Below are 139,655 nucleotides of genomic sequence, written 5' to 3'. Positions count from 1 at the left end.
TATTACAAGGAGTAAAGTATTAGCATTTGAGAGGATTTCTGAGTGTGCACTAAACCACTATGCACAGTGTGAGACAGACTTGACACTTTGTTTGTACAGTGTGTGCCTGAGTCAGACAGCATTGCAGAGGGGGTAGGACTTACTTAGTAAATGTTTTTTATTTCTTTGTGCAATTTCGGATTGTAACTTCAGTGTGGTAGTAGTTGTATGGTGGGGCCAGGGGTCCATAAAAACACATTTTTTAGCAGCAGTGTATTTTTGATTATTTGACAATGCTGTAGAAATTCTATATTTAAAGCCATACAGAAATGTTTCCTCCTCAATACACACATGGTAGGTGCCCTTTTGGCAGATATGCATTTTTTTTATTAATATATATATTAATTACATTCCAGTTTACTGCCCCTTTATGCAAGGACTTTCCAGATGCAAGGAGGCATTTTATCTAAGATTTTTACATCTGCATAAAATGTTATACTCTCAGACTAAGATTGCTCAGTGTTTGAAATGAGACATGTTAACTTAAAACTGTTCAGTTTACACTACAGCTGACTTAATTTTGAAATACATACAAACAAGCCTAAATCCTGCATTTAACCAGATCTAATGGTATGAGTACCACAGCTTATGGTTCCACCAAGACCATATAGAGTACAGCATTTTCAAAATCCATAAGTACAGCTGACAGATGGGAACATTTGTACACTATATTTGAAGTGGTGCTCTTGGTTGGGGGAAATGGGGGGGGGGGGGAACCATATGTCAACCTTTTAAAAGTACTTTTCTTCATCTAGCCATCTACCCAGATCATTAATGTACAATTTTGAATTCACAGAATTATTTTTGTTTGCACATTTACAAATATGATTCTTTAAAAAGTGATCTCTTAATTTCTGCATTTTTTTTATCATGCATGTCACACACTGTAAATTTAGGGGGTGCAATGTGCAGAAATGTTACTTCCTGTAAATGTTTCTGTGGGTGTCTGTGTTTATGTCTTTGTGCTTTTGCTTGTGTCTCTATGAGTGTGTATGTATTTTTTTTCTGTGGGTCTCTGTGAGGGTTGGTGTGTATGTCTTTGTGCATTTTCTGTGGATGTCTGTGAGGGTGTGTGCGTATGTCTTTGTGCTTTTTCTATGGGTGTCTCTTTGAGGGTGTGTGTATGTATGTCTGTGTATTTTCTCTGTATGCCTCTGTGAGGGTGGGTGTGTATGTCTCTGTGTTTTCTGTGGATGTCTCTGTGAGGGTGTGTGTATGTCTGTGCATTTTCTGTGGGTGTCTCTGTGAGAGTGTGTGTATGTCTTTGTGTGTTTTCTGTGGATGTCTCAATGACGGTGTGTATGTATGTCTTTCTGTGTTTTATGTGGTTGTCTCTCTGTGTGTATGTTTTTGGGTGTTTTCTGTGGGTGTGTGTGTGTATGTCTTTGGGTGTTTTCTGAGGCTGTCTCTGTCGGTGTTTCCTTGGGTGTATGTGCAAGTTTGTGTTTGAGTTTGTGTGTGTGTGTCCATTGTCTGTTCCTTTTTAGGACATTTTGACCTTACTACTGATTATTCACATCTTTCTACATACTTTAAAACTAATGAGTCCTTTCTGGAAGTCACCAATCCACCATTAAACCTTTAAATTATTGTTTAGGCAGTTCAGGGCCCTTCCTTTCAGCCACTGCATGCTGTTGTCATCATTTAGTTGGCATCTTGCTTGACAAAAAGTTAATCAGAACTCCATATTTTGTTTTGTAAATCTTCTTTTTTGACAAAACTGTAGTCTACCTCATTACTTGTCAGGTGAATGTAAAGAAGTGCTGAGTGTCTGTTTGAGTGTCTGAGTGTGTTTGTGTTTTTATTTGCGTGTCTGCTAGAGTGTCTATATGTGAATCCTTATGTGTGAGTGTGTGTGTTTCAGTGTATGAGTGTGTCTGTGTGTTTCTACCTGCTTTATAACATTTCCAAGTTTGACTACACTTAAAAATAAAGTGCATATACGTTTTAGTCACTTGGTCAAAAATTGCACATGTCAAGGGGGGGGGGGGGGCTGATCAGTGGTTAAAGGGACAGTAAACCTTAAAAATAATGTTATATAATTCTGCACATAGTGCAGAATTATATAACATTATTTAGGTGCTATAGCTATAAATGCCTTTTTTACCTTTTAATTTTTTTAAAATATGGCGCTTTTACAGACCTGCTCTCTGCTCTCTGCTGAGCGGGTCTATTATATTTAGTCAGCGCATCGGGCCAGCTGTATAGTCACAGCCCGGCCCGACTGCGCCATAGCACTAAGTGCAGCTCGCTCCTGTGACAGGAGCGAGCTGCACTTAGTCTTATGGCGCGGTTGGGCCGGGCTGTGACTATACAGCTGGCCCGATGCGCTGACTAAATATAATAGACCCGCTCAGCAGAGAGCAGAGAGCAGAGAGCGGGTCTGTAAAAGCGCCATATTTAAAAAAAATTAAAAGGTAAAAAAGGCATTTATAGCTATAGCACCTAAATAATGTTATATAATTCTGCACTATGTGCAGAATTATATAACATTATTTTTAAGGTTTACTGTCCCTTTAAGTCAGGGGCCCCAAAATTTCTAGTGGCAGCCCTGCGATATAGTTAATGTTATGATGCATTGACAGACATCCCAAGTCTTCCTGAATTTCAGGGAGTCTCCCTGATTGCAATAGCGGCTCCCTGATGCCAGCAAATGGAGTGCAATCTCCCTGAAACTCCAAGTACTATGATCCAATGTGTGGCCAAATCCAGAAAAGTGTTTCTTTAAGGAATGCCTTTAGTTGCTGGGACGTTATAGAACCCTCAAAGCATGCATCAGTAACCAACTGATTTTAATAAAATAAAACACAAATACTACCTTATTTACTGCACGTAATTAAACTTCGTATTCTAAAATATTTGAGCATTCAACAAGCGTACCTACTTTAATGATAAGTTTATCTTATAGGGTTTCAAGGTGTCCAATATATAACTGGGAGGGGGGGGGGGCGGCGCAGTAGAGGGAGAAGCCACCCCCCTGAAATTAGTTTTTGCAGGTTGGGATGTTTGCATTGAAAGTGGAAAATTGTCCTCTTCAGTGGTGACTGTAAATTAATGTGCAGTGAAGATGCTGGTATAAAGAGATCCATAATTTGCTTTGCTTTGCAAAGAAGATATTGTGTTCCGGTTCACAGATCCTGTTGGAAGATTTCTTAATACTTTGTTTAAACAAACGTGTACTCAGATATTATGAGGATTTACTAGCAACCATATTAGCTTAGCAAGGGAATATGTCACATTTTTTTTTCCTGTTTTACTTTGAAAGGTCCACAGAAACATTTTAAAGGGACATTATTTTAGCATTTTAAAGGGACACTGAACCCAAAAAAATTTATTTCGGGATTCGGATAGAGCAAGCAATTTTAAGCAACTTTCTAATTTACTCCTATTATCAATTTTTATTCATTCTCTTTTTATCTTTATTTGAAAAAGAAGGCATCTAATCTATTTTTTTAGTTCAGAACCCTGGACAGCTTTTGTTTATTGGTAGGTGAATTTATCCACCAATCAGCAAGAACAACCCAGTTTGTTCACAAAAAAATGGGCCGGCATCTAAACTTACATTCTTGCATTTCAAATAAAGATTCCAAGAGAATGAAGAAATTTTTATAATAGGAGTAAATTAGAAGGTTGCTTAAAATTGCATGCTCTATGTGAATCACAAAAGAAATTTTTTGGGTTCTGTGTCCCTTTAAGTTAAATATTTTGCTGTATTATGGTTTGAATTAGGGTTGCACAAATACTGATACTAGTATCGGTGCTGATACCAAGTATTTACATGAGTACTTGTACTCATGCAAATGCACTGATACTTAAACCGATACCTCCACTTCCTACCCATACGCCATCTTGTGGCATTTTTAAAACTGCATGTTCCCATTTAATTTTAAGATGGAGTGAAGACTTAACTAAAAATTGTTCACTTCTGTCCTGCCAATACAAATTGCTGTTATTTGTATTATTGTATGTTTGAGAACAGTGCGCCAAAAGCTGCTACTATACAGCTGGAACCCTACCTGAGAGAGATCACTCACTGTACCTCATTCAGACAAACCCCTGAAGTACTGGGCAGTTAATAAACTGAGATTTCCAGCTCTGGCTAAAATGGCCCAAAAATAACTTTCTTCCCCATGCAGTAGTGTGAAAAGTGAAAGACTGTTCAGCTTAGCGTCAATTAAACGTCCTTACTGATAAAATAATGCTTCTGTTCCTTAATAAGAACTTGCCACTAACTTTTGAAAAATTATTCTAATTGCTAGATTGCCGGTTATACTGCTAGTTCTCATCTTGAACAATTGTGCTCAAAACCAACTGTGCTCTGAGGAACATCCTTAGCCAGGGCTGGACTGAGAATTAAAAGCAGCCCTGGGAAAATATAAAGACCAGACCTATTTTCTGTTGAGTCAGTAGAATGCAATGCCCAATTTTTATCAAAGGGGATTACTGGAACACTCCTTCCCCAATGTTTTTTTTCAGAACTAAATTATATTACTTTGTATTAAATACAAATGTCAGATTGATGTTATATAGGCACCCTACAACCCTACTGCATTCCGTAATCACCCCTTTAAATTGTAGCTTTCCAGCACCAACTGCTGCAGCTGTTATTTATTGTTGTTATTATTAATATATTTTATTGTAATATTTTTATTTATTAACATGTTCTGTGAAATTTGTGACAACAATCAAATAAAACTGTTTAATTATTTCAAAATGTCTTTTGAGTTACAGTTCATAATTATAAAGAAGCTTAATTCATTAGTCTGTATTGTGCTTGGTAAACTGTCATATGACATAAAAAAAGTATCAGTACTTGTACTCGGTCTTAAAAAAAAAATTGTATCGGTGCTACCCTAGTTTGAATCTTTGCAAATGCAAACTAAGTGCTTTTATGTTGTCTTTTTATTATGCATTTACTGATTATGTTATAATACTGTGTTTAGTGGTCCTTGAAAATCCCGCTCCTGCAACTATTCCAGATGAGTATGGTTTGCAGAATGTATACATATGCCTGTACTGCACAGAAACACACTTGGTTTAGGACTTTGACCTTTTTTTACATTACATGACCATTTAAACGACACTGTACTATAAAATGTATTTACAGTAACTTTACAGTAACTTGTTATATCAGCTGGAGAGATATATGGTAAATTACTCCTTTTAGGTTTATTCTTGAATTTTAACCTTCACTTATTGTCCTCAAGAACATTACTGTTTAAATGTCCTGAGTCTACTGGAAGATCAGACCTGGTTATCTTATTTCTATGGATACAAAGGTCAATACTTAGGTACTAAAACTTTCATTATGGATAGTGGCTTTTAAAGGGACATTAAACACTAAATACATTTATTAGGATAGTATTGAGGTTATTCACTACATTGCTGTTTGTACATGTGATGTGCAGCAACTCTCTATCAGACACCTGCAATGTAATCTATCTTCGATAATGACAGCATCCATGATTATAGGGAGTTGCATGAAATATATTTACTGTTTAATGTCCCTTTATGTTTAAATATTTTTTATTGAGTTTTTTACAGCATAAATATAACAAATTATAAACTGTTGCATGAGGTAAATACATCAGAGCCCCTTTGAGTGGGGGGCAGTTGTCGTCATAACATCGTATTAATACCTTTCATTATGGCATACAAACAAGAAAAAAGGGAGGAGGGGGGAAAGGAAAAAGAGGGGAAGGGGAAACCAGGAGGGGGAGGGATGGGACAGGGAAGGAAATTGCCCTGAGTTTTCAAAAAAAATTAGAACTGAGTAACATATGGGCAGGGCTAGCCATATATCCATACATCAAAGAGATTAAGAGAGAAAAGAAAAAGAAAAAAAAAAAAAAGAGAAAGAAATAACTAAATCTCAAAACTAGGGGAAAAAAAACAAAACAAATTTTGTACTCACATCAAAGTTGCATATATCAATATCAAATATTTTACGTTACGAAAGAAAGAGGTATTTAAAAATTGCTTTATAGAGGCTACTTATTCTTTCCCGAGCCAACACACCTCTGCTATTGTGTATATATTTTCTTCTGATCCAACCCCCAGATCAAACGTCTGCATTATGTAGTGTTTAAACGGTAGTGGCGTTATTCAGGGCCCAATAGAACCAAACCCTCTCAAATGACTCTCTAGTATTCATGATCCATGAAGCTGACTCAAACATTCTAAACATATTGTTAATTTTATTCCTCACCTCTATCCATGTTGGTGCCCCCGTTTTCCAGTGGTATGCTATTGCTATTCTTGTGGTCGTGCATAGGATTCTGATAAAGGCATTAATATCTTTATTATATTGTTTGAAACCTGTGTGTAATAAGGCCTGTGAAATATCAAGCTCTATCTCTTCCTCTAGGATAGAGCTAAGTAAAGTGGAGAGAGAATGCCATATCTGTTTTACCCCATCACAGTCCCACCACATGTGTTTAAAGGTGCCTATGTTCCCACATCCCCTGTAGCATAAGTTGGATGCCGCCTGTGACATATGAGAGGTAATATTTGGTGTGAGGTACCAGCGAAATGCTATTTTGAGAGTATTTTCACGTAGATCTGCACTGATCAACCCTCTTCCCATGGAGCTAAATATATTCTCCCATGTGTGTTTATCATATCTGACATTAATGTCTTCTTCCCACCTCTGCATCAAAGTTGTTTTAGGGGCATTGGGGTCTTTCTGTAGCGCTATGTACATAATAGAGATTGTACGTTTAGGCCTGGATGTTAGTGAGTATATGTTTTCCAGTGTTGTGGGGGAAGAGGCTCTCTCATTGCCCATATATTTACGGATGGAGGAGGACAACTGTAAATATTGAAACCACCTTATCTTCATCGGAGTCAGTTTATCTTGAATCTGAGTGTAGGTCATAAGTGTATTATTGAGTAAGGCGTCCGCAACTCTATACAGCCCTTTATTTGCCCATTTATCTATAGTGGTATAAAGTTCTTGAGGCATAATTTTCCTAAGTGGGATCATCACTGATCTCGGAGGTAGTATGTTGTGGTGATCTGTTATCCATTTTTTAACTTGTTTGGTGGATGCATGGATTGGTGATCTATATATAAGTGTATTACTTGTTTGGTCCTTCCATAACATGTCGTCTGCATTTGGTAGTCCCTCCATCCCCGCCTCTAACTTGGGCCAGATAATGTCCCCTTGTCTCCTCCCCAGTAGTATTGTTTGCGATATTCTAGCTGCCTTGTAATAGTCAATTAGGTTTGGGACACCTACCCCTCCCAGAGTTTTGTGTTGTGTCAGAACCACTGAAGGGATTCTTGCTTTTTTGCTACCCCTAACATAGGCTATTAGTTCCTTTTGTAGTGTGGATAATTCTAAAACCGGGATAGGTAAAGGTAGTGTGCGGAATAGGTAAAGTAACCGTGGGAAAACATTCATTTTGACTGCGGCAAGTCGGCCATACCAAGAAAAAGTATGTCTTCTCCAACTCTGGAGGTCCTTTCTTATAGTTTTAAATAACGGAGTATAATTGTACTTATACAGTTGGTTGTATTGAGATGTTAGCTGGATCCCCAGGTACCTAAGAGAGTGTTTCACCCATTTAAACTCAAAGTTAAGCTCTATGGGTTTTTTTGTATGGGGGGGTAAAGCTATTGGTAATGCCTCGCATTTCTCAAGATTGATTTTATATCCCGATATCTGTGAGAATCTATCGAGGAGGTTGTATAAATTCGGGAGAGACAACAGGGGTTTCATAAGGTGACCAAAATGTCATCTGCAAAGAGGGTGAGTTTGTATTCTTGATTTGCTATAGTGGCGCTGGCGATATCCGGGGATAGTCTTATTCTAGCTGCTAGGGGCTCTATGCATAGAGCAAATATCAGGGGGGACAGAGGGCATCCCTGTCTTGTCCCATTCCTTATGGGAAAAGGTTTAGATCTATATCCTGCCGATACAACCTGTGCAGTGGGGCTAGAGTAAATTGCCTGAATTGCTTTAATAAAGGGACCATCAAACCCCATGTGCCGCAGTACCATCATCATGTATCCCCAGTCTATCCTATCAAACGCCTTCTCCGCGTCCAAAGATAGGAGCAGAGAAGGCGTTTCCTTCTTTCCCAGGTGTTCTATAATATTTATCATTCTTCTTATGTTATCCGGGGCCTCCCTATTTGCTATAAATCCCACCTGGTCCGGATGGACAAGTGAGGACAATATAGTTTTTAAGCGATTGGCCAATATCTTGGTGAATATCTTCAGATCCTGATTTATGAGCGATATAGGGCGATAACTGGCGCAGAGTTTGGGATTTTTCCCTGTTTTAGGAATGACCACAATTTTAGCCCCCAGTAATTCCTTTGGTATTTCCCGGCCCTCTAAGAAATGATTACAGAATTTCGTGAGATGAGTTAATAATGTTGTACGAAATAGCTTATAATAATCCCCCGGGAAGCCGTCCGGTCCCGCTGCCTTTCCCACTTTCAATTCTTTTATAACCTGTATAACCTCTATTGGAGATACGGGGGCATTTAAGATAATTTTGTCCTCATCTGAGATAACCGGAAGATGTGCATCAGTCAAAAAGTTATGTGTGTCTTTTGTAATAGATGGTGAGTGTTTAGTTTTGTGACCATCATAGAGTTGGCCATAGTACCTTGCGAATTCATCTACTATCTCCTGAGGAGATGATGTTGTATCTCCATTGGCTAGCTGTAGGAAGGGAATAGCCATGGCTCTATTTCTTTCCTGTAGTTTATGTGCCAAATATCTGTCTGGTTTATTGGCAAATATGAAATATTGTACTTTCAGTTTATGTAGTGTTTTAGTGGCATTTGTAGTCAGTAAGTTAGCTAATGTGGTTCTTTTTGCCTGTAATGTTCTTAAGGTATTGTCACTATGTGTAAGTCTGTGTGACTTCTCTAAAGTGGCTATCTCTTGGTGGAGTGTAGATATCTGTTTTCGACATTGTCTGGTATGTGCCGCCTTCCCTTGCATTAGTATTCCCCTAAGATATGCTTTGTGGGCCGCCCATGTGTATAAAGGGTTGGAGGTGGTATCTATATTTATGTCCCAGTACTCTTTGAGATATTTCAGGACCTGGTCCTGTGCTAGGGGCTGCTGGAAATATTGTGGGTCATAAGACCACGACTTTTCCCGCTGATGATCTTGTATCCCATCTAAAGATAGCGTCAGTATGGAGTGGTCAGACCAAACGCAGGGGTATATTTCAGAAGATAGTAAGATCGGGTGAAAGATTTGGCTGGTATAGATATAACTGAAACAAGATAAAACACAGAGGCGCCAAACATGGCCTAGTACAGCCAGATAACAGAAAATAAAATCCACAAGGTAGCGATTGGATACTCACAACGGAGGCGCACCCGTTGGTGCTTATGAAGCAGTCTGGAGCCTCTCAGTGGTCCAGCTCACTGGTATACTTCATGGGTCAAATTGTGGTCCTAGGTGGTGGTGATTAACAGGTTCCTTTTTAAATGGTTTGCAGAGCAGGGTAAGTTGTGTAGTTAGAGGTGCAGCTTTTCAAATGGTTTGCAGAGCAGGGTAAGTAGTGTAGCTAGAGGTGCAGCTTTTCAAATGGTTTGCAGAGCAGGGTAAGTTATGAAGTTAGAGGTGCAGCTTAATCAGTGTTCCAGCGATGTTAATCTTCCTCCACTTTCAATCCTCATCTAATTAAGGACTACAGAGTGCAGCTGTATATTAGTAAACCGTCTATCTGTATATTAGGCTCTGTGGTCTTTAGGCAAATTGAATCATTGTGGCAGATACTTGCAGCTTTCTGTTTTATATACTAGCAATTCAAATTTGTTGTTCAAACGAGTCCTAAAGCATTGTGAAGAGGTGGGCAAGGAATTAATTCAGTCAGCAGACGGTTTACTAATATACAGCTGCACTCTGTAGTCCTTAATTAGATGAGGATTGAAAGTGGAGGAAGATTAACATCGCTGGAACACTGATTAAGCTGCACCTCTAACTTCATAACTTACCCTGCTCTGCAAACCATTTGAAAAGCTGCACCTCTAGCTACACTACTTACCCTGCTCTGCAAACCATTTGAAAAGCTGCACCTCTAACTACACAACTTACCCTGCTCTGCAAACCATTTAAAAAGGAACCTGTTAATCACCACCACCTAGGACCACAATTTGACCCATGAAGTATACCAGTGAGCTGGACCACTGAGAGGCTCCAGACTGCTTCATAAGCACCAACGGGTGCGCCTCCGTTGTGAGTATCCAATCGCTACCTTGTGGATTTTATTTTCTGTTATCTGGCTGTACTAGGCCATGTTTGGCACCTCTGTGTTTTATCTTGTTTCAGTTACCCATCTACCAGGAAGACCATCCTAAGACTGAGAGCTGCCTACCGTGTCTTGGATCCATTTTTTGATTGGGACTATATCAATATCACCCACTTGGACTTTATGTTGGTACATCTTATAATTTATGTACAAGCATATTTGTATATTCTACTAGTAACTATTTAGGTTTTTGTTATTGCTTTAGCATTTGTTTGTTTGATACGCCTTAGGAGGCGCCCCCTAAGGGTAGTAATACACACTGGTGTGTATTACACCCTCTTTTTCCCATGGTATAGATATAGTCAATTCTTGTATAAGATTTATGTGCAGCGGAATAATAGGTGGTGTCGTTTGTGGTTCCATATAAGGCCTGCCAGGAATCTATAAGAGTGTGGGACGCCAGGTGTTCCTGAATGTGCTTTATATCCCGGTTGTGTTGCTGTTTTTTATGTGATAAAGTCTCTCGACTGGGTGTCTGGATCGGAGATAAGTTAATGTTAAAATCTCCAGCTACTATAATCCTAATTTGGGAACACTGAGTTAGAAGATGCGATATATGGGCAAAGAATTCTGTCTGTTTCGTATTAGGTGCATATATATTGCAGAGTACTATGTCTGTGTTATCAATTTGACCTTTAACTATTAAATATCTCCCCTCCTCATCTGTGGTTATGGATTCAAGTTCAAAGTTAAGGACCGAGTGAATCAAAATGGAAACTCCTCTTTTTTTGGTAGAGGCTGTGGCATGGTAATGTTGTTGAAAGTGTCTGGACCAATATTTAGGAACCTGATTGTTAAGAAAGTGAGTCTCCTGTAGGAAGAGAATATTAGCTTTGATATTTATATATTGGTTCATTGCCACTCGTCTCTTTACATCCGTATTCAGGCCTCTCACATTATGAGAAATTAATTTAATTTTAGGGGCCATCTAAGTGGATATAGGATGTATCATAAATATATTGGGATATAGTTTGAGAAGATGTGTGCATCTGGAATTTCTCTGACCGGGGTAAGCCTCTGACCATTCTACAACTGTGTCATCTGGGTGTGTGTGATGTGCTACAACATTATGTGGCTCAAAAAGGGGATTGTAGTGAGTAGTGTGAGTACAATAACAAATTAGTGAATTAACCATAGAAAAAAAACATAATAATTCCCTCACTTGAGGGCAAGGTAATAAGATAAATAACCTTAACATTTTAAGTTTAAGTAACTGTGCAAGTGTTATAACTATGCAATAGAGAACAAAAACAATGGGCGTGAGCCCTGTCTCTTCTACAGGCACATGGTAACTGCAGTTCATCTTTCTCCCAACTCCCTGCTTTACCCCATTGCCTGCAGAGTTCTTCATATATAACCTGATGGTCTATACAGGGAGTCCCGTAGTATACCTATTAAGCTTACAAAACTTCCATAGCTGGTAGCATGGCTACCACCTACTCATTAGAGAGTCCCATAAAAAGGTACTTCATGTGAGATAGCTATGTTCCTCCTGCATTTGTCAACTTGTGGCTTTCATTTCTTTTCTCTTCCAGAGATAGAGAAAAAAAAAAGGATTTCCCAGAAGGAAGCTGTGTTTCACTTATTCTTAGAACGTTTTTTACTGACTGTTTTCCATCTAGGAATGGTGTTTGATCTCAGAAATGCCTGGGGTTCCAGTTGTAGGGCTGAGACCGGCGGATCAGGCATTTTTGGTGTTTCTAGCCCCAGTCGTTGGCATAAGTCAGGGATGTCTGCCGCTTCCTTGATAGTCACAGTTAAGTTGTCCTTCAAGATATACAGAGCGAAAGGAACCCCCATTTGTATTGAATCTGTTGTTTCCTCAATAGCTGAGTTAAGGGGCGAAAAGAGTTCCGCCTTTGGAGAGTCCTAAAAGATAGGTCTTGATAGAATTGAACAACTGACCCCTGGAATTTGAACGTAGGAGCATTTCTAGCTGCTGAGAGTATTAGCTCTTTGTCTTGGAAGAGCAGCATCTTCACTATTACATCTCGCGGTGGAGCCTCCCCCTTAGGTTTAGCCCTCAGAGCTCTGTGAGCTCTTTCCATAGTAAAATCACTATTTCCCTTATTTCCAGTTATGCTTCTGAAGAGTTGTTGTAGATAGGTAGGTAGCTCCTTACCATCCACTGTCTCCGGGATACCTTTTAGCCTTAGATTGCTTCTTCTACTCCTGTTCTCCAGATCTTCAATCTTGTCTTGCATCTCTATGAACAGTTGGTGATGTGAGGCAATGGTTTGTGAAAGTCCATTCATATCCTCCGTAATTGCTTCTGTATGTTCTTCAATTGTATCCATTCTACCTCCTAGTTCTGCTATATCAGACCTGATCTCTGTTAGACTAGCTGTAACTGCTGTGTGCATGGAATCAATTTTAGTCCATAATTTATCAAAGCTAGCTGATATATCTTGTTTTGAAACCAAAGATTGCAGGTCTGCTTTAGTTACTGGGGTCTGATCTGTGTTTGATACTGCAGATTCTGAATCTGAGTCCATTTCTTCTGGGATCTCAGCGTCTGGTTGGTCTATCTGTTTTATTGTTTTGGAAGGCTTGAAGTATGTGTTCAAAGATGTAGGCTTGTTTCTTTTGTCTAAGGAGGATTTCCTGGCAGACATTTCGGGAGACCTGTGAAAAAACCCCAGGTTCTCACTATGAAATAACGTAGTGGATCAAGGAGCAGGTGTCAATAGGGTTATAATCTGTTTGGTGAAAAAAAAGGAAACTCGTGAGGTTCTTAAAAGTTGGAGGGGGAGGCTCTCACCGCGCTATCTCTGACTAGAAATGCATAAGGATTGTCACAGTGGTTTTGATATAATACTGGTGTTCTCTGTCCCGCTTTGGATGCTATTTTCCGGGATACATGTCCCCAGATACCTTCGTATGACTCATGTTAACAGACTAGCAGGGTATCAGTCCACACTTGCACAGCATAAGGTCAGCGGCTAAAAGTTCGGCATATTTTTAGACTGCAGTCACACCAAATTTAGCTTCGATAGCTACAGGTTATTTGGACAAGGAGAAAAAAACAGCCGTATGGGCTCTCAATTGTCTGTAGCTTGTTTGTAAATCACCTAAGTGAATAAAGGCTGCGTGGTTTAGAAAAGATTACTGTCCTGTATCAAAAGCTGCAAGACAAGATGGCCTCCTTTCCCGCCACTGGCAGTCCTGCTAAAGTATAGTGTTAATCCTCCAATTGGCCTTATAAACCCAAGAGGGTGACAATTCAGCAGCAAAGTGTCCCAAAGGATATAGTCAGCTAACTGGATGTGTGCAGCTAATTTCCTTCTGTTACATTTTAGGAGATAGGCCCGGAGTGTTTAAAACTTATTTCTGTCAATAGATATGTTCAATCTCACCATTAGTAGTCTCCTGTGGTCTCCCTTTATAGCACTCCTGTAATCGGATGGGTCACTCGTTTCTTTTTCCCTCTTTTTAGGGCTGGAGGTTCCGGAGTAGGCCGCAGCCGCGGCCTTTCCTAGAAATCTGCTGGTTCTCGTTTGTGGATATATCGGAAATCGGCAGGTATCCACTCCAAAGTTGTACCGGATAGTCCCTGTTAGTATATCTATCACCTAGTGGGCTTTTGACGGTGATATTCCTCAAATAAAAGTGTAAAACTGGTGTTATTTGTCACTTTCTGTGCAGAGCTAAACAGAAGTGCTGCTTCTCTCTTTGCTGGCAAACTCCGCCCCTTAATGTCCCTTTAAAGGGACAGTCTAGTCAAAATTAAACTTTCATTATTCAGATAGGGCATGTAATTTTAATCAACTTTCCAATTTACTTTTAGCATCAAATTTGCTTTGTTCTCTTGGTATTCTTAGTTTAAACTAAACATAGGTAGGCTCATATACTAATTTTTAAGTCCTTGAGGGCTGCCTCTTATCACAGGCTTTTTAATTTGCTTTTCACAACAAGAGACTGATAAGTTAATGTGGGCCATATAGATAACGCCCGGGGAGTTATTTAAGATTTAGCACAAGAAATTACTAAATGCAACTCGATAGATATTGTCACAGTCATGTGATCAGGGGCAGGGCCGGATTTACATCTCAGGTGCCTGTAGGCACAAAAACCTGAAGCGCCCCCCCACCCCTCACAAAAAAAAGTTAAAAACTGAGGACTTTATATATATATAATTTTTTACATTTTTTTTAATTTCTTTTATTATTATTTTTTGTAGCAGTGTCCTCCCACCTCCGTGTGTGTGTGATTATATATATATATATATATATATATATATATATATATATATATATATATATATATACAGCAATGTAAAATATGGGGAGGTGAAAAGAGAGTTTAAAATCCTCCACTAAATCCAAAATGTAAAAAAGTGAGTCATTGTGAACCTCATTTGCATATCTCACCCAGAATCCTTTGCTGCATTGTAAACAGTGTAATCAGAGAGTTTCTTCTGACTTGTCTAGATTTGTAAATGGTTTACACAATGAGTTATTTTCTCTACATTTTATATATATATATATATATACACATACACACACATTACTGATCTATCCCAAGTATTAGCAGAAGTGCTCCTTATCCTGTGTGTGATGAAAGCAAAAAGACAATATAATGTACATTATGTGTGAATATATGTATATATATATATATTCACACATACTTACACACATATATTCACACATACACACATACATACACACATATAGTCACACATGCTTACACACATATATTCACACATACTTACACATACTTACACACATATATTCACACACTTACACATATATATTCACACACACTTACACACATATATTCACACATGCTTACACACATATATTCACACATTCTTACACATATATTCACACATACTTACACACATATATTCACACACACTTGCACACATATATTCACACATACTTACACACATATATTCACACATACTTACACACATATATTCACACACATATATTCACACATACTTACACACATATATTCACACATATTCACACATACTTACACACATATATTCACACACTTACACACATATATTCAAACACATATATTCACACACTTACACATATATATTCACACACACATATATATTCACACACTTACACATATATATTCACACACACTTACACACACACTTACACACATATATTCACACACTTACACACATATATTCACACACACACACATACTTACACACATATATTCACACACTTACACACATATATTCACACACATATATTCACACACTTACACATATATATTCACACACACATATACATATATATTCACACACACTTACACACATACTTACACACATATATTCACACACACACACACACACATACGTACACACATATATTCACACACACTTAAACACATATATTCACACATACTTACACACATACTGGGTAATTAAATAAAAAAATAAGTGTTTGCTGCGTCTCACAGTGAGACTGTCAGATAACTTTTTTTGTTAGTTACTACTGACTATCTGAACTTCAACTACTAAGAACTCACTAAGCTACAACAGAGTCAGAGTTAGACAGCGCAGTTGGTTAGTCACTACTCACTCAGGCTGGCTGGAGACAGGTGAGGCGACTCAGGGGCAGGCCGCGCAGCAATGAGCACTCCAGACCATCAGGTCACTTCACTCGTGACTCGTTTCATTTCCCGCTACTCTAAGGCAGAGGGTGGCAGCCGGCATCACGTGATGTGGGCATGACGCTGCCCAGCCGCTCCGCCCCCCCGCCCCAAACAACCCACAATCTCAATGGTGATGGGGTGCGCAGCGCCGACTATGGGCGGCACTGTCTGACACTAACTGACTGGAGTCTTAGACGGGAGTCAAGACTGAGTGACTGGAATGGAGGCGGAGCCGAGTAAGGGTGGGAGGGACAGCCTAGGACGAGTGACGACGACGACTCTTCTATCTTACTACTTGCTGACTGGTCTGTTAGTTCAACTTCTGCTTGCTATTTGCTAAAGTTGCTAAGCAGCACTGAGCAGCCGCCCAGTCAGTGAGTCATCAGTCAAAGCGAGCGAGCCTGCTGCAGTGCTGCCTACCTAGCTGTATACTAACTACTGGTTTGTACTACACAGTCTAGACTGCAGTGCTACTCCTCCTGGTCTGAGACAGTGGACAGACTGTCTGTACGAATCCAATTAAACACATCAAAAATTATTTTTAAAAAAAATTTTTTTTTTTTTTTTTTTTTAAATAATAAAAAAAAATACACCGACTCTAGTGGCGCCCCCTGCTGCAATGCGCCTGTAGGCACATGCCTACTGTGCCTAATGGAAAATCCGGCCCTGATCAGGGGGCTGTCAGAAGGTTCTTAGATATAAGGTAATCACAGAGGTAAAAAGTATATTATTGTAACTGTGTTGGTTATGCAAAACTGGGGAATGGGTAATAAAGGGATTATCTATCTTTTAAAACAATAAATATTCTATTGTAGATTGCCCCTTTAATGAGCAAAAGCAACTTTAACTCCAGAAACATTTAAAGTGCCATAAAACAGGTTGAGATCTGTGCATATCCTAAAAGGGCTAATTACTTTTAAATAGTTTGCATAAAAAAATGATTAAAAATTGCTGGTATTTTAAATTAATTTTCAAAAATAAGCAAAATTAATTACATAGCTAAACTGCCTGGAGCAGCTAACTCCACCCCTCTTATCAGTGTCCTCTTATCAGTGTTTAGACACAATCATTGTGTTTCAACTGATTTCACAGCTTCTAGGCATGCTCCAGCAGAACAAAAAAACATAGATACAGCCATAAAAGGAATTGTGTGGGGGGAGTTAGAGCTTTACAATTCAGAAACTAAAAAGAAAAGGTTAGTGGTGAGGCACTGCAGTATACATTTGCAGGTAAAGTAATTAAAGTACATATTATATTATTTTGTCTCTATCCCAACTTGTTTTATGTCCCTTTAATGAAGAAGCAGTGTAGCAAAAATTTCAGAGATATCAATTGCTCATTCAGGCAGCATGAATTGCAGGGCTGGTTCACAAGGCATTAGAAAAAAGGAAACAATTTGAATACAAATTAAACATGTGTTTAGCCTCCACCGCCCACCATAGGTCTGGCTGCTTCCATTTTACCCCCTCTTTTCAGAGATATTTGGTATGTACCTCTCCCTGGGTATTTGCTCTGGTCCCAGAGAGGTGGAACACCCACCAGCAAAAACATCTATGTAGTATGTTTCTGCCTCAAACCTTTTGTCCTTTTTCACAATGTTCCCTACATTGGATATTAGTAACAGGGATTGTTGTTAGCCTCATAGGGTACACATAACTCCTCTAACTTGTGAATAAATACACAAAACATACTTATGCCTTCAAAAACAGAACAAGGATGTTTATAATTGTAAATAAATGCCTATAAAGTAAGTAACTGTTTATTTATGTAGCTGTCTAGGTCAGCTAACAGAAGGAAAGAGTAATTTCACAGTGTGATTGACTCTTGCACAAACACGTTTTCACAGCCTTCACAGTTTCATCAGCAATGTATTCTTCTAAAGTGGATTATCAACGTTTTTGCTGATGACGAGCAAATTCATTGTTTGCAATAGCAGTGAGAATACTAGGCGGTCTAGGTGTGGATATGCTACATAAAAGTCTTATAATTACAAAGTGTTTCATCTGCCTAAGGGAAGAGAAGAGGAAAAGGCTTCCCCATTTTTGCTTTAGACTCCTACACACGTGTGAACAACAATGTATGCTCAGACCTCATACATAAGTACAGGGTTGAGAATGTCTAGCAAGTGTTCTTGAGGAGAGGCAAATCAGCTTAAAGGGACAGTATGCTTGAACATTTTTATTGATAGATAATCTCTTTATTACCCATTCCCCAGTTTTGCATAACTAACACTTTTCTTTTAATACACTTTTTACCTCTGTGATTACCTTGTATCTAATCAGTTTGAGCCTTCCTAGGTTTAGCTTTCAACAAAGAATACCAAGAGAACAAAACAAATTTGATGATAAAAGTAAATTGGTTATTTAACCCCTTAATGACCACAGCACTTTTCCATTTTCTGTCCGTTTGGGACCAAGGCTATTTTTACATTTCTGCGGTGTTTGTGTTTAGCTGTAATTTTCCTCTTACTCATTTACTGTACCCACACATATTATATACCGTTTTTCTCGCCATTAAATGGACTTTCTAAAGATACCATTATTTTCATCATATCTTATAATTTACTATAAAAAAAATTATAAAATATGAGGAAAACATTGAAAAAAACACACTTTTTCTAACTTTGACCCCCAAAATCTGTTACACATCTACAACCACCAAAAAACACCCATGCTAAATAGTTTCTAAATTTTGTCCTGAGTTTAGAAATATTCAATGTTTACATGTTCTTTGCTTTTTTTGTAAGTTATAGGGCCATAAATACAAGTAGCACTTTGCTATTTCCAAACCATTATTTTTCAAAATTAGCGCTAGTTACATTAGAACATCGATATCTTTCAGGAATCTCTGAATATCCATTGACATGTATATATTTTTTTTAGTAGACATCCCAAAGTATTCATCTAGGCCCATTTTGGTATATTTCATGCCACCATTTCACCGCCAAATGCGATTAAATACAAAAAATCGTTCACTTTTTTACTAATTTTTTCACAAACTTTTGGTTTCTCACTGAAATTATTTACAAACAGCTTGTGCAATTATGGCTTAATTGGTTGTAAATTCTTCTCTGGGATCCCCTTTGTTCAGAAATAGCAGACATATATGGCTTTGGCGTTGCTTTTTAGTAATTAGAAGGCTGCTAAAATGCCACTGCGCACTACACGTGTATTATGCCCAGCAGTGAAGGGGTTAATTATGGAGCATGTAGGGAGCTTTTAGGTATAATTTTAGCTTTAGTGTAGTGTAGTAGACAACCCCAAGTATTGATCTAGGCCAATTTTGGTATATTTCATGCCACCATTTCACGGCCAAATGCGATCAAATGAAAAAAAAGTTACATTTTTCACAATTTTAGGTTTCTCACTGAAATCATTTACAAACAGCTTGTACAATTATGGCACAAATGGTTGTAAATGCTTCTCTGGGATCCCCTTTGTTCAGAAATAGCAGACATATATGGCTTTGGCGTTGCTTTTTGGTAATTAGAAGGCCGCCAAATGCTGCTGCATTTCACACGTGTATTATGGCTAGCAGTGAAGGGGTTAATTATGTAGCTTGTAGGGAGCTTGCAAGGTTAATTTTAGCTTTAGTGTAGAGCTCAGCCTCCCACCTGAAACATGAGACCCCCTGATCCCTCCCAAACAGCTCACTTCCTTCCCCCACCCCACAATTGTCCCCGCCATCTTAAGTACTGGCAGAAACTCTGCCAGTACTAAAATAAAAGCTATATTTGGGCTTTTTTTGTGTGTTTTTTAGCATATTTACATATGCTGCTGTGTAGGATCCCCCCTTAGCCCCCAACCTCACTGATCCCCCACTAAACAGCTCTCTAACCCTCCCCCTCTGCCTTAATGGGCGCCATCTTGGGTACTGGCAGCTGTCTGCCAGTACCCAGTTTAGTAAAAAATTTGCCTTTTTTTAAAAAAAAATTCCCTTTTCTGTAGTGTAGCTTCCCCCCCCCCCCAAGACCAACCCCCCACCCCTTCCAGATCCCTTAGCTGTTACTTTAAAACTTTCAAAACTTTTTTTTTTGTTGCTTTTTACAGCTTTATTTTTCTGCAGTGTAGCGGTTCCCTCCCGCTCCCGCCCCGTGCACGCGCCCACCCGCCGCCCCCCCCGTGCACGCGCGCTCCCGTGCGCGCTCCCGACTGACCCGCCCCCGATCCCGCCCCCCTTCCCTCTACTCGGCACATCGATGGCCGCCCACCCGCCTCCCAGGCTTGCTCCCACCCACCAACGATACCGGCCACCGATGTCTGGTGCAGAGAGGGCCACAGAGTGGCTCTCTCTGCATCGGATGGCCATGGGGGGTTATTGCAGGATGCCTCCATATCGAGGCATCACTGCAATAACCCGGAAAGCAGCTGGAAGCGAGCAGGATCGCTTCCAGCTGCTTTCCAGACCAAGGACGTACGCCACACGTCCTCGGTCATTAACTGTCTTTTTTTTGAGGACGTGTGGCGTACGTCCTTGGTCATTAAGGGGTTAAAATTGCATGCCCTATTTGAATCATGAAAGTTTAATTTTGACTTGTATGTCCCTTTACAAAACATAAAAAATACAGACCTGCATTACTATTTGCAAACTCTGCATTACTCATTGCAAATGGTTTCTCTGATAAGAAACTACCATTTCATGTAGCTTTCAATTTGTGCCCGACTGCCACCCCCCACAAACACATTTTCTCTTTAAAGGGACATGAAACATTTTTCATTCATGATTCAGAGAGAGCATACCATTTTAAACAAATTTTATGTTAAAAGAGTTTTTATTTCAATCCATAAGGCAAATACATTTTACATTCATGAACAATCACATTGTTATCTTTGATCTTACTCAGATTGTATTCCAGAAGCATAATAAAACAATACAATAATTATATACGTTGAAACAGTTTTCTGTTTATCCTTTTAGGGTCATGTCTGTCTTAGTTGGTGATTAACACAAATAAATACCTTTAATACCCTATCGTTTCTGATGTAACTTACAATCTAGTTGGGATTGTGCCCACTCCATACACTCGGGGTCATACCTTAGGATTATTATTTAAACAAATTTTAAATGTACCTAAATGATCTAATTTGTATTTTTTTTTTTTTTTTTAGTATTCTTTGTGGAAAAGTATACATAGGTAGGCTTAGAGACAGGAGCTAGCTGCTGATTTGTGGCTGCACGTGTTTTCAGATATTTCCCAGTAGTGTATTTCTGCTCCTTCAACAAAGATTACCAATAGAATTAAGCAAATTAGAAAATTCTTTAAAATTGCAAACCCTACCTGAATCATTTTGGGTTTTGTGTTCCTTTAAATTTCAGTACATTTTATCTCAGATTCTCTAAATTATGTTTCATTTTAGATTTTACTGCACAGAAATATGATTGCTGGTGTTAGTTGCCGTAGGCTGCCATGACATACAAAGCTGAGCATGGACTATTCAGCTTGATCCAAAAGAAAAGATAGATGCATTCTGAGACTGAGAATTTACATGAGCTTGAAAAAAAATCCTTGTTTGTTCATAAGGCCAGTGTCACTCCGTGTCACTCAGGGTGCAGCCTCTTTTAGGTCACTATGCATTTTACAGAGGAGAAATGTCATGTAGCATATCATTTTGATCCTGCCAAAAGACAGTCTAGCCCCAAAATACCAGGCGATTCTCATCTGAGAGAGCAACAAACCATAGACGTATGTTTTGGCCTCTCAAAGGAATACGAGAAAGGAGAGAAGAGATACTTGTATGTGTACTTGTATGGGGCCCTGGGCAAGATACATTTGTGGGGCCCCTTAGCCCAGTGCCCTTATCCCCCTCCCTTGTATGCCCTGCCCATTGTATGGCCACCCCTGTGCTATCAGTGTGGCCACCCCTGTGCTATATAAAGAATAAGACAACATATTAGACCCCATGACACCATAAACACCTCCTAAACTAAATACAACATAAACATTGCATCATCTCATAACTGAAATTGCGGGCTCCCCAAAGAGCGAGGCCTGATGTGTACTATGGACATTTTTATCTTCAATTTGAAAATAAAAGTGATGTTTTACTTTTGTTAAACTGCTCCACCACGCCTTTGTTAGATATTGATTTGCCTGAGATAGCAGCAGTTAAATTCTCACTACTAGGAGGCTTATTACGAAAAACTTCCATGTGAACAGGAATTCCTGGTGACGTCAACATACCACGTGATTGAGAAGGTGAGCGTTTGATCGGCAGTGGAGTGCACAGTGCAAGCAGCATACAGAACAAGCGACTTGGTGGCATGGAATCGTTGCCTAGATGTCTAGACTGCTTCCTCATAAAGAGGTTCCGTTCAAGCTAGAACACTGCAGTGGTTTGCATTAAGTGAGTAAAGGCAAAGTCCTAATTGCTGAATATACGTGTTTGTACATATTCCTGAGTTTCTCAAAATGAGTCCAGGCCTATCATTTGACGTGCATTATTTGTTGAATATACAGATATACCTTGGCGATATTGCAGGTTCCGTTCCAGACCACTGCAATAAAAAAAATGTAGCAATAAAGTGAGTCACACTAATTTTTTTGTTTTCCAGTGCATATAAAAGTCGAATTTACACTATACTGAAGTCAAGTGTGCAATTGCATTATGTCTAAAAAAACAATGTACATACCTTAATAAAAAAAAAAACTTTATTGCTAAAAAATTGTTTACCATCATCTCAGCTTTTAGTGGGTATAAATGTTTTTGCTGGTGGTGTGTATACATAGGTATTTGTAAAAAAGAGCATTATCATAAAATGAAGCACTTAATGAGGTACAGTGGGGAAAAAAAGTATTTAGTCAGCCACCAATTGTGCAAGTTCTCCCACTTAAGAAGATGAGAGAGGCCTGTAATTTTCATCATAGGTATACCTCAACTATGAGAGTCAAAATGTGGAAACAAATCCAGACAATCACATTGTCTGATTTGGAAAGAATTTATTTGCAAATTATGGTGGAAAATAAGTATTTGGTCAATATCAAAAGTTCATCTCAATACTTTGTTAAGTATCTTTTGTTGACAATGACAAAGGTCAAACGTTTTCTGTAAGTCTTCACAAGGTTGTCACACACTGTTGCTCGTATGTTGGCCCATTCCTGCATGCAGATCTCCTCTAGAGCAGTGATGTTTTGGGGCTGTCGCTGGGCAACACAGACTTTCAACTCCCTCCAAAGGTTTTCTATGGGGTTGAGATCTGGAGACTGGCTAGGCCACTCCAGGACCTTGAAATGCTTCTTACGAAGCCACTCCTTCATTGCCCGGGCGGTGTGTTTGGGATCATTGTCATGCTGAAAGACCCAGCCACATTTCATCTTCAATGCCCTTGCTGATGGAAGGAGGTTTGCACTCAAAATCTCATGATACGGGGGGCGGAGCCAGCTACCGCAGAGCAAGGACGTGTATCTACAGAGCTCCTAGAGTTTTGCTAATAAGTACCCTTTTTTAGTGTTTTAGGAACCCTTAAATTTCCTCTCATTTGACTTTTAAGATGGGGGAACCTGCTGTATGCCTTATTGCTATGCTGAAGGACCTGTCTGATAAAGCTGACTATTATTTTAGCAACCTGAGTTCGACCCTGCTGGACTCACACAGCCAAGATGGCGCTGCCTGCCTATCTAACTATGACGCGCACATGGCTGTTCGAACAGAGGACTCCCTACTGGCTCAACGCTCATCTAAGCCACTCCAGGAAAAGCTTCCCAGGCAGGACGCTACTAATATTTTGCCTGACAGCCCAAGCAATGACTGGATGCAGCCATATTCAGCGGAACCAGCCCATGCAGGAGATGTTGCAGTGAGTTCAGTGAAACTATTACAGCTCATGGGTACGCAGCGCACGCTGCTCTCTCTGCCTTCACATCCAGGATTGCTAATACCATCTAACATGTTCCGGACGCCAGACGATGCTGGAAATCAAGGTTTGCGACCAGAGGGGACCTCTCACTCACCCTTCGAGTGGGCTGGATTTCATGGTTTAGCTCTACTGAGGAGTGGAACTGTTGGTGGATATACCCACTTGTCTCCCCAGCGAGAGGTCATCACACCGCTCCTGGAAATCAGCCGCGATCTCACAGAGAGGCCCATCTGCAGAGCTCTGGCACCCCGGTTCTACACAGAGGGGAGTTTGCGGTCCGCAGACGCAGAATCATGTCGGACAGAACCTAATGTCCTCATACACCGGTCCCTCCTTGGACACTTGTCTGGACGTGAGCAGCTCTTAAGGAGAGGAGTAGGTTAACTGCAGAGACCTCGGCATATCTGCCATTCATCTTACTAAGATGAATCTTACTGAGGATCACTTTTAACACTTGCACGCCATTTTCCTACTTACTCCACAAGTAAACAATTCTGGGCATTGGTTTGGAAACTGTGTGTTTGGTAGTTATATGATTTTACTGTTCATTGTTTTGCTCAATGTTTCGTATCAATGTATATGTTTTCATTCACCTGTCTCTCATGGAAAATGACAGGATGTCCATTAGCTTTTACATCTGAATATCTTACTGTAAGTTATATTGTATTTTAGGTGCTCCTTCCAATAGAAGACTTAATTTAATTTTTCACGTATCCTTCCTACATATCCCTAGCAATCCACTTTCAGGACATTATGTAACTTTGATATATTATGCGCTTTATGAGATGTGGACGTGCTTCATTTCCTAATACTGTTTGTTCTTTTAACATCTGATTTGATTCATACGAGTAAGCAGTTTAGTTAGATGCTAGTCTTGCATACTGTATTATTTAGGGAAGTACGGTGTTATATTCCTTGTCTCACGAGGTTTAGCTTAATACCTGATTTTTTCCCCATACTTTGCATGTCTCTAGTAATTTAACTAAGTTTGCACATGTGTTATCATGTGCTTAATATATATTGTTACTCTATTTTTTTAACTTGGCTCATCCTTTTCTCCAATGTTTCTTGTTGTACTCTACGATCCCTTGGTTTCCTAGACTGAGTTAGTTTCTTTAGAAGACCGAGTGGCGTATTGGTATTTTGCTGGGAGTCATGTTACTTAGCAAACTTTACTCTCATTAATGACGATATGATTAACATGTCTGATGTGGTGTTTTATTATATCCACATGGTCTTAATTTAACTTTGTTCTCATATCACCCCTTGTTTGAAGTGTTTGTAATGCTTATAATATTAGCTAGTCACTGTTAACTTATAAGCTCTACTCAAGTATTTTCATATTTGGAGAATTGAGCATTACTGATCCCTGCTCTGTTATCCTATGTCTGGCTAGCTGAAGGTATTATTTACTCTGCTGCAACTGTTAAGGTATAGAAGGCTCAGAAGTGTCATGCAGCTGCTATACTATAGTATAGTTTTATTTAATGGTTGTGTGTGTTAGTTTTGCATTTTTATAGAAACTAAAGATATATGTTTATAACAAAGCTCCGTCCCCCTGTCTCAGCATAAAGGACACCTATATAATATGTTCCTATAAGACTAATTAAGCCTTTAGTTGTGATTATAGGTAATATTTAACTTAGTCAATTTTTGGACATAGCTCAATGTTTACTGATTCAGAATTGGTCTACTTATTCTTAAAAATATCCTATATTTCAACCTTAAAATATGCCAGTAACTTTAAACCTAAAATTTCATGCTGTTAGACACCAGGGTTATGTCATGTGTCTTTTCCTCTACCTGCACCAGCATGATTTATAATCTCACTCTTGGATATTGTAGACACTGCTGGGCCGTGTTCACTGGGAAGGCACGGCTCAGCATAATATTTGAATTAATGAGCTTGGTCTGAGACATATATATAATACTTAATAGTATACATGGTGATAGAGAGCTCAGCTTGTTCGTTTCCAGACGAAAAATACACTACTTAGATGTTTCTAAATAACATCGTTATAAATCTGTTTAATAGAGTACTTACAAGCTCTACACCCTTAGTACATTTACCAAATTCACATGCTATCTGGCTCCGCCCTCCTTCCCCCCCTCCTATTTTATATCGAGCGGCTCTTGTCCGCTGCATCCCCCTCCCCCATAAAACTTTAGAGCTATCCCTCCCCCTAGCCCTATTCTTATATGAGTAGATACCTTAATTTTTCTTTTATTTAGCTGGGAGAGGTTCATTTTTGCTTCTGTTACTGTTAACATACTCTATGATAAAACTGAAGTCTCCTTATACAACAGCCTGCATTTGATAGCTACGCTTGAAATATGTGAATATATTACTCTGCTCATGGTACTATGTATACATCTATTTGTAAATCTTTTGGGCATACCTTGTATATGTTGTATTTGACTACGACTTCAATAAAAAAATATTTAAAAAAAAAATAAAATAAAAAATCTCATGATACATGGCCCCATTTGTTCTTTCATGTACACGGATCAGTCGTCCTGTTCCCTTTGCAGAGAAACAGCCCCAAAGCATGATGTTGCCACCCCCATGCTTCACAGTAGGTATGGTGTTCTCTCTCCTCCAAACACGACAAGTTGTGTTTCTACCAAACAGTTCTACTTTGGTTTCATCTGACCATATGACATTCTCCCAATCCGCTTCTGGATCATCCAAATGCTCTCTAGCATACTTCAGACGGGCCCGGACATGTACTGGCTTAAGCAGGGGGACACGTCTGGCACTGCAGGATCTGAGTCCCTGGCAGTGTAGTGTGTTACTGATGGTAGCCTCTGTTACGTTGGTCCAGCTCTCTGCAGGCCATTCACTAGGTCCCCCCATGTGGTTCTGGGATATTTGCTCACCGTTCTTGTGATCATTTTGACACCATGGGGTGAGATCTTGCGTGGAGCCCCAGATCGAGGGAGATTATCAGTGGTCTTGCATGTCTTCCATTTTCTAATTATTGCTCCCACAGTTGATTTCTTCACACCAAGATGCTTGCCTATTGCAGATTCAGTCTTCCCAGCCTGGTGCAGGGCTACAATTTTGTTTCTGGTGTCCTTCAACAGCTCTTTGGTCTTCACCATAGTGGAGTTTGGAGTGTGACTGTTTGAGGTTGTGGACAGGTGTCTTTTATACTGATAACAAGTTCAAACAGGTGCCATTAATACAGGTAATGAGTGGAGGACAGAGGAGCCTCTTAAAGAAGAAGATACAGGTATGTGAGAGCCAGAAATCTTGCTTGTTTGTAGGTGACCAAATACTTATTTTCCACCATAATTTGCAAATAAATTCTTTCCAAATCAGACAATGTGATTGTCTGGATTTGTTTCCACATTTTGTCTCTAATAGTTGAGGTATACCTATGATGAAAATTACAGGCCTCTCTCATCTTCTTAAGTGGGAGAACTTGCACAATTGGTGGCTGACTAAATACTTTTTTTCCCCACTGTATATGGCTGTATATGAGAAAGGAGTACACATCTGGTTCCCCTTCTTACGCTTAGAGAGACCGGATAGCAATTTGCACACGCCAAAATGAAAAGAGAGAGATGCGCACAACTGAACATGAACTTGAGCTGGAAAAACTTACTTGCTTGTTCATTAATATTCGGTGGCATATTAACCCCTTAGTGACCGGACCATTTTTTCAATTTTCTTACCCTTAAGGACCAGGGTCCTGTGTTTAGCTGTAATTTTCCCTCTTACTCATTTACTGTATCCACACATATTATATACCGTTTTTCTCGCCATTAAATGGACTTTCTAAAGATACCATTTTTTTCATCATATCTTATAATTTACTATAAAAAAATTATAAAATATGAGGAAAAAATGGAAAAAAACACACTTTTTCTAAATTTGACCCCCAAAATCTGTTACACATCTACAACCACCAAAAAACATCCATATTAAATAGTTTCTAAATTTTGTCCTGAGTTTAGAAATACCCAATGTTTACATGTTTTTTGCTTTTTTTGCAAGTTATAGGGAAATAAATACAAGAAGCACTTTGCTATTACCAAACCACTTTTTTCAAAATTAGCGCTAGTTACATTGGAACCCTGATATCTGTCAGGAATACCTAAATATCCCTTGACATGTATATATATATTTTTTTAGAAGACAACCCAAAGTATTGATCTAGGCCCATTTTGGTATATTTCATGACACCATTTCACCGCCAAATGCGATCAAATTAAAAAAAAAAGTTCACTTTTTCACAAATTTTGTCACAAACTTTAGGTTTCTCACTGAAATTATTTAGAAACAGCTTCTGCAATTATGGCACAAATGGTTGTAAATGCTTCTCTGGGATCCCCTTTGTTCAGAAATAGCAGACTTATATGGCTTTGGGGTTGCTTTTTGGTAATTCGAAGGCCGCTAAATGCTGCTGTGCACCACACGTGTTTTATGCCCAGCAGTGGAGTTAATTAGGTAGCTTGTAAGGAGCTTGCAGGGTTAATTTTAGCTTTAGTGTAGAGATCAGCCTCCCACCTGACACATCCCACCCCCTGATCCCTCCCAAACAGCTCTCTTCCCTCCCCCACCCCACAATTGTCCCCGCCATCTTAAGTACTGGCAGAAAGTCTGCCAGTACTAAATAAAAGAAGTTTTTTTTTAATTTTATTTTTAAAAATATTTATTCAGCTGTGATGGACCCCTGCCTTAGCCCCCCAACCTCCCTGATCCCCCCCAACCAGCTCTCTAACCCTCCCCGCTACCTAATTGCCGCCATCTTAGTACCCAGTTTGCCCCCAAAAAACAGTATTTTTTTTTATTTTGACCTGTAGTGTAGCAGCCCCCGTCAATACCCCCGCCACTCCCCCTCCCAGATCCTTTTATATTTAAATGCATTTAACTTTTTTTCCCCTCTCCCTCTGATGATCTCATTGGCCCCGCAGGCCCCCCTGCACGCTCCCGGCACCCGGAACCGGATGCTGGGTAGCAATGGACCGCCCACCCGCCTCCCTGCTACGCTCCCACCCACCAACGAACGGCACCATCGCTACCGGTGCAGAGAGGGACAAAGAGTGGCTCTCTCTGCATCAGATGCTTGTAAAAAGGTATTGCAGGATGCCTCCATATCGAAGCAACACTGCAATACCCTGAGAGCTGCTGGAAGCGATTGCGATTGCTTCCAGCACCCTGTTAGACAACTGACGTACCAGGTACGTCTATTGTCATTAACTGTTAGTTTTTGCATGACATACCTGGTACGTTATTTGTCATTAAGGGGTTTAATAGACTTTCTAAAGATACCATTATTTTCATCATATCTTATAATTTACTATAATTTTTATTTATAAAATATGATGAAAAATGGGGGGAAAAAACACGCTTTTTCTAACTTTGACCCCCAAAATCTGTTACACATCTACAACCACCAAAAAACACCCACGCTAAATAGTTTATAAATTTTGTCCTGAGTTTAGAAATACCCAAAGTTTACATGTTCTTTGCTTTTTTTTTTTGCAAGTTGTAGGGCAATAAATACAACTAGCACTTTGCTATTTGCAAACCATTTTTTTTCAAAATTAGCGATAGTTACATTGTAACACTGATATCTGTCAGGAATCCCTGAATATCCCTTGACATGTATATATATATTTTTTTAGTAGATAACCCAAAGTATTGATCTAGGCTTATTTTGGTATATTTCATGCCACCATTTCACCGCCAAATGCGATCAAATAAAAAAAATTAATTGTTCACTTTTTCACAAACTTTAGGTTTCTCACTGAAATTATTTACAAACAGCTTGTGCAATTATGGCACAAATGGTTGTAAATTATTCTTTGATATCCCCTTTGTTCAGAAATAGCATACATATATGGCTTTGGCATTGCTTTTTGGTAATTAGAAGGCTGCTAAATGCCGCTGCGCACCACACTTGTATTATGCCCAGCAGGTAAGGGGTTAATTAGGTAGCTTGTAGGGAGCTTGTAGGGTTAATTTTAGCTTTAGTGTGGTGTAGTAGACAATCCAAAGTATTGATCTAGGCCCATTTTGGTATATTTCATGACACTATTTCACTGCCAAATGCGATCAAATAAAAAAAATCGTTTAACTTTTTCACAATTTTAGGTTTCTCACTGAAATTATTTACAAACAGTTAGTGCAATCATGGCACACATGGTTCTAAATGCTTCTCTGGTATCCCCATTGTTCAGAAATAGCAGACATATATGGCTTTGGCATTACTTTTTGGTAATTAGAAAGCCACTAAATGCAGCTGTGCACCACACTTTTATTATGCCCAGCAGTGAAGGGGTTAATTAGGTAGCTTGTAGGGTCAATTTTAGCTTTAGTGTAGTGTAGCAGACAACCCAAAGTATTGATCTAGGCCCATTTTGGTATATATCATGCCACCATTTCTCCGCCAAATGCGATCAAATAAAAAAAAATGTTAACTTTTTTACTAACTTTAGGTTTCTCACTGAAATTATTTACAAACAGCTTGTGCAATTATAGCATAAATGGTTGTAAATGCTTCTCTGGGATCCCCTTTGTTCAGAAATAGCAGACATATATGGATTTGGTGTTGCTTTATGGTAATTAGAAGGCTGCTAAATGCCGCTGTGCACCACACTTGTATTATGCCCAGCAGTGAAGGGGTTAATTAAGTAGTTTGTAGGGAGCTTGTAGGGTTAATTTTAGCTTTAATGTAAAGATAAGCCTCCCACCTGACAGATCCCACCCCTGATCTCTCCCTGACCCTCTCAAACAGCTCTCTACCCTCCCCTATCCCACAATAGTCACCGCCATCTTAAGTACTGGCAGAAAGTCTGCCAGTACTAAAATTAAAGCCTTTTTTCTTTTTATATATATATAAATAGTTTCTGCAGTGTAGGTTCCCCCTAACCCCCCAACCTCCACGATCTCCCCCAAACAGCTCTCTTAACCTCCCCCCTCTTCCTATTTGTGGCCGTCTTAGGTACTTGCAGCTGTCTGCCAGTACCCAGTTTCTCTAATAGGTGTTCTATTGGATTGAGATCTGGTCACTGTGGAGTACAGTGAACTCATTGTCATGTTCAAGAAACCAGTTGGAGATGAATTTAGCTTTGTGACATGGTGCATTATCCTACCTGATGTAGCCATCAGAAGATGGGTACACTGTAGTCATAAAGGGCTGGATATGGTCAGCAACAATACTCAGGTGGACAGTGGCATTTAAACAATGCTCAATTAGTAATAAGAGGCCCAAAGTGTGCCAAGAAAATATCCCCCACACTATTACACTACCACCAACCTGAACCGTTGATACAAGGCAGGATGGATCCATGCTTTCATGTTGTTCATGCCAAATTCTGACCCTACCATCTGAATGTTGCAGCTGAAATCAAGACTCATCAGACCAGGCAACGTTTTTCCAATCTTCTCACTGAAATTATTTACAAACAGCTTGTGCAATTATAGCATAAATGGTTGTAAATGCTTCTCTAGGATCCTCTTTGTTCAGAAATAGCAGACATATATGGATTTGGTGTTGCTTTATGGTAATTAGAAGGCTGCTAAATGCCGCTGTGCACCACACTTGTATTATGCCCAGCAGTGAAGGGGTTAATTAAGTAGTTTGTAGGGAGCTTGTAGGGTTAATTTTAGCTTTAATGTAAAGATAAGCCTCCCACCTGACAGATCCCACCCCTGATCTCTCCCTGACCCTCTCAAACAGCTCTCTTCCCTCCCCTATCCCACAATAGTCACAGCCATCTTAAGTACTGGCAGAAAGTCTGCCAGTACTAAAATAAAAGCCTTTTTTCTTTTTATATATATAAAAATAGTTTCTGCAGTGTAGGTTCCCCCTAACCCCCCAACCTCCACGATCTCCCCCAAACAGCTCTCTTAACCTCCCCCCTCTTCCTATTTGTGGCCGTCTTAGGTACTTGCAGCTGTCTGCCAGTACCCAGTTTCTCTAATAGGTGCTCTATTGGATTGAGATCTGGTCACTGTGGAGTACAGTGAACTCATTGTCATGTTCAAGAAACCATTTGGAGATGAATTGAGCTTTGTGACATGGTGCATTATCCTACCTGATGTAGCCATCAGAAGATGGGTACACTGTAGTCATAAAGGGCTGGATATGGTCAGCAACAATACTCAGGTGGACAGTGGCATTTAAACAATGCTCAATTAGTAATAAGGGGCCCAAAGTGGTGTGTAAGACTGAATATATTAAGGAGATGCAGGTGGATAGCAACCAGGAGGGTCAAGAAGTGTCCTTTGTGGGGTATGTTGTTGAACGGCCGGGTTCAGAAGATAATTGGAGGGTTACCCTTACTGTAATGGGAGCCAAAGTTGCCTTTAAGATTGATACAGGAGCAGACATCACTGTAATGTCTCTTGCAGCGTTCATAAAACTGCTTCGACAGCCCCAGCTGGCGAAAGTTACAACAAAACTCCGCATTGATTGTGCAGGGAAATTTCTTGCCAGCTGCGAGTACAAGCAAAGGAAATTCAGCATGTGGGTGCATGTGATTAGAGGTCAGTGTGTTAACAACTTATTGAGCAGAAAAGCAGCCTGTGGTTTGGGCCTAGTGGCCAAAGTGAATGAGATCTCAGAAGATATGTTTGGTGAATTTGGCCTACTGAATTGTCCCATACAGTATTACCACTCCCCGCAGAATTCCGTTCCTGCTCATGCTTCAAGTGGAGAAGGAGCTTCTGCGTATGAAGAATATGGGGGTTATTGAAGAGGTTGTTGAAGCAACTGACTGGTGTGCCCCTATTGTGCCCGTTGCGAAAAAAAATGGCAAGGTACTTATCTGTGTAAACTTGAAAAGGCTGAATGAGGCGGTGAAAAGAGAGAGATATGTGCTGCCGACACTTGAAGAAATAGCTCTGAAATTGGCAGGGGCAAAGTTCTTCTCTACATTGGATGCTTCTAGCGGCTTCTGGCAGATACCTCTAGATCCAAAGTGCCGCAAACTGACTACCTTCATTACACCAGTAGGTCGGTTTTATTTTTGCAGACTCCCCTTCGGGATATCCTCTGATCCTGAAATCGTCCAAAGAGAAATGAGTTCTCTCCTAAGAGACCATGTGGGCACGGCAGTCGTTATGGACGACATCTTAGTGTTTTGGTCTACATTGGAGGAACATGATCAGCGATTGAGCTGTGTGCTGCAGACTATCAGAGAGTCTGGGCTGAAGCTAAACAAAGAGAAATGCCATTTTGGGAAAGCTGAGTTATGTTACTTTGGGCATATCATCAATGGGGATGGCATCAAGCCAGACCCCGAGAAAATTTGTGCTATTGAACAGATGAAAAATCCTTCTGATGTACATGAGCTGAGACAAATATTGGGCCTTGTAAATTATGTGGGCAGGTTCCTTCCAGATTTATCCACAACACTACACCCTATCACAGAGTTGCTAAAGAAAGATGTTGCCTGGGTCTGGGGACCTTCACATGAAGAATCTTTTATGCAGGTCAAGTCCCTGCTGGGGTCTGCCCCAGTGTTGGGGTTCTACGACCCTTCCAAAAAGACTGTGGTTAGTGCTGATGCGAGCAGTTATGGGTTAGGGTCTGCCCTCCTGTAGCTGAATGAAAACAAACTACAGCCCATCGCCTACTGTTCCCGTACACTGACGGCTGCTGAGTCAAAATACGCCCAAATTGAGAAAGAGTGCCTGGCTGCAGTTTGGGTTGTGAGCGCTTTCAGCGTTACCTAGTGGGTTTAAAGAAATTTAGTCTGGAGACTGATCATAAACCGCTAGTCCCTCTAATCAATTCCTATGATATTGATAAAACACCCCTAAGATGCCAGAGACTTCTAATGAGGCTGCTCAGATTCAACGTTCAGGCAGTGCATGTGCCGGGGAAACAACTGGTTGTGGCAGATACACTATCCAGGCTTCCGCTGGCTGCTGCTGAAGAGTCTTCAACGGACTCAGATGTGAAAGTGTATGTAGATTCAGTTCTGGCCTCCAAATCCATTTCTTCAGGAAAGCTAGAACAAATAAAGAAAGAGACATATTTAGATACAGACCTTCAAGAAGTTATACATTACATAAAAGAAGGTTGGCCCGAGAGTCGGGCAGCCTGGATGTCTTTAAGTTCTTACCAGTCAGAAAGGTCGCAGCTCACGGAGCTGGATGGGTTGGTGCTGTTCCAGGACCGCATTGTTATTCCTGTTAGCATGCGGCAGGAGATGTTAAACAGGATTCACGATGGCCACTTAGGCATTACAAAGTGCAGAGAAAGGGCAGCTACGGCTGTATGGTGTCCTGGAATCAGTTCCGACATTGCAAGCCATGTGTCTAAATGTGCCTTTTGCCGGGAACGCCGGCCTACTCAGAGAAGGGAGCCCTTGATTTCTACTCTGCTGCCTGCAGGCCCGTGGCAGAAAATAGCTGCTGATTTGTGCGAACTGCACGTCTCAAGAGCTTGTTCGCCCAGTGGGGCATACCAATGGAGCTGGTGAGAGATAACGGAATGCAGTTCGCTTCCACAGAGTTCAGTTCTCTCAGCAGGGAATATGATTTTATACATTCCACGTCAAGTCCACATTACCCGCAGGCCAACAGAATGGCTGAAACGGCAGTTCAAACAACAAAATTCATTTTAAAGCAATCTGAGCCGTACCTGGCCCTCTTGTCCTATAGGGCGACTCCCATTCAAGCCACGGGGTTTAGCCCGGCACAGCTGATGCTAGGACGCCAGATTCGCACCACCCTACCCTCTGTGGGTGTCTTCCAGCCAACTAGCTCTATTCCTCGGGATGAAGTCCTTAGGAGGGATGAAGAGGCAAAAAGAGGCTATTGATTCTTCTATGACAGGAGACATTATGTGAGGCCCTTGCAGGAGCTGAATGCGGGGCAAAGTGTCAGAATTAAACTGGATGATGATAAGAAATGGAAGACGCCTGCTACGGTAATTGGACGCTCTCCAGAACCAAGGTCTTATGTAGTCCTTACTGATGGAGGGACAGTTACACGCCGTAACCGAAAACATCTTCAGCCTGTACCGCCGGTGGGATCCCCTGTTTTAAAAGGGGTGCCTTCCCCTCAGCAAGATCACAGCGGGGACACTTCTTTGCCTCCAGCAGACTCTCAATCACCTTCTTCCGTATCAGAGAACAGTTCATGTAGAGTTACATCAAGCGGAAGAGTGGTGAAACTTCCGGCCCGATATCCGGATTAACTTTAGTTAGAACAGTGACCGGAAGTATGGGCAGAATAATCCCATGGTCACTGTGGACTAGGGTTGTCTACCCCGATGTTCAAGTCAGGATGTAATTCATGTTGTTGATATTTTCTGTAACTTGTTATTTGTTATATACTATACATAATTGTTGTTGTATACTTTGTTATTTGTTATATTCAAATGGAATTTTTTTTTATGCTTTGTGCTTTGAAAAGGGGGAAGATGTGATGAGAATAGGAAGTGACATCACCAGATTGGGGGCGGGGCTTAGGTCCGTTTGTCTGCGTCGCAGTTAGTTAGTGAGATCAATGCTAGCAGATGTATGTTTCCATGCTCTACAATAAAATAGAGTTGTACCATCTTTGCTGTGTCCTGCATCTCATGACAGGTGTATTCCAAACAAGTTAAAAATTTTGTGAACCAAGATTATTTTATATATGAAAATATGGCTGATAGCAGATATCTCCCACTGAAATGCAATGAGTGGTAATTGCTGTTAGCTCAGTCTAAATACACTTGTATCATATAGAGACAGAGACAGTAGCAGTTTATCCAAAGCTAGACTGCAAGGTAAGATGATTTTTATTAGGAAAAACTTAATTACTTGGGCCTGATGATCAAAGACTTGCCTGCTTGGAGAGAAATAGATCATGCAAAATATTTGGGGGCTTTTTTAGCATTATATTTGTAATGCAGGTGTCTCTCCTTCACATGCAGTATCCTGTGTAGTGAGATAAACAAATCTCATGCTAAAATGTTCCTTTATAAATGTATTTGAGGGATATCTTAGTATGGATGAGACTTCACTTCTTAGATAATCTTGCCACTGCAGAGATTTAAAGGGCCATGAAACCCACATTTTTTCTTTCATGATTTAGAAAGAGAATGCAATTTTAAACATCTTTCTAATTTACTTCTATTATCTAATTTGTTTTATTCTCTTGATAGTCTTTGCTGAAAAGCATATCTAGATATGCTCAGTAGCTGCTGATTGGTTGCTGCACATAGAAGCCACGTGTGATTGGCTCACCCATGTGCACTGCTTTTTCTTCAACTAAGGATATCTAAAAAATGAAGCAAAATAAATAATAGAAGTAAATTGTAATGTTGTTTAAATTTGTATTCTCTATCTAAATCATAAAAGAAAGATTTTGGGTTTAGTGGCCCTTTAAATCTTTGAGGTCTCAGATTTCTCCAATTTAAAAGGAGGCATATTTGGTGCCACAATTCAGCTAAAATTTACCTCAGGTTAAATTTATCTTATTTGTATATCAATATTATACAGAACAATAAGCCGCTTATTTTAATTGTAAACAAGGTGACCAAATAATAAGTGTCTATCAGCAACTACTTAAACTACTAAAATGTATTCTTACTTGATACATTTATTTCTTCCTTGGTTGTGAGAGTCCACTACATTACTCTTAAAGGGACATTCAACACTTAATGTAACAGGTTTTAATATAGTAAATTAAGAAACGGAGGTCCGCCTACACGCGTGCAATTTCAGTCCGAGGACTGGATTCTGATTTGCTTATCAGTTTAAGAAGAAGGCAGCTACGTATTAGTGGGGGGAGTTCGGCATCCATATTGACCGGGTATTAGAGTAGTTAGCGCCGCTGATTAGGACAGAAGCAAGGCGGCAAGGGAGGAGGGGTATAGTGTAGGCGGACCTCCGTTTCTTAATTTACTATATAAAAACCTGTTACACTAAGTGTTGAATGTCCCTTTAACTCTCACAACCATTAGAAAGAAACTAGAAACTGAATTCAGCAAATACTAATCTGCAATGCACTGTTGCAAACTGAGCAAAGGGTGTCACTGTTGCACAGGAAGAACTACAATTCCCATGATGCACCTAGATCAACAGCCCTGAGCCTACATATTTCCTGTACATGAGTTTTAACAATGTCTGCTCTATCACACTTGCTTTGTCCTGAGAAAGCTGTCATTGTGCCTGGGAATGGTGGTGGGAATGTTGAGTCTTGTCTGTGGTATGGTTGGACAAAAAAAAGGCTGGATAAGGTAAGAGTATCCATAGCAGACATAAAACTATTAAGGAAACAGTTAATTCTGTTAAAGTTTGTATTCTTATTATCTATGAATGGTAAAATCAAAGTACTAATCTGAACTGATTTATAATAAAAAAGTAATTTGTTCATGTTATTTTGGCTTTATGGTTGCAGTGCAATCTTAGGTAACTGTCTCTTGTGTTACATTTAATTTAGGGACTGCAGATGTATATGAGTGCTTCTCAGCACTTATGGTTTGTGACACATCTGACAATTTACAGATTAGCATGATATCTTTGATTCATTTTGAAATGCTGGTGAAAACTTAAAAAATATTCTGATGATTTATTAAATATTTTTTAAAATGGTGAAATGGAGATGATACAAAAAGAATACCATACGTGTTCATCAAGTTAAAATGACAAAATGATAAAAAAAGAGGTTGATATATTTAATCCGACGTAACTATATATGTGGTGCATATCTAATTATAGGAATGCATTTTTCTCAAAGTTCTTTTACATGTGCTGATAAATATATTAAAGGGACATTCTTGTGCAAAAATGACATATCTTGTACACTTTGCATTATTAACCCTCAATAACTGCAGCTTATGAGCGCAACATGACTGGTGAGTGTCAGGTCTTGCCTGGGACTTGTAAAAGCTTTATTAGGTGACACACAGGGAAATACTACTGGGTCTTATGGTTCTGTAATGGCAAGAGTGCACAGTTAGTATTCTCATTTAGAATGCTAATAAATTAGAGATGTGTAGCTCACTGGTTTGTAAGAACATTTCCATTGCCTTATATAAGCAGACATCCCAACCTGCCAAAGCTAATTTCAGGGAGGTGGCTTCACCCGCTACTGCGCCACCCCCCTCCCAGTTTCCCAGTTATATATTGGACACCTTAAAACCCTAAATAAGATCGAGACTTATCATTAAAGTGAAGGTAAAGTTTTCAGAGTTGGAACACATTGAAGCATTTGTTAATCCTTAGATAAGTTAATCGCTAACTTCTTTTCTCTATATAATTTATATTTTGCAAAATATAAAGATTTATAATTCCCTACCGTTTCTATTATTGACTCCTCCCAAACCCTATTTCCTGCTTTTCTGATCTTTGACGTATAGAGCGGTCCCACCCGCTCTATACATCTCTCTAAAGCGCGTTCACGACATCCCTCTCCACCGCGCATGCGCTAACCGGCAAACCCCTTCTGAATTGTGCAAATTAAATTACTTAAAACAAACAGTTCAAACCAGCTCCACTAGCAATGTGCCCCCTTACCACACTTCTCTACGAGGCTGACGTCCCTGTGGAGCTGGAAACTCTACTCCTCCTCTTTTTGGGGGTGTTTGTCCGTCTTGGCCAATCTCTAGTCAATGCGGCAACGGATCCTGATCCAATCACATTGCAGGATACTGGTTTCATCGGGCGGCTCAGCTGATTCCAGGCAGGTACACAAAGAAAATGTTAGCCAGATAAAGGATATATTAAAACTCAGTCTTTATTAGCATCTTTAAAATTGCACAGTCTTTGTAGTACTGCAACAGAGTAAAGAAATCACACAGGCGTAGCACAGAACGGGTTAAGTGTTTCGGCTTAAACAGCCGTAGTCATAGCCTGATTTCTTTACTCTGTTGCAGTACTCCAAAGACTGTTGAATTTTAAAGATGCTAATAAAGACTGAGTTTTAATATATCCTTTATCTGGCGAACATTTTCTTTGTGTACCTGCTTGGAATCAGCTGAGCCGCCAGATGAAACCGGGTAAAAGTAATTTCCTCACCGCTTGTAGCCGTATTGTCTGTAGGAAGCCTAGTTCTTCTTATTTTTTCAAGATAACAGTACGCATGCGCGAATCTGGAGCGCGCATGGAGTCAAACATGAGTAAAGAAAAAATATAGCGCATGCGCATATATTAAAGGAGGCGAATGACGTTGTTTGACGGCCGCCTAACGGCCAGATTTTTAATAGGCTAACATAACAACGTGATCCACACAGGAAAAAAAAAAAAAATCGGGTTGAATTTGCAGACCATCAAACAGTGAGTAAAAAAGGGCATAACTTTTTTTACACTCATAATTAAAAAAATTGATGAATTAAACTCATATTTATTTTGAGGAAAGCATATTATTCCGGATAGAGATGAAGGTAACTTTACCTTCACTTTAAAGTAGCTTCCCACTAAAGGCACATTAAAAAAGTAGCTTTATTGCACAACCACATACAACAAACCTATTTTCCAGTGATCGTACACTTGTAGAATGCTTAAAGAACCAGTCAACACAGTAGATTTGCAAAATCAACAAATGCAAGATAACAAGACAATGCAATAGCATAGTCTGAACTTCAAATGAGTAGTACATTTTTTTTTCTGACAATTTTAAAAGTTATGTCTTTTTCCACTCCCCCTGTACCATGTGACAGCCATCAGCCATTCACAAACGCATACACGTACCATGTGAAAGCCGTCAGCCATTCACAAACGCATACCACACTTATTCTTGCACGTGCTCAGTAGAAGCTGGTGACTCAAAAAGTTTAAATATAAAAAGACTGTACACATTTTGTTAATGGAAGTAAATTGGAAAGTTGTTTAAAATTGCATGCTCTATCTGAATAATGAAAGTTTAATTTTGATTGAGTGTGCTTAAATATTTTAGAATACAAAGTTTAATTATGTGCAGTAAATAAGGTAGTATTGGTGTTTTATTTTATTAAAATCAGTGGGGGCTTTTTTGTTACTGATGCATGCTTTGAGGGTTCTATAACGTCCCAGCAACTAAAGGCATTCCTTAAAGAAACATTTTTTCCGGATTTGGAGCACATTGGATCATGGTACTTGGAGTTTCAGGGAGATTGCATTCCATTTGCTGGCATCAGGGAGCCGCTATTACAATTAGGGAGACTCCCTGAACTTCAGGGAGAGTTAGAAAGTCTGTATAAGTGTTGGAGAAGAAAGGGGAAAAAAATGGATTACACATGCACAAAATCCTAAAAACAAAGTTTATTCAAATAATTTAAAAAGGGAAAAGTGTCTATTTATTACATCAATCATTTTAAAAAATAGATTGGAAGCACTAGACCAAGCAGAGACCTCTCGCTAAGCTAACTCTACTCTTTTTGGATGTTTTAAACTTGGAGAAGGCCAGTATACAGGCTGAAATGCCTAGCTTTGTTACATTTATATTACTTCTCCTTTTGAGCCAAAAACTGCTAAGACATGACACTCTGATGGACACATTTCCAGCTATCCATCAAGCAACTTGTGAAGTCTCTAAAGTGCCTCCCCTTTTTGAAAATGCTAGAGTTTAAAAAAAATAATAATAATAAAAAAAATAATACCGCAAGCAGTCTCTTTTTGATGTAATATACACTTTTCCTTTTTGAATTAAAGTGAAGGTAAATTTTGGTGAATGAAAGCCCATTTTTTTAAAATACTATCAAAAACAGGGGCACTTTCATTCATCAAAGTTTACAAAGCAGCCGTTTTGATTAAAAAATTGACCTTTGTTTCTTTTTACAGCTACAGCAGCTTTCCCCTCCTGGAAATCCTCTCTTCAGACGTCAGCAATGACTAATCCGGCTTCCTCCAATCACAGCTTTCCCCCCAGGGTGGTTATTGCCTGAGGCCATGCTGTGATTGGAGGAAGCCGGATTAGTCATTGCTGACGTGTGAAGAGAGGATTTCCAGGAGGGGGAAGCTGCTCTGGCTGTGAAAAAAAACAAAGGTAAGTTTTTAATCAAAACGGCTGATTTGTAAACTTTGATGAATGAAAATGCACCTGTTTTTAATAGTATTTTTAAAAAACGGGCTTTCATTCACCAAAGTTTACCTTCACTTTAATTGAATAACCTCTTATTTTAGGTTTTTGTGTTTCTCTAATCACCTTTTTTAACTTTCTTCTCACATGATTATTGTATTGCCTAGAGCAGCGGTCGCCAATCGTCACTGGTGGTCCACGATAAGATGTTGGTGGTCCTTGACACCATCAAGCAAAAATTAATCTCCTCTGATGGTGTCACCCCATACGTGCTGCAACTCCCTACATTGCCTGGCTGGACATCAGTGAAAACAGACGGAGGAGGACTTAAATTACAATCTCCCTACGCACGTTGCGTAGTACTGCGCAACTTGGGCAGCTAGATTGTATTTTTAACTCCTCCCGCCCAGCGTGCTGCTCAGAGAAAGATGCTTCCATTCTAAAGCCAGCAGAGGTTGGTATAGTCTTGGCTTGAAATAGTGGAATTAAAGTATATAAAAAAAGAAAATCTTAAATTTGTTTTGCTCATATTTAATTTATTTTCTTCCCTTTACCTGTCTCTTTGTAGAAGTTTTCCTAATTCCTTCAGATGGACTTATATCAGTTTGTCTTCCTCCCCTCCATCTTCCTTTTTTTTAAATTAAATATTAATTATTTTTCATTCTAATAATTTTCCCGTGCACAAAGCCGTTCCACCTGAATTCCGGTAATTGCCATCCAGCAGATCAGCCATATCTCACCAGTATTATAGTAATTGCCAGTAACATCAGTCGTGGTTAGCTCACATCCATATTGAAAGCTTTCTGATATAAAATTAATTTATGACTCCGATGTCTGTCCATGATCACAAGTAGTTTTGAATAATTCCTAACTGGGGAGGTGACTTGGAAGTCTTGTGGACCTTTTAAACATAATTCTTTTTTTCCCACTTTCTACCTCTCTGTTTCCAGCTCAAAAGTTGGCACTCGCCTTCATCTGTCATTTGGAAGTATTCTCTCAGTTCTGTCATTTAGTTAGTTAATTCCAGAAAATAATTCTTAAAAATTTGTAAATATATACATAATGTAAACTTATCTATGGTTATACTAGTTATGTACAGTATATGTGTTTGTGTGTATATACATTATACAGGTTTGTACCTGTGACCGATACCCCGGCTACCCCGACTGGGTAGCTCCGCCAAAGGGGATCCTTCCTCTCCCTGGAACAAGCGGCTATGTAGCCTAGAAAAGTGATTGTAGCAGGAGCCCACCCAAATGACTAGACAGACTAGCATTCAGGTGAAAATAGAACAGAGTTTATTGGGACAAACGCACATATTTTATACACACACTCATCTTGATAAAAACAGGAGACAATGCCACAGTTTTCCCGCCATTCCCGCCCCTCCAGATAGGCTGGCGCCGGCCATAGCAGCCATGGTCCCACAGATTCCCAGTACCCAGGGGTGACAGTTTTCTGGGTGATCCCGGGGGAGTGGCGGCACTTCCAGGTTGTCATTTTAAAGCTCTCGGTCCCCAGAATCTACAGTCCAAAAAGCAACGTGATCCGTGGCTAGGGACCGGATTTATGCTGTTTTAAAACGTTCACCTGGAAGTCCAGGGAGAATAGGGGTTATAGGGGGAACCGGAACCCCCAGTTACCAAGGGAGCTCCCTTCCGGCAATCACCCCACCTCTGGGCCACCCTGAGAGGCAGCAAACCCCAGAATAGCGGAGCTCTGGGACAAAGGGCCACTGGAGCGACCTGGGTCAAAGGGCACCGGTAATCCTGGAGGATGCGGCCGACCGGTAGTTCCAGGGGCCCGGCCAGCCGAAGGGGAAAGTGGCGGTCCGTGACCAGCTCCTCCAAGACGACAGTCCAAATACAAAACAACCAGGAATAGAAGGTCTGGGGAATCGTGATTGCTCTGAGGAGCCCAAAACTGCTAAGCAGCAACAGGGGTGAGGTTGTAGGGGGTATGGGTTTAACCCTTGCAGCCCAGTATCCGTGACAGTAACTTTTAAAAAAAATCATGTTAGTGGTCCACAGGATTCAAAATTGTGAGTTTAGTGGTCCCTTAGGTCCGAAAGGTTGATGACCCGTGGCCTAGAGGGGATGCAGCACCAGGCTAAAAATAACCTGACAGGGGCGTGTCCGAGCTGTGTTCTGGATAGGACACATTTTCTGTGGGCTCCAGAGGAATCTTTAATAATCCGCCGGTTATTATCTTTAAACAGCAAGAATAGAACATATCATCTAAACACCCCACAGTACTGGCTATTGTGGCACTATACTTTCCTATTTTTAGCTGTTTTCATGAAACTGGAGGTCCAGATCGGAGTTCAAGGGCCTATGGCGGCGGCCTACTTTTCCTAGGCAATCACCTCCCCCCCGGGTAGAGCCGGGTGATCAGTGCTGTCAGAGTAACCTGACTTACTGAGTCTCTACGACCCATCATCATCAAACAGCTCTAACGGATCAGAGGGCTGAACCTGATTAACAGCGGGGAAAAAGTTAAAACTTGTTTATAAAATATTTGCAACAAGCAGAGGATGTCCAGCATGGCGGAGGAACACAGCCAGCTAAACCACGAGGAACTTATGGCAAGATTAACTGCACGCATGTTAAAGCTGATAGATGGAGCTCCATATGAATATTTAATGCAGCGCTTGGAGGTAGAGCAGGAGAGTAAGATACCCACTACTGTTCATTTACCGGGACAAATCCAGACAGGCTCAATTATAACTGACCCCTCTCCTACTACACAGGAGCTGTACGGAGCGGTACAAGCACAGAAGGCAGACACACTTCTCGCAGCACATAGGGGTAAAACACAGCTCACACACCAGCAGACCTACACACCAAGCAAGAATTATAAAGAGCAGCACAAAGAGGAGTTTTGTCAAGTGGAACTACCCCTGATGATTACAGATCCCCCCAGGAACCTCAAAGCCAGATCACTAGTGTCGCAGCACAAATAGCAGCAGAGAAGGGCACAGCAGCGTGGTCTCAGCATAAAGTAGATACCGGGTCAGGTTTCACTAAAGTGGGGATTTCAGAGATAGCACCCAAGACTGGACCATTACATGGAACTCATCACAAAGTAAGAGACACAGCACCAACCTTAAAAGATCACAGCTACATGTGGGCTCACTCTTCTAAGATACTCGGTAGCAGGCTTAGAGCACCAGAGACATTGTCCAGTTTAACAGGTCCTTTAGCTCTAATAGCCACACGAAACACTATTGGGAACTTTATCTCTCTGATCAAGTTGAACTGGCTTGGTAGTCACTGCATAAAAACTCATACCTCTATCGCCTACTATGGCCAGCTGGACACAGGGGGTTAACTGGAGGTAAAGTGCTCCCATCATCCAGCACAGTTGCTGCTTATGGCAGCTGCCTGTCAGAATGATTTTGTGGCAAAGTATTCAAAATACGTTGTTAGGTTTGGGATGTTTATGTTAAATTACGAGAAGCTTTACTAGTTCCACACTGTTCCTAGTTTAACCTTGTTTATCTGTTGTGTTATGAACATCGAGTTTGTAAGCTTTATTTGATGTATAGCAATATTAGCTTGAGATCCTGATCAGCTTGGTACATTAACTTGTTTTTAACATACCCTGAGCAGACAGAGCCAGTGCACATTGTAACATAACAGAAATTGCTTGCTTTCAATGTGAAATATATTTTATCCTCAGACCACTAGATGGCAGCATATTCATATCAGATTAATTTGGTCATACAACAATGCAATCAGAGCGACAAGACTAGCCTCCTTCCATCCTCATACTCACATTATCACCTCTATACCTACTGCATCACAACTTACTTTACACTGCAGGTAATCTTTCTATTTATTAGCACATCTCAGAACACTGCCATCTGATCCTGTTTTGGTTTTTAACATACCTGTATTATAGCATTTGGATTGTATAGTAGTTTGTTTTTTTGTTTGTTTCCCCATGATTATATAACCCCTATATCGTTTCTCACATAATCCAAGGACCCAAGAGAGGTCTATTTGTTGAAGGGGCAGAAATGAGGATATTTATCATGTTTTAAACTAAAAGGAAAATCTATTTGAATGTATCTAAGTTATGTTACTGTGTAGGTTTTATCTTTGTTCTTAGTTTCATGTGCCTGTGAGTTTATCCATCTCTTGACTTGGAAAATCTGAAAATGTAACACTTGCAGGTGTAGCCTACACAGAATTATTTGTATTAATTTATATTATGATTCCTCAATAAAAAATGATTAAAAAAAAAAAAAAAAAAATAAAAAAAAAATAACCTGACAAGCCTGCCTTATACCAAAACACAATGCCAATCCTCTTACACTTTTTGTGATGTATTTTTTCTGCAAGCATTTTATATTATTTGTAATTTCAGAATTGTTTTTTCTTTTCTTTTTAAGCTTCCAAATTTTCAGTGTTTGCTTCGAAACATGCCGGATCCATGTAAGTATATGAATATCGTTTTTTCTTAACGTGAATGTAAATTTTGATGCTAAAGTGCCTGGTTTTTAAAAATTTGATTAAAAACAGGGGCACTTTAATTCATCAAAATTTATATTTCACTCCTGTTGTGAAAAAATACTTACGTTTTAAACTTGACAGCTGCTCCAGCTTCCTCCACCCGTCGCAAAGCCTCTTCTTGGGTCTAAAATGAGGAATCCAGCTACCTCCAATCACGGCATTGAATCAGACACTGATTCCCCCGGGGGGAAGCTGTGATTGGAGGATGACCTATCCATTATTTCTGACATCAGAAATGGCTTGCGACGACCGGAGGAAGCTGGAGCTGCTGTCAAGTTTAAAAGTTAAGTATTTTTTCACAACACGAGTGAAATGTAAATTCTGATGTATTAAAGTGCCTCTGTTTTTAATCAAGTTTTTAAAAACCGGGCACTTTAGCATCAAAATTTACATTCACTTTAAATTAATTTTTTTATTTAAAGGACCATTAAATACAGTAGGATTGCATAATCAAAAAGTGCACAATATACACAAAATTATATTTATTTCTAATTTCCTTTAAAGGGACAGTGTACATCAATTTCCATATAACTGCATGTAATAGATACTACTATAAAGAAGAATATGCACAGATACTGATCTAAAAATCCAGTGTAAGCCCTTTTAAAAACTTACTTAGAAGCTCCCAGTTTAGCAATGTTGATGAGCTTAGGCTGGGACACCCAATGAAAGGGGCTTAGCAAGCTGTAAGGGCAGACCCTCCCCCTTCCCTGCATATGAAAGACAGATTACACCTGTAGTCTGTAGACCTGGGTCTACATATGATATTTTGGGGCTTGGTTAGGAGTCTGAAAATCTGCACGTTATTAAAAAAATAAGCAAAACTATACATTGTTACAAAAACACTCTCAGATGGATTATATAAATTTATCATCTACAAAACATTTATGCAAAGACAAATATAGTGTACAATGTCCCTTTAGGTTGCTGTCCCCCTTTATCATGTGACAGCCTTCAGCCAATCACAGACTTAAATATTTATACAGTGTAGACTCTTGCACATGCTCAGTAGGTGCTAGTGCCTCAGAAAGTAAAACAACTGCACAATTCGATAATAGAAGTAAATAGGAAAGTATCTTAAAATTGCTGCTCTATATGAATCAGGAAAGTTTAATTTTGACTTTGGTGACATTTTTTTTTTTTAAAGTATAGTAAAAACCTAAATATATCTTTATACTTTATTAATATAGGCTTAATTTATATTTGTGTCAACAGCACATACAGTGTATTATTATTATTAGTTATTTGTAGAGCGCCAACAGATTCCGCAGCGCTATTAACAAAGGCGGGATACAACAAAACAATTATAGGGATCAAATGGGTAGAGGGCCCTGCCAAGAGTTGCACTGTTGTAGTCGGCTCTTATGAAGGTGAACTACAAACAGCTGGACTCTTAGGCTTACATGCTAAGGGGGTTCAGGGGATAGCAATGGAGGAGTGGAACTGGTATAAAGTAAGGTTAGCGTAGGTTGTATGCATCCCTGAACAGTAGAGTCTTTAGGGAGCGCTTGAAGCTTTCAAAACTAGGGGAGAGTCTTGTGGAGCGAGGCAGAGAGTTCCACAAGATGGGAGCCAGTCTAGAGAAGTCCTGTAAATGGGAGTGCAATGAGGTAACCAGAGAGGAGGAGAGTAGGAGGTCATGAGCAGAGGGAAGGGGACGGGAGGGAGAGTATCTGGAGACAAGGTCTGAGATGTAGGGGGGAGCAGTGCAGTTGAGGGCTTTCTATGTCAGAGTGAGAATTTTGTGTTTGATCCTAGAGGCAAGAGGAAGCCAGTGAAGGGATTGGCAGAGAGGTGCAGCAGATGAAGAGCGACGTGTAAGGAAGATGAGTCTGGCAGAGGCGTTCAGTATGGATTGTAAAGGTGCTAGGCAGCAGGTGGGGAGACCAGAGAGGACAGAGTTGCAGTAATCGAGGTGGGAAAGAATGAGTGGATTAAAATTTTAGTTGTGTCTTGTGTAAGGAAGTGTGTAATTTTAGAGATGGTTTTTAAGGTGGAAGCGGCAGGCTTTAGCCAAGGACTTAATGTGAGGAGTGAAAGAGAGATCTGAGTCAAATGTGACCCCGAGACATCGGGCATGCGGGGTAGGGGTAATGATGGAGTTGTCGACAGTTATAGAGAGATTGGGGGTGGAGATTTTGGGTGAAGGGGGGGAAATGAGGAGCTCAGTTTTGGAGAGATTTAGTTTGAGGTAGGGAGAGGACATCCAGGAAGAGATGTGAGAAAGACAGTTAGTGACACAGGTTAGCAAGGAAGGAGATAGGTTTGGTACAGAGAAGTAGATTTGGATGTCGTCGGCATACAAATGATATTGGAAACCGTGGGACTTTATTAGGGAACCTAGTGATGATGTGTAGATTGAGAAGAGAAGGGGACCAAGGACAGAGCCTTGTAGTACTCCGACAGAAAGTGGTGACGGGGCAGAGGAGGCCCCAGAGAAGGCTACACTAAAGGTACGGTTTGAAAGGTAGGAAGAGAGCCACAAAAGGGCTGTGTCACAGATGCCGAAGGATTGGAGGGTTTGGAGCAAAAGAGGGTGGACAACAGTGTCAAAGGCTGCGCACAGATCAAGGATAAGCAGAGAGAAGTGGCCTTTTGATTTTGCTGTAAGTAGGTCGTTGGTAACCTTAACATTAGCTGTCTCTGTGGAGTGATGGGGACGAAATCCAGATTGCAGTGGGTCAAGAAGAGAGTTTAACGTAAGGAAATGGGATAGGTGTGCATATACTAGTTTTTCGAGAAGCTTTGAGGCAAGAGGGAGGAGGGAAATAGGGCGGTAGTTGGATGGAGAGGTAGGATCGAGGGAAGGTTTTTTGAGGATAGGTGTGACCAGTGCATGTTTCAGCGATGAGGGAAATATACTGGTTTTGAGGGAGAGGTTGAAAATGTTAGTATAGGGGTAAGGGTAGCAGAGAGGGAGGGGAGTAGCTGTGAGGCGATAGGGTCAAGGAACAGGTAGTGAGGTGAGAGCGCAGTATAAGTGCCGAAACTTCTTCCTCAGTAACAGGAGAGAATGAGCTAAGTTTAAGGTTATGTGGGTTGTGGTTGACTGAGAGCATTTGAGGGGAGGGGAGATAATGGAATTATGTTGAGCTGTTTTAATTTCTGATGGAGTAAATTTTGTTATTGAACTAGCGGGCAAAGTCTTGAGCTGACAGAGAAGTTGTATTAGGAGGTGGGGGAGGGTTGAGGAGAGTATTGAAAGTGTACACTTGTTTATCTTATTTATTCCTATTTTTCTAAAATAAATTATCAACCAAAGAAAATACATGTTGCATATAAATACATTTTGCATATAAATACACATCTAAAGACAACTTGAAAATATCTTGAAAAGATGCAGTGTGTGTATTTGAACTTTCTATTTATTTAGAACACGGTGCAAACAACACACAGACAACATGTCAAACCAACATTTGCTTCTTAATCATATCAGAGGTATGATTAAGAACCTAATATTATGTTGTTTGTTCTGTGGTTTATATAAATAAATGTCCTATGTTATGCAGATGCATTTATTTTCTAAGTAAAGCAATAAGAAATATCTCTAAAAACAATATTCATATCTAAAAACCTCACATATCCTCAAGAAACACAGTAACTGTGTTTACAATGTCTTTTTGATTATCCATCATTTTATAGGATCACCATTAAAAGCTCATTAACCTGTTGGGCACAATAACAATAGCCTATTTAGTACACATAATGCGTTTGTTTTTACCTCTGTGCCTTCAGCTCTCTTCTAAGCTGTAGTCATTTTTTCATAATATCACATGTGGAATAAAGCTTCTGTATAACAAATTTACAATGCTGTTACTTGGTCTTCCTTACACGGCTTATACAAAATGTTATCATTTTGATATTTTTTTGCCCCTTCTAAGTTGGCTTTTAGTAGCAAAGTTCTCCAGGCAGCAGAGTCTGGCCATACTGTGATGGCTCATGGATTTTCATCACTTTTATAAAAGAAAACAACATTTATGCTTATCTGATAAATTAATTTCTTTCATTATGGTGAGAGTCCACAAACCCACCTATTTTTATGTTCATTTGGCAGTAATTCTAGTTTGCACTTAATTTATCGTGCTTTGTCCTTTTCTGCTTTTTTGTTACTCTCTCTTCTTAGCCATATATTTGACTGAGGTAATTAGGGAAGTGGGAGGGATTAAAAGGTGTGTAATGAAGGCCAAGTAGCAGCCTTGCAAATTTGTTCTACAGAAGCTTAATTCCATATGTGATGGCTTGTGGACTTTCACCACAAAATAAATGAATTTATCGGGTAAGCATACCTTTTTATTTAACCCCTTACAGGCGCCAGTTGGTGCAGTGTTTGGATTTTCTTGCACTCTTCCAGAAGAGGTGCACATTCACAGGTAAGTGATGTTGCTGGCATTTATACTGGTGTATTTACAGTTTCAGTTTAGCGTGCATGATATGAAGCGGAAGCTTAAACGGATACTTAATTTTTTTCTTTCATGATTCAGAAAGAGCATGCAATTTTAAGCAATTTTCTAATTTACTTCTATTATCTATTTTGCTTCATTCTCTTGATATTCTTTGTTGCTGTTTGGTGGCTACACATAGATGCCTCATGTGATTGGCTCACCCATGTGCATTGCTATTTCTTCAGCAAAGGATATCTAAAAAAAATAAGCAAATTAAATAATAGAAATAAATTGAAATGTTGTTTAAAATTGTATTTTCTACCTGAATCATGAAAGAAAAATTCTGGGTTTAGTGATTCTTTAACATTTTTGCAGTGGCTGCTTCACTCTATATTATATATGTGGCATTTTTATATATATTTATGTAACATTTTAAACTGTGTATAAAAACTGCAAAAATGTAAACCTCTAGCTCTGTATTGTGTCTGATAACCTGAAGCACTCATCACAACTGTATAAAAGCCGGCAACATCACTGATCGCTGAATGTGCGTGCAAGATTATATGAGCTCCAAGATGGCGGCAATCAGTACGATGCAGAGCTTCACTAATGGGCTCCTGTAAAAGGTTCAAACAAGAGAAGGAGCTACAGCTACAAGAAAAAAATCAATAGCATGATGAGTAGTGTCAAAATAATTAACAAAGTTATTATTATTGTTTATTTGTATAGAATCAGAAAGTTCTGTAGCTCTGGAATAACCAATATTGTTATTGAAGTAGTAATTAATCTTGTATATCCTTATTTGTGAGTGGTATTGTAAAAAAAGTTAAAGGGACATGAAAATCAAAATGTATCTTTCATGATTCAGACAGAGCATACAATTTTTAAATAACATTTCAACTTACTTTTATTAGTAATTTGGCTTTATTCTCTTGATATCCTTTTTTTGAAGGAGCTGCGATGCACTACTTGGAGCTAGCTGAACACGTCGGTAAGCCAATGATGAGGCATATTTTTAGCCACCAATTGGAAGCTAGCTCTCACCACCTAGGCATGCTTTTCAACAAAGGATACAAATAGAACAAAGCAAATTAGATAATAGACATAAATTGGAAAAAAATTAAATCTGTATGTTCTATCTGAATCATCAAAGAAAAACTTTGGGTTTCATGCCCCTTTAAATAAAAAAAATACACCCCTCATCTGGGGGAAAAATCCTTAACGAGCTCTCCCATGGCTATGAAAATAAGAAAAAAACTATTACCATCACCCTGCCCAAGAATGCCTGCAACATGTAGAGTCCCACCCACACCCTGGCCAGGTACTACTTAGTATCTCCCCATCAAGCTTGCAGATCCTGGAAATACCAATGCTGGGAGGTATGCAGTAATGTATAATAGCAATGAATTAAAGGGACAGTCAACACCAGAATTTTTGTTGTTTAAAAAGATAGATAATCCCTTAATAACCCATTCCCCAGTTTTGCATAACCAACACAGTTATGGTAATACACTTTTTACCTCTGTGATTACCTTGTATCTATGCCTCTGCGGACTGCCCCCTTATTTTAGTTTATTTGACAGACTTGCATTTTAGCCAATCAGTGCTCACTCCTCTGTAAATTCACGTGTGCAAGCTCAGTGTTATCTATGTGAAAGGTCTAAGAACCTCCTAGGTTTAGCTTTCAACTAAGAATACCAAAAGAACAAAGCAAAATTGGTGATAAAAGTAAATTGTAAAGTTGTTTAAAATGACATGCCCTATTTGAATCATGAAAGTTTATTTTGGACTTGACTGTCCCTTTTAAAGGGATGAAATATGCATAGCTGTAGACTGTAGGAGAGAAAGAAATGAATACAAAATAGACTGCATCATGGTTTCTCAAACATTATATCACTGCATTATAAAATGCAGCACCTACATTTGAAAGAATATAATATTATGTAGGAGGTTGTGACAAATCCTGGGTGGCTCCTAACATTTGACCAACCCTTCATAATGTTATCGATAAATTCCTTTTTCATTTTTAAATGTCTGACTCCCCAATATTCTGCCTAACTTCTACGTGATAAATATCTTTGATTATATATTTATGCATTTATCTTCCAAAACATTTTATATTAAAAACATCCCTGCTATTGTTTAGATGAGTTTAGTGTGCAAAACCATGTAGAGAAAAAGATTCTAACTAGTTTATGATGAGACATTATTTTATATTTTTGAAATGTAGTTACAGCAAGAGAAACTATGTGGCTGCCATTTATGGAATCAGAGTTGCATTGTGATGCTAAAACGGTCATTATTGGGCACAGCTCTGGAGCTGCCGCTGCCATGAGGTAAGGATAACCTGGTTATATTTAGGGGGAAAAAAACATGGTTATTTTTTACTTCATATGTGCATTCTTTGTTAAATTATATTTTTTTCAAAAAGCTTAAAGGGACACTGTACCCCAATTTTTTCTTTTGTAATTCAAAAAGAGCATGCAATTTTAAGCAACTTTCTAATATACTCCTATTATCAATTTTTCTTCGTTCTCTTGCTATCATTATTTGAAAAAGAAGGCATCTAAGCTTTTTTTTTGTTTCAGTACTCTGGATAGCACTTTTTTATTGGTGGATGAATTTATCCACCAATCAGCAAGGACAACCCAGGTTGTTCACCAAACATGGGCCGGCATCTAAACTTACATTCTTGCATTTCAAATAAAGATACCAAGAGAATGAAGAAAATTTGATAATAGGAGTAAATTAGAAAGTTGCTTAAAATTTCCTGCTCAATCTGAATCACGAAAGAAAATTTTTGGGTACAGTGTCCCTTTAAATGTTAAGATTGGTTCAAAAAATAAAATGTGTCAGTTTACCTCATACTGACAGTTACTACTAGCTTTGCAAATTTAAAGGGACAGTCCAGACCCAATACATAATTTTAATTACTTATTGTTACATACCAGTAACATCTACAAGCTTCTACGAACTACATGAAACATTTAAATATGGTTGAGCCAATGACAATCCGTATATATATGCAGCCACTAATCAGCAGATATAGATGTAGAACCCATTGCAAGATGCTTGTCTGATGTGTAACAATAAGTAATGAGCGCTGCGGAACCATTTGTTTTTCTACATTATTTGTTTGCTTCTGCACATAGTTACTGTACCAGCAGTGTGTATGCACTATATGTTGTATATTTGTTCTCTCAAAATTGTATAAAATGTCAACATTCAGAGTAATATTTGCCTGAGGCAGAGTTCTTCAAACTAAAGGTCAGGACCAAGCCCTGGAAGTTTTTTACTGGGTTGTACCCACACTTAAAGCAAGTTTCAAATTTTGCTATTTTAAATTTGATATTACATTTTAAGAACGTTTAAACATGTGATTTAAAGGGATAGTAATAAACTTGCATACATCTGATTGAGTATATTTTAAGACACTTTTATATTCACTTTTCTTTTCAAATGTGCTTTGTTCTTTTGGTATCTGTTGTTGAAACAATATGTACTTATCCTACACTAGTGATTGATGCCTGCACACATTTGTTTCTGGCGATTGTCTGCTGTGATTGGCTCACTAGATGTGTTCTGCTAGCTCTTGGTAGTAAATTACTGCTCCTTCAGCAAATTATACTAAGAGAATAAGGCAAATTTGATAATAGAAGTTAATTGGAAAGATGTTTAAAGTGAATGGCAATTTTGATCCTAAAGTGCCCGTTTTTTAAAAATTCGATTAAAAACAGGGGCACTTATTCATCAAAATTTACATTTCACTCCTGTTGGAAAAAAACCCTTACCTTTTAAACTTGACAGCAGCTCCAGCTTCCTCCATCCGTCGCAAAGCCTCTTCCTGGGTCTAAAATTAGGAATCCGGCTTCCTCCAATCACGGTGTTGAATCAGACACTGATTCCCCCGGGGGAAGCCGTGATTAGAGGATGACCTATCCATAATTTCTGACATCAGAAATGGCTTGCAACGATCAGAGGAAGCTGGAGCTGCTGTGAAGATTAAAAGGTAAGTATTTTTTTTTTCACAACAGGAGTGAAATGTAAATTTTGATGAATTAATGTGCCCCTGTTTTTAATCGAATTTTTAAAAACCAGGCACTTTAGCATCAAAATTGACATTCACTTTAAAATGTTCTATCTGAGTCATGAAAGAAAAGTTTGAGGTTTCATGTCCCTTTAAGAATACTATTCTACAGTTTCATCTCATAATCCTAGTCTCTGACAACCAACATTCAAAGAATAATGCTACTCTTATGTGCTTCTTAAAGGAACATAATACTCATATGCTAAATCACTTGAAACTAATGCAGTATGACTGTAAAAAGCTGACAGGAAAATATCACCTGAGCATCTCTATGTAAAAAAGGAAGATATTTTCCTCACAATCTCCTCAGCTCAGCAGAGTAAGTTCTGTGTAAAAAGGTATACTCAGCTGCTCCCAGCTGCAGGTAAAAATAAAAAAAAAATGAAGAAATGAACAGCAGCCAATCAGCATCAGCAGTGCTGAGGTCATGAACTCTTACTGTGATCTCATGAGATTTGACTTAACTCTCATGAGATTTCATAGTAAGCTTCCTTTACCTTATTGGTGAAATAATATGAGAGTTCACGAGGCTCATCCTTTCAGCTGTCCCAGGACAGACACACTAAAATGCTACTTAGAAATCCTTTACAATGGGAGGTGGCTACTGTGGAACTTTTGAGGTAAAATATCTTTCTTTTTTACATAGAGATGTTCAGGTGATATTTTCTAGTCAGCTTTTTACAGCTATGCTGCATCACTTTCAAGTGTTTAAACATTTGGGTATTATGGCCCTTTAAATGAAAATAGGGAAATTAATTACTTGAAACATATATTAGTAGAAGCTATTTTCAAAGGAAATAGATGTTAAGGGGAGGAAATGTCAATTTTATTTTGATGTATAGCTTCTTAATGAGTTAACTAATTAGTAAACAGCTGACCTGTTTATTTGTTTTAAATTTCGTATGATGTTATTACATTAGTCTGTGGGCAAAACAATTGGAGAACACTAGTCTAAGGGATTGACAGTGTGGATGAGTAGTCTGTCTGTCTTACTGTACCCATAATGCTGTATATGTCTGAAATTTTAAATGTTGATATTTAACAATCTTTTTCACATCCAAATTTTGTGTCACAGACCAAGCTTGGTGCAAAAACAAAAAAGAGCACCCTAAAACGTTTCTAGACATTTACTTTATCAGGATCCATTGCACACTTTTCTTTTGATAGTCCCAAAGATGTCTGGAAAACATGGGTGTGTGAAATTGTAATTGAATGCTCAGTTCTGGTTACAGAATGATCCAGGGGTTTGTACAAGTAGCTAAACGCTTATACAAATTGTTTTTTTGTGGTACATAGTAATTTGTGATAATTACACTTTTGCCCGTGTAGGTTTGCTGAAACACACCAAGTTTATGCAATTATTTTGGTGTCTGCATATACATCAGACTTGGGAGATGAAAATGAGAAAGAAAGCGGTATGTCTTACCTTATTTCATTTCTTTTTATGTATATTTTTGTATAACCATATTTTGCATAATATACAACGTGATGTTTTACAAAATCTGCAAAGAAAAAACACAGAAAACATAACATTAGCAAAATCCTCATTATTGTCTCAAATTTTCCATTTTTGAATGAAGAGGATTGTTGCTCTTTTTTCAGTACCTCAGTATTAGATTCAGAATCACTTTGATTTATTTTTTCCATTTAAAGTGATGTTAAACTTTAGTTAATCAAATGCCAATAAGTAATCTGTCATTAAAAAAATATATGTGTACTTTTTTTTAATCTTTTTGTGAAAAGGTTTAAATCCGTGCCTATAGTAATGCTTATATTACAGCCCACTGGGATGAACACTTTTTTTTTATTTTTTTATGACAATTCCAATGAACATCCAATCAGTATGTGTGTCATATGACAGTCCAGCCCTTTGAAAGCCCTTAGGAAGCCTATGTAGAGAGAGGGTGGGTTTGCTCTCGATATTGAGGCATCACTGCAATACCCTTTTCTTTCATGTAATTGGAAAGAGTCCATGAGCTAGTGATGTATGGGATATACAATCCTACCAGGAGGGGCAAAGTTTCCCAAACCTTAAAATGCCTATAAATACACCCCTCACCACACCCACAATTCAGTTTTACAAACTTTGCCTCCTATGGAGGTGGTGAAGTAAGTTTGTGCTTAGATTCTACGTTGATATGTGCTTCTCAGCATTTTGAAGCCCGATTCCTCTCAGAGTACAGTGAATGTCAGAGGGATGTGAAGGGAGTTTCACCTATTGAATGCAATGGTTTTCCTCACGGGAGATCTATTTCATAGGTTCTCTGTTATCGGTCGTAGAGATCCATCTCCTACCTCCCTTATTCAGATCGATGATATACTCTCATATTCCATTTCCTCTATGATAGCCAAACCAGTACTGAAACAGTTATCTGCTATATGTGGATGGGTGTCTTTCGGTAAGTATGTTTTCATTACTTAAGACACTCTCAGCTATGGTTTGACACTTTATGCATTAATATAAAGTTCTAAATATATGTATTGTACTTATATTTGCCATGAGTCAGGTTTATGTATATTTCCTTTTGCAGACTATCTGTTTCATATTTTGGAAAGAACATATTTAGAATTATTTTTTTTCTTACCTGGGGTATAGTCTTTTCTCAATTGACTGCTTTTTCATTAAATTTCGTGGGCAAAATTAGGCTCGCAAGGGCGCAAAATGCCAAAGTTTATTATGTCATTCTTGGCGCGAGAATTTTTTGGGCGTGAAGGTACATCCGATGACGCAAATTCGTGTCTTACTTGACACCGAGTTCCTTGCACAAGGTTGCATCTTCAATGACGCGAGTGTGTCATATTCGGATGTTAGCACCAAAAATTTTTTAGTTTGCGTTGTGTGTCATAATTGGCGCCAATCAATTTCATTATTTAAAGCCCCATTCCTAAATGCCTCTTGCCTTTTTTCAAAGTCAGAGGGATATGCTGTTTGCATTTTTTCCCATTCCTGAAACTGCCATATAAGGAAATTGATAATTTTGCTTTATATGTTGTTTTTTTCTCTTACATTTGCAAGATGTCTCAATCTGATCCTGTCTCAGAAATCACTGTTGGAACCCTGCTGCCTGATAATAGTTCTACCAAAGCTAAGTGCATTTGTTGTAAATTTGTGGAGATTATATCTCCAGCTGTGGTATGTAATAGTTGTCATGATAAGCTTTTACATGCAGAGAATGTGTCCATCAGTAATAGTACAATGCCTGTTGTTCCTTCAACATCTAATGTACATGATATACCTGTGAATGTAAAAGATTTTATTGCTGATGCGATTCAGAAGGCTTTGTCTGCCATCCTGCCTTCTAATAAACGTAAAAGGTCTTTTAAAACTTCTCATAAAGTTGATGAAATTTCAAATGAACGACAACATACTGAATTATCCTCCTCTGATGAGGATCTATCTGATTTAGAAGATCATTCCTCAGATATTGACACTGACATGTACTTATTTATTTAAAATGGAGTATATTTGTTCCTTGTTAAAAGAGGTGTTGATTATGTTGGATATTGAGGAAACTAGTTCTCTTGATATTAAAACTAGTAAACGTTTAAATTCTGTTTATAAACCTCCTGTGGTTACTCCAGAGGTTTTTCCAGTTCCTGATGCTATTTCTGATATGATTTCTAAGGAATGGAATAGGCCTGGTACTTCTTTTATTCCTTCTTCAAGGTTTAAAAAATTGTATCCTTTGCCAGCAGTTAGATTGGAGTTTTGGGAAAATATCCCCAAAGTTGATGGGGCTATTTCTACTCTTGCTAAACGTACTACTATTCCTATGGAATATAGTACTTCTTTTAAAGACCCTTTAGATAGGAAACTTGAATCTTATCTAAGGAAAGCTTATTTATATTCTGGATATCTTCTCAGCCCTGCCATTTCTATGGCTGATGTTGCAGCTGCATCAACTTTTTGGTTGGAAAGCTTAGCGCAACAGGAAATGGATCCTGATTTGTCTAGCATTGTTCGCTTGCTTCAACATGCTAATCATTTTATCTGTGATGCCATTTTTGATATCATCAAAATTGATGTTAAATCTATGTCTTTAGCTATTTTAGCTAGAAGAGCTTTGTGGCTCAAATATTGGAATGCTGACATGGTATCTAAGTCTAGATTACTGTCTCTTTCTTTCCAAGGTAATAAATTATTTGGTTCTCAGTTGGATTCAATAATTTCAACTGTCACTGGGGGGAAGGGAATTTTTTTGCCTCAGAATAAAACCTAAGGCTAAGACCTAAGGGTAAATCTAAAGCTTCTAACTGTTTTCGTTCCTTTCGACAAATAAGGAACAGAAACCTAATCCTTCCCCCAAAGAATCTGGTTCCAATTGGAAACCTTCAAGTTGGAGTAAATCCAAACCGTTTAAGAAATCAAAGCCAGCCCCCAAGTCTGCATGAAGGTGCAGCCCTCATTCCAGCTCAGCTGGTAGGGGGCATATTAAGATTCTTCCAAAACATTTGGGCAGATTCTGTCCAAAATCAATGGATTCAGAGTATTGTCTCTCAAGGGTATCGAATAGGATTCAGAGTAAGACCTCCTGTGAGATTTTTTCTCTCTCACGCATCCCAGCAAATCCAGTAAAGGCTCAGGCTTTTCTGAAGTGTGTTTAAGACCTGGAGCTTTCAGGGGTAATCTTACCAGTTCCGTTTCAGGAACAGGGTCTGGAGGTTTATTCAAATCTATTCATTGTCCCAAAGAAAGAAAATTCATTCAGGCCAGTTCTGGATCTGAAAATTTTGTATCGTTATGTAAGAGTGACAACTTTCAAAATGGTGACTATAAGGACTATTCTGCCTTTTGTTCAGCAAGGGCATTATATGTCAACAATAGACTTACAGGATGCATATCTTCATATTCCGATTCATCCAGACCACTATCGGTTTCTGAGATTCTCTTTTCTAGACAAGCTTTACCAATTTGTTGCTCTTCCATTTGGCCTAGCGACAGCTCAAATAATCTTTTTAAAGGTTCTCGGTGTCCTACTCTCTGTAATCAGAGAACGGGGTATTGCGGTGTTTCCTTATTTGGACGATATCTTTGTACTAGCTCAGTCTTTACATTCTGCAGAATCTCACACAAATCAACTAGTGTTGTTTCTTCAAAGACATGGTTGGAGGATCAATTTACCAAACATTTCTTTGATTCCTCAGACAAGGGTCACCTTTTTAGGTTTCCAGATAGATTCAGTGTCCATGACTATGTCTCTAACAGACAAGAGACGATTAAAATTGGTTTCAGCTTGTCGGAAACCTTCAGTCTCAATCATTCCCTTCAGTAGCTATGTGCATGGAAGTTTTAGGTCTCATGACTGCAGCATCGGACGCGATCCCCTTTGCTCGTTTTCATATGAGACCTCTCTAGATTTGTATGCTGAACCAATGGTGCAGGGATTATACAAAGATATCACAATTAATATCCTTAAATCCCAATGTTCGACTCTCTCTGACTTGGTGGTTAGATCACCACCGTATAGTTCAGGGGGCCTCTTTTGTTCGTCCAACCTGGACTGTGATCACAACAGATGCAAGTCTTTCAGGTTGGGGAGCTGTCTGGGGATCTCTGACAGTACAAGGGGTTTGGAAATCTCAAGAGGCGAGATTACCAATCAATATTTTAGAACTCCGTGCTATTTTCAGGGCTCTTCAGGTTTGGCCTCTGCTAAAGAGAGAACCGTTCATTTGTTTTCAGACAGACAATATCACAACTGTGGCATATATCAATCATCAGGGTGGGACTCACAGTCCCCAAGCTATGAAAGAAGTATCTCGGATACTTGCTTGGGCAGAATCCAGCTCCTGTCTAATTTCTGCGGTTCATATCCCAGGTATAGACAATTGGGAAGCGGATTATCTCAGCCGTCAGACTTTACATCCAGGGGAGTAGTCGCTCCATCCAGATGTGTTTTCTCAGATTGTTCGGATGTGGGGTTTTCCAGAAATAGATCTGATGGCTTCCCATCTAAACAAGAAACTTCCCAGGTACCTGTCCAGGTCCAGGGATCCTCATGCGGAGGCGGTGGATGCGTTAGCAGTTCCTTGGTGTTACAAACCTGCTTATATCTTCCCGCCTCTAGTTCTTCCAAGAGTGATTTCCAAGATCATCATGAAACATTTGTTTGTGTTGCTGGTAGCTCCAGCATGGCCTCACAGGTTTTGGTATGCGGATCTTGCTCAGATGTCCAGTTGCCAACCTTGGCCACTTTCATTAACGCCAGACCTTCTGTCTCAAGGTCCGTTTTTCCATCAGGATCTCAAATCATTAAATTTGAAGGTATGGAAATTGAACGCCTAGTGCTTAGTCATAGAGGTTTCTCTGACTCAGTGATTAATACTATTTTACAGGCTCGTAAATCTGTTTATAGGAAGATTTATTATCGAGTTTGGAAAATTTATATTTTATGGTGTTCTTCTCATAAATTCTCCTGGCATTCTTTTAGAATTCCTAGAATTTTAGTTTCTTCAGGATGGTTTGGAGAAGGGTTTGTCTGCAAATTCCTTGAAGGGACAAATCTCTTATCTTTCTGTTTTATTTCACAGAAAGATTGCTAAGTTTCCTGATATTCACTCTTTTGTACAGGCTTTGGTCTGTATCAAGCCTGTAATTAAATCAAAATCAATTAATTTGGTTTTGAAGGCTTTACAGGCTCCTCTGTTTGAGACTATGTATTCTTTGGACATTAAACTACTTTCTTGGAAAGTGTTGTTCCTTTTAGTCATCTCTTCTGCTAGAAGAGTTTCTGAATTATCTGCTTTCTCTTGTGAATCTCCTTTTCTGATTTTCCATCAGGATAAGGCAGTTTTGCGGACTTTATTTAAATTTCTACCTAAGGTTGTGAATTCTAACGACATTAATAGAGAAATTGTCCCTTCTTTGTGTCCTAATCCTAAGAATTCTTTGGAGAGATCCTTACATTCTTTAGATGTGGTAAGAGCTTTGAAATATTATGTTTAAGCTAAAGATTTCAGGAAGACTTATAGTCTATTTGTTATCTTTTCTGGTTCTAGGAAAGGTCAGAAAGCTTCTGCCATTTCCTTAGCATCTTGGTTAAAGCTTTTGATTCATCAGGCTTATTTGGAGTTGGGTCAGGCCCGCCTCAGAGAATTACAGCTAATTCTACTAGATCAGTCTCCACTACGTGGTTTTTAAGAATGAAGCTTCAGTTGATCAGATTTGCAAAGCAGCAACTTGGTCTTCTTTGCATACATTTACTAAATTCTACTGTTTTGATGTATTTGCTTCCTCGGAAGCTGTTTTTTGTAGAAAAGTTCTTCAGGTAGCTATTTCAGTTTGATTCCTCTGCTTATGTTTAATTTTTTTCTTTTTTCATTATGAGAATAAACTTAAACTATATTTTGGGTTGTGGATTCATTTTTTTTCAGCGGAAAATGGCTGTTATTATTTTATCCCTCCCTCTCTAGTGACTCTTCTGTGGAGTTCCACATCTTGGGTATTACTATCCCATACGTCACTAGCTCATGGACTCTTGCCAATTACATGAAAGAAAACATAATTTATGTAAGAACTTACCTGATAAATTCATTTCTTTCATATTGGCAAGAGTCCATGAGACCCGCCCTTTTTATGGTGGTTATGATTTTTTGTATAAAGCACAATTATTTCCAAATTCCTTTGATGCTTTTTACTCCTTTCTTTATCACCCCACTACTTGGCAATTCATTAAACTGAATTGTGGGTATGGTGAGGGGTGTATTTATAGGCATTTTGAGATTTGGGAAACTTTGCGCCTCCTGGTAGGATTGCATATCCCATACGTCACTAGCTCATGGACTCTTGCCAATATGAAAGAAATGAATTTATCAGGTAAGTTCTTACATAAATTATGTTTTTTACCCACTGATGCAGAGAGGGCCACATTTACATAAATATTTCCTAAATGTATGGGAAAGAGCGAGAGGGAGGGGGGAATACATTTTGGGCAAGAGATCTGAAAATACTTAAGGATATAAATAAAAAACCCACAAAATCTATTTTTTTTTTTTTTTTTTTTTTTTTTTTTTAAAAAAGCTTTATTGAGGAATGTAAAAGATGTTTCACAAAAAAATAGGTAAAGAGACATTCAATGTAAGGTATACAAGAACATATAAATGATAAGTGGTACATCTGGGATTCAATTGCAACTCAGCAAAAGTCCATTGCATTCGGGATTCTTTTATGTCTCTTTGGTGTTCTTTAAGCTTGCGGTGTTTTCTTCCTTTTTCCTCCAATCAAAACTTTTAACTTTAATAACATATAAACCTTCAAACATTGCTACATATTACGTAGGTCTGTAAATGCTGTTTCAATTATAAGTTTCTATGTATTACTTCTTTTAAGGTGGCTGGGTGCGAGGGTACTCTCAACTCGGAGTTTTCTGCGATTGTCAAATAGTTGGTGTTAATTTAGTTGCCTCTAAATATACTTCTTGGGGATTTGGGATTGTATGAGTCTATAAGAGATCGGTTGCCCCGAGTCTGCTCCCTTTTCTACGGCTATATTGTCTACATCTGGATGCTGTATGGAAGCGAGTATGTTGAACCGGGATCTTAAAGGTGTTAGTGGTACTAGGCTAGAGCGGAAATTGGATGGGTAGGATGTACTTAGGTGCGGTTTAGTGATGAGTAGTGGCCTGTGGTTCCTTGGTGGCCCGATGACTTGATTTATGTGTTAGTGTCAATTTGGGGTTGCTTGTCCGGTGGTGGTGGCTGTGTCAGTGTGGATGTATGTTTCCCAGTATAGGGACATTGCGCAGTAAGCGTCCATTCTTTCGGTTTTAAGGTAGTGGTATCTCTCTAGTGACAGAAGGAGTGTGACGTTTTGGGACCAATCCTGTTTGGATGGGATCTTGTTCTGTTTCCAGAGTCTTGGGATTAGTTGTTTTGCGCTGCTGAGCATAATGTATAATAGAGTGATTTTGTATTTGCACTTGATCTTTGGGGGGTTATTAAATAATAGCGTTAGAGGGTCGAAGGGGATTGTCTGCGAGAGGACTTTCTGAATTTCCCCATGTATCTCCTGCCAGTAAGGCCGGAGTATGGGGCATTCCCACCAAATGTGGTATAGTGTGCCTGTCTGCTTGCAATTCCTCCAACAGAGGGGGTCAGAGTGTTGGAAGATTTTTGCTAATCTGCTTGGGTATAGGTACCATCTCCCTAGCAACTTCATGTTTGTCTCGGTTATTCCCATTGATGAAGGTGCCTTACCCATCTGCTGGAAGATAGTGTTCCATGTGTCTGGGGGTATCGTGGTGTTCATCTCCGCCTCCCATACTCTGGTGTATGATGGCAGGTTTCTCGAGTGTATGGTTGTTAAAATGTTATATGTCATGGATAGTGATCCTCTTGTTACTTGTGATGGGTGACATAATTGCTCGAAAGGGTTGAGATTCCGAGTCAGGTTGAGCTTGTCTTTGTGGTGTGCAAGGAAGTGTGATAGTTGAAGATATTCGAACCATCTATTAAAGTATGGGATATTTTTTTCTGCTAAAGATGTCTTCGCTAAGATAGTCCCCTGGTCTACCACTGTATATATAGGTAAGCCTGCTGCGATAGAATATGAGCCCTTCGCCCACAGGTGTCTGAGTGGAGGGTAGTTACTATTGTGGCATAGGGGAGTCATTGGCGAGGGGATGGTAGATATGTTCTTCTGGGATCTGGTCAAACTATCCCATGTAGTTAATGTATCTCTCACCAGGGGGGGAGTGAATATTAGGTTATCTCTGTGTTGTCTATGTGTCCAACACATAGCACCCAAACTTTGTGAGCCTGCTAGATCGTGTTCCAGCATGACCCACTCCTTGTTTGGTGCATTCTTGCACCAATCAATCACCCTGGTGAGTTGGGCCGCTTGGTGATAAAGTAGGAGGTTGGGTACCCCGAGACCTCCATTATCTCTGTTTCTGTAAAGAACAGATTTTGCTATTCTGGGGCGTTTGTGTGCCCAAATAAAGGTGTTTACTATTTTTTGTGCGGTGTTAATATATTGTGATGGAGGTTGGATTGGGACAGACTGAAACAGGTATAGGAGCCTGGGCAGCATACTCATTTTAAAAGCTTGAATCCGTCCTAGCCATGAAAGATATTTACCCTGCCAAGTATTTAACTCCGTTCTGATATACTCTAGGAGGCTGTGATGATTGAGTTGGTATAAGGAATCTCTGGATTTCGTTATGTGTATTCCTAGATATTTTATCGAGATGCTCCTGTGTGTAAATTGATATTGTGATGTGATCTGAGTGTTTATTTGATCTGTAGTCCCTATACCTAAAAATTCGGATTTTGACATGTTTATTTTAAAATTGGAGTATGTACTGTATTTCTCAATCTCAGGGAGTAGTGTCGAGAGGGACTGTAGCGGGGAGGTGAGCGAGAATAGGATATCGTCCGCGTATAGCGTTAACTTGTAATTTATGTTGTTTACCTGAATCCCTTGTATACCTTTGTTGTCTCTGACTTTTGAGGCAAGAACCTCCATGGCCAGAATAAATAATATGGGGGATAGGGGGCAGCCCTGTCTCGTTCCATTTGAGATATGAAAGGGTTCTGACAGTGAATCATTTAATTTAATACGGGCCGTTGGTATTTGATATAGAGCAAATATTTTTTCTATGAGCTTGTCCCCTATACCAAACCGCGCTAAAGTAAGTTTCAGGAAGGTCCAATCAAGTCTGTCGAACGCCTTTTCGGCGTCGACAGCTAGGAAAATTGTCGGGATGTCAAGGGCTTGCGTATAATCTATTAAATTAAGGACCTTAATGGTGTTGTCTCTCGATTCCCTTTGGGGTACGAAGCCCACTTGATTAAGATGAATTAGCTGGGGTAGGAATCTATTCATTCTATTGGCTATCAGTTTCGCATATAGCTTGATGTCCACATTCAATAATGAAATGGGACGGAAGTTTGAGGGTAAATCTGGTGATTTCCCAGGCTTGGGGATTACTGTGACATGGGCTTCCAGCATTGAGGGTAGGAATGGGTGTTTCTGGTCAACCGCATTGAAAATGGAGCACAAATGTGGCAATAAGATGTGTGCATATTTTTTATAATATGAGACTGTGAGGCCATCTGGACCTGGGCTTTTGCCAGTGGGAAGCTGTTTAAGAGCTATAAGTATTTCCGTTGTAGAAAAAGGGATTTCCAGCTCTGTTGCCTGTGTTTCTGTCAGTTGGGGTAATAGGGAATCTGCTAAGTACGCATTGATCAAGTGTGGTGTATCTGCGGGGTGGTTGTTTTCCTTCGGGAGATCATAAAGTTGAGAGTAGTATTTTAGGAATTGGGACATGATTTCTGGTGTGGTGTGTACCTTCTTGTTGGGGGCGATGTGTACTTCATGTATAAAGGTTTTGAGTTTTTTTTAATTTGAGGGAGCGCGCGAGGAGCTTTCCTGCTCTATTGCTTTCAAAGTAGAACTTTTGTTTAGTTTTTAGAGCTAAAGTATTAGCCTCCTTTATTAATTGATCATGTACCGCCTTTCTAGCTTTTACGAGATCTGCGAGTATTTGTGGGGATGCAGGGTTTCGTTTGTGTTCGTATTCTAACTTGGATAAGAGATCTGTAGATGATTTGTATAGTAATCGTGTTTTCTGTTTAATGTGTGCATGGAATTTTATGAATTCCCCCCTCATAAAACACTTGTGGGCTTCCCAGACTATCAAAGGGTCTGTTTCGGGGAGTGAGTTAAATTGAAAGTATTCTGGGAGTAGTTTCTCCATTTTGCTATTGAGGTCAGGATACTTTAGTAAATTATCTTCTAGTTTCCATTGATATGTGCTTTGCGGTGCAGATGGCCAATCTAGCCTAGTAAGTACTGCGGAGTGGTCTGCCCATACAGTGTGTGATAGTCTTGATGATAGTACATTTGTAAGTCCCTTTTGGTTAGTGAGGTGGTAGTCGATTCTACTATATGTGCGATGTGGGGAGGAGAAGAAAGAGTAGTCCCTCTTTTCGGGGTGTTTGAGTCTCCAGATGTCGAACAAAGTCTGTTCGTACATCAGTCTCCATAGTTGTTTAGTTACATGTTTAGGTGTTGTGGGCCTAGGGTTAGTAGTGTCTAGGTTTGGTTGAATAGGGATATTGAAGTCTCCACCTATGTAGAGTGCTCCTATGGTGTGGTCTAATATCTGTGCGAAAACTTTTCTAAAAAAGGGAAGCTGCTTGACATTGGGGGCATACAAGTTGACCAGCGTTACCGGGGTGCCAAATAATAGGCCAGTGACACAGAGAAACCTACCTTCCGTGTCTGTGTGTGTTTGTATGGGAGTGAAAGAGATGTTCTTGCCTATCAAGATGCTAACACCGTTACGCTTGTGATCGTAGGAACTATGGAAGTATTGTGTATAGTGTCCTCCGTAATATCTAGGTTCTTTTGATTTTAAAAAGTGCGTCTCCTGTAAAAAAAGGATGTCTCCTCCTTTCCTGTGGAGATCTTTCATAGCTAAGGAGCGTTTTTGTGCTGAATTTAGACCTCTGGAGTTTTGACTAATTAATGTGATTGTTCTATTTTTGGTGGCCATGACTAGTCATAAAAAAGGTATCTGTTAGAATGTGTGTGAGAATGTAAATAGTTTCCAACATTACAATTACTGTTTATACATGATGCTCCGAGCATACCCCCACACCCAGACCTCCAACATGTAGCAATAAAAATGCAAAACACAAAACAATATAAGAAAAATAAAAACAGGTAGCATAAATCAAATCTTAATAATAAGTATCTTGGATTACATAATGACATGTAACTTCACTGGTTCGTGAGGGGCTATGAACCAGCTCCTTAAGACGAGTGTATCTCTTGTTGTAAGGATATCTAATAGTTGTCTGAAATAAACTGGCCCTATCATTTAAGCACTTGGTAAAATATTTTCATGGTGTTGGATGTAGCTAGTCATCCCCCTGTATAGCTAGTGACTCTATAAAACAACATATTGGGGATATTATTAACGCAGTTATTCACATATAAAGTCAGTAAACATCATACATTACCAAGGCACAGTTCTCTAAAGTTGTTCACAGAATGTGTGGTAAGATGTGGGTACAGTGTATGTTGTAGTCCAGCTTGTAAGCGGTTCTCCCTAGACCGCAGGCTGTGATAGGGTATTCCGGGACTTTGTCGGTGCTTGGGTCTTGGTTCTGGAGACTGCCTTTTGCCATTCCCCCGGGGCTGGCCTCAATGCTTTTTTCTTAGGGGGTTCTGGTTGGTCATCAACCAAAAGACCTTCTGGTGGCTCTATTTCCAGTGCAGAGCAGAAATCGCTGACGTCTTCTTGAGATCTGCAATTCAGTTTCCTGTTGCCGTGGAGGACATATAGATGGAAGGGGAATCCCCATCTATAGAGAATCTTCTTTTGACGGAGGAGTGCCGTCAGTGGGGCTAAATCTCGTCGCCTTTGGAGTGTCCGTTGCGATAAATCCTGGTAGAATTGGAGCACAGTGCCCCTGAATTTCACTGGTTGATGTTTGCGAGAGAGGTTTAGTAGCTCCTCTTTCACCCCAAAGTCTTTAAACTTCATGATTATGTCTCTTGGTGGCGCCGTGTCTGGGGGTTTAGGCCTGAGGGCTCTATGTGCTCTAACCCAGGGTATATCTGTGGAGGGAGGAGTATTCTTGAGATGAGCAAATAGTGCTGGGAGGTATGTTGGAAAGTCTTTGGGTAATACAGATTCAGGGACCCCACGGATTCTAAGATTTTTCCGTCGGCTACGGTTCTCAAGGTCCTCTATTTTGTCATTCAGATCAGCTATAATTTTTGTATGGTTGGTGGCAGTGTCTTGGACCTCGTTGATTTCTTCCTGTAAGTGATCAGAAAACTCTTCCAGTGCCTCTACTCTGTTGTTCATAGAGTGCAGGTCCTGCTTGATTTCGGCGATTTCTTCGCGTATACAGGAACGTATAATATCGGCTATATCCTGTTTAGATGCCAGCGTGGAGAGAATATTATTTGGTACTGAGGTGCTTTCTTCTGGTTCTTCCATGTTATTTTGTGGTGTTGATTGCTTTTGTGAAAGCGATCTTCTGTGCTCCTCACTTGCTGAGGTCTTAGAGCTTGTGGGGGAGAAAAACTGTTCTACCAGATTGTCTTTGTGGCTAGTTGGTTTTAATAGTTTGTGGGGTTTTGTAGAGCGTTTGGCGTACATGTTGCCTCAATCTCCTTTGCCAGTGACTACTTGAATGTCTCCTTAGTAGCCCCACAATGAGTCAGCAACCAGTGCTCTTATTTTAGGTTGTTGAGATATACAAGCTGTCTGTTTTTGTTTAATACAATATCTGCTATAAGGTGTACTGCAGGTCCCAATAAATCCTTCCAGTTTGGGTGAATTATAGAACCCTATTGTCTGAGGTATGCTTGTTTCACTGTATCACTCTTTATGTGATGAGGATCAATCTTTCTCTGGTTCCCACACAGGGGTTAACTGAGTGTGCCTGGTGGTGCTGCTCTAAAGCGCAGTATATGTATGCTATGAGCTTAATGGCGTTCTGTTGCGGCTTTTTTTTAAATTTATTTATATTATTAGTTAAGGAGACCGAGTTGTGGGTCTGCGTGGGGGAACATTAACAGCGTGTGCAGATGTTTGACAGGTAGTTGTCAGTGCTGTTGTGTCTAGTCTGCAATGCCCGCTCCTGCTGCCGCTTGCACTGTCCGCTCCACCAAGAAAATGGCGGCTCGCTATCTGTGAAGTGACGTGCACTGACCCCACGAGAAGGTGTTAGCAGCATTAGTGTAGGTGCGAAAATTCAAGCGTACAGTCTCACCGCTCTCCGGTCTAAGCCGTCTCTGATGTTGCGCTGTCCTCTTGCTGCTTTTGATGTCCTCGGCGCCGGGTGTGTATAGTGTGCGTCTGAGGCCTTAGTGTTAGGCGTGATTAGTGGTTGCACCGGTAATTACTCCGCGATGTCAGGTCTGCTTAGATCTCTCTGTTCCCCATATCCAAGGCTTCTTATACCGCTATTTTTATGGCAGTCATCTGTATTTAGAAGGGTCTTATCAGACAAGTTTGTGGAGCTGGTTTACAGAAAATAGTGAAAAAGGGTGTGTATACAAGCGCTAAGGTAATCCCCAAGCTGTATCCAAACAGAGATCCTAACCAACCTCCAAAAAATATGCAGGGACACTTTTTAGGATACCATAGGAGCAGCTGACAGGTGCTAGGATCCAATCAGCTACTTCAGCAACCACACTCAGGAATTTGGATCTGTTAAAGTAACTAACATTGGAAGGAATCAATTTCCTCACTTTCACCTTGCTTTTCATCACCCATTTTTTCCATTTTTTTTTTTTATTGACTTATTTTTGTTCTTCACTAACATTTGTTGATCAACTTTTTGAACACTTTTTTGGATTATATATTTTTTTTTTTTATTTTTTATTTGAAAATTTTTATTAAGATATTCCAAAGAGACAACAAAGGATATACAAGTCAAATTATAGAATACAGGGATTAAGACAAGTTAAAAGTTATACAAACTCATTGTACATAATATCCCCCTGTGGTAACTTATGCATACACAGTTGTCTCTTCTATAAGAGATCTAATTGAGAGAAAGGGGTGTGTTCCGGAGGTGGGGTAACGAGTTATGTCAATCTCTCACATATTGCACAAATTTTACAATAAAGTTTAAAGCTGCTGAAAAACCAACCATTAATAAATCAGCGAAGACTGAGGGAAACGTCTCTCAGCCGAAGAAAGAAGGTAGAGAAAAGGATGAAGAACAAGAGGAAGAAAAAAAAAAAAAAAAAAAAGGGGGGGGGAGGGAAGGGGAGTGGGGGAGGGGGCAGCCCTAATTAAATCTGTCTACTCCACAGGGCCAACATCATTTCGTGGATCTCAAGGTGGTGCGTTTTTAGATAGTGGTATCTCTCCAGAGAAAGGAGGTCCGCAACGGCTACTCTCCAATCCTCCAATGTAGGGATGATTTGGGTCTTCCAGAGCTTTGGTATGAGCTTTTTAGCTGCAGTGAGCATAATTAGTAAGAGAGGGCATTTACCCTCGCCAGACAACTTTGGAAGTGATAGGAACAACAATGTATTTGGGGTATGAGGAACCAGTGCTCCCAATATCTCCGACATTTCTGACATAATCTCTCGCCAAAATTCCCTAAGCCTGGGGCAAGCCCACCAGATATGGAGGAGTGTACCCTCCCCTCCACAGCCTCTCCAGCAGGTACTGCTAAGTGAGGGGTATATTCTGTGTAATCGGGACGGGGTTAGATACCATCTACACAGGAGTTTTATGTGAATTTCCTGTATCACTGCCGAAACAGAAGTTTTTTTGGTCATTCGAAAGGCCTGACGCCAGGACTCCTCTTCTAAGTTACAGTTTAATTCCTTCTTCCACGAGTACGTGTAGGAAGGGAGGTTTATTGAGTCAGGGTTGCCTAGGATTTTATAAATTTTAGAAATCAAGTGGGTCAGATTTGCTTGCGAAACACAGAGTTCCTCAAAGGGCGTCAGTTTTCTACCAAAATCATTTTTATGTTTATGGTGAGTTATAAAATGTATCAATTGATGATACTGAAGCCATGAGGAGAAAATCTCCCCATGAGCCTCCATCATGTCAGAATGTGTTTTAAGTTTCCCATCTATTGTGACAAATGATATCGTGCCTGTGCGGAGGCTGTATGGTTGCATTCTAGTAAATCCTAGTCTACAGAATGGGAGGGCAGGGTGCTCTATGATGGGTGTAAGTGGGGCATCCCTAGTCGAGATGTGTGTAGTCGTGGCCATTGTCTTATCCCAGTCTGTCAGTACATTCGTTGTGATGAGATAGTTATTAATTAATTTTGGTCTAAGGTGATGTGGTATCCAGCCTAGTGTAGCGATGTTGTTCAATTTGAGTATTTGCCTGTCAATATTTATCCATGTTTTATCTCTAGAGTTGTGGGCCCATTCCACCATGTGTTGTAGTGAAATTGCCTGTTTATATCTTTCCAAACAAGGCACTCCCAAGCCCCCTTCATCTCTTGAAAGGTACATAGTTTTCCTAGGGATTCTGGGTTTAGACCCATCCCATATATACTGTTCAAATGTTTTTTGTAGTTGCGGAATGTACCCCTCCGGGAGTGAAATGGGGAGAGCCTGGAGGAGATATAAAATCCGGGGCAGGACGTTCATTTTAAGCACTCCAATTCTCCCTAGCCAAGATAACTTTTTGTTTTTCCAGGATGACAAATCCCTAACAATTTCATTTTTTAAGGCGTTATAATTGAGTTTAATTAAGTCTGACATGTTGGTGGAGAGAAATATACCTAGATATTTTAATTTGTGTCGCGCGATGGGGATGTTGTAAGCGTTACTCAAATGATTTATGGAGTTTGGGTTAGTATTTATGTTGAGGAGTTCGGATTTAGAAAGGTTCAGCTGGAAATTAGAGATCTTACTATAATTGTTCAGTTCTGTGAGTAAGGCAGGGATAGAAGTGTCGGCCTCTGTTAATGTGAACAACGCATCATCTGCATAGAGAGCTTGTTTATGCTCTTGCTCCCCTGTCTTTATGCCCCTAATCTCAGTGTTATTTCTAATCCTCTGAGCCAGTACCTCCATGGAGATGGCGAAGAGGAGGGGAGAAAGGGGACACCCCTGCCTGGTGCCGTTTTTAATGTCAAATGAGTCCGAGAGGACCCCGTTAGTCCTAATTCTAGCATTGGGGTGAGAGTATAAAGCCATTGTCATATTCAGAAAGGGCTCAGGGAAGCCCATTTCCAACATAGACCTTTGCAGAAAAGACCACCGAACCCGGTCGAAGGCCTTCTCCGCATCGGTCGCCAAAAGGATCAGGGGTGTATTTGTTGTTTTCGCGTGGTTTATAAGGTGTATAATTTTTATGGTGTTATCCCGGGCTTCTCTGCCCGGGACAAAGCCAACTTGATCGATAGCTATTAATTTAGGCAGAAATTTGTTTAGTCTGTTAGCAAGAACTTTAGCTAACAATTTCACATCCGAATTTATGAGGGATATGGGCCTAAAGTTTTCGGGGCGATTGGCCGTTTTGCCGGGCTTAGGGATTACGGTTATGTGGGCCTCTAGGAGAGATTTAGATAGAGTCGGGGGTTTTCGCAGGTTGTTGAATAACTGTAGCATATGAGGGAATAGCTGATTGCTAAATGTCTTATAGTATTTAGGGGTGAATCCATCTGGCCCTGGACATTTACCCGCAGGGGTGTCTTTTAAAGCCTGCTGGAGTTCCTCTAGCGTGATAATGGATGCAAGATCTTCCCTCTCACTGTCATTCAAAGTGGGGAGGTTAAGATTGGAGAAAAATCTATCTGAGCGTTCTCTGAGGGTAGGTACATCTAACTGAGGCAGAGATGGGGGGGTGGTATTGTCTATATTGTACAAAGTCATGTAATAGTCCCTAAAAGTAGAAGCTATTAATTTACTACTATGAACTATTTTGCCATCTGTAGTGTGTAGTGATTGGATATATGAGGCCAATTTTCTCCTCCGCAGGGTCCTCGCTAACACTCTACCCGGTTTATTCCCACCCTCATAATAATATTGCTTCAGGTGTAAGGCCGTTCGCTGATGCTGTTTTATAAGGTATTGTTTGAGTTCTGTCCTTGCGGACATCAACTCCTGCTTACAGGTGTCATTAGAGGGTTCCTGTTTATGGGTCTCCTCAAGGGTGTTAATCCTTTCTAGTAATTTTGTGTGATAGATTTTGGCTTGTTTTGACTGTCTGATGCTATGTTTTATGAATATACCGCGGATTACCGATTTGTGCGCCTCCCATTCTAAAGTAGGGGATGGTGTTGTGTTTGCATTGAGTGAGAAATATTCAGAGAGTGCCTTCTCTGCCTCATCTAGAATAAGCGGGTCGTCTAAATGGGAATCATCAAGTCTCCAGCTTTTGGATAGAATTGGGAGATTGGGCCAAAGAATGGAGCAGGTAACAGGAGCGTGGTCGGACCACGTGATGTTACCAATTTCGCAGTGTGATATGAGAGATAGACCATGGGAGTCAGTCATGACATAGTCAATGCGTGAATAGCAGTTGTGAGGTGCAGAGAAAAAAGTGTAGTCCCTGTCATTGGGGTGCAGGGTTCTCCAAACGTCATGTAGGGCGTGTGCGGTTAGAGCAGATCTAACTTTCTTAAGGACTGAGCTGGGTATACTAGTGGTACCCTTTGAGGTGTCTACGAGTGGGTTGATGCCTAGGTTGAAATCTCCGGCCAGAAAAACCACTCCCTTAGCGTTATCTAATAGGAGGTTCAGTACTTGTTTAAGGAATTTATCTTGGGCCGTGTTGGGTGCGTATATATTTAGAATAGTGAGGGGTTGTCCGTGTAGATTACCTACCAAGAAGATAAAACGTCCCTTGGGGTCTTTGGTTAGGTGTGTAATTTGTATAGGAAGTGTTTTATGGATAAGAATGCCCACTCCACTTTTTTTATCAGGACCGGAGGCAAAGATGGACGTGGGAAAGTGTTTGGGGGTCCATTGCGGTTCCTTACCCCTCTGAAAGTGGGTTTCTTGTATTAGAATAATTTGACTTTTCAATTTGTTTAGTTCTCGGAGAGCTATCGAGCGTTTGCCCGGGTTATTAAGGCCTTTTGCATTTATAGAAGTGAGCCTAAGAGAGTGATCACCAAATCTACTGCGTTGCATGATGGGGGTGGGAAGGGAAAGAGATGAGAGGAGAAAAAAAAAAAAAAAAAAAAAGGGGGGGATCAATAAAAGAGAAAAGAGGAGTAAGCGAGATCAGAAAGGTAGAATAGCTGGTTATAACGAAAAGCGCTGAGATAGTTAACAGCTGATATAATTCTTAGTATAGGTGGAAAGGGGGGTTAAGAAAGGGGAATAAAGGAAATAGAAAAATAGAGCTCCGAAAGAGGAGCGTGTACCCTTGTCTTGTGGAAGGGTAGCAAAAAATGGGGTAGTGTCTTCACAACCGAATATGAGGAGAGTATAATAATAAGGCGTATTAATGGATGGCATAAATGGGAGGGGGAGGGGAATCTATCGGGGAGGGAGGACAGGGGGGGGAGGGGGAAAAAATTAGGGGGTACCCTGCCTGCGCTGTGTGGTTTTTCGTTAACACTAAAGCATTCCTGGTATAGGGCGTATATGTCTTAATAACAACTTAGTGCAGATTAAAGGTTCTCCCCAGGAGGCTCTTGCTATAGGGTATTCTTGTATCTGAGCTGTTAAAAGGGGGGATGGGGCATTAGTGATAGGAAGTTTGGAGTAAAGTATAGGTGGGGAGGTTGTCACATCAATTTATGGTTCTTACAAACCTGGAGGGACCAATAGCGCTCATTGTGCGCTAATTGCTAGAGGAGTGTTAGTAAATAGACCTGTTTTAACAGAAATATAATCAATAAATCAACAAAGTAATGTAAACAACATTCCTAACATTGATAAGCAACAAATAACTGTACAACTGTTCTACCATATAAATACTCTTCTTATCTCTTTCATGTAGAAGAGAGCCTAGATAGGAGAGAAAAAAAAAAGAACAAACAAAAAAAAAATGCATTTGATACAGACTAAAGGTTCTCCCTAGGAGGCTCTTGCTATAGGATATTCTTGTATCTGGGCTGTTGGAAGGGGGGATGGGGCATTAATGATAGGAAGTTTGGAGTAATGTATAGGTGGGGAGGTTGTTACATCAATTTATGGTTCTTACAAACCTGGAGGGACCAAGAGCGCTCATTGTGCGCTAATTGCTAGAGGAGTGTTGATAAATAGACCTGTTTTAACAGAAGTATAAACAATAAATCAACAGAGTAATGTAAACAACATTTCTAACATTGATAAACAACAAATAACTGTGCAACTGTTCTGCAATATAAATACTCTTCTTATCTCTTCCATATAGAAGAGAGCCTAGATAGGAGAAAAAAAAATGCATTTAAAGCAGAAAACAAGACATTAGACAAAAACAGTGTAATGCAATTTGAAAGAGGCTGAAAACAGATCAGGCCCGTGTCATGCTATAGTCCCCAAAATGAGAACGCCATAAAAGGATACATCATAGGGTGAAGGGGGAAGCGAGTGTAAATCAGCCCCCTCCCCCTCACTGTGTTCTAGAGTCAGGTGTTGAAATATGTTGCGGTCAGAACAACCGCAGATCAGGTCGCCCCTAGATTGTTCTGTGTAAAGAGAACAAGTTCTCAGGTTAAGCTCAAAATTTAGGTAACCTCCATGAGGCAGTTGAAGAGAGTCAGCCTGGGGTTCAGGAGTCCCTTGAGGATGATGAAGAGGCCTGGATGTTGTTGTTACCAGTCAAAGAAGCACTTCTTTCAGGAGATTCTAGAATTGAGAGTTCTCTGTAGAATAGATTAAGGTCTGCCCCAGGGCGATAAATAGCCGTTTTATTATTAGTTGAGGCTATTATCGAGACCGGGAATCCCCATCTGTATTGTATCTTGTGCAGTTTCAAGATGTTGGTGACAGTGGACAGTTCCCTTCTTTTCTGAAGAGTGATGGGAGAGAGGTCGGTGTATAGCTGTATTTCTTCACCTGCGTGCGTAATTGGGTGTTTTGCTCTCGCACATCGCAGGAGGTCTTCTTTATCCTTATATTTAAGAAATTTAACAATTATATCTCGAGGCGGGGCCTTAGGAGGAGGTTTAGGTCTCAAGGCTCTGTGAGCCCTCTCTATCTGGATGTCTTCGCCAGAGGGGTCTTCTTTAATTATTCTGAATAGGGCCTGCAAATAACCTTCTATTGCTGGGGGGAATATGGATTCCGCAACACCCCTTATTCTAAGATTATTTCGGCGAGTCCTATTTTCCAGGTCTTCTAACTTTTCAGAGATCTGATATACTCTGTTATCTAATTCCTGGATTCCAGCTGTGTTAGATTGGACTTCAGTAGTTAAAGCAGTGTGATTTGATTCTAAAGTGACAACTCTTTTCTCCATAGCCCCCAGATCTTTTCGTAGGTCACCAAAAAGAGTCCTCATTTCATGAAGCACAACTTTAATGTCATCTTTGGAGGACAAATGAGACAAGTCTTTTTTTGTAATAAAGGAGCTTAAATCTGGTGCCTCCATATCACTTAATCCTGTCTTAGAGGTTGTTGATTCTGTAGGATCCTCTCTATTTAAAGAAAGTGAGTCCTTGGTCACTAAATACTGATTGAGGGTCTTAGAGGAAGGTGTTTTGTCTCCTTTGGTTTGCCTCTTGCCAGACATCCCCTGGGCTTTCGTGATGTGACCCTTCTACTAGTGTGTGTGACCCGCTGCTTGTAAGAAAAAAGGAAGCTGATGTTGAGATTCTGGTTAGGGCAGACTGATGAGAATAGGAGTAAGTTCCTCTGTTTATCTGAGCTGAAGTTGTCAGGCTGAGCTAACCACTGGTGTTATGATTGGGGGTATAGCTGTCACAGGTACACAGCTCGGCCCAGCCTAGTGATATAAAGCATGAGTTATTGTGCTAGCTGCGTGTGAGAGGGTTAAATCAGACAGTCCCAAGCAATAACAGGTTTTATACTACTTTTTGTGTCCTTGTTAGAATCGGGGTTAGGGAGGTGAGATGTAGTTTTATTTGCTGTGAACCTGTTATATTGTCGTCTCCTCTCTTATCCTATAACTTGTGACGCAGTTATTATATTTATGTGACGCTTTGTAGTTTTTGCTTATTTCCAGTCGAGATTATACAGTTCTGTATTTACCTAGGCAGTTTATTTTATGTACTGCTGATAATAGGAATTGCAATCAAAAGTCCCCCTTATTTCGGAACTGCAGCAAAAGGGGAGCGTTCCGGGAGCTCACATGTGAATATGTCTGCCTTACCTAATGTAATCAGAGTCCTCGTAGCGGTTATAATTCTCCTCCGGTTCTCCCGATAATTGTTTCTGTGCAGTGCAATCGGTGTGCTTGTCCCCTGCCGGGTCCTATCCCTTTGCTGTCCGACAGTAACTGCGGTGGTAGTAACTTCCACCGGCGCGTCTTAGTCACTGTGCGCTTAGGCCTCAATCAGAGTTTCTCTCCTCCCGGTTGAGAAAAAGTCTATCAGGAGCCACCTGAGCCGCGGTATTCGTGAAGTGGGGTTGTTAGGGTTCAAAGGGGTAAAGGATAAGGGATTTACGCCATCCAAATTAGCTTTTCTTCGGTTTAGTAGACAGGAGCCCTTCTAGCTAGCTGCCATCTCCTAGCGTGGCTAGACTCCGCCCCCTTTTGGATTATATTTTATATTTTATTTTTTATGTTATTGCATATTGTGTATTTTATTTTTTATGTTATTGCATATTGTGTATTTTATTTAATTATATCTTAACCTCAGTGGATTAAGTAGCTAGCATTTTCTCCAACATAGGTGTGTCCGGTCCACGGCGTCATCCTTACTTGTGGGATATTCTCTTCCCCAACAGGAAATGGCAAAGAGCCCAGCAAAGCTGGTCACATGATCCCTCCCAGGCTCCGCCTACCCCAGTCATTCTCTTTGCCGTTGTACAGGCAACATCTCCACGGAGATGGCTTAGAGTTTTTTAGTGTTTAACTGTAGTTTTTATTATTCAATCAAGAGTTTGTTATTTTGAAATAGTGCTGGTATGTACTATTTACTCAGAAACAGAAAAGAGATGAAGATTTCTGTTTGTATGAGGAAAATGATTTTAGCAACCGTAACTAAAATCCATGGCTGTTCCACACAGGACTGTTGAGAGCAATTAACTTCAGTTGGGGGAACAGTGTGCAGTCTCTTGCTGCTTGAGGTATGACACATTCTAACAAGACGATGTAATGCTGGAAGCTGTCATTTTCCCTATGGGATCCGGTAAGCCATGTTTATTACGATCGTAAATAAGGGCTTCACAAGGGCTTATTAAGACTGTAGACTTTTTCTGGGCTAAATCGATTCATTATTAACACATATTTAGCCTTGAGGAATCATTTTATCTGGGTATTTTGATATAATAATATCGGCAGGCACTGTATTAGACACCTTATTCCTTAGGGGCTTTCCCAAAGCATAAGCAGAGCCTCATTTTCGCGCCGGTGTGGCGCACTTGTTTTTGAGAGGCATGGCATGCAGTCGCATGTGAGAGGAGCTCTGATACTTAGAAAAGACTTTCTGAAGGCGTCATTTGGTATCGTATTCCCCTTTGGGCTTGGTTGGGTCTCAGCAAAGCAGATACCAGGGACTGTAAAGGGGTTAAAGTTTAAAACGGCTCCGGTTCCGTTATTTTAAGGGTTAAAGCTTCCAAATTTGGTGTGCAATACTTTTAAGGCTTTAAGACACTGTGGTGAAAATTTGATAAATTTTGAACAATTCCTTCATGTTTTTTCGCAATTGCAGTAATAAAGTGTGTTCAGTTTAAAATTTAAAGTGACAGTAACGGTTTTATTTTAAAACGTTTTTGTACTTTGTTATCAAGTTTATGCCTGTTTAACATGTCTGAACTACCAGATAGACTGTGTTCTGAATGTGGGGAAGCCAGAATTCCTATTCATTTAAATAAATGTGATTTATGTGATAATGACAATGATGCCCAAGATGATTCCTCAAGTGAGGGGAGTAAGCATGGTACTGCATCATTCCCTCCTTCGTCTACACGAGTCTTGCCCACTCAGGAGGCCCCTAGTACATCTAGCGCGCCAATACTCCTTTCTATGCAACAATTAACGGCTGTAATGGATAATTCTGTCAAAAACATTTTAGCCAAAATAAACACTTGTCAGCGTAAGCGCGGCTGCTCTGTTTTAGATACTGAAGAGCATGACGACGCTGATATTAATATCTCTGAAGGGCCCCTAACCCAGTCTGATGGGGCCAGGGAGGTTTTGTCTGAGGGAGAAATTACTGATTCAGGGAACATTTCTCAACAGGCTGAACCTGATGTGATTGCATTTAAATTTAAGTTGGAACATCTCCGCATTCTGCTTAAGGAGGTATTATCCACTCTGGATGATTGTGACAAGTTGGTCATCCCAGAGAAACTATGTAAAATGGACAAGTTCCTAGAGGTGCCGGGGCTCCCAGAAGCTTTTCCTATACCCAAGCGGGTGGCGGACATTGTTAATAAAGAATGGGAGAGGCCAGGTATTCCTTTCGTCCCTCCCCCCATATTTAAAAAATTGTTTCCTATGGTCGACCCCAGAAAGGACTTATGGCAGACAGTCCCCAAGGTCGAGGGAGCGGTTTCCACTTTAAACAAACGCACCACTATACCCATAGAGGATAGTTGTGCTTTCAAAGATCCTATGGATAAAAAATTAGAAGGTTTGCTTAAAAAGATGTTTGTTCAGCAGGGTTACCTTCTACAACCAATTTCATGCATTGTCCCTGTCGCTACAGCCGCATGTTTCTGGTTCGATGAGCTGATAAAGGCGGTCGATAGTGATTCTCCTCCTTATGAGGAGATTATGGACAGAATCAATGCTCTCAAATTGGCTAATTCTTTCACCCTCGACGCCACTTTGCAATTGGCTAGGTTAGCGGCTAAGAATTCTGGGTTTGCTATTGTGGCGCGCAGAGCGCTTTGGTTGAAATCTTGGTCGGCTGATGCGTCTTCCAAGAACAAGCTACTTAACATTCCTTTCAAGGGGAAAACGCTGTTTGGCCCTGACTTGAAAGAGATTATCTCTGATATCACTGGGGGTAAGGGCCACGCCCTTCCTCAGGATCGGCCTTTCAAGGCAAAAAATAAACCTAATTTTCGTCCCTTTCGTAGAAACGGACCAGCCCAAGGTGCTACGTCCTCTAAGCAAGAGGGTAATACTTCTCAAGCCAAGCCAGCTTGGAGACCAATGCAAGGCTGGAACAAAGGAAAGCAGGCCAAGAAACCTGCCGCTGCTACCAAGACTGCATGAAATGTTGGCCCCCGATCCGGGACCGGATCTGGTGGGGGGCAGACTCTCTCTCTTCGCTCAGGCTTGGGCAAGAGATGTTCTGGATCCTTGGGCGCTAGAAATAGTCTCCCAAGGTTATCTTCTGGAATTCAAGGGACTTCCCCCAAGGGGGAGGTTCCACAGGTCTCAGTTGTCTTCAGACCACATAAAAAGACAGGCATTCTTACATTGTGTAGAAGACCTGTTAAAAATGGGAGTGATTCATCCTGTTCCATTAAGAGAACAAGGGATGGGGTTCTACTCCAATCTGTTCATAGTTCCCAAAAAAGAGGGAACGTTCAGACCAATCTTAGATCTCAAGATCTTAAACAAGTTTCTCAAGGTTCCATCGTTCAAGATGGAAACCATTCGAACTATTCTTCCTTCCATCCAGGAAGGTCAATTCATGACCACGGTGGATTTAAAGGATGCGTATCTACATATTCCTATCCACAAGGAACATCATCGGTTCCTAAGGTTCGCATTCCTGGACAAACATTACCAGTTCGTGGCGCTTCCTTTCGGATTAGCCACTGCTCCAAGGATTTTCACAAAGGTACTAGGGTCCCTTCTAGCTGTGCTAAGACCAAGGGGCATTGCTGTAGTACCTTACTTGGACGACATTTTGATTCAAGCGTCGTCCCTTCCTCAAGCAAAGGCTCACACGGACATCGTCCTGGCCTTTCTCAGATCTCACGGATGGAAAGTGAACGTGGAAAAGAGTTCTCTATCCCCGTCAACAAGGGTTCCCTTCTTGGGAACAATTATAGACTCCTTAGAAATGAGGATTTTTCTAACAGAGGCCAGAAAAACAAAACTTCTAGACTCTTGTCGGATACTTCATTCCGTTCCTCTTCCTTCCATAGCTCAGTGCATGGAAGTGATCGGGTTGATGGTAGCGGCAATGGACATAGTTCCTTTTGCGCGCATTCATCTAAGACCATTACAACTGTGCATGCTCAGTCAGTGGAATGGGGACTATACAGACTTGTCTCCGAAGATACAAGTAAATCAGAGGACCAGAGACTCACTCCGTTGGTGGCTGTCCCTGGACAACCTGTCACAAGGGATGACATTCCGCAGACCAGAGTGGGTCATTGTCACGACCGACGCCAGTCTGATGGGCTGGGGCGCGGTCTGGGGATCCCTGAAAGCTCAGGGTCTTTGGTCTCGGGAAGAATCTCTTCTACCGATAAATATTCTGGAACTGAGAGCGATATTCAATGCTCTCAAGGCTTGGCCTCAGCTAGCGAGGGCCAAGTTCATACGGTTTCAATCAGACAACATGACAACTGTTGCGTACATCAACCATCAGGGGGGAACAAGGAGTTCCCTAGCGATGGAAGAAGTGACCAAAATCATTCTATGGGCGGAGTCTCACTCCTGCCACCTGTCTGCTATCCACATCCCAGGAGTGGAAAATTGGGAAGCGGATTTTCTGAGTCGTCAGACATTGCATCCGGGGGAGTGGGAACTCCATCCGGAAATCTTTGCCCAAGTCACTCAGCTGTGGGGCATTCCAGACATGGATCTGATGGCCTCTCGTCAGAACTTCAAAGTTCCTTGCTACGGGTCCAGATCCAGGGATCCCAAGGCGGCTCTAGTGGATGCACTAGTAGCACCTTGGACCTTCAAACTAGCTTATGTGTTCCCGCCCTTTCCTCTCATCCCCAGGCTGGTAGCCAGGATCAATCAGGAGAGGGCGTCGGTGATCTTGATAGCTCCTGCGTGGCCACGCAGGACTTGGTATGCAGATCTGGTGAATATGTCATCGGCTCCACCTTGGAAGCTACCTTTGAGACGAGACCTTCTTGTTCAGGGTCCGTTCGAACATCCGAATCTGGTTTCACTCCAGCTGACTGCTTGGAGATTGAACGCTTGATTTTATCGAAGCGAGGGTTCTCAGATTCTGTTATCGATACTCTTGTTCAGGCCAGAAAGCCTGTAACTAGAAAGATTTACCACAAAATTTGGAAAAAATATATCTGTTGGTGTGAATCTAAAGGATTCCCTTGGGACAAGGTTAAGATTCCTAGGATCCTATCCTTCCTTCAAGAAGGATTGGAAAAAGGATTATCTGCAAGTTCCCTGAAGGGACAGATTTCTGCCTTGTCGGTGTTACTTCACAAAAAACTGGCTGCTGTGCCAGATGTTCAAGCTTTTGTTCAGGCTCTGGTTAGAATTAAGCCTGTTTACAAACCTTTGACTCCTCCTTGGAGTCTCAATTTAGTTCTTTCAGTTCTTCAGGGGGTTCCGTTTGAACCCTTGCATTCCGTTGATATTAAATTATTATCTTGGAAAGTTTTGTTTTTAGTTGCAATTTCTTCTGCCAGAAGAGTTTCAGAATTATCTGCTCTGCAGTGTTCTCCTCCTTATCTGGTGTTCCATGCAGATAAGGTGGTTTTACGTACTAAACCTGGTTTTCTTCCAAAAGTTGTTTCTAACAAAAACATTAACCAGGAGATTATCGTACCTTCTCTGTGTCCGAAACCAGTTTCAAAGAAGGAACGTTTGTTGCACAATTTGGATGTTGTTCGCGCTCTAAAATTCTATTTAGATGCTACAAAGGATTTTAGACAAACATCTTCCTTGTTTGTTGTTTATTCCGGTAAAAGGAGAGGTCAAAAAGCAACTTCTACCTCTCTCTCTTTTTGGATTAAAAGCATCATCAGATTGGCTTACGAGACTGCCGGACGGCAGCCTCCCGAAAGAATCACAGCTCATTCCACTAGGGCTGTGGCTTCCACATGGGCCTTCAAGAACGAGGCTTCTGTTGATCAGATATGTAGGGCAGCGACTTGGTCTTCACTGCACACTTTTACCAAATTTTACAAGTTTGATACTTTTGCTTCTTCTGAGGCTATTTTTGGGAGAAAGGTTTTGCAAACCGTGGTGCCTTCCATTTAGGTGACCTGATTTGCTCCCTCCCTTCATCCGTGTCCTAAAGCTTTGGTATTGGTTCCCACAAGTAAGGATGACGCCGTGGACCGGACACACCTATGTTGGAGAAAACAGAATTTATGTTTACCTGATAAATTACTTTCTCCAACGGTGTGTCCGGTCCACGGCCCGCCCTGGTTTTTTAATCAGGTCTGATAATTTATTTTCTTTAACTACAGTCACCACGGTACCATATGGTTTCTCCTATGCAAATATTCCTCCTTAACGTCGGTCGAATGACTGGGGTAGGCGGAGCCTGGGAGGGATCATGTGACCAGCTTTGCTGGGCTCTTTGCCATTTCCTGTTGGGGAAGAGAATATCCCACAAGTAAGGATGACGCCGTGGACCGGACACACCGTTGGAGAAAGTAATTTATCAGGTAAACATAAATTCTGTTTTTATATCCATTTGCACTCACTCACTATTTGATTGTATCTATACAATTATTTTGCTACCCCCCTTTTTTTGCACTGCAGTGCATTTTTCTATTTTTTGGAACACTATTTTTGTAACACTAATTTTGAACACTATTGTTTGTATTATTGTTTATTAGTTTTTTGCTTGATGCACTTGCTACAGTTGTACTTAGGCTAATTCTGTTTTATTAGTATACACTCTTATTCTAGTGTACCACTCACACTGATCACCTGTTATTACCTCTGGTTTTATTGTAATTATCAGCTTTGGCCCTTTGAGCCGCTTCTGTAAGATATTCCTGTATTTGTAATTTTATTTATATGTGCTTTTTACATTTTTTATATATAGTCTTTTATTACTGATGCTTTTTAACATGGTTCATTAAATAATCTTCTTTTATCTCTCTGTGAGTATATTTATCCCTTGGCCTCTTGTTGGTGCTGTATTCACTTCTTACTACTTGAGCTGGTTTACAGAGTTATGGAGTTACGCAGCCATCTTTGCTGCGGCCAGCTCCGCCCCCTCCACAAAATCTATTTTTTTATGGCAAAATGGGTACTGGCAGAAAGCCAGGCGGGAGGGTTAGAGAGCTGTATGGGGGGGATCAGGGAGGTTAGGGGGCTTAGGGGGGGATCCATCACTGCAGACTAAATATAAAAAATAAAATAATAAATGCCTTTTATTTTAGTACTGGCAGAGGGGGGTCAGGGAGGGATCAGGGGGTGGGAGGATGATCTCTACACTAAAGCTAAAATGAACCCTACAAGCTACCTAATTAACCCCTTCACTGCTGGGCATAATACAAGTGTGGTGCGCAGCGGCATTTAGCAGCCTTCTAATTACCAAAAAGCAATGCCAAAGTCATATATGTCTGCTATTTCTGAACAAAGGAGATCCCAGAGAATCATTTTACAACCATTTGTGCCATAATTGCATAAGCTGTTTGTAAATAATTTCAGTGAGAAGCCTAAAGTTTGTGAAAAAGTTAAACAATTTTTTTTTATTTGATCGCATTTGGCGGTGAAATGGTGGCATGAAATATACCAAAATGGGCCTAGATCAATACTTTGGGTTGTCTACTAAAAAATATATATACATGTCAAGGGATATTCAGGGATTCCTGACAGATATCAGTGTTCCAAAGTAACTATCGCTAATTTTGAAAAAAAAAATGGTTTGGAAATTGCAAAGTGCTACTTGTACTAATTGCCCTATAACTTGCAAAAAACCCAAAGAACATGTAAACATTGGGTATTTCTAAACTCAGGAAAAAATTTAGAAACTATTTAGCATGGGTGTTTTTTGGTGGTTGTAGATGTGTAACAGATTTTGGGGGTCAAAGTTAGAAAAAACATAATTTATGTAAGAACTTACCTGATAAATTCATTTCTTTCATATTGGCAAGAGTCCATGAGCTAGTGACATATGGGATATACAATCGTACCAGGAGGGGCAAAGTTTCTCAAACCTCAAAATGCCTATAAATACACCCCTCACCACACCCACAATTCAGTTTAACGAATAGCCAAGCAGTGGGGTGATAAAGAAAGGAGTAGAAAGCATCAACAAAGGAAATTTGGAAATAATTGTGCTTTATACAAAAAATCATAACCACCATAAAAAGGGTGGGCCTCATGGACTCTTGCCAATATGAAAGAAATGAATTTATCAGGTGTTCTTACATAAATTATGTTTTCTTTCATGTAATTGGCAAGAGTCCATGAGCTAGTGACATATGGGATATCAATACCCAAGATGTGGAGTCTTCCACTCAAGAGTCACTAGAGAGGGAGGGAATAAAAATAAAAACATGCATAGTTCGCTGAAAAAATTAATCCACAACCCAAAAAAATAAGTTTATTTCATTTTTGAAAGAAAAAAACTTAAATCAAAAAGCAGAAGAATCAAACTGAAACAGCTGCCTGAAGAACTTTTCTACCAAAAACTGCTTCTGAAGAAGCAAATACATCAAAACGGTAGAATTTAGTAAATGTATGCAAAGAGTACCAAGTTGCCGCTTTGCAAATCTGATCAACTGAAGCTTCATTCTTAAAAGCCCACGAAGTGGAAACTGATCTAGTAGAATGAGCTGTAATTCTCTGAGGAGGGGCCTGACCCAACTCCAAATAAGCTTGTTGAATCAAAAGTTTCAACCAAGAAGCCAAGGAACTAGCAGAAGCCTTCTGACCTTTCCTAGGACCAGAAAATAAAACAAATAGACTAGAAGTCTTCCTGAAATCTTTAGTAGCTTCCACATAATATTTCAAAGCTCTCACCACATCCAAAGAATGTAAGGATCTCTCCAAAGAATTCTTAGGATTAGGACATAAGGAAGGGACAACAATTTCTCTACTAATGTTGTTAGAATTCACAACCTTAGGTAAAAATTGAAAAGAAGTCCGCAAAACTGCCTTATCCTGATGAAAAATCAGAAAAGGAGACTCACAAGAAAGAGCAGATAGCTCAGAAACTCTTCTAGCAGAAGAGATAGCCAAAAGAAACAACACTTTCCAAGAAAGTAGTTTAATGTCCAAAGAATGCATAGGCTCAAATGGAGGAGCCTGTAATGCCTTCAAACCCAAATTAAGACTCCAAGGAGGAGAAATTGATTTAATGACAGGCTTAATACGAACTAAAGCCTGTACAAAACAGTGAATATCAGGAAGTATAGCAATCTTTCTGTGAAATAAAACAGAAAGAGCGGAGATTTGTCCTTTCAAGGAACTTGCAGACAAACCCTTATCCAAACCATCCTGAAGGAACTTGTAAAATTCTAGGAATTATAAAAGAATGCCAGGAGAATTTATGAGAAGAACACCATGAAAAATAAGTCTTCCAAACTCTATAATAAATCTTTCTAGAGACAGATTTACAAGCTTGTAACATAGTATTAATCACTGAGTCAGAGAAACCTCTATGACTTAGAACTAAGCGTTCAATTTCCACACCTTCAAATTTAATGATTTGAGATCCTGATGGAAAAACGGACCTTGAGATAGTAGGTCCGGCCGTAACGGAAGTGGCCAGGGCGGGCAACTGGACATACGCACCAGATCCGCATACCAAAACCTGTGTGGCCATGCTGGAGCCACCAGCAACACAAAAGACTGTTCCATGATGATTTTGGAGATCACTCTTGGAAGGAGAACTAGAGGCGGGAAAATGTAAGCAGGATGATAACACCAAGGAAGTGTCAGTGCATCCACTGCTTCCGCCTGAACATCCCTGGACCTGGACAGGTATCTGGGAAGTTTCTTGTTTAGATGAGAGGCCATGAGATCTATCTCTGGAAGCCCCCACATCTGAACAATCTGAGAAAACACATCTGGATGGAGAGACCACTCCCCTGGATGTAAAGTCTGGAGGCTGAGATAATCTACCTCCCAATTGTCTACACCTGGGATATGTACCGCAGAGATTAGACAGGAGCTGGATTCCGCCCAAGCAAGTATCCAAGATACTTCTTTCATAGCTTGGGGACTGTGAGTCCCACCCTGATGATTGACATAAGCCACAGTTGTGATATTGTCTGTCTGAAAACAAATGAACGGTTCTCTCTTTAGCAGAGGCCAAAACTGAAGAGCCCTGAGAATTGCACGGAGTTCTAAAATATTTATTGGTAATCTCGCCTCTTGAGATTTCCAAACCCCTTGTGCTGTCAGAGATCCCCAAACAGCTCCCCAACCTGAAAGACTCGCATCTGTTGAGATCACAGTCCAGGTTGGCCGAACAAATGAGGCCCCTTGAACCAAACGATGGTGATCTATCCACCATGTCAGAGAGTGTTGTACATTGGGATTCAAGGATATTAATTGTGATATCTTTGTATAATCCCTGCACCATTGATTCAGCATGCAAAGCTGTAGAGGTCTCATGTGAAAACGAGCAAAGGGGATCGCGTCCGATGCTGCAGTCATGAGACCTAAAACTTCCATGCACATAGCCACTGAAGGGAATGACTGAGACTGAAGGTGCCGGCATGTTGCGACCAATTTTAAACGTCTCTTGTCTGTTAGAGACATAGTCATGGACACTGAATCTATCTGGAAACCTAAAAAGGTGACCCTTGTCTGAGGAATCAAGAAACTTTTTGGTAAATTGATCCTCCAACCATGTTTCCGAAGAAACAACACTAGTTGATTCGTGTGAGATTCTGCAGTATGTAAAGACTGAGCTAGTACCAAGATATCGTCCAAATAAGGAAACACCGCAATACCCTGTTTTCTGATTACTGATAGTAGGGCACCCAGAACCTTTGAAAAGATTCTTGGAGCTGTTGCTAGACCAAATGGAAGAGCAACAAATTGGTAATGCATGTCTAGAAAAGAGAATCTCAGAAACTGATAGTGTTCTGGATGAATCGGAATATGAAGGTATGCATCCTGCAAGTCTATTGTGGACATATAATGTCCTTGCTGAACAAAAGGCAGAATAGTCCTTATAGTCACCATCTTGAAAGTTGGTACTCTTACATAACGATTCAAAATTTTCAGATCCAGAACTGGTCTGAACAAATTTTCTTTCTTTGGTACAATGAATAGGTTTGAATAAAACCCCAAACCTTGTTCCTGAGGAGGAACTGGCATGATTACCCCTGAAGACTCCAGATCTGAAACAGACTTCAGAAAAGCCTGAGCTTTTACTGGATTTACAGGGATGCGTGAGAGAAAAAATCTTCTCACAGGAGGTCTTACTTTGAATCCTATTCGATACCCTTGAGAGACAATGCTCTGAATCCAATGATTTTGGACAGTTTTTATCCAAAAATCCTTGAAAAACCTTAATCTGCCCCCTACCAGCTGAGCTGGAATGAGGGCCGCACCTTCATGCGGACTTAGGGGCAGACTTTGGTTTCCTAAATGGCTTGGATTTATTCCAATTTGAGGAAGGCTTCCAACTGGAAGCAGATTCCTTGGGAGGAGGATTGAGTTTTTGTTCCTTATTCTGACGAAAGGAACGAAAAAGGTTAGAAGCCTTAGATTTACCCTTAGGTTTTTTATCCTGAGGCAAAAAAAATCCTTTTCCTCCAGTGATAGTTGAAATAATAGAATCCAACTGAGAACCAAATAAATTATTACCTTGGAAAGAAAGAGATAGTAATCTAGATTTAGATGTCATATCAGCATTCCAAGACTTAAGCCTCAAAGCTCTTCTAGCTAATACAGCTAAAGACATGGATCTAACATCAATTTTGATAATATCAAAAATGGCATCACAAATAACATGATTAGCATGTTGCAGTAAGCGAACAATGCTAGATATGTCAAAATCCAATTCATGTTGCGCTAAATTTTCCAACCAGAAAGTTGATGCAGCCGCAACATCACCCAAAGAAATAGCAGGTCTGAGAAGATGACCTGAATATAAATAGGCCTTCCTTAGATAAGATTCAAGCTTCCTATCTAAAGGATCCTTAAAGGAAGTGCTATCTTCCATAGGAATAGTGGTACGTTTAGCAAGAGTAGAAATAGCCCCATCAACTTTGGGGATCTTTTCCCAAAACTCTATAGATTTTGCTGGTAAAGGATACAATCTCTTAAACCTTGAAGAAGGAATAAAGGAAGTACCTGGCTTATTCCATTCCCTAGAAATCATATCAGAAATAGCCTCAGGAATGGGAAAAACACCTGGGAAAACCACAGGAGGTTTAAAAACAGCATTTAAACGTTTATTAGACTGAACGTCGATAGGACTGGTTACCTCAATATCCAAAGTAATTAACACTTCTTTTAATAAGGAACGCATATACTCTATTTTAAATAAATAAGTAGATTTGTCAGTGTCAATATCTGAGGAAGGATCTTCTGTTTCAGATAGATCCTCATCAGAAGAGGATGAATTATTATGTTGTTGGTCATTTGAAATTTCATCAGCTAAATGAGAAGTTTTAAAAGACCTTTTACGTTTATTAGAAAGTGGAAATGCAGACAAAGCCTTCATAATAGAATCAGAAACAAATTCTTTAAAATTTACAGGTATATAATGCACATTAGAAGTTGAAGGAACTGCAACTGGCAATGTATTATTACTGATAGAAACACTATCTGCATGTAAAAGTTTATCATGACAACTATTACAAATGACATTCGGTGGAATCATTTCTACAATTTTACAACAAATGCACTTAGCTTTGGTAGAACCGATGTCAGGCAGCAATGTTCCAGCAGAAACTTCAGAGACAGGATCGGATTGGGACATCTTGCTCAATGTAAAAGAAAAAACAACATATAAAGCAAAATTATCTATTTCCTTAAAGAGAGAAGAAAGCAGGAGGCAAACAACAATGGGGTATTGAAATAATGAAAAAAATTTAAGTATGACGCACAACGTAACGTAAACTTTTTTTGGCGCCAAAAATGACCGGAAATGACACACTTGCGTCACTAATGACGCCGCCGTGTGAAAGGTCTCGGCGTCACGTATGACTCCGGAAATGACAAAGTTGCGTCAAAAACGTAGTTTCCAGCGCCAAAAAAGTTTGCGCCAAAAATGACGCAATAAAGTCTAGCATTTGACGCACCCGCGGACCTAAGGCCCGCAATTGTAAAAAGTAGTCAAATTGAAAAAAGAGGCTGCCTCCGGGTGGTAAATCGCCATAGAACAAGCCACTGAGCTGTTGTTCGTTCCTGGTAGAGCGCTTCTCTCTTTGTATGCAAATTGAAAAAAGACTAAACCCCAGGTAAGAAATACATTTCTTAAAGTGTTTATATTCCCAAATATGAAACTGACAGTCTGCAGAAAGAAATACATGAACCTGACTCAAGGCAAATATAAGTACAATACATATATTTAGAACTTTTTATAATTTGCATAAAGTGCCAAACCATAGCTGAGAGTGTCTTAAGTAATAAAATCATACTTACCAAAAGACACCCATCCACATATAGCAGATAGCCAAACCAGTACTAAAACAGTTATCAGTAGAGGTAATGGTAAATTGAGAGTATATCGTCGATCTGAAAACGGAGGTAGGAGATGAATCTCTACGACCGATAACAGAGAACCCATGAAAAAGACCTCCGTTAGAGAAATCATCGTATTCAATAGGTGATACTCCCTTCACGTCCCTCTGACATTCGCTGTACTCTGAGAGGAATCGGGCTTCAACAATGCTGAGAAGCGCATATCAACGTAGAAATCTTAGCACAAAGTTACTTCACCACCTCCATAGGAGGCAAAGTTTGTAAAAACTGAATTGTGGGTGTGGTGAGGGGTGTATTTATAGGCATTTTAAGGTTTGGGAAACTTTGCCCCTCCTGGTAGGATTTTATATCCCATATGTCACTAGCTCATGGACTCTTGCCAATTACATGAAAGAAAGTGTGTTTTATTTATTTTCTTCATTTTTTCATCATATTTTATTAAAAAAAATTATAGTAAATTATAAGATATTATGAAAATAATGGTATCTTTAGAAAGTCCATTTAATGGCGAGAAAAACGGTATATAATATGTGTGGGTACAGTAAATGAGTAAGAGGAAAATTACAGCTAAACACAAACACTGCAGAAAAGTAAAAATAGCCCTGGTCCCAAAGGTCAACTAATGGAAAAGTGCTCTGGTCACTAAGGGGTTAAGGTTGAGCAGTACATTTTAGAAATGGGTTCATGCAGGATTTTCTGATTTTAAAAATCTATTGCATATATTTTTAATAACTAAGAATAATGTAATTGAATCTGTACACATGGCATTGGCAAATATCACTACAGCTTACCAGTAAAGAACGAATGTTAATATTTTTGTAAATTCTTTGGGCTCCATTTATTAAGCAGCAGATGCTGCTTCGGAGGCCCATCGTTTCAGGCTCACCTGAAACAGAAGTTTAAGAAGGCCTTACGACCGCTGCTTCTTAACATGTCTGCGGATTTAAAGGGACACTGAACCCAAATTTTTTCTTTCTTGATTCAGATAGAGCATGACATTTTAAGCAACTTTCTAATATACTCCTATTATCAAATTGTCTTCATTCTCTTGGAATCTTTATTTGAAATGCAAGAATGTAAGTTTAGATGCCGGCCCATTTTTGGTGAACAACCTGGGTTGTCCTTGCTGATTGGTGGATAAATTCATCCACCAATAAAAAACTGCTGTCCAGAGTACTGAACCAAAAAAAGCTTAGATTCCTTCTTTTTCAAATAAAGATAGCAAGAGAACAAATAAAAATTGATAATAGGAGTAAATTAGAAAGTTGCTTAAAATTGCATGCTCTATCTGAATCACAAGAAATAATTTGGGTTCAGTGTCCCTTTAAATCAATCGGCCGCTAGCAGGGGCTGTCAATCATCTCGATCGGATCGGGATGATTGACAGCCCCTGCTAGCGGCTGATTGGCCGCCGGTGAGCAGGGGTCGGCATTGCACAAGCATTTAACTAATATAAGAAAGAAATTGGATTTTTAAAATGATTTGCTCATCATGAACTTCCACGTCTCTTTAACTAAGTTTCATAGCAATGCTTATTAAATGGGTATGATTGGTTATACCACCTTTCAAACACAAAAAGCCTTAACTATTTTATTTCGGGTACAAAAGTTTTTTTATTTAAAAATATAATTAGTTATCTTGTGGTTATGTGTTTTTTTTTTTATTTTTATTATGCTTTTTTTCATTTAAACCTTTGTGTTTTTTCATATCCAATCTCCCAGGATATTTCAACCGTCCATGGCAATGGGAAAAGATGAAGTCTAATTGTCGTCACATCATTCAGTTCGGCTCCACAGATGATCCTTTCTTGCCATGGAATGAGCAACAGGAAGTAGCTGATAATTTGGGTTCAGACCTGCACAAATACACAGACAGGGGCCACTTTCAGAACACTGAATTTAATGATCTCATCAGTGCAGTTAAAAAACTGTTGCCTTCTTCAACATAGAATCATTACTGGAAAAAAAAAAAGTTGAGTTACATTTTAATAAAGTGTGTCTCTGATGATTGTGGCAAAAGACTACTCATTAATGGAAACACTGCACACTTTTAATAGACCATAATAAAAAAAAATCCATTCCATTTTCAGTTCTAAAGCTTCTGTGGTTTTCAATTTACTTCGAATATCTAATTTGCTTCATTTGTTGAAAAGCATATATGCTTGATGTGCTTAGCTAGCTCCCAATAGTGCATTGCTGCTCTTTTAACAAAGGATACTAAGGGAAGGAAGCAACTTTAACAATAGAAAAGGATAAGTTGTTTACAAATATTTGCTCTATCTGAATCATGAAAGAAAGCTTTTGACTTGTGTTCCTTTAAAGAATTACTTTTTACTGCCACTAGGAGGAGGCAGAGATTTCCAAACCCCAAGAGTTCTTTAAAATCCCTCCTACCTCAATGGTACTTCAGCCTTGTCTTTGTCTCCGCTGAAGGAGGTTAAATAATGAAGATGTGTATTTGATTCTTCTGTGAGAGGGGTTCTCCGACCGAGTTGATGCCCATTTCCCCCTCAGAGTACAGTGATTGTTGGAGGGATGTATTTGGAGTATAGGTAGTGACATATTTTTCACCTACTGGGATTTAGTCACAGGCCTTTCAACAGATGTTGCATGGACTTGTCCTTTGCCTCCTTCTGTTGGTTCTTCGATATACTCTTATTCCAGATCCTCTGCTGTTAAGTTTCAGCACTGGTTTTGGCTTCCTACTGTTTTCCTCCAGTAGTAGGGTGCCTATTGGTAAGTACTTCGCATGCCGGATTTTTTTTTTTCTTATGCATGCTTTTTTTTGACGCATGCACATTATTGCACAACGGCTTTCTGGCCTCTGTGCCGGCATGGAGGTGTATGGTTTTGGGGTGCTTTTTTCTTTATCTGATGCTAGATTGACGCATGCCTCTTCTCATATGTATGCTATTTATATGTGTCCTGTGTACTACCGCATCTCTGATTTTATTATTTTTGAATTTGTACGTTTCTTTCAGAGGGGGGTGTTTTCCCTTTCTTTAAGACTTTTTTAATGGGGATATTACCGTTTAGCTGTATGGTTGTTTTTTTCTGCACTTAACTTCTGTATAAGTTCCTTGCAGTTATGGAGCCTTCAGATTATGTCCCTAACTCTACCTTAGAAGTTGGGCCATCTTAACACTTTCCTACCAATGTTAAGTGTTTATATTGTTAATAAGCTGAGATTTTATCTCCAGCTAAGTTTTGCAATTAATGTGTTTTAATGCATTCTGACCTATCTAATGCTGCTTTTGCTTCTAAGGGTGTTATTGCTCCTTCTGTTTCTTTCTTACAGGAGAATCCTACAGATTCCTGAAGTCAAGGATTTTATAGTCTACTGTGTCTGAAATGTTGGTGGCCATGCCGCCTTCAAGTAAGCGTAAAAGGTCAGGTAAGAATTTACATTCTACTAGCTCTAAGCCTGCTGAGGTTAATGTTTCTAGTCATGAAGCTGCTATGCCCTCAGAGGAAGAGGTTTTGTTCTGATAACCAGGGGTTTTCCTCTGATTATGAATTTGAAATATATACTTATTCATTTAAATTGGACATATTTATTCTCTTTTTATAGAAACTTTGCTTTAAAGATTAAGGTCCTAAAGTAGACAGAGACAAGCCAGTTGTTGTTATTATTATTATTATCAGGTATTTGTAGAGTGCCAACAGATTCCGCAGCGCTAAACAGATTCCGCATCGCTAAACAGATTCTGCAGCGCTAACTAGAAGCAATTTTTGACAATACATGTATAATGCAAATATGCCTCTATTCATAGATGCAATTCATCCATGTGCATTTAAATGTTGACTGGATGTCCCTTTAATTTTCCCAAATTCATTGAGGGACCTTAAAGTACTGATGAGACTGCTTAGATAATCTTGCCAGAGTGGAGAGCTCTAGATCATCAGACTCTTAGTCACAAAGAAGTTTGACACATCAATTTACACTACAGTGAATCAATGTGATGGATTAAAGAAACATAAAATTAAATTTGAAATCGCCTCATTGTCAGCACATAAACAACGGGAATGTGTGTGCCCTCAACCTACTGCAGTATGCCCAGCAATTTGCATCCTCTGCTCAAAACCTGTGACAATAAATAGATATATTGCAAAAATACTTGTATTCAGTTTTGAAATGGTCTATTATTTTCAAAGATATGATTTTTCAGAGAGTAATCGAATTACTGGGTGCAGTACTGACAAAAGAGAAACTACAATAACAAAACTCTCCCATACAAAGAAAATATTAAAGGGTCAGTCAAAGTTAAAGTTTCATAGGTTAAACAAAGAGTTTAAACCAATTTACTTCTATTATCAAATATGCTTCTGTAACAGATTTGTCTAGGAACTCAGCTGCAGATTCCTCTAATAGTTTTGTATCACTCTCACAATTAATAAACACTATTGTAGCAAGTGTGTATCACAGAGGGGAGAGTGAGAAATAATCTGATTGGTAACTTTTGTTTCTCTTTTGATTAACCAGAAACAGAGATTGACATAAATCCCCTTTCAATATAAGGGAGTGTAAGACGTTCAAATATGTTTAAGAATGAATTTCACATAAGCTTCCGACACCACTCAGAACCAAAAAGACTTTATCGCAGTTAAGTATACTTCGTACAGTGGAGTTAGTATAACGTTGCAACAGACAGACAGAGCAGTTTGATGTAAACAGTAAAAGCCGAGAATGGGAGGAGTTTTACTCACACTCTTGTTTGTCTAAGCAGTCGTAGGGAGATTCAACCCGCTTTCTTATGTTATCCTCTGATCGGTATGGGAGGAGTTACTTCAGTGACTTCAGCGAACTGATACTAAACCCTGCTACCAGCAGCCTGAAGTCCGGGGATTGTTGCGTAAGTCCTGTTAAGTAGAAAGGCACAAGAGAGTCTGTGTTTAGAGATACCTGTAGCTCTTGGATCAGGGGAGATAGGGGCGAGGAGGCGAGTCTGAGCTGGAGACACAGCAGCTGATGATTAGCCGGAAAGCCACAATGGCTAACTTCACAAACCCAAATGGTGTAGCAGCTGAGAGATTAAAGTTGAAGTAGAAAATGTACACTGAAATTTATCACTTCAAGAAGTAATAAAGTACAGAATAAAGCTTAAGTAATAAGAACAGCCAAGTAATGAAACAGCATAAAATACTAAGCAATGAACATAGTGAGCGTGTTCCTTATAAAGGAGATGTGGGCGGGGTCATAATCTTAAAGGTACGGTTAGGGAAACTTGGTGTTTGTGACATAACCCCCTAGTCAAGCAAGCTGTTCCACAGCTTGAGGTTTTGGGCGATCAGGGTGATGTCTATGATATTAGTCTCGGAGCGTCAATGTTCGAAGCCGGCTCCCAAGTATCCTCCTCAGATGAGACATTTTTCCAATGGACTAGGTATTGTAACTCGCGGATACGTGAGTCTAAGAGCGACTGGACTTCATAGATATCAGGATCCATGGTAGCCAGAGGTGGTGGTAGTATAGTTTGAGAGGAACGTGTTGATAGGTAAGGCTTTAGAAGAGAGACGTGGAAGGTTGGGTGGATCTTGATAGTTGGTGGTAAAGCCAGAGTGATGGCATTCTTGTTTACAATTCGGTGTACGGTGAAGGGTCCGATAAATTTCGTAGCTAGTTTTTTACTAGGAACTTGTAATCTTAGGGTTTTTTTTGTTGAAAGCCAAACCTTATCCCCTTCAGAATATACTAGTGCTTCCCTCCTTCTCAGATCGTAGTAATGTTTTTGTGTTGCTTGGGCTTTTTGGATGTTATGTTTGATGAATTGGAAGTTATCCAACAATAAATTACTTATATCCTCAACTGGAGGGGAATCCAGAGTAGCAGAAGGGATGAAGTTGAAGGATGGATGGTAACCATAGTTAGCGAGGAATGGTGACATCTTTGTGGAGGTGTTACTGAGGTTATTGTAAGAGAATTCTGCCATCTGTAAAAATGAGGCCCATTTATATTGCTGAAATGAACAAAAACATCTTATATATTCCTCTAACCACTGGTTAAGCCTCTCGGTCTGTCCATTGGTCTGTGGGTGGAAGGAAGTAGTGTAACGATGATCTATTTGCAGTAAGTTACAGAGAGTGGTCCAGAAGTGTGAGGTAAATTGTGTCCCTCTGTCAGTGACAACAACAGGGGGTACACCATGAAGCTTGACAATGTTATTAAGGAACAACTTAGCAGTCTCTGCAGAAGTGGATAGTTTGTGGTAGGGTATGAAGTGAGCCATTTTGGTAAAGGTATCTGTGACTACAAAAATGGTGTTTTGAATGAGGAATGTCTTTATCTTTCTGAGAAAAGACTTCGATGTCTGTTGCTAACTGAGAAGTAATACCAAGACGGCTCCTGTGGCATAATCAGAAGAATCCACCTCCAGAACATACTGTAGATTCGCATCCGGAAATCTTAGAATGGGAGCTGTGGTAATACTTGTCTTTAGAAATTTGAAAGCTGTGATGGCTTTTGAAGACCAGATGAATGGAGTAGAACTAGTGGTTAGTTGTGTGAGAGGACTGAGAAATTTTTTATGAATTTTCTATAATAGTTAGAAAATCCTCGGAATCGTTGTAGTTCCTTTTTGTTGGTAAAGGCCAGTCCTTGACTGCTTCAACTTTTCCAGGTTGCATTTGAATTCCATCTGGTGTTATGATATATCCTAGGAAAGCGATACTGGAGACATGGAATAAGCACTTTTCAGGTTTTGCGTACAACTTGTGTATCCTCAGTCTTGTCAAGACCCATCTGACATGTTTTATGTGGTCTTCTCTGGTTTTGGAGTATATCAGAATATCATCTAAGTATACAACCAGACATATATCCAACAAATATACATGTATTAAAGCATAAAAAATAACAGGGGAATACTATTACGTTCCTGCCTGAAACGCTACCAACAGTAGTAGACAAGAAAAGGCACACAATAGTTGCAATAAAATGACAGCTAGTATCCAAACAAAATGATATAATAAATTCAAAAACATAAGTTAGGGATACTTATCATTCACTGTCCGTAAGTAACCATAAAGTTGCACAGTCCGTCAATGTGTTAAAGCAATTTGACGTAATCCTTAAGGTAAGTGATATGTAACAAAGTTGTTTTAATCCAGTGATGGTACTATCACATTGGCTGTAAAAACCGCCCTTGTAGCAAATAGCGGCAGCAATCCTGGGAAACATTCATGGCTGAAGACCAGGTTTTCCTAGTACAGACAAGCCGTAGATATCACTCAAACCTGTTAACGTTACCCATACAGTTGAAAGTGGTAGTGATCCTGGAAGGAGCTCCGACAAACGTGCACTGCCGAAGACCAGATATTTCCGGTACAGGCAAGCCGTTACAGAAACCAGTGTCACAGTCCCGACACCCACTCCTACACTCACTCACTTGCTGATGGTCCGGAAACAGATATGTTAGGGACTCCTGCTGCAACCTTATAATGTGCGTTTCCTTGTAATACTCAGAATCTGACTGAGCTTAGAGCTGACGTACGTTTCACCAATGATTTGGCTTCATCCGGGCTAGTGTATAGTAAAGTTTAACATTGCCCTTATTTAAGGCTAATGAATGTGCAACCGCCTCCGGAAATAAGGCCAGTGAATATAGGTTCCTATATCAGCAAATTGTGTCATATAGGATACAAATAAATACATTTAAACATTATTGCTCAGCAACAATTATATTCATATTTATTCCTTAATATGCATTTTATTATTTAGCCATTTGGCTCCCTTAAAGTGACAGTGATATTCTTATTTTTATTTTGGACTCTGATTCAGAAACTTCAGTATTTATTATACCTATAATTTACAGAAAGTGACCCAAGTTGTTTTCTTCGTTAAGACCTTGGGGAGTAAGTGTTCCTAAATTAAAAATCCACTTACTTTCACGTTGTAGCAATGTTTTATCCACATTGCCACCTCTGATACCCAAATTAACTTTATCAATGCCAATAATTCTAAAGTTACGTGGAGACGAATTATGGTATTCTGTAAAGTGCCTTGCCACACTTGATGTAGCTATGTTATGTTCAATGTCTCTTATATGCTCTAAGGTACGGTCACGAAGGGATCTAGTGGTTTTACCCACGTAATACAGGGGACAGCTACATTTTGCTAGGTACACTAGTCCTTCTGTCCTACAGGTAATCTTGGTACGTACCCTGTAGACCTTGCCCTTACTATCAGAGAAGAATCGTATTCTCTCTATATAGTTACAAGCTTTGCACTGTTTACAAGGATAACAACCTGGTTCCATACTTGTCCTATTCAACCAATTATAACTTGTCTGTGGTCTAATAAAATGGCTATGTACTAGGTTGTCACATAAATTTGGTGCCCTGCGTGCTGTCATGAGGGGTTGAGTGGTTAGGATTTGATCCAATTTTGTATCTGTTTGAAGAATATACCAATGACGCTTCATTATTTTTCTTATATCCTCCCAATTTTCATTGTACCCTGTTATAAACCTAATTTTCCCTTGTTGGCCTGCCTTATTATTATTTAGTTTCTTCCTAGAAACATTGAAAATACTTTGTACTTGTGACTGATCACGTTGGCGTTGATATGCATTGCTGATCAATTTTTTTGGATACCCTCTCTCTGTAAATCGTTTCGTTAACTCTTTTAGACTCTTGAATAAAGTCTTCATTAGTCGTGCAATTCCTTCGAGCCCGAAAGAATTGTGATACCGGAATTCCTCTAATTTGATGCTTAGGATGAAAGCTGCCAGCTCTTAATATACTATTAGTAGAGGTTAATTTTCGATAAACTTTTGTTATCAAATTACCTTCATGTGCTGTAACAGTTACATCCAGAAAATTAATAGTTTTGGGATCATAGTTAAGAGTAAATTTAAGATTAAATATTTCATTATTGAGAGTGTCCACAAAGGACTTTAATTGCAGTGCCGTACCCCTCCACAGGAGGAACACGTCATCCCACATAGAGACGTGGTCACTCACTGTGGCTGAGTCCAGCACATATGTCCAACAAATCCCTGAAAACATCATTAATGAAATGTTGAAATGTGGCTGGGGCATTACATAAGCCGAACGGCATAACGAGGTAATCAAAAAGGCCATACCTAGTCCGGAATGCTGTTAGCCACTCATCACCCTCTCTAATGCGGATGAGATTATAGGCCCCCCTAAGATCGAGCTTGGTGTAAATAGTGGCTTCGGATAGACTTTCGATCAATTCAGGGATGAGTGTGAGGGGGTACCTGTTTTTAATTGTTCATTTGTTGAGTTCCCGATAGTCGATAATTGGACGTAGTGTTTTATCCTTGTTTGTGACGAAAAACATTCCCGCACCTGCGGGTGAGGTAAATGGTCTGATGAACCCTTTACGCAAATTTTCCTCTAAATGTTCTTTTAGATGAGTTAGTTCCGGTTGACTTAGTGGGTATATATGTCCATATGGGACAGTAGCACCAGGCAATAATTGAATGGGACAGTCATACGAGCGGTGTGGTGGTAGGTTCTCAGCTTCTGTTTTACTGAAAACATCTGAGAATTCAGTGTACTCACAGGGTAAAATGTGATCTTACGCTAGTGATTGTAAGCATAATTTATTGGGTTTACAGGTGTTATTAAAGTACATAGAGTCGAAACGTACCTGAGAACTAGACCAATGAATTGTTGGCTGATGTAATTGAAGCCATTTGATACCTAAAATGACAGGGAAATGTGGAGATGGTTGCACATCAAAGTCATGTATTCTGAGTGTCCTGTGTCTGTGGTGAATCGTAGTGGAACAGTGTGATGTGTGATAGGCCCTGTACTGATAAGTGACTCATCAATAACTCAAATAGATACAGGGGTATTTTTCAACACCAAAGGAATTTTATAAGCCTTTACAGTATTTATATCTAGGAAATTCCCGAAAGCTCCGGAGTCGATTATGGCTTCAGTACTGTGTCGGTTGTGGTCCCACTGTAAAATAAGAGAAAGCTTACAATAAGTTGCATTCTTAGTCACTATTTGTGATGAATGTAAGATATTAAACTTACGTTTCTTATTCTTGAAGAGTATGGGGCACTCAGAAACTACATGCGCAGGATTGGCGCAATACATGCCCAGGTTCCTATTCCTTCTCCTGCTTCTCTCCTCTGCGGTTAAAGGACCTCGAAGCACCCCTATCTCCATAGAAACATTAGGAGATGAAGTTTTCTGTGATGCAGATGGTTGGCTATAAGAACAACCCCTGGCAGGCGAGTCTGAGTATCCATGTTCAGACCTTCTTTCTCGTAGTCTCCTATCAATCTGTGTAGAGACCCTCATTAATGCTTCTAAGGTGTTTGGGAGTTCTATACGTGCTAATTCATCCTTCACGGAATATGCTAGGCCAAGGCGGAACTGGTTACGTAGAGAGATCTGACTCCATAAATTCTGCTATATACTCCTCTACTGCTCTTTTGCCTTGTTTTAAACCTCTCATGCTAGCTTCTGCAGTGAGTTGTATGTCCTTGTCGAGGTATAGTTCGTCCAGAGCAGCCATGAATTCGTCTAAAGAACCAAGTATTGGATCGTCATTTTCACAGAGATTATCTGCCCATCCCCTAGGTTCAGCACAGAGAAATGAGATTATTGTCAGACCTTTTACCCTTTCAGTGGGGTAACTAAACTAAACTGCCTATAATTCTTTCTGTTGCCAGCGAAAGTATCTGGTAGGGATATATGCGGTTTAGGGATGTCTGCAGTTTGGGAGCTTTTGACAGCAATGGATTCCTTGATTAATATCTTTCAGGGCTTGGTTTTCTATTTTTAGATCCCTCACAGCCTGTCCAATTTGGTCAACTTTTTGTGAGAGATTATAAACTATTTGAGGCAGATCTGCTGGTTCCATATTCTGCTTGGTATTATGTAACAGATTTGTTTAGGAACTCAGCTGCAGATTCCTCTAATAGTTTTGTATCACTCTCACAATTAATAAACACTATTGTAGCAAGTGTGTATCACAGAGGGGAGAGTGAGAAATAATCTGATTGGTAACTTTTATTTCTCTTTTGATTAACCAGAAACAGAGATTGACATAAATCCCCTTTCAATATAAGGGAGTGTAAGACGTTCAAATATGTTTAAGAATGAATTTCACATAAGCTTCCGACACCACTCAGAACCAAAAAGACTTTATCGCAGTTAAGTATACTTCGTACAGTGGAGTTAGTATAACGTTGCAACAGACAACCATGAGCGGCTTGATGAAAACAGTAAAAGCCGAGAATGGGAGGAGTTTTACTCACGCTCTTGTTTGTCTAAGCAGTCGTAAGGAGATTCAACCCGGTTTCTTATGTTATCCTCCGATCGGTATGGGAGGAGTTACTTCCGTGACTTCAGAGAACTGATACTAAACCCTGCTACCAGCAGCCTGAAGTCTGGGGATTGTTGCGTAAGTCCTGTTAAGTAGAAAGGCACAAGAGAGTCTGTGTTTAGAGATACCTGTAGCTCTTGGATCCGGGGAGATAGGGGTGAGGAGGCGAGTCTGAGCTGGAGACACAGCAGCTGATGATTAGCCGGAAAGTCACAATGGCTAACTTCACAAACCCAAATGGTGTAGCAGCTGAGAGATTAAAGTTGAAGTAGAAAATGTACACTGAAATGTATCACTTCAAGAAGTAATAAAGTACCGAATAAAGCTTAAAGGGACAGTCTATACCAGAATTTTTATTGTTTTAAAAGATAGATAATCCCTTTATTACCCATTCCCCAGTTTTGCATAACCAACACAGTTATATTAATATACTTTTAACCTCTGTGATTATCTTGTATCTAAGCCTCTGCAAACTGCCCCTTTTTTCAGTTCTTTTGACAGACTTGCAGTCTAGCCAATCAGTGCTGGCTCCCAGATAACTTCACGTGCACGAGCACAGTGTTATCTATATGAAATACGTGAACTAACACCCTCTAGTGGTGAAAAACTGTTAAAATGCAATTGAAAAGAGGTGCACTTCAAGGTCTAAGAAATTAGCATATGAACCTCCTAGGTTAAGCTTTCAACTAAGAATACCAAGAGAACAAAGCAAAATTGGTGATAAAAATAAATTAGAAAATTGTTTAAAATTACATGCTCTATCTGAATCATGAAAGGTTATTTTGGCCTAGACTGTCCCTTTAAGTAATAAGAGCAGCCAAGTAATGAAACAGCACAAAATACTAAGCAATGAACATAGTGAGCGTGTTCCTTATAAAGGAAATGTGGGCGGGGTCATAATCTTAAAGGTAAGGTTAGGAAACTTGGTGTTTGTGACAGCTTCATTCTCCTGGCATCCCCGTTAAAGGACACACCTAGCTAGGTAGGCTTCAGGTGCATACACGTACGTGCCTATAGTATTCTGTAACAGCTGTGCTTGCAAAAATGTATAACTGCTACAAACAATGTTGCAAGCACAGCTTCCATAGAGTGCTAAACATGCATGCTTCTGAACTCCTATGAGCCTACCTAGGTATACTCTCCAACAAAGAACACCAAGAGAATAAAGCAAATTTAATAAAATAAATTGGAATAATGAGTGAAACTACATGCTCTTTCTGAAACATGAAAGTATAATTTGACTTTACTGTCCCCTATAGCTTTGTTATATGCAGCAGTATTGGTCTTCCTGCATCTCTGTTTGCTGTAAGTGTTGACTGTTGTATTCATTTATGTGCAATTAAAAATGTACTAATACAGTGTGACTAGAAAATGGTAAATAATATATTTCAGTAAGTATTGTATGTGCTAGTGAGATTGTGTCCGGCTATAATGTGCGCAGTACCCACTGAAACCTCTGTCTTACAGGTTTGACTCCTGGCAGGATAATTCTGTTTTTATACCTATGGTTAAATCCCCAGTTGTATTTCATATCCCTGATACAGTCTCTGAGATTATTTCCAGAGATTGGGCTAAAACAGGTATTCCTATTAATCCTTCTGTAAGGTTTCAGAAAATGTATCCTTTTTCCAGCCCCAATGCGTAATTTTGGCTATACATATCACTATTCCTTTGGAAGATAGTTATTTTAAAGGGAAGTTAGAATCCTTTCATAGGAGGGTTTTTAAGCAGCATAATCTTTTTGGACAGTTTTCTGACAATTCTGCTAGTGAAGATTCTTTAAACTTTTTGGAATTGCTCAACTATGATAATGCTTTCATTTTTTTATGTTTTTTTATGTTATCATTAAGTTTTATGCTAAAGTATGTATTTGGCTGTATTTTCTAAAGGGCTTTATGGTTAATTTTTGGTCTGCTGATATGATTTCTAAATCCAGGCTTTTATCTCTTTTCTTCCAGGGAAAGATATTATTTGGTTCTGGTTTGGATTATATTATCTACTGTGATGGAAGGTAAAGGAGCTCAGGACTAAAAGTCCAAGGGTAAATTTTAAGCTCCTAATCATTTTTCCCCTTTTCGTCAAAACAGGGCACAGAAATCAGATTCCTCCACTCAGAAGCAAGGCTCCCCTGGTTCCATCTGGAAGCCAATTTCTAACTGAAACACGTCTGAGCAGTTCAATAAATCTTTTTCCTTATCTTAGCCTGCATGAAGGTGTGGCTCCTGATCCAGAGGCTCTGGTATGGGGCAGGTTAAGCTTCTTTCAGGAAGCTTGGTTTCAATCTGTTCAGGATCCCTGGGTTCTAAATATATTCTTGCAGGGTTATAGAATACATTTTTAGAAAGGGGCCTTCCATGGGAAGTTTTTTTTTTTCTGTCCTATGTTCCGAGAAATTCTGTGAAGGCTTAGGTCTTTTTTGTGTGTCTGTTTTGGATTTAGGCTCTATGAGAGTGATTGTTCCTTTGTTGGTACAGGGGATGGGTTTTTATTCTAACCTCTTCTTCTTCTTTATTCCTGTAAAGGAGGGATCTTACATACCAGTTCTAGATCTAAAGGCTTTGATATAATTTCTCTGAGTTCCTACTTTTTAAGTGGAGAATATTCAGACTTTTATGCCTTTTTGTTTTGCAAGGTCAGTTTATGTCTACAATATATTTACAGGATGCTTATCTTCATGTTCCTATTTTTAGGGAACATCAGGTTTCTTATTTTGCCTTTATGGACTAGCATTTTCAGTTTGTTGCACTACCATTTTGGTCTGGGTACAACTCCAAGAATATTTTTCAGGTCCTGGGTACACTTTCGTCTGTGGTCAGAACTCAGGCTATTGCAGTGTTTCCTTACCTGGATGATATTTTGGTTCAAGTTTCATCTTTTTATTTAGCAGATTCTCTCGCCAGCAGGCTGTTGCTGTTGTTTTTCAACTTATTGTTACAACTTGTTTTTCAATAATTTTTCAGAGTTTGCTGGTTCCTCAGACTAAAGTTGTTGTTTCTGGGAGTTCAGATAGATTCAGTTTTCATGATTTTTTCTCAGTCTCTTTCTTTTCCCTCAGTTGCTCTGTGCATGGAGGTATTAGATCTTGCGTTTGTGGCTTTGGGTGCTATTCCATTTGTTTGCTTCCTCATGAGGCCTCTTCAGGTTTGTATGCTTTGGTAGTGGTGCAGGGATCATACTCTTTTTTTCATATTTGTAAGGATTCATCTAGATTTCAAAACAAGCCAGTCTCTGTCTTGGTGGCTAAATCGTCATTTTGTTTCCACAGAGGCTCATTTTGTTTTTCCTACTTAATCTGTATTCTCTACAGATGCAAGTCTTTAAGGATGTGGGGCCGTCTGAGGTTTTGGTGATCCCAGATGCTAGGTTTCCTGAAAAGGTTTTTTGAGCCCTTCAGAGTTGGTAAGGGAGTCTTATCTCCCATTTCATATAGGCTATATTTCAGCAGTAGCATATGTCAATCATCAAGAGAGAACTCACAAGGGAAGTATTGCAAATTATTTCCTGGGCAGAGATCAATTGTTGTCGATTTTCTGCTGTTCATATTCTTGACAAGGGGACAACTGTGAATCAAATTTTCTTTGTCGCTAGTCCATGCATCTAGAAGAATGATCTCTTCATCTGGATATTTTCAATCAGATAGTGGACCTTTGGGGTCTCCCAGAGACATATCTGATCATATCTCAGTTGAATCTCTAACTTTCCAAGTACTGTGCGAGGGCTATAGATCCTCAAGCTGTGTTTGTGGATGCTTTGGTAGTTCCTTGGTCATTTAACTAGCTTATGTTTTTTTCCACCTCTGGTTCTTCTTCTCAGGGTGATTGCAGAGATTAAACTGGAGGGAGCGTCAGTGATTATAATTGTTCTGGTTTGGTCTTGCAGAATTTAATATGCAGATCTAGTTCAGATGTCCAGTTGTCCTCTTTGGTCTCTTCCTTTGTATCCAGTTCTGTCTCAAGGTCTGTTTTTTTTTTTTTTATTCCAGATCTCCACTCTCTAAGGTTGATGGCCTGGAGATTGAAAGAATAGCTCTTTGCAGAGAGGATTCTCTGATTCTGTTAAGACTCTGAAACAGGCTTGCAGCCGGTGTCCAGAAAAAATTATTAAAGGTTTGGAGGATATTTTATTTGTGTAAGGTTCATGTTTTTTTTTCTAGCATTCTTCTAGAATTCCCAGGATTTTGCATTTTTTGAAACTTGGTTTTGATAAGGGTTTATCCGCCAGCTCTTTTCTACTATAAGATTACTAATCTTCCAGTTTTGTTTAGGCTTTGGCTAGAGTGAAGCCTGTTTTCTTTCCCCCATATATTTTTATTGAGGCGATCGAGCGAACATTGCAGATATTCACAGAAAAATCAACATTCAATACATGAGCTTTTAACAAATGTAGTATTTGATAAACACACTAGAAAATCAACGATATCTCAAAACATATGTGTTGAAATAGCTCAGAGTACTCTGAGAACATCATTAGGACTCATGTCTCTCACAAAGCAATGATTTGCGGGCATATTTAAAGACAACTACAAAAATATAATACCTCATTTTTGCATCTGTTAAGCATAGGATGTATATCCCTCTAATAATTTGAAGCCACTTTTGAGCTTCAAGGCATTTAAAGACTGTTCAATAAGAGAGATAATATATAGATGTGACAAAAAAGGATTTAGGCAAACTAGTTATAAACTGTTATGTCACATAAGATTATAATCATAGACATTGATATAGGTAGATTAGTAGTTTCAATAGTATGAGATCAAACAATTAAACAGCTATGTAAAGAATCTATAGGATATATTTTCCTTAGCTTATCTAAATAAGCACAGTGTGGGGGACGGAGCTGGGATTGGGAATATGAATTCAAATCTTCTTTTTAAGATATGTAGTAAAGCTATCTATATAAATACAAAGCCACTATTCCTGTACTGGGATTCATAAATTCTCATAGGCTCTAGAGTGAAAAATCTGATCCTCCATTAAAGAAACTTCTAAAAGATAATACTGCTTGGGTATGCTCTTTTGGCCCCTCAAAAGGATATTTACAAATATAGGCTACAATGCATCTAGTAGGGTATACATTAGCCTCCACATTAACGTAAAATATGGTAAATGAAGACCAACTGGAAATATCTATGAAAAATAAACTCATATAACTTCAAACCATTAGCATCTATGAGTATATACCTATAAGTGGGACAGTCATTACCCTTATGTCACAGGAATTTCACTTGTTGAAAGTAACAGGGTTTTCTGATGTAATTCAAATCTACCCCACTACCTCGGCTGCTGGCAGCAGAGCAGTACTTATTTAGTAAGTAAAAAAAAACAACTAATGGAAGTTGGCAGAGATATAATATGTCGCCAACATAAGTTATATAGTTGGTAACAAGGCTCAGAATGTCCGCTATATCTGGAAACTATAAGAGGGAAAGGTAATGCCCCTCGCAAATATATAAGTTGCTTTTGGATCTCATATAAAAGCATAGTGTAGCCAGTAATTTGTAAAAAGAATATAATATATGCCACATACTATATAGAGTCATATCAAGTTATATGGGGCACGGTCTCTGAGAGGAGGCTGGCACATGGGGAATATAAAGGACTCTGTAAAGCTTAAATATATATTCCCGTTATCTTTACATGGTTCTATGTGAGGTCCATTATACATTAGGTCCATTATACATTATTTGTATTCTATTTAATCTAATGTCTATACACGTTGAAGAGCTGTGTAAGGGTATTCATTAACAAGGTTGTACTTGTGGCTGCAATTTCCCATTATAGTGGGGGGCATTGGGTGTCCAACCGATGTATAGGTTAATGCAGTGAAATATATAAAAGGAGCACAACCATTGCAAACCATTAAACAGTAAGTTATCTTCAAATCTCAAATCTGAGACTGCATATACAGTAGTATGTAACGGGGTTATATAACAGTGTAGGTTTATGTACTTAGGAAGGAGTCTGAACCATAGACAAGATATCGTCTTGTAGTTTTTACCAACCTATTTCAATTTAGCATGTAACTGTATACTGAACAAGAGATGTGGGCGTATGACCCTAATGAAATTAGTTTAATCCCAACAGTTGCACTTGTAGGGATATAACCTAGTTTGCAATATAGATATTATTAAATATACGGGGGAAGCAGTTTCAAACATCTTTGAGACTATATAGGTTCACCCACAACAGTAAAAATAAACAAAACTATTATTCTATATAAAGCTAGATATAGTTATTGTCAGGGTTTTCTCCCTGTTGTGTTTGCCATGTGCTGCTGGCAGCCATTTTGCTCACCTCTGTTCCTGACTATGGTGCATTGTGGGGGATGCTGCTCATTTCCTGCACTTCCTTTTATGGCCAGACTGGTGTGCATCATCCGTGTGAGACAGGATGCAGTCTCAGAACTGTGATGTTATCACTTATTATTAAAAGGGCCTCTGTTCAGTATGCTTTGCCTTTGTCTCAGACCTGTTTGTGAGAGTTCCTGTGTATTACCTGGCTGCCTGACGTCCTTCCTGGTTCCTGATCCCTGGCTTGTTCCTGACTCTGCTGTTTTCCTTGTTCCTGATTCCGGCTCGTCTGACTATTCGCTTTGGCTCCTGACTCGGCTCGTCTGACTACCAGCTCTGGTTTTGACTCCTGGCTTGTTATTTGACTTGTGGACTTTTTATTATTTTTTGCTATTAATAAAGGTGTGATTATTTTTGCACTTCTCGTCTCAGTCTGATTCCTGGCACCCTGACATTACGCAAAGGCCATGAATCCTGATGCTGCTAATTATCCACCTTTACCTGCCATCATTTTCAGGATGGATGTACAGGATCACCGCTTGGATCAATTTGCACTAGCCCTGCAAACCCTGCTGACTCGCACTGCACATTTGGACCAAAGTGTCCCGCAAGTTATGGCTGCTCCTGTTTCCGCTGCTGCACCTATGCCTACCAGGAGCATGTCCGGTTCTGCACCTCTACCTTAGCGATATGGAGGCGATCCTATTCACTGCAGAGGGTTTTTCAACCAGGTGAGCATTTACTTTGAGATGTTACCTCAGGCGTTTCCCTCTGACAGAGCTAAGGTGGGATTTCTCATCTCGTTACTCTCTGACACAGCTCTTGCCTGGGCTAATCCCTTGTGGGAAACTAATAAACCTGTGATTTCAAATTACCCTGAATTTGTGGCCTCCTTTCGAAGGGTATTTGATGTTTCGGCTCGCTCCTCCTCTGCTGCTAAACGACTCATGTCCATTCAGCAAGGTACAAGATCTGTTGCTAAGTATGCTATTGAGTTCCGTACGCTTGCCGCAGAGGTAGGTTGGAACAATGAAGCCCTTGTTGCCGCCTTCTTTCATGGGCTCTCTGATACGATTAAAGACAAAGTTGCTGCCAGAGATTTACCAGAGGATCTCGAGGCATTGGTGTCTTTTTTTATCCTAATTGACATCAGACTCAGAGAGAGGCCCTCTTTCAAGGAGCGCTTGCGGAAGCCTCCTGTTCCGTTGACTCCTACGTGTTTGTTCCCACCCATGCCTCCCTCTCCTCCCAGTCCTGAGTCACCAGGTACTGCTGAGCCAATGCAGTTGGGATTCACGCGTCTCTCAGTGGCGGAGAGGGCCTTTAGGAGGAGGGAGGGGCTCTGCCTCTATTGTGGGTTACAGGGCCACCTTTTGAAGTCTTGTCCTACATGGCCGGGAAACGCTCACACCTAAGGTCCTGTCGGGAGCAGACCTTGGGTGGTTTATCCTCGTCCCCAGAACCGCTTAAGGAGAAACCTTTGGTCACAGTTGTCCTTTTCTGGGTGGACTCCTCCATAGTCACAATACCAAAAGCAAAATGAGCAGGTCAGTTACATAAACAAGGTAGATGATGCAAAGAAACTTTTTTCATTCATATACCGCAGCAATTAGCGTTACGGTGTACCCAGAGCAAGTGTACATAAGAATCTAAATCTGTATGTAGTGGAGATAATCAAAAGATACAGTCTCACCTCTGCTGACTTCCACCCGGGGAACTTCTACCTTTCAGCAGGATCCTTATAAGTAGAGCCGGTAATATATGCACCTCCACTTTGATCTGTATCTCCGTATCTCGTCCACCGCTACCCGGCACTTTTCCAGAGGCACTGTGTTTCCCCGCCCACCAGGGGGCGTGTCCAAATTACAGCAGATGATCCTCCAACCGGATAGCTTAGACAGGTACCACATACGCCATCAATCAAACGCTTCCACTCGGAATCCTCCAATCCTCAGGCTGCCTTTCGTTGCGCCTCTTGTACGGACCAATACTGGGGCTCCACTGGTTTTTCAGCGTTCTGTGTTCATCGTTCAGCGTAGTAGTGTATTTGTATGCTCTGGGGATAATTTGCAGCATGCAATGCAGGGACACTAGCGCTCTCAGGGCAAGGAAATTCACCACAAAATAAGATACATAGAGCGCTAGCGTACATAAAACATAACCTTTATTTTGGTTATTTAAAACAGGACATATAGTCAATCAAATGGATAGAGATGGGATACCTCTGGCTGGCAGGCTTACGCGTTTCGGCAAAGCCGTAATCATAGCATACTATGCCAGCCACAGGTGTGCTTTATATACAAAATTGGAAACAACACCATTGGTTAAAAGGACATGTCATTAAAAACAACAATACGCCCAGAGAAATTTACATTTAACCCCCTATATTCCGGAGGTGAAAGAACAGAATTGATCCTTAATAACATTTTAAATCTATATCTATATAGGTATTTTTGGAACACATGAGGTTATGCACAGTAAATAAATCATCCATCATAGGCGATATATCAGTATTTATATTTACTACCCAAAGATCACAGTCACAGCTTATCACGTCATATCTATAGCCTACAGTAACGGCCTTCTGTTTAGATAAGCTATAAAGTTAATTATATAATATATAACTATTGGCTATCGTCACTAGGGCTAAAATAGTGTGAGTATAGTGGTCTTAAGATGTATTAGGCAATTGTGTTACAATAGTAAATTCAAAGAGACATTTAATGTCTAGGTTGCCCTTAGATGTCTTATTGCATGTTGGTACATCATAGAGGGTAGGGGGGGAAGGAGGAGAGGGGAGAAAGGGGGTTATGTTGGTTTTATGGGGAGGGGGAATGTGTTGTGGAGGGATGTTATTTAATGTTTTATGAAAGATCGGGGTAACACTATTCCCAATAGTTTATCAGGTCGAATTCTGAGTTCAGGCCTTTTGGTATTCTGGTATCCATTTTTAGGATCCACAGCATTTCTCTTTTAGATAGAGTTACTCCACGGTCACCCCCTCTTTTTGGTCTAGGAACCATATCTATTGGTTGCCATGAAAAGCAGGTAAAATCTTTCATATGTACCTGTGCAAAATGATGCACCACAGGGGTAGTTGCTTTGCCTCTTCTAATGGTAGACAAATGCTCAATAATTCTTGTTCTAATGTCCCTAGTGGTGAGCCCGATGTACTGTTTTCCACATGCCGTGCAGGTTATACAGTAGATGACAAAAGTAGATGTGCAATTGAGACAGAAATTAATCTCGTAGGTTTTCCCTGTTGTAGTAGAGGTAAAGTGTTCTGACACAGTTAGATCATCGCATGCTCCACATCTTGAGCTTCCACATTTGTAGGAGCCTTTGCAGCTAAGCCAGGCACTCCCCTGGGTAATAGTCTTTGGTAAGACTGTTGGGGACAATATATTGCCTAAGCTCTTGTTTCGTCTATATGAGCATCTAAGCCCTTCTTTGACACATTGTGTGAGTCTATCGTCTGCTATTAACATACCAAAATGGTATTTGACGATTCTGCATACTTCCTCATACTGTGCACTGTACTCAGTGACAAATGTAACTCCTTTTTGTGTCTTCCCATTTGCCTGGTTGGGTTTATCCCTTAACAAATCACGTCTGTCCATTTTATCCAATTAAGGATCAATTCTGTTCTTTCACCTCCGGAATATAGGGGGTTAAATGTAAATTTCTCTGGGCGTATTGTTGTTTTTAATGACATGTCCTTTTAACCAATGGTGTTGTTTCCAATTTTGTATATAAAGCACACCTGTGGCTGGCATAGTATGCTATGATTACGGCTTTGCCGAAACGCGTAAGCCTGCCAGCCAGAGGTATCCCATCTCTATCCATTTGATTGACTATATGTCCTGTTTTAAATAACCAAAATAAAGGTTATGTTTTATGTACGCTAGCGCTCTATGTATCTTATTTTGTGGTGAATCTCCTCCATAGTCACTCAGGCTCTTGTTGACTCCGGTGCTGCAGGCTATTTCATTGACAGTGCTTTTGTATCAAAGCACTCCATTCCTGTTTTGCCTCAGTCCGTTCCGCTTGCTATTGAGGCCATTGATGGCAGGCCCCTTCAGCCCGCACTCGTTACTCACGAAACTGCTCCGTTGTCCATGGCTGTTGGGGCTCTCCATTTTGAAACCCTCCAGTTCCAGGTGATAAACTCTCCGCATTTTCCAGTTGTTCTGGGTTATCCCTGGCTCCAAAAGCACAATCCCAGTCTCGACTGGCGCAGGTCCGAAATTTTGTCGTGGTCCCCCCAATGTATTTCCACTTGTCTTCGGAAACCAGTTAAAGTCTTGTGCACTTCTTCGGTATCTCAATTGCCAGAGGAGTACCGAGAGTTCCTAGACGTGTTTGACAAGGTGCGTGCTGGTGCATTGCCTCCTTACCGGTCTTACGGTTGTGCCATAGACCTGCAACCCGGAGCCATTCCTCCTCGGGGCCGGGTGTACCCTCTGTCTGTTGCAGGGAATTGTGCTATGGAGGAGTATATTGCCGATGCTCTGTCGCGGGGGATCATCCACAAATCCTGCTCTCCTGCAGGGGCTGGCCTTCTTCTTTGTGAAGAAAAAGGGTGGCAAGTTAAGACCATGTATCGATTATAGGGGTCTTAATCGTCTTACCATTAAGAATGCTTACCCTATTCCGCTCATTACGGAACTCTTTGACCACCTCAATGGAGCTACGGTCTTTACTAAACTTGATTTGAGAGGAGCGTACAATCTCGTTAGGATTAAGGAGGGTCACGAATGGAAAACAGCATTTAACACCAGGAGCGGGCATTATGAGTATCTTGTAATGCCCTTTAGCCTATGTAATGCTCCTGCTGTTTTTCAGGAATTTATTAATGATGTCCTACGAGATATGTTGCAACAGTGTGTTGTGGTGTACTTAGACAACATCCTCATACACTCACCCACACTTGAGGCTCATTGTTCTGATGTTACACGGGTTCTTCAGAGACTATGTGAGAACGGCCTGTTTTGTAAACTCGAGACTCCATCAGACTCAAGTAACCTTCCTAGGTTATGTTATCTCCGTTGCAGGGTTCTCCATGGATCCTAACAAGTTATCTGCAGTGGCCTTGCCCAGTTGGTCTCCGGTCTATTCAACGTTTTTTGGGGGTTCGCCAATTACTATAGAAAGTTTATTAAAAACTTTTCTTCCTTGGTCAAACCTATCACAGACATGACCCGTAAAGAGAATGATCCACTCCATTGGTCACCTACTGCCATTAAGGCCTTTGATAGTCTTAAGACTGCCTTTGTTGTCGCTCAAGTTCTGGCTCATCCTAACCCTGTCCTGCCTTTCATTCTTGAGGTCGATGCTTCTGAGACTGGAGTAGGTGCCCTCTTGTCTCAACGTCCTACACCTGCTGGTTCCTTGCATCCGTGTGGTTTCTTCTCTAAGACATAGTCTCCAGCAGAGTGCAATTATGAAATTGGCGACAGGGAATTACTGGCCATAATTTTGGCACTCAAGGAATGGAGGCATCTTCTCGAGGGTACTAGCGTGCCAGTGCTCATTCTTACTGACCACAAGAATTTAAGTTATCTATCTGAAGCAAAACGTTTGTCGCCCCGACAGGCCAGATGGGCGCTATTTTTGTCTCAGTTTAATTATGTGGTCTCCTACCTGCCTGGTAGTTAGAATGTTAGGGCTGATGCCCTCTCTCGACAATTTTCGCCTCTGTCCAAGGAGGAGTCTGTACCTTCTCCTGTTATACCTCCTGACGATATTTTGACTACCATACGTACTAATTTGACTTCTCCCTTGGGGGAGGAGATCCTGGCTGCACAAACCAATGCACCTCCTGAGAAACCTAGTGGTAAGTGTTTTTTTCCGAGAAACAGCTCCCTGTTTCCAATGGCAATACTGTTATCCTTATGGTGGTTGACCGTTTTTCTAAAATGTCACATTGCATTCCCTTGATGAAGCTGCCTACCGCTCAGGAGCTTGCTTCAATTTTTGCCCGGGAGGTCTTCCGTTTACATGGGTTACCCAAGGAGATAGTGTCAGACCGGGGTAGCCAGTTTGTCTCCAGATTTTGGCATTCCTTTTGTGCTCAAATGGGGATCCAGCTTTCCTTCTCTTCGGCATATCACCCTCAATCCAATGGGGCTGCAGAATGGTCTAATCAAGCTCTAGAACAGTTCCTCCATTGCTATGTCTAAGATCACCACAATAATTGGTCTGAACTGTTACCTTGGGCAGAGTTTGCTCGTAATAGTGCTATTAATGCTTCCTCCAAGTTATCCCCGTTCATGGCGAATTATGGGTTTCAACCATCCTTGTTGCACGATTCATTCATGTCTCAGGGTATTCCGGCTTTGGAGGAGCATCTCCGGCAACTCTGTTCCACGTGGGTGCAGATTCAGGATTGCCTTCATCTTTCTATGCAGCGCTAAAAGTTCCAGGCTGATCGTAGGCGTCTGCCCGCACCTTCCTACCAGGTTGGTGAGAGTTTGGCTGTCCTCCCGCAACTTGAACCTTTGTGTGCCTTCCAATAAATTGGCTCCCTATTATGTTGGTCCTTTTCGAATACTCCCGACGGGTTAATCCTGTGGCCTACGCTCTTGACCTTCCTCCTGCTATGCGCATCTCCAATGTTTTTCATGTCTCCCTCTTGAAACCATTGGTTTGTAATCGGTTTACCACTGTGTTGCCTCGTCCCCGTCCTATCTTAGTTGACAACCATGAGGAGTATGAGGTCAGCAGCATTATTGACTCTTGTATGTCCAGGGGCCGTGTACAGTATTTGGTTCACTGGAGGGGCTACGGTCTGGAGGAGCGTTCTTGGGTTCCCTCCTCTGATGTTCATGCTCCCGCCGTCCTCCGTGCCTTCCATGCCCGTTTCCCCAATAAGCCTTTTGTCCTCCCGCGGGGGAGGGGTCGTTGAGGGGAGGGTACTCACCTTTCTTCCTGACTATGGTGCATTGTGGGGATGCTGCTTATTTCCTGCACTTCCTTTTATGGCCAGACTGGTGTGCATCATCCGTGTGAGACAGGATGCAGTCTCAGAACTATGATGTCATCACTTATTATTTAAAGGGCCTCTGTTCAGTATGCTTTGCCTTTGCGTTGTCTCAGACCTGTTTGTGAGAGTTCCTGTGTATTACCTGGCTGCTTGACGTCCTTCCTGGTACCTGATCCCTGGCTTGTTCCTGACTCTGCTGTTTTCCTGATTCCGGCTCGTCTGACTATTCGCTTTGGCTCCTGACTCGGCTCGTCTGACTACCAGCTCTGGTTTTGACTCCTGGCTTGTTATTTGACTTGTGGACTTTTTATTATTTTTTGCTATTAATAAAGGTGTGGTTATTTTTGCACTTCTCGTCTCAGTCTGATTCCTGGCACCCTGACAGTTATGCAGTTGGCATCCAAAGGAACATAAACAACATATGTTACGATATAAACCATTCTAACCAGCAGAGATCAGTTTCATGTCAGCTTGTTTAATGCATATCTGCAGATCACTCTAACCAAAATATTTATCCCACATCTACTGTGTGTATAGGTCAGGCTGCACTCCTAAGATGGTCTAGTCCATATAGGGAAGCGTAACAAATGTGTTGTATAGTGTGGGATAGATGCACTGCATTTGAATAGAGCATCAAACCGGTATCCAGAGCCGCAATCAGTTCCATGCTTGACACGGGGGATCTCTCCCGATACATAGGTGGTCTCCGTATCTGTCTGGCATGCTTGGCCTTCTGCACAACCAAGGGAAGAGAACACAGAGGCGCCAATATGGCCTAGTAACATCTGTAAACAGGATACTCAGAGTAATAAAAAAGAGGGTACTCACAAAGGTGAAGCACCCAGTGGTGCTAGTGGGGCAGGCTGGAACAAAACCAGTGGTCCAGCTCACTGTTTGTGGCAAGTCTTTCAACAGGTCAGGTGGTGAGTGAATGTAGCAGTTCCTGTGAGTGAGAAAGCAGAGCTACCATAGCCTAGCACAATTTTGACAGGCAGATATAGTAATAAATGGTTCCACTTACAGTGTGTAGCGCACCTTCAGGTGCAATATTAGTGATCTGGGACCTCTTAGTCGCCCAGTAGACTGTGCTTCCACGTCAGCAGGATCCACTCTCATCCAAAAGATGAACTCATCCAGCAGCAAGTGTGTTAATAAAAACAATAGTTTATTAAAATCAAGCAATGCGTTTCTATGCCTCTCAGGGGCTGTTTCCTCAGGCTAATACAATAAAATAAAACATAACACAATTGCTATATATAACCTTCCTATTCCTATGATAGGTTAATTGACAACCCACCCCTCCCAGGTACATCCTCTGTGTGAGACTACTAATTAAAAAACCCAGCATGATCTGAGAGCTAATCCCAAAAATTGGTAACAGCTGAATGTAGATGTCATTACCAAGGTAACCTGATCTAAACAAAACCGTTGTTTCTACATATCATAATATATAAAAAAATTAATCTAAGTGTTATTTACTGATTGTTGAAATAATGTTCACAGTATGCGGTCAGTAAGTGCCATTTAAATGTGGAGATTTCCATAGTTGGGAGCATTATTGATCATCCTTCTATAACCACCTACTCCCTCTGTGTATTTATACATTCTGTGCTTTCCACCAACGGATCAATAACTGAACTAGTCTGTCCTTAATGTGCATCAGAAGTAGATGCCGTAGTGTGTTGTACTTGAATTGTTACTTTAAAATTACTACTTACCAATTACGGGCTGACAGGTCTCACGATAACGTCAGACTGTTTGTGTATCTCTATAGGTATCACGCTTCCCTATTGTCGAGCCAATGAGTATCGCCTACGTCATGGGGGTGTGAGATTTCGTATCAAATCCGAACTGGCCAGTATATCTCAATGATAGAATGACATATCACACTTCCCATTGCTAAAGCGCTTCTCGGCTTGGTCCTTACCACTTAATGCAGTGCGCGTTATAAGTGAAGGGCTAAAAAGAAAAATATTTTCTCTCATGGTAAGGTTAGCTGGATATGTCGGTTGATCGTAGGCCAGTCATGTCAGAGAACGACCAGCATGGTCTGTTAGTCCCACTGCAGTGACATAAATTCTCCTAGGGTCTTCAAAATTAGTATGACATATCTGGAAGGAGCTAGATGCACAGTCTATGTCATGTGAGGTCGGTCTGGTAAAAGTGTACCTTGCACCGGAACTGTAGTTTTCCCAGCTGCTTCCTTAGCTCTATCCACAATGTCTAGGGGAGTTAAATCCGGCAAAACCAGAGCTTGGTGATGCAGGATATCGTGCAGTCTAGCCTCCCATGCAGCGAATACAGCTGTAATCCCCATATAAACTGGCATATTTTAGAGGTTAAATGGGTTATGTAGTTACGCTAAGTAGATCTTCGAACAGTTAACAGCCACATGGCCTAGCTTCAGAACCTGGGCAGGCTGCTTAAATTTGAGATTGGCTTCCAAACCTTGATATCGTGGGAGGTATAGCTTCTTGGAGGTGTAATAGGGTAGAGTATATGGCATTCCCCCCTAAAATTAACAAAATATCTTCTTTCTTTTTCTTGGATATATGTTAGACTGAGGTACCAGTGAAGTAGTATGAATTTTATAGAGCTCTTGAGGTTTGGGATCATGGATTCTCACCATCATGAAAAAAGGAAATTTATGCTTACCTGATAAATTGATTTCTTCTACGATACGAAGTGTCCACGGATTAATCCTTACTTGTGGGATATTATCCTCCTGCTAACAGGAAGTGGCAAAGAACACCACAGCAGATATATATATATATATATATATATATATATATATATAGATATATATATATATATATTGTACAATTTAAATAAAGAAAAGAGAGAATAATGAATAGGGATTTCAGCACTCTATACCTATGCTCGTCTGGGCCCCAGACGGAAGCGTGTACCCACCACACAGTGATCAATAGAACGCAGACAGACTTGCTATCAGACACAGAAACATTTATTCACAACAAAGTTTCATTATGACACAACGTAATGCATCACTCAGATACACGATAGCATTATATTTCAAATATATATATATATACACAAGTTAGGGTAATCAATCCTTTCTTGTAACAAAGATAGAAACAAAGAACGTTATCTGTAAAAAATCGTGTCATATTATTATTGCACGATATATTATATATATTATTATATATATTTATATATATATTTATATATATATATATATATATATTTATATATATATTTATATATATATATATATATATATTTATAAATATATATTTATATATATATATATATATATTTATAAATATATATCCTCCCTTCTCTCCACCCCCAGTCATTCGACCAAAGGTATAGGAAGAGAAAGGAAAAGCTAAAAGGTGCAGAGGTGACTGAAGTTTTGGAAAATAAAGTAAATTCTGTCTTAAAATGACAGGGCGGGCCGTGGACTCGTCGTATCGTAGAAAAAAAAATCAATTTATCAGGTAAGCATAAATTTCCTTTTCTTCTACTAGATCCGACGAGTCCACGGATTAATCCTTACTTGTGGGATACAATACCAAAGCAACAGGACATGGATGAACGGGAGGAAAAAGACAGATAACTAAACGGAAGGCACCACTGCTTGCAAAACCTTTCTCCCAAAAATAGCCTCAGAAGAAGCAAAAGTATAAAATTTGGAAAATTTGGAAAAAGTATGAAGGGAGGTACAAGTCGCAGCCTTACAAATCTGTTCAACAGAAGCATCGTTTTTAAAAGCCCATGTGGAAGCCACAGCTCTAGTAGAATGAGCCGTAATTTTTTCAGGAGGCTGCTATCCAGCAGTCTCGTATGCCAGGCAGATGAAGCTTTTCAGCCAAAAAGAAAGGTAGCAGTAGCTTTTTGACCCCATACGCTTTCCAGAATAAACCATGAATAGAGAGGATGTTTGACGGAAATCCTTGGTCGCTTGCAAGTAGAACTTCAAAGATCGAACCACGTCCAAGTTATGTAACAGACGTTCCTTCTTAGAAGAAGCATTAGGACACAAGGAAGGAACAACAATTTCCTGATTAATATTCTTATTTGAAACAACCTTAGGAAGAAATCCAGGTTTAGTACGCAAAACCACCTTATCAGAATGAAATATAAGATAAGGCGAATGACATTGCAACGCAGAAAGCTCAGAAACTCTTCGAGCAGAAGAGATAGCAACTAAAAACAAAACTTTCCAAGATAACAGCTTAATATCTATGGAATGCATAGATTCAAACGGAACCCCTTGAAGAACTTTGAGAGCTAAGTTCAAACTCCATGGCGGAGCAATAGGTTTAAACACAGACTTGATTCTGATTAAAGCCTGACAAAAAGACTGAACGTCTGGGACATCCGCCAGACGCTTGTGTAGTAATTTGTAGTAGCAGATATTTGTCCCTTTAAGGAACTAGCTGAAAATCCCTTCTCCAATCCTTCTTGAAGAAAAGGACAAAATCCTAGGAATCCTAACCCTACTCCATGAGTAGCCCTTGGATTCACACCAATTAAGATATTTACGCCATATCTTATGGTAAATCTTTCTTGTGACAGGCTTGCGAGCCTGAATCAAAGTATCAATGACCAACTCAGAGAATCCACGCTTAGATAAAATCAAGCGTTCAATCTCCAGGCAGTCAGCTGCAGAGAATTTAGATTTGGATGTTGGAACGGACCTTGAATGAGAAGGTCCTGTCTCAATGGCAGTTTCCATGGTGGCAGAGATGACATGTCTACTAGATCCGCATACCAAGTCCTGCGTTACCACGCAGGCGCTATCAGAATTACTGAAGCTCTCTCCTGCTTGATTCTTGCAATCACACAAGGTAGGAGAGGAAATGGTGGAAACACATAAGCCAGGTTGAACGACCATGGTACTATTAGAGCATCTAAGAGTACGGCCTGGGGATCCCTTGACCTGGATCCGTAACGTGGAAGTTTGGCATTCTGTCGAGATGCCATCAGATCCAATTCCGGTGTGCCCCATTGATGAATCAATGCTGCTAACACCTCCGGATGGAGTTCCCACTCCCCCGGACGAAAAGTCTGACGACTCAGAAAATCCGCTTCCCAGTTCTCTACTCCTGGGATATAGATTGCTGATAGATGGCAAGAGTGAGCCTCCGCCCATCGGATTATCTTTGAAACCTCTGTCATCGCTAGAGAACTCCTTGTTCCTCCTTGATGATTGATATATGCTACAGTTGTGATGTTGTCCGACTGGAATCTTATGAATTTGGCCAAAGCCAACTGAGGCCACGTCTGAAGCACGTTGAATTTTGCTCTCAGTTCCAGAATATTGATTCGAAGTAGAGACTCCACCTGAGTCCAAACACCCTGAGCCTTCAGGGAATTCCAGACTGCACCCCAGCCCAGGAGGCTGGCGTCCGTCGTCACTATTACCCATGATGGCCTGCGGATGCACATTCCCTGGGACAGATGATCCTGTGACAACCACCAAAGAAGAGAGTCTCTGGTCTCTTGATCCAGATTTATCTGATCATAATCCCCATTCCACTGTCTGAGCATGCAGTGGCCTGAGATGAAAGCGAGCAAACGGAATGATGTCCATTGCCGCTACCATTAATCCAATGACTTCCATACACTGAGTCACCGATGGCCGAGGAATGGACTGAGCTCGGCAAGTATTTAGAATCTTTGATTTTCTGACCTCCGTCAAAAAAATCTTCATGTCTACCGAGTCTATTAGAGTTCCCAAGAATGGAACTCTTGTTTGTGGAACTAGTGAACTCTTTTCTATATTCACTTTCCAACCGTGAGTTCTTAGAAATGACAACACAATGTCCGTGTGAGATTTGGTCAGATGATAAGTTGACGCCTCGATCAAAATATCGTCCAGGTAGGGCGCCACTGCTATGCCCCGTGGCCTGAGGACCGCTAGAAGGGACCCTAGGACCTTTGTGAAGATTCTGGGAGCTGTGGCCAACCTGAAGGGAAAGGCCATGAACTGATAATGTTTGTCCTGAAAGGCAAATCTTAGAAACTGATGATGATCCTTGTGGATAGGAATGTGAATATACGCATCTTTCAGGTCCACGGTGGTCATATATTGACCCTCCTGGATCATTGGTAAAATTGTTTGTATAGTCTCCATCTTGAACGATGGGACTCTGAGAAATTTGTTTAAACATTTGAGATCTAAAATCGGTCTGAAGGTTCCCTCTTTTTTGGGAACCACAAATAGATTTGAGTAGAACCCCTGACCCTGTTCCAGCAAATTACTCCCATTGTAAAGAGGTCTTTTACACAGCGTAAGAACGCCTCTCTTTTTGTCTGGTCTGCAGACAAACGTGAAAGATGAAATCTCCCCCTTGGGAGAAAATCCTTGAATTCCAGCTGATACCCCTGGGTTACAATTTCCAATGCCCAGGGATCCTGAACATCCCTTGCCCAAACCTGAGCAAAGAAAGAAATTCTGCCCCCTACTAAATCCGGTCCCGGATCGGGGGCTGCCCCTTCATGCTGTCTTGGTAGCAGCAGCGGGCTTCTTGGCTTGTTTACCTTTATTCCAAGTTTGGTTGGGTCTCCAGACTGACTTGGATTGAGCAAAATTCCCTTCCTGTTTGGTGGAGGAAGAGGAAGCAGAGGGTACTCCTTTACAATTTCGAAAGGAACGGACATTATTTTGTTTACCCCTCATCTTGAGGGACTTGTCCTGGGATAGGGCATGACCCTTACCTCCAGTAATGTCAGAAATGATTTCCTTCAATTCAGGCCCAAATAGGGTCTTACCCTTGAAAGGAATAGCTAAAAGTTTAGATTTAGATGACACATCAGCAGACCATGATTTCAGCCATAACGCTCTGCGTGCCAGAAGGGCAAAGCCTGCGTTTTTCACCGCTAATTTTGCAATTTGAAACGCAGCATCTGTGATAAATGAATTTACTGGAACAATGCAGGCTGTAGGTTGTAAGAGAAAAACCCTGGTGAACAAATAACTTCTTTAGAAGGCCCTCTAACTTTTTATCCATAGGGTCTTTAACCCCTTAATGACAACTGACGTACCAGGTACGTCATGCAAAAACTGTTAATGACAATAGATGTACCTGGTACGTCAGTTGTCTAACAGAGTGCTGGAAGTGATCACAATCACTTCCAGCAGCTCTGAGGGTATTGCAGTGATGCCTCGATATGGAGGCATCCTGCAATACCCCTTTACAAGACTCCGATGCAGAGAGAGCCACTCTGTGGCCCTCTCTGCACCGGTAGCAATGGTGCCAATTTCTGGGTGGGAGGAGGGAGCGTGTGCGCGCGTGCACGGGCGTGCGTGTGCACGGGGGCGTGCGTGCATGTGGGCGCACGTGCACACATTAGCCACACTGACACCAATGAAGTAAGGAAGGGTAAAAAAAAAGTTAATATTTTTTATTTACATATAAAAGGATCTGGGAGGGGGTGGGGGTATTGTGGGGGGGCTGCTACACTACAGAAATAATTCAAAATAAAAATAAAAGTAATAAATAAAATTTAAATACTTTGGTTTGTGGGGCCAAACTGGGTACTGGCAGACAGCTGCCAGTACCCAAGATGGCGGTAATTAGGTAGGGGAGAGGGTTAGAGAGCTGGAGGGGGGATCAGGGAGGTTGGTGCTAAGGCAGGGGTCCATCACAACTAAAATATTTTATTATTTTTATTTAAAAAAAAACAAAAAACTTTTATTTAACTCTTTTATTTAGTACTGGCAGACTTTCTGCCAGTACTTAAGATGGCGGGAACAATTGTGGGGTGGGGTAGGGAAGAGAGCTGTTTGGGAGGGATCAGGGGGTGGGATGTGTCAGGTGGGAGGCTGATCTCTAAAATTAACCCTGCAAGCTCCCTACAAGCTACCTAATTTAACCCCTTCACTGCTGGGCATAATTCAAGTGTGGTGCACAGCAGCATTTAGCGGCCTTCTAATTACCAAAAAGCAACGCCAAAGCCATATAAGTCTGCTATTTCTGAACAAAGGGGATCCCAGAGAAGCATTTACAACCATTTGTGCCATAATTGCAGAAGCTGTTTGTAAATAATTTCAGTGGGAAACCTAAAGTTTGTGACAAAATTTGTGAAAAAGTGAACTTTTTTTTTTTTTATCGCATTTGGCGGTGAAATGGTGGCATGAAATATACCAAAATGGGCCTAGATCAATACTTTGGGATGTCTTCTATAACAAAATATATACATGTCAAGGGATATTCAGGTATTCCTGACAGATATCAGGGTTCCAAAGTAACTAGCGCTAATTTTGAAAAAAAGTGGTTTGGAAATAGCAAAGTGCTACTTGTATTTATTGCCTCATAAATTGAAAAAAAAAGCAAAGAACGTGTAAACATTGGGTATTTCTAAACTCAGGACAAAATTTATAAACTATTTAGCATGGGTGTTTTTGGTGATTGTAGATGTGTAACAGATTTTGGGGGTCAAAGTTAGAAAAAGTGTGTTTTTTTCCATTTTTTCCTCATATTTTATCATTTTTTTTTAGTAAATTATAAGATATGATGAAAATAATGGTATCTTTAGAAAGTCCATTTAATGACGAGAAAAACTGTATATAATATGTGTGGGTACAATAAACGAGTAAGAGGAAAATTACAGCTAAACGCAAACACTGCAGAAATGTAAAAATAGCCATTGTCATTAAGGGTAAGAAAATTGAAAAATGGTCCGGTCATTAAGGGGTTAAAAGCACAACTGTCAATAGGTATAGTTGTATGCTTAGCTAGGGTAGATATAGTTCCCTCCACCTCAGGGACTAATTGCCAAGAGTCCCGAATGGTGTCTGCTATAGGAAACATTTTCTTAAAGTTGGGAGGGGGAGAAAACGGTATACCTGGTCTATCCCATTCCTTCTTAACAATTTCCGAAATTCTCTTAGGAACCGGAAAAACATCTGTGTAAGTAGGTACCTCTAGATATTTGTCCATCTTACACAATTTTTCTGGGGGAATTGTAATAGGGTCACAATCATCCAGAGTCGCTAACACCTCCCTGAGCAACAGACGGAGGTGTTAAAGTTTAAATTTAAAGGACGTGACGTCCGAATCTGTCTGAGGCAACACATTTCCAGATTCTGAAAGTTCTCCCTCAGACAGCAATTCCCTGACCCCCAAATCAGAGCACTGTGAGGGTACATCGGAAAAGGCCATTAAGGCATCAGAGGGTTCAGTATTTACATAAATACCTGGCCTACTGGGTTTTCCCTGCAAAACTGTCAGTTTAGATAATACCTCTGTAAGAGTAGTTGACATAACTGCAGCCATATCTTGCAGAGTAAAAGAATTAGACGCACTAGAAGTACTTGGCGTCGCTTGAGTGGGCGTTAAGGGTTGTGACACTTGGGGGGAATTGGATGGCATATCCTGATTCTCTTCAGACTGAGAATCATCCTTAGACACACTTTCATTACTTAAAATATGTTCTTTACAGTGTAAGGCCCTTTCAGTACAAGGACACAATGTAAGAGGGGGTTCCACAATGGCTTCTAAACACATAGAACATTGGCTTTCCTCAATGTCAGACATGTTGAACAGGCTAGTAATAACTGCAAAGTCGTTACACATTTATTGAAGATAATTTTTTGAAAAACAAGTAGTGCGCCTTTAAGAAATAAAAAGCGCACAATTTTTCCAATTTTGCTTAAAAATGCCAACAAACGTTCAGTTTTAAGGTATAACTGTCATGTATTAAAGTCGGATATTGCACCACAAGCAAGGGCAATTTTACCCTCTAAAGCAAGTAAATTATCACAACGTTAACAAAAAACTTTAGCCAAACTCCTGCACCTCGCCACAGCTCTGCTCTCTCAGCCTCATACAACCGCATGTAAAGCGGTTTATAACTAGCCATGTGGATAAGCATCCATGAAATGAGTGAATCTAGCCATGTGGACCCCCAGTACAAAGTACAATCATCAGCCATATAACCCTTTTTCATCAATAAAAAAACGTTAGGCTGCCCCAGTGTCTAACCATGCTGCCATATTTCTAATGCTGCATTTAGCCCTGATAACAAACGATACACAGGATTTCAGGAATACCCCTTCTTTATATAGGATTACTGCTTACCCCTTCCCTCTTTGGGTACTATGTCAGCCAGTTCTGATATATCACAGTCTCTTCAGAAATAAATGACTGAACATACCTCAATGCTGCTTATAGCATGAAAAACGTTCCCCACACTGAAGATTTCTCTAGTACTCCTCAGCCACACTGTGGGAACCGACATGGATCTTAGTGACATCTGCTAAGATCATCAACCTCAGGGCAGAAATCTTCTTCCATATACTGCCTGAGGAAAAATAGTACTCACCGGTACCATTTAAAATAAACTTCTTGATTGAAGAAATAAAAACTATCATTTTAACACCTCTTTCACTTTACCCTTCCTATTACTAGCATAGGCAAAGAGAATGACTGGGGGTGGAGAGAAGGGAGGAGCTATATAGACAGCTCTGCTGTGGTGCTCTTTGCCACTTCCTGTTAGTAGGAGGATAATATCCCACAAGTAAGGATGAATCCGTGGACTCGTATCTAGTAGAAGAAAAAATAATTTATCAGGTAAGCATAAATTATAATTTTTACTTCAGAAATATAAAATCTAACATTAAGCAATGGTAAATCAAATTTGCCATTTACTGGAAGAAATTAAAGTATCTGCTTCTTACTTTCCACAAAACCCCCATCACACACCAGTATAAGTTCTACCTCATCTAATGGTGGTACTATTCATAAGCCTGTGAGCACTGATACAATATAAAAGCAGGTGCAAACATGAATTCCCTGTCAGTTTCACATTACTCATAAACATCTTTTACATATTGCTTTCCTTTAGCTTTGTTTTCAAAATATCCCTTTAAAGCTGAGGGTAAACGTTCCTAAATTGTTCATGGCCTGACCTGGCATTTTTTTTTTTACTCAGGTTATCATATATAATGAAAGCCATAGTTTATGATAAATGTGTGAGTATTAAAGATTTTGGAAAACAATAAACGTGTTCAAATTAAAAATGACTGAGCTTGAAATGTAGTAAAAACATCCTATTAAAGAACTATTTTCCAGTTAACACTGCAACAGAAACAACTATTTACCTGTCCCATATTTATACCATTGAGGAGAAAATCTAGAATCTTCAAAATGGATTCCTTCACATCATTTAATAAAATAAGTGTCCCAAAACAAATTACTGGGAGAAAGCCAAGTTGTCAGAAAAGATCTTAACCTTCTTACTCAAAAGTAAACCAAACCTTCTTACCAAGGGTTGAAAATGTGGAGCTAAGAAATAGAGGATTATATCTGAAAAGCAGATAATTATCAGTGAGGCTAAGGCCAGAACGATAGCTTTTGGTAATAGCTTAGGAAATAATCTTCCTAAATTTGAAGACCTCATTAATATTTGACAGTAGTTTTAATGAATTCTTCACTTAATCACTGGATATTTAATAGCTGAAAGAATATAATAGCACAAATTCCTCTACTCAAAATATTAAAATAAGTTTTATTTAGCATCATGGTATTTAAAAAAAAAAAAAAAACCTGGTATGAGCTAATAGATTAATAAAGCACAGGGCACATATTTTCTTGTATAATCTATTTCTATATCCATCTAAAATAATTTCTCTTAAAGGCAATCAAAACTATACCAATTGTTTAGATGTGCATATCAGTACTATCTGGTAATGGCTGCAAGAAATGCTTATGTTCATAAAAATGAAATACAGGTAGAAATACCCTTTATCCAAACTGCTTGGGACTGGAAAAGGTTTGGCTTTTGGAATACTTGCATTTATAAAATGTGAGAAATTGGAGAGGGGATGGGACCAAGTGTAAACAACAGTGTTTACACAAGTTAAGTAAGACCACCGGTACTTAACTTATCCGTGACACTTTAGGTTGTGGATTGCAATCATCTCGATCTGATCAAGAGGATTGTGAGCCCTCTCTTGAAAGCAGGGGGCGGCGTGGCACAATCGTGAGATTGTGCAATGTGAACTGCGGGCGGCGCACTGTAGCCCACTCCCTGCCAGGCTTGGTGGACAAGTTTCAAAACCATGAACATTGTCTCCCTGGCTTTTGATAAATGGAGCCCAATATCATTTAGGCAATATTTACATGTCACAATACAGTTTGTGCATGTAAACCAAAGGTTGCTTATAGTATGTTTAATACTTTTCTATATACAGTACCATCAGAAAGACAGTACTGTTATCAGAAAGGTAATATCTGTTTTAAATATTGACTATTATATGCATTTTAGAACACAAAAACCAAACCAAAGACACAAGCAGAGTAGATTGTGGCTTACAGGCGGAATTTTTTTTTAATTTGATATTTTAAAAAAAATATATAAATTAAATAGTTTGGCTTTTAGAATAAGTTTAGAATTCCAAATTTGGGGATTTGCACCTGTATATAAGACAGAGTTTACTTAACCCCTTTTAAGCAAAAAGCATGCTAAATAGATATTAAAATAAATAAAAACAGTTCTATAAATAAGCGATCACATACACAGTGGTATCTAGCTAAATGTATTGTGTTCAGGTGCACGTAGATATGCTCAAGAGCAGTGTGTGCCTCCTCACTATGGTTGCTCTGCAGGCTTTTAGTGGTCTCATTAATGAAATAGAGAAGTGCAAGTGTAGTCTGGTGGGAGCAGAGTAACCCAAAGGCTATTGTATCCAATGTCAGGAGTAAAGCAGCCCCCGAGTCATTTAATTCCTTTTGCACAATCAGCAAGTTGTACAATGTAGCAAATTCCACTACCCACTCAATACTAATCTTGTTTCTCCTTTTCCATGGTGATCGTACAGCTAGGGAAATTGCACACATTAAGACATGCACAGTGACTAGTAATGTTAATGTTTTCATTGGCAGCTCCATATTGCATAGCATGCGCACCTACCTGTTAAGTACCTTAAAGACTAATGCCTATATTACGAGTGGTGCGCTTACTGTAGCGCAAGATCTTTTTTTTTTAGGCTCCCTAGAGCGTCTTCAGCCTCACTAGTGGTTATGTTAATAAATACTATTTAATAACATAAGGACTGGTGAAGCTAGAGAGGCTGAAGACGCTCTAGGGAGCCTATAAAACCCCCAAGATCGCACTTGCGCTACAGTTAGTGCACCACTTGTAATCTAGGCGTAAGAGTGCAACAGCCAATAGATTCTAGAGGTACAAGAGGAGGAGGTTTAAAGAAAAGAAAAAATACACAAACCAAACTGTTTGTGGGTCCCTTAATGGGTCACACATTTTAAAAATGTTGAACAAACATTAACACAGGATGCAGTCCAGTCTCTATTGACAATGGAAAAACACACAATTTTAGGAGATAAATTGCATTAAAAATAATGAAAATCACAAATGTTTTCAACTATTCATAATTCAACATTTTATGGGGAATTAAATGTGAATTTTAATAACTTTATTTTAACTTGTTTACATAGCCAATGTGTTTTTAGCAAACCTGTATAAATGATATTAAAAGCTCACACAATTATTCTCCCTCTTTTTTTAAATACTGTACATGTTTTTTTTTTAAAACAAAAAGCCTTTAGCGACTAAGTCATCCTTATATTTACAACATTTATTAGACTTTACCAAACTCAGTTTCATTCTCCAGTCAAAATAGTATTTGTGTTTGAACCTTTAGGAAATGGTTTAATGTCCATGGCATTGCAAATTGCTATTTCACAAATAAGGTGTAAATAAAACACAATGGGTTATTTTGTTTAGTGATTTTGGTAATGTAATGAACATTCATCAAATGCTTTATGTTGGCATCAATAACATTTTCAAAAATATAAAATAAATCTCTTCTATAATTTATACAGTTCAGCTCCCATGACGGACATCCCTGGTCCTGTAGTATTTTATTCTTCCCATACCCTCGCACGACCAGCATCAGAAGTTGTCAAAAGTCCAGCCATTCGGTCATATATATACAATTAGATGGAGAGATTTCACCTCCTTCGTGGCAGTCATCGAAAACCTGAGAGAATATTTCATCACATTATTCCAATTAAATCTATAAACACATTACAGATTAGTGTATAAAAGTGTATAGTTTAAGTTTTCAGCTTTAGGTGCTGAGCTGTGCTTTTACAGTGTTTTGTTAAACATACAGTATAATAGGAAAAATACAACACAATATCAAGATTCTATTAGTAACATTTGTTTATGTAGAATAATTTATGTAAATGCCTTGCTTAGAAGTGAGCTACAGTTACTTAAAGGGACAGTACACTGTAAAATTGTTTTTATATGAATGTATTTTCAATGACTTGTTATACCAACTGCAGAGTATAAAATGTATGAGAAATTGCATTTTCAGGTTTATTTGTGTATATGAAGTAGCTGATTTTGTGCTTTTATACTACAGCTTATTACAATGGGTTGAGCTTCAGGTAATATCAGATCTTATTATGTTATCACTTTGTGTACACAGACTTGCTTCCTTATCTTATATTTGTCTAGAAAACCAAAGCTCAATCCTTAGAGAGAACAATGGAAAATTATCATTTTATTACTTAACTATCATGCACCCCACTGAGAGTGTAATCTCTTCTGCTGACTGTGTTTACTTAGGCTATTCAATAGAACATACTCCAGTATAGAAACTTTCAGTATAGATTGGGAAACCACAAGCTTAATCAGCTATTTCAAATGCCACATTACGGGTAAAGGAGCTACTTGTAAACAATTTAAAACACTCCAGCAGGTAAAATGAATCATTGGGAACAATTTAAAGGGGAGACATTTTTTGGGTGAACTGTCCCTTTAAAGGGATATGAAACAATTTTTCTTTCAGGATTCAGATGGAGCAGCAATTTTAAGAAACTTTCTAATTTATGTCTATTATCATTTTTTCTTCATTGTCTTGGTATCTTTTGTTGAAAGCAGGGATGTAAGCTCAGGAGCCTGCCCATGTCTATGCAGCACTATAAAGAATGGTTTCCATTTGCAAGAGTGCTAGATTATTATTTCCTGCCATGCAGTGCTCCAGAGCCACCAATAACCTTAACCAGCCATGTCCTACACAGGAGCTACATGAAAGAGTGCCTGGTGCACGGTATAACTATGTGTATTCATTTTTATTTTATTACAATTCTTTTGGAAATATTTAACTGAAGAAAAAAAAAAAATCTTTTTATTAAGAAAAAAAATATATGAAAAAAACATGAATTCTCATTGAATCCAACCATGTAAAATTTGTGAAAAATTACATTGTCATTCAAACAATCCATCATAGATTTAAAATGACAATAAACACCTTGAGATTTTAAAGATACATGAGACCTAAATATTGAAGCAATTGAAAGTAATAATGCAGAGCAGTAAGAAGCTGCCTAGAAAATATCACCTAAACACCTTTGTAAAAAAGAAAGATTTTTACCTCAGAATTTTCTCAGTAGCAACATCCCATTGTAAAGGGATTTTAAGCAGCCAATCAGGATGCTAGTTCCAGGACATGCTAGGGAGTGTGCATCTGGTATGCACAGGCAGTCATTATTTCCCTATGCAGTTTAAGGAAGTTTACTATGAAATATTGCAAGATTTCAGTGAAATCTCATGAGATCAGATATTTATCTTCAACATGATGAGAGTAGCTGAAGGAAAGCTATTCACAGAGCACTTACTATTGTGAGCTGAAGATATTTTGAGATAAAATATCTTCCTTTTTTTTACAAAGATAAAAAAAAACCACAAAACAAACAACAACAACAAAAAAAAAGGACTTACCGGACATAGGCCACAGGGTGTACGCACTAAACCAGCAGGTTGTATTATGGGGTTTACTCCTCTATAAAGCTTCATCTGACCATCCACACTGCCGACTGTCCCCTCTTTTGCAGCGATTATAGTCATTTCTACTTTCCCATCATAAATTAATGTGTTTAGAATGGTTTCAATATCTTCCATTGATAATTCCACCTTTAAAAACAAAATTAGGCATAAGAGAAAATATTTTTTGAGTAAGCTAGTTTGTCAATATTATGTAGCATGACCAAGGATCAGCCAAGAAGGGGCAGCTTTTTCTACTGTGGTTTGTAGATATATCTAAAGAGATTGGCCTTGTCTGTGAAATTAAATAAAAATAATTCAGACCCTTTCCATCTGCTTTATAATAAATCTTATAAATTACTTCTGAAATACAGTGTTGCATAACCTTATACTTATCATGTGATACATGTAAAAATCACATTCTTCTATCACTGCTGCGTTTAGTATTGCTACAGTTCACCTTGGTGTCTTTACATCCTAGTTATTATTATTATTATTATTATCATCATCATCAGGTACTTGTAGAGCGCCAACAGATTCCGCAGCGCTGTAAACATAGTCTGTGTACAGGATAGCTTTTGTAGGGGTCAAGTGGGTAGAGGGCCCTGCCGAGAGTTTCACTGTTGTAGTCGGCTCTTATGAAGCGATCTGTAAACATCTAGGCCCATAGGCTTACATTCTAAGGGGTTCAAGGGGAAAGCAATGGAGTTAGGAAAGGTTAGTGTTGGTTGTATGCATCCCTGAATAGTAGAGTTTTTAGGGAGTGCTTGAAGCTGTTAAAACTAGGGGAGAGTCTTATGGAGCGAGGCAGGGAATTCCACAAGATGGGGGCCAGTCTGGAGAAGTCCTGTAAATGGGAATGTGAGGAAGTAACAAGAGAGGAGGAGATCCTGAGCTGATCGAAGGGGACGGGAGGGAGAGTATCTAGAGACAAGTTCTGAGATGAAGGGGGAGCAGTGCAGTTGAGAGCTTTATATGTCAGGGTGAGGATTTTATGTTTAATCCTAGAGGCAAGAGGAAGCCAGTGAAGGGATTGGCAGAGAGATGCAGCAGATGAAGAGCGACGAGTAAGGAAGATGAGCCTGGCAGAAGCATTCATAATGGATTGTAAAGGAGCTATGCGGCAGCTAGGTAGACCAGAGAGGACGGAGTTGCAGTAGTCGAGGCGGGAAAAGATGAGAGAGTGGATTCAAATCTTGGTTGTATCTTGTGTAAGGAAATGTCTAATTTTAGCAATGTTTTTAAGGTGGAAGCGGCAGGCTTTAGCCAAGGACTGAATGTGAGGAGTGAAGGAAAGATCTGAGTCAAGTGTGACCCCAAGACATCGGGCGTGCGGGGTAGGGGTAATGATGGAATTATCAACAGTTATAGAAATTTTGGGGGTGGAGACAATGGAAGAAGGGGGAAAAATAAGGAGTTCAGTTTTGGAGAGATTTAGCTTAAGGTAGTGAGAGGACATCCAAGATGAGATGTGAGAAAGACAGTTATTGACACAGGTTAGTAAGGAAGGAGGTAGGTCTGGTGCAGAGAGGTAGATTTGGGTGTCATCGGCATACAAATGGTATTGAAACCCATGGGACTTTATTAAGGAACCTAGTGACAACATGTAGATTGAAAAGAGAAGGGGACCAAGGACAGAGCCTTGAGGTACCCCAACAGAAAGTGGTAACGGGGCAGAGGATGCTCCGGAGAAGGCTACACTAAATGTACGGTTAGTCAGATAGGAAGAGAACCAAGAGAGAGCTGTGTCACAGATGCCGAAGGATTGGAGGGTTTAGAGCAGAAGAGGGTGGTCAACAGTGTCAAAGGCTGCAGACAGGTTAAGGAGGATAAGCAGAGAGAAGTGGCCTTTGGATTTTGCTGTAAGTAGGTCATTGGTAACCTTGACAATTGCTGTCTCTGCAGAGTGATGGGAACGAAATCCAGATTGCAGTGGGTCAAGAAGAGAGTTTAGTGTAAGGAAATGGGATAGATGTGCATAAACTAGCTTTTCGAGGAGCTTTGAGGCAAGAGGGAGTAGGGAAATAGGGCGGTAGTTGGAAGGTGAAGTTGGATCGAGGGAAGGTTTTTTGAGGATAGGTGTGACCAGTGCATGTTTTAGAGATGAGAGAGAGGTTGAAAATGTGTGCGAGTATGGGGTGCACTGAACTTAGTTTAGTTGCATGTGCTAATGCATTTAGATGCTGCTCATGAAGCCAGCAGTGACTGTAAATGCATCAACTGTGTCATTGCTGATGCACTAAGAGTCAAAGTGCATTTTTTTTGCTTTTACACATACCCCCTGTATTCTCAAGTAATTTTGACGTAAAATAGCATCCCCCCATATGATAATCTACACTTTGATGTTTCAGGATTCAAACATTTTTATTGTTTTTACCCCCAGGCTCTGGAAAAAATGTATTACATGAAGTAGTTAAAGTGAAAGTAAATCCTAGCGTTTTACAAACAAATAAAGAGCTTTCTACTTCATGTAGAAAGCTCTTTTATTTGATTCAATCGATCGCTGCTCTTAGCTCCTACAGCAGCCCACGGCTAAAAAATTTTTTGGCTAGGAGATGACGTTTTCACCTCTTAGCCAATAGCCGTGCGGTAAATCCGGTTAGACGCCCATGGGAGCCGGATTTACCGCACAGCTATTGGCTAAGAGGTAAAAACGTCACCTCTTAGCCAAAATTTGTTTTAGCCATGCGGTGCTGTAGGAGCTAAGAGCAGCGATCGATTGAATCAAAGGAGCTTTCTACATGAAGTATCTTATACTTCATGAATGAAAGTGCCCTTTATTTGTTTCAATAGTAAATCCTAGCGTTTGTAAAACGCTAGGATTTACTTTCACTTTAAGAACATAAATTGAAATCTGCATTTATTTTTACATAAAACCAAGAAAAACAAAGAGGTGAAGAAGTTATGACTGTGTGGTTTAATGTCAGACAATATGCTTCATTATCATCTAAGTATTTTAACAGTGACAATAAAATTGATGAAATATAATAGGAGCTTCTGAGGGATTTATATCGCCGTCTCACCTTGCTGATCCCTAGTTCACAGATAAATTTCCAAACTTCATGAGATGAAGCAAATGAGCTATTTCTTTGAATCATGGGATTCTGCTTGCTATCCCTGGCTGCTTCTGCCTGTGGTGCGGAAAGAACAGAACTGCATCAGTTTATATTGCAAAAGACAAGTTGTACAGATATACTTAAAGGGATAGGAAAGTCAAACTTAAACTTGCAAGATTCAGATAGAGCATGTCATTTTAAGATACTTTTAAATTCACTTCTATTTTCAAAAGTGCTTTGTTCTCTTAGTATCCCTTGTTAAAAAATGAATATGCACACATCATACACTAGTGGGAGCTGCTGCTAATTGGTGCCTGCACACATTTGTCTCTTGTGATTGGCTAAATAGATATGTTCAGCTTCCTGTCAGTAGTGCAATGCTGTCCCTTCAGCAATGAATAACAAGAGAATGAAGAAAATTTGATAATAGAATTAAATTGGAAAGTTGTTTAAAATTGTATGTTCTTTCTGAATAATAAAATAAAATGTTGGGGTTTAATATCCCTTTAAGTTACAGTATTCTAAATAACTCAGTTGTTATAAAAACAACATTTATGCTTACCTGATAAATTTCTTTCCAGGCATGGAGATTCCACAAATCATTCCAATTACTAGTGGGATATTCACTCCTGGCCAGCAGGAGGAGGCAAAGAGCACCCCAGCAGAGCTGTTAAAGGGGCAGTCTAGTCAAAATTAAACTTTCATGATTCAGATAGGGCATGTAATTTTAAACAACTTTCCAATTTACTAATATTATGTAATTTGCTCAGTTCTTTAGATATCCTTTGTTGAAGAAATAGCAATGCACATGTGTGAGCAAATCACACAAGGCCTCTATGTGCAGCAACCAATCAGCAGCTACTGAGCATATCTAGATATGCTTTTCAGCAAGTGATATCAAGAGAATGAAGCAAATGAGACAATAGAAGTAAATTAGAAAGTTGTTTAAAATGACATGCTCTTTCTAAATCAGGAAAGAAAAAATTTGGGTTTCATGTCCCTTTAAGCATCACTTCCCTTACCCATAACCCCCAGTCATTCGGCAAAAGGGAAATGGAAAAAAAAAAAGATAACACAAAGGTATAGAGGTGTCTGAGGTTTTTACAAAAAACTACAGCCGAAATGAAAATAAGCGCGGGTCGTGGACTCTCCATACCTGGAAATAAATACATTTATCAGGTAAGCATACATTTTGTTTTCTTTCCTATGGCATGGAGAGTCCAGAAATCATTCCAATTACTAGTGGGAACCAATACCCAAGCTAGAGGACACAGAATGCAAGGGAGGGAGAACAAGACAGGCAGACCTAAACCGAAAGCACCACTGCTTGAAGAACTTTACTCCCAAAAGAGACCTCAGCCAAGGCAAAAGTATCAAATTTGTAAAAGGAATGAATAGAGGACCATGTGGCCGCCTTGAAATTGGCTCCACTGAAGCTTCATTTTTGAAAGCCCAGGAAGATGAAACAGCTCTAGTGGAATGAGCTGTAATTCTCTCAGGAGGCTGTTGTCCAGCTATCTCATAAGCTAACCGGATAACACTTCTCAACCAGAGAGAGAGTGGTAGAAGTGGCCTTCTGACCCCTACACTTACCAGAGAAAACAAAGAACAAGGCAGAAGTCTGCCGAAAATCTTCAGTTGCTTGAAGGTAAAATTTTAAAGCACGCACAACATCCAAGTTTATGCAAAAGACGTTCCCTTCTGGGAAGAAGGGTTAGGACAAAGAGAAGGAACAACAATTTCCTGATTAATATTGCTATCCGACACTACCTTAAGGAGAAACCTCAGCTTAGTACGAAGGACCGCCTTTTCAGCATGAAAAATAAGGTAAGGGGAATCACACTGCAGAGCCGAAACCTTAGAAACTCTGTGAGCAGAAGAAATAGCAATACGAAACAAAACCTTCCAAAATAGAAATTGAATATCAAACAGAATGCATTGGCTCAAACGGAGCCTGCTGCAAAACTTTAAGAACAAGGTTAAGGCTCCAAGGAGGAGCAACTGGTTTAAACACAGGCCTGATTCTAATCAGGGCTTGAACAAAAGCTTGAACATCTGGTAAATCTGCCAGACGTTTGTACAAAAGAATAGACGGAACAGAAATCTGACCCTTCAGAGTACTGATTGACAAACCCTCCTCTAGGCCCTCCTGAAGAAAAGACAAAATTCTGGGTACCCTTACCCTGTTCCAAGGGAAACCCTCCGATTCACACCAATAGAGGTATTTACGCCATACCTCATGATAAATCTAGCGGGTAACAGACTTACGAGCCTAAAGCATGGTATCAATAACCATCTCAGAGAAACCAAGCCTGGACAAAACTAGGCGTTCAATTTCAAAGCAGTCAGCTACAGATAAGGCATCGTACAAATATGATGCTGCTCCCGCAACCGTAGCAATACTTGCAGCAGGTTGCCATTGTAATTCCTGATGAATGTACATCTTTTTTAAAATAAGCCTCAAGCTTCTTATCCATGGGATCCTTGAAAGAACAACTATCCTTATTAGAAATAGTAGTTATTTTAGCTAGAGTAGAAATAACTCCTACCTTAGGCACCATGCGCCACAAGTCAAGAATGGAGACAGCATCAGGAAACATAAAAAAAAAACCCCAAAAACGGGGGGGGGGGGGGGGGGGGGGGAAGAAGAAAACCTGGCTTATCCCATTCCTTAGCTATAATTTCAGATATTTTGTCTGGAATAGGAAAAAAACATCCACAGATAAAGGAGAATCATAAACTCTTAAGTTTAGATGATTTTTTAGGGTTGACAACGACAGAAGGTTCGGAGTCGTCCGAAGTAGCTAGAACCTCCTTTAGAATTAACCGGAGGTGTTCAAGTTTAAATCTGAAATTAACTTCTTCAGATTCAGCAGAATTTTCCCTTACTATGTCAGAATCTGAGATCTCACCCTCAGAAGCTACCGAGTTATCCTCCTCATAAGGCACATGGGAAAGGTTGACCAGAGCAAAGTAGATGGAGACATCTTACTAGCAGAAATATTCATGGATTACCTCTCCGCAACCGGGAAAGCAGATAAAGCTGCAGATACCGCAGAAGTTACCTGTGCAGCAAAATCTCCTGGCAAAACAACACCCCCAGGAGGCTGAGAGGAACCGCAGGGCACTGTATGTGAAACCATTAAGGCTTGGGACGTTTAAGGAGAAAGCTGTGGCATAGTTGAGTTTTAGCTAAACATGAGGAACAAAATTGCATAGGTAAAACAATTTGGGCCTCTAAACATAAGAAGCATTTATCCAAAGTAACAGAATCCTGTTCTGAGTCCATAGCTGAAATAGTCCCCAATAATAAGGAAAAAAACAAACCGATAAAAGCAACCGTATGACACTTTAAGAAGGAGAGAAATCCCTCAGAGCGATATAATGCTAAGTATAATTTTTTTTTTTTAGAAATTGCACCTCTAAACCTGTCTGCCTGAGGTGTCCTACTGTAACCGTTCCAGAAGCTGCAACTAGAAAAAGAAGGACTCTCTAGCAGGTCTACAAGGCAATATCATCCACCCACAGCCACCACAGAAGACGACTCACTGAAATAAGACGCGGCTCCACTCTGCAAACAGAAGAGCGGGTAATGACGTGAGCAGCAGCAAAAGAAACTGAACCACAGGCTAAATGCGCATGTCTTCTAGCTGATAAAAACTAAAGGTGACCCTGTTCCTCTTGAAAAGTTTTACACCATAACAGCCTTATTTGACGATTTCTAGCAGATATCCAGACACTGTCAATATTGCTAAAAAAAAAAAAAACAACAAAAAAACCCCCCTCCAATAATACCCCTTCAGCCATTCTCAGAAGAGATCCTATCTCACATAAAGGGAAAATATTTACAATTAACCCCTTAGTCTCTCACACATACATAGTGCCTGCAAGCTGCCCTTAGATGTACCCTTAATAAAAGGATAAAATATGTCCCATATGTGATCCAGTGGAGAGATAAACTCTTTAAAGTGCCAGCCTTCAGAACCTAGAAGACAAAAGCACTTACCTGAAGATCCAGCTGTTGGGGCAGAAAGACAACTACTAAGGTGTGACAGAACACTTACTCTCTACCAGGCACCTGTAGAAAAGGAGAGAACAGAGTAACCAACTCTGGCTTTCTATAACAGGGGTAGCAATAATGTTAGAAGTAAAGCAAAGACAACCTCACCGCCTTTTAACAGTCACCACTACTCTTACTAAAGAGATAGACAGGGACACAGCTAGACCCCAATCCTTGCTGGCAGGGAAAGTATCTATTAAAAAGGTTCACCAAAACATATGTAATATGGACAGCATATGTAACCAGATAAGCAGACATAACGCTTAGAACATATCAACTGCTACTGTTAAAGTACCATTTAAATGCACAGTAGTTAAGGAGATATAAGCAGACTTTATTCTATAACAATATATAAACTTGAAAATGCTATATTTATCCAGAAAATAAAACAATATCTAATATGCCCAGCATATATGACAAGCTAAGCAGATAGAATGCTAACCGCATATCTATGGTAAAATGACAAGTAATATGCACAGTAGACAATAAGCAGACATAATTGCTTAATATAAAAGAATAAATACAGACCGGGTTACTAAATTAGCCTTATAAGATAGTTTATGTCCAGTCATCTCTGACTGCAGAGACACTATAAAGGAGCAAAAATATAGGCCCAACATAACAGAATACATATAGTGGATACTTGATCTTAAAATATCCATTGCCCTAAAGGATAAAACTGACACTTTAGTGCTTAGAAGACCTATGCATAAGCCCCGCAGTTCAGCAGCTTCTGCATTAAAAAAATGACGCTCTAGAGACTAAATAAAACATGAGAAATATCAAAAACAGCCACTAGATGGCAACAAACATCAAGGGAAAACAGTAAAAATTGAGAGACCAGATTAGTTGTGAGCACTGCAAAATTAAAAACTCAGTTCACCGCATATCATTATTATGATTAAAAGACTTACACTCCCCAAAGAAAGATAAATAAAATACCCAGAGGTGAGATACAAGACATAACTACTCTTGTAGAAAGCAGCCTTGCAGAGGAAGTATCAGGCAAAGCGCACCAAGAACATAAAATGGCGCTGCCTAGAAAAACATTTCTATATACACATACCCAAATGTGCCCTTACATTGCAGGCTATGGGAACAGCTTTAAAAGTGCTCATAGTAATTGCGCTAAATAAAGTGAAAATGAGCGATTCCAGACAAACATATAAAATTGCTTTAAGAAAAGTAATGTGGCAGATGTAATCTTGTCTGTCTGAACCGGAATGCTGTGTGCTAGAAAATATCAATGCTAGTACTAAGAGCTACGCAAGCCGCAAGAACCGGTGTTCTATCGAGAACTCCAATACATCGAAAACTCCAATCTGACGTCACTTCCGATGAATCCATACATCGGATTGGTCTGTATTCAGTGAGTGACAGGACTCACAACCAATCAGATGGGCACTGTAATCGCCTATCTACACTATTTTGCCTCCGCCTAGGGGGTTCAAGGGGGGTGTATGCCAAAGGATCAGCGGTGAACCCCACAGACAGAGGCAAAACAGATATTAACATAAAAAAGACTTACCGGAAGTGACGTCAGATTGGAGTTTGAGGAATTGGAGTTCTCGACAGAACACCGGCTCAAAAGGCTCACCAGCGCTAGACTCTAAATAAAATAAAAAAATATATAAAAATAAGGAATCACTTTTTATGTAGAGAGACTCCATTACAAAGACCCTATAATTAAATAAGGAAAACTAGCTTCCTAATTTCCTCCTGGCGTTGCGCTAGAGATTTAACAGCTCATACACTGTACTCCTCACTGTGACAAGTGCCAAAAACCGTTGTGGCGGGAAAGGAATTTAACTGATCACCCCTGCAGGATAGATAGGCGCCTGGGGGCTTAGAGACTAAGTAAAACCACCACGGATATGATAAGTCAAGATCATACCTGAAACATCCTCTCCCTCCGAGGACAATAGCTGTTGCACCACACGACTATGTCGCACACTCTGAGGCATAATTGCCTGTAACATCCAGCAGCAAGAGCCCCGAGAGGTATTGTTGCACTCTGCTCCAATAATAAAGGCCTCTAAGGCCTGATAATGGACAGAGAGCGAAAAGGCTTGCAGCAAAATTTTGCGCGAGAAAATGCTCCGCTAACAGGCTACGGCCGGAACCTATCTTTTAAAACAGAGGCACTGCCGTTGAGTAAACCACTGGCATTATTTAGTGCTATTTACTCTAGCTATCTTCTAAGTAAAAACAATGCCCTTAAAGTGAAGGTCCATTTTGATGAATTAGTGCCCGGTTTTTAATAAACAAACAAACCAAATCAGAATGATATTAAACCGTTTTATTGTTACATGTGTGCCGATTTAAGGAAGTGGCTGTAAATACCAGCAAGAATACTATGAGAGGGAAAACGTGTTTTTCTAGAAACTATAATGAAGAGGAGTTACACAATATAAAGTATCC

The 139,655-nt window shown here is 39.9% G+C and overlaps 2 protein-coding genes across 2 annotated transcripts in view; one reads left to right on the top strand and one right to left on the bottom strand.

The window, feature by feature from the left end:
• The first annotated feature begins 36,821 nt into the window (after positions 1-36,821).
• On the top strand, positions 36,822-91,854 carry RBBP9 (RB binding protein 9, serine hydrolase). The gene is made up of 5 exons (XM_053709303.1): positions 36,822-36,987; positions 45,142-45,184; positions 51,875-51,980; positions 55,061-55,146; positions 91,494-91,854. The coding sequence occupies exons 1-5, from the start codon at positions 36,871-36,873 to the stop codon at positions 91,718-91,720; spliced, it is 579 nt and encodes a 192-aa protein (XP_053565278.1). The 5' UTR covers positions 36,822-36,870; the 3' UTR covers positions 91,721-91,854.
• A 35,846-nt stretch (positions 91,855-127,700) lies between these two features.
• The window catches only part of POLR3F (RNA polymerase III subunit F), a 35,050-nt gene continuing 23,095 nt past the window's right edge, over positions 127,701-139,655 (bottom strand). Inside the window, exons 8-10 of the mRNA XM_053709302.1 lie at positions 133,142-133,249; positions 130,077-130,268; positions 127,701-128,325 (exon numbers count right to left, since the gene is read on the bottom strand). Of these exons, the coding sequence (XP_053565277.1) occupies positions 128,248-128,325; positions 130,077-130,268; positions 133,142-133,249 (378 nt within the window). The 3' untranslated portion in view covers positions 127,701-128,247. The remainder of the gene's footprint in view (positions 128,326-130,076; positions 130,269-133,141; positions 133,250-139,655) is intronic.

This window comes from Bombina bombina, chromosome 4, assembly GCF_027579735.1.
Source record: "Bombina bombina isolate aBomBom1 chromosome 4, aBomBom1.pri, whole genome shotgun sequence".
NCBI lineage: Eukaryota > Metazoa > Chordata > Amphibia > Anura > Bombinatoridae > Bombina > Bombina bombina.
The sequence above is the reverse complement of the archived record's forward strand: the minus strand, read 5'-3'. Positions and strand labels throughout refer to the sequence as shown.

What these genes read in the sequence shown, in the direction of transcription:
- RBBP9 (XM_053709303.1), top strand. Translation starts at nt 36,871, where the DNA reads ATGTCTGCTCTATCACACTTGCTTTGTCCTGAGAAAGCTGTCATTGTG. An exon ending in TCGAAACATGCCGGATCCAT is followed by an intron (nt 45,185 to 51,874) that starts GTAAGTATATGA and finishes TTTGAAATGTAG; the next exon opens with TTACAGCAAGAGAAACTATG. An exon ending in GGAGCTGCCGCTGCCATGAG is followed by an intron (nt 51,981 to 55,060) that starts GTAAGGATAACC and finishes TTGCCCGTGTAG; the next exon opens with GTTTGCTGAAACACACCAAG.